At 46.9% G+C, this 135,540-nt stretch overlaps 6 protein-coding genes across 17 annotated transcripts; 2 read left to right on the forward strand and 4 right to left on the reverse strand.

Annotated features, from left to right (window-relative positions):
* Nucleotides 1–31,255: 31,255 nt before the first annotated feature.
* AOC1 (amine oxidase copper containing 1) lies at nucleotides 31,256–35,236 on the reverse strand. Its single transcript, XM_022589173.2, has 4 exons — nucleotides 33,341–35,236; nucleotides 32,247–32,532; nucleotides 31,747–31,879; nucleotides 31,256–31,527 (listed from the first exon to the last, which is right to left on the reverse strand). The coding sequence occupies exons 1-4, from the start codon at nucleotides 34,917–34,919 to the stop codon at nucleotides 31,258–31,260; spliced, it is 2,268 nt and encodes a 755-aa protein (XP_022444881.1). The 5' UTR covers nucleotides 34,920–35,236; the 3' UTR covers nucleotides 31,256–31,257.
* A 20,471-nt stretch (nucleotides 35,237–55,707) lies between these two features.
* TMEM176A (transmembrane protein 176A) lies at nucleotides 55,708–59,847 on the reverse strand. Its single transcript, XM_022589187.2, is given in 6 exon segments — nucleotides 55,708–55,749; nucleotides 56,334–56,444; nucleotides 56,991–57,203; nucleotides 57,367–57,423; nucleotides 58,539–58,649; nucleotides 59,140–59,847. Coding segments are annotated over 6 exon segments (864 nt in total). The 5' UTR covers nucleotides 59,470–59,847.
* Nucleotides 59,848–64,019: 4,172 nt separating this feature from the next.
* TMEM176B (transmembrane protein 176B) lies at nucleotides 64,020–69,170 on the forward strand. Its single transcript, XM_022589220.3, has 6 exons — nucleotides 64,020–64,247; nucleotides 66,015–66,125; nucleotides 66,498–66,554; nucleotides 66,794–67,021; nucleotides 67,956–68,075; nucleotides 68,475–69,170. Exons 1-6 carry the CDS (start codon nucleotides 64,056–64,058, stop codon nucleotides 68,562–68,564), a joined length of 798 nt encoding a protein of 265 aa, XP_022444928.1. The 5' UTR covers nucleotides 64,020–64,055; the 3' UTR covers nucleotides 68,565–69,170.
* Nucleotides 69,171–87,028: 17,858 nt separating this feature from the next.
* Nucleotides 87,029–93,248, forward strand: LOC149748340 (GTPase IMAP family member 5-like). Of its 2 annotated transcripts, none has more exons than XM_089917211.1 (3): nucleotides 87,029–87,230; nucleotides 90,770–90,840; nucleotides 91,800–93,248. In XM_089917211.1, exons 2-3 carry the CDS (start codon nucleotides 90,798–90,800, stop codon nucleotides 92,678–92,680), a joined length of 924 nt encoding a protein of 307 aa, XP_089773337.1. In that variant the 5' UTR covers nucleotides 87,029–87,230; nucleotides 90,770–90,797; the 3' UTR covers nucleotides 92,681–93,248. The 2 variants fall into 2 exon arrangements, with proteins under 2 accessions (XP_089773337.1, XP_089773336.1); XM_089917210.1 differs by having other exon boundaries at nucleotides 90,792–90,840.
* A 2,582-nt stretch (nucleotides 93,249–95,830) lies between these two features.
* Nucleotides 95,831–109,696, reverse strand: LOC115801697 (GTPase IMAP family member 5-like). Of its 4 annotated transcripts, none has more exons than XM_089917209.1 (3): nucleotides 109,516–109,696; nucleotides 99,006–99,054; nucleotides 95,831–97,083 (listed from the first exon to the last, which is right to left on the reverse strand). In XM_089917209.1, the coding sequence occupies exons 1-3, from the start codon at nucleotides 109,519–109,521 to the stop codon at nucleotides 96,197–96,199; spliced, it is 942 nt and encodes a 313-aa protein (XP_089773335.1). In that variant the 5' UTR covers nucleotides 109,522–109,696; the 3' UTR covers nucleotides 95,831–96,196. The 4 variants fall into 4 exon arrangements, with proteins under 4 accessions (XP_089773335.1, XP_089773333.1, XP_089773332.1 ...); XM_089917207.1 differs by lacking the exon at nucleotides 109,516–109,696 and adding an exon at nucleotides 103,574–103,592; XM_089917206.1 differs by lacking the exon at nucleotides 109,516–109,696 and adding an exon at nucleotides 103,005–103,093.
* Nucleotides 109,697–119,454: 9,758 nt separating this feature from the next.
* Nucleotides 119,455–122,788, reverse strand: GIMAP2 (GTPase, IMAP family member 2). 8 transcript variants are annotated; one of them, XR_016394253.1, is made up of 4 exons: nucleotides 122,069–122,645; nucleotides 121,764–121,799; nucleotides 121,412–121,622; nucleotides 120,648–120,760 (listed from the first exon to the last, which is right to left on the reverse strand). XR_016394253.1 is itself a non-coding variant. In XM_022578000.3 (3 exons), the coding sequence occupies exons 2-3, from the start codon at nucleotides 121,789–121,791 to the stop codon at nucleotides 119,799–119,801; spliced, it is 990 nt and encodes a 329-aa protein (XP_022433708.2). In that variant the 5' UTR covers nucleotides 121,792–121,799; nucleotides 122,684–122,788; the 3' UTR covers nucleotides 119,455–119,798. The 8 variants fall into 8 exon arrangements, 5 of the variants coding, with proteins under 5 accessions (XP_022433708.2, XP_022433697.2, XP_022433690.2 ...); XM_022578000.3 differs by lacking the exons at nucleotides 121,412–121,622; nucleotides 122,069–122,645 and adding an exon at nucleotides 122,684–122,788 and having other exon boundaries at nucleotides 119,455–120,760; XM_022577989.3 differs by lacking the exons at nucleotides 121,412–121,622; nucleotides 122,069–122,645 and adding an exon at nucleotides 122,684–122,788 and having other exon boundaries at nucleotides 119,455–120,763.
* Nucleotides 122,789–135,540: the final 12,752 nt, after the last annotated feature.

Here is a 135,540-nt window from a genome sequence, read left to right on the forward strand (position 1 = left end):
CCCTCTGCCCCTGTGGGCCCTGACCTGATCAATTCAGATTCTTTTCTTAGCAGTTTCCCCCTCAGCGCTGGGTTTGGGTTTGAAGGGAGCTCTGGTGTTAGTTTTGCGAGTTCACGGGCCCAGGTCTCTCTGGCATGGTGTGGTGGTCCCTTCTTCTCACCTACGACTTGCAGCCTTCAAAACCCCCTCCTAATTTTGATTGCTTTTCTCAGATTGACCAGAAGTAAGTACCTAGAAAAGTATCAGATGAGTTGTGTTTTGTTTTTTTTTTTTGCAGTACGCGGGCCTCTCACTGTTGTGGCCTCTCCCGTTGCACAACACAGGCTCCGGACGCACAGACTCAGCGGCCATGGCTCACGGGCCCAGCCGCTGCACGGCATGTGGGATCTTCCCGGACCGGGGTATGAACCCGCGTCCCCTGCATCGGCAGGCGGGCTCTCAACCACTGCGCCACCAGGGAAGCCCCCGAGTTGTGTTTTTATGATTCTCAGGACCAGCAGAGAGAGGGCCAGCTGGTTTTCCTTGTCATCCTCTTGAACACTTGTTTGTATCACGCTGCTCCAGCAGCTATTAGCCGTTTGCCTTTAAACATTCATTTTTTGGGCTCGTGGGGATACACTGTCACCGTTTTTGCTGTAGATGTTGTCCATGAAGTTTTGGTTTTGTTATTCCAGTTCTGTTCTCTTTTGCTGTGGAGATTTGGGGATGTTAAAAAAAATACGGGCCGTTAATACTCATCTCCCATCCTTTTGATTAATTGAAATTATTAGGAAATTTTAAATGTAGCTATGTACCTGGTGGTATTAGTGAAATGCTAACCAACCACTGTATCCTGTGTGTCAGAAATGTCCTCTCCAGGCCACACGTCCTCTGAAGGTTCTAAGGAAGGATTCTTGCCTCTCCTGCAGCTGTGGTGGTTACCAGCAGTCTTTGGCTTGTGGCTGCACAGTTCCTATCCCTGCCTCTGTCTTCACACGATGTTCTCTCTGTCTGTGTCTGTGTCTCTCCTCCTGAGGTCACCAGTCATTGGATTAGGGCCCACCTCATCCAATATGACCTCATTTTACCTTGATTACCTCTGCAAAGACCCTATTTCTAATAAAGCCACATTCCCAGGTACAGAGTGGACATGGACTTTTGGGGGACACTATTCAACTCAGTACAAGGGTCTTAGGCTAAATAAACGTATAATAGGAGGATTTCCTGGACAAAGAGAAAGAAATATGTCTCCCGAAGAAGGGAGCCAGAAGATTTAAGCTCTTCCCGTCTCCGCATCAAGCAAGAGGCATGTGCCTTATGACTCAGCCAGGGCCTCAGAGACAAGTGCCCTCCAGTCAGCTCCGGACTCCTCCTGAGTTTCCACTGTGCCCTTGGAGGTCTCCTCTGGGCTAATCGTCACGTAGCCCTTGCACAAGGCTGGGGCCTAATTCCCTGCCATCCTTTAGGAAGCCCGTAATCTGAAAAGCTGTCATAGAGAAGCCTTCTATCTCTGGACCCAGCGGGTGGGAAGCCAGAAAGAACTGTTCCGTGCTCCCTTTTCTGACCATTGAATTCCTATAATTGAGCTTCTTTTTAAAAGCCTGAAACCCTCACACATGCAGAGAAGGAAGCAAGGAGTCAGAATAGGTGCCAAGAGCTATACATTTTCTCTGTCTGTCTGGGGCCATTATTCCACTGCCTACAGGCACTCACTTGGCAGCTCAGAGTAAATCAGTCACATCCACCAATCCAGGTGGATGCATTGGTTATTTAATTAATTGGATGTACATAGCTCGGTGTCCTGGCTCTTGCATGGGGGTGTCTGCCAAATTCTCAGCAGTCTAGAAATATCCCAAAGAACTTTTCTGGCTTATAAATAGAATTGTTATAACCATCTCTCCTTTGTTCACCCCAAGGCCTAGCTCTCATCAGTTTGTTTTAACAGTGGTAACAATAACAACAGCTCCATTCCAATCCATCATTTCTGGACAGCGTTCTATGTCTTTGGAACATCGGCAGCTGCTTCACAGTGAATGTGGGAGGAGTCTCCTAGCTTGCTGACATGGTCTTATGCCAGATTAATGTGCCCTTTGCCTTTATACATCATTTTGAAAGGATTTGAGGAGCTTTTCCAGGAGCTTTAACTCTACTGGACATCACACATTGAACGTTTGCGACCTGAGGCCGCCTGGCCGGGTAGAGTTAGCTGCTTATTCTCCAGATCTCATAATTACCCAGCCTGTCCCTCACTGTCCCCTACCATTCTCATCACCCTCCTATTCGTCTTCTACTGACTCCTACCAACTTTGAATCAACCTCACAGCAAGTCGGCCTCTCAATTCCATATCACCAGCCAGTTATCTCTCAACCTCACGTCACTGTTCCTAGCAATCCAAGGCCAGATGCCGTATGGACTTCCTTTTACTCTCTTTTTTTTTTTTTTTTTGCGGTACGCGGGCCTCTCACTGTTGTGGCCTCTCCCGTTGCGGAGCACAGGCTCCGGACACACAGGCTCAGCGGCCACGGCTCACGGGCGCATCCGCTCCGCGGCATGTGGGATCTTCCCGGACCGGGGCACGAACCCGTGTCCCCTGCATCGGCAGGCGGACTCTCAACCACTGCGCCACCAGGGAAGCCCTCCTTTTACTCTTATATGGAACATCTTCTTGGGACTCTAATGGATGGTGCTTTTGGATCATTTGGGCACTTGAATCTGTCACTGCACGTATATTTCCATTTCTGTGTATCTTAACACATTCTTCTTTCCCTTCTGGTCTTCCTCCCTTGGATTTCTCCTCTTCCTCTGGGAACTAGATCTGTCTAGTCTGCTTTCCCTCTATTCCTTTCTCTAACAGGGGTATTGGGCAGACTTAAGTTGCAGACAAAAGGAGCAGCTCCAGCTATTTCAGTCCAAGAGGGATTCAATACAGAGAATAGCTGTTTATAAAATTGTTGCCAAGACAGGAAGCTCAGGCTCTAGGCTGAGTGTCCATGCCCAGCTCCCAGAGAAACACTGAAGAACCGGCACAGGCATATTTGGTGAGCACCAATATCTGAGCAAACATCTCAGTTCTTTACTCCGTAAACATGATAGCTTTCTGCCTTTTCATTTTCCTTTGAATTATTATCTCATAACAATTCCTGTAGCGCATCCCAACATTGCCTCAGCTGTAATATCAGGAAAAAGGGTTCTTACACTTTCAGACTCAGGCCAGGATTGGGGGGAGGACCTGGGATCACCTAGAGGACATAGTGTTGAGGCTGCAGCAGGAAAGACATTTCTAAAAGAGATAACTAAATACATCAGAGAAATGAAGGAAATAAGAAAAAGGTTATAGGAATGAAAAACTGTGGGAAAGAATCGGGGCTAGTGCTAAATATAAATTCCTTACTCTTGGAATATTCCATTATATCCATACAAAATGAAAATCCCCTCCACTGTATCCCAGATGGATGGACCTCTGACCAAGAACAGAGCATGTTCTCATTTACTGGACAATGTCTGTTATTAGGCTAAACGTGTCTTCTTGCAAATTCCATCCATCGGTTCTATTTCTTTTCTTTTCTTTGTATGATATATAATTTTATTTTGATTAAGTGTTGTTTTAACTCCTAACAAATATTTTTATTTTTTTTTATTGGCGTATAGTCGATTTACAGTGTTGTACCAGTCTCTGCTGTACAGCAAAGCGACTCAGTTACACACACACACACATTCTTTTTATATATCCTTTTCCATCAGGTTTATCACAGGATACTGAATATATTGAATATAGTCCCCTGCATATATACAATGGGATACTACTCGGCCATAACGAAGAACTAAATAATGCCACTTGCAGCCACGTGGATACAACTAGAGATTATCATGCTAAGTGAAATAAGTCAGAAAGGGAAAGACAAATACCATATGATATCACTTATATGTGGAATCTAAAATATGGCACAAATGAACCTACCTGCAAAACAGAAACGGACTCTCAGACATAGAGATGTGGCTAACAAATATTTTTCACCACATCAGCTAACAAATAGCAAGATGGCTAGATTTTATTAAAAATTAAAAAAATTGGGCTTCCCTGGTGGCGCAGTGGTTGAGAGTCCGCCTGCCGACGCAGGGGACGCGGGTTAGTGCCCCGGTCCGGGAAGATCCCACATGCTGCGGAGCGGCTGGGCCCGTGAGCCATGGCCTCTGAGCCTGGGCGTCCGGAGCCTGTGCTCTGCAACGGGAGAGGCCACAACAGTGAGAGGCCCGCGTCCGGCAAAAAAAAAAAAAGTTTTGTTTTTGTTTTTTTGTTTCACTGGTTCTAGTTCTTCTTTCACCAACCCCCTGACAATGACTCAGATATATTAGGCAGATGCCTTAGTCTCCTCAACCTCTTCTTCTCCAGGCAAAACAATGCCCAATACTTCAGTAACTCCTTATAGGGTGTAATTTTGTGATGCTGACAACAAATGGCACCACAGCCCTCACCAGTGGCCTGAAGCCACTGATCTCATTAGCCTGCAGAGCTTCAACCTTGGGTTACCCCCGTGGGGAGGAAGTGGGGGAGCCCCTCAAGGCTCCGAGGGCTTGATCGATAAAATCAACACAAATGGTAAGAGGCCATTTGTCAGACCAATGGTAAGAGTGCTTCTGGGTCAAACACAAACCAAAGAGATGGCATTAACAGAGCTATAGAAATAATATGACAGGAGAAAAGGGGATTTGGGCATAGATGCAAAATGGGGGATCAGAGAGATGAAAGCTGACAGCATCTGTCCGGTACAGTCGGGGGACTGGACGTTGAATCTGAGTAGTATGAAAAATCAGGTCATGGGACAGCCTTGGGTGAAACATCCTTCGGTAATAGCCACCTGCCTTTAATCTGATTCCACGTTCATCAGGCAGTGTTTACATGAATAATTTCACTTCCTGTTTCCCTGATACTGGGAAGGAGAATGTGCTGGTGGGAAACATGAGAATTCTGGTCACTGGAATGGGATCGCCTGCTCTGCGAATAAAGACATTGGTGTCTGGTTAATATCTTAGTCTATGTAAGTTGGGAAATATCAAATGTTCCCTGCTCACATCACCCATGGGTACTGTGCATCACGGACAGTTGCCTTCCTATCTATTTTCCATTCTTCCTTATTAATAGAATCCCATGTGTCCACCTAAAAATTCTTACTTCCCCTGATTCCCTCACAGCTAAAGGTAACCACGTGCCACAGTTCTGGCCAATGCAACGTAGATGGAAGTCCCTCGGAGTGTGTTTGTTTTCTGGATAATGAAAGGAAAGCCTTACTAGGAGAAAGTGTTTTTGCCCTTTCTGCTTTTATCTACTAGAATGTGGCTGTGATGTCTGGAAGTACAGCAGCCATTTTATGACAACAAGGACAAAAGTCACACCCAAGGATGTCAGAGAAAGAAGATAGAGGGGCCTCTGGCTCCTTATGACATCCATGAGCAGCTGCATGGGCCCTGAATTGCTTTCCTCCAGAGACTGTTAGAAAAATAAGCCACTATCTGTTTAAGCCAAAGTTGGTTGGGCGTTTTACCATTTAGAGCAGAATATAGTCTTCATTGGTGCAGGGTCTAAGTGGAGTTTCTAAGCTGGCAAAGCAGACAAGACTCTAGAATGTGGTTAATTCACAAGGTGATGCATCTATGAGGCTCCTTGGTGGTCATGCCCTGGGGATGCCTCTTGGTTTTCTTCTGATCATAAACATAACTCATATATTTTGTGAAAATTCAGGTGAAACGTAAATCATAAAGAATAAAGAAAAAAATCACTCTAAAGTCTACCACCCAGAGATAACCGTTGCTTGCACAGTAGTGAATGTCCTCATAGATGTTCGTTTATGTAATACAAATGTTGATACTACAGTTTTGACATAAAAGGGATTTGCATTTTGTAACTTGCTATTCACTTGACAGTTGTGGACATCATTCCTGTGATTTTGTTTAGAAAATCCATTCTATTGTCAGATTAAATATAGATCTCTATTATTAATTGTAGCCATTTTAATATTCAAATATTGTTATTTAATTAGGTCTACTATAATTTAGCCAACAAATCCTCAGTTGGTATCTAATTTTTGATATTCTGTATAGGGCTGTAGTAAAATGTCTTGGGTAAATATTTTTGGGAACTTTTCTGATTATCTCCTAAGAAATCCCTGGAAGCGGATTGCTGGCTCTGAGGGTTCTGCAAGTGTGCCTAGGTCTCACTCATGCGCTCCAGACCACACTGCTTCCTACTGTGTGATCCCTGCATTCCAAGGTCATTCTGCTGACTTGTCCTTCTACATGTTTAAGCTCTCTAGTTTCAGTGGGACCTGACATGGCTTAGAGCGGTTTAACCACTGCCTTTTCTCTAATAAATGTTCCACGAGAGCTGTTCAAGATCCTGTGGCATTTCTTAAGCTCTTATTATGGGCTGAATTATGCCACCTCTCCCCAACCAACGAATACGCTGAAGGCCTAACCCCTAGTACCTCAGAATGTGACTGTATTTGGAGATAGAGCCTTTAAAGAGGTTATTAAGATAAAGTGAGGTCATATGGGTGTGCCCTAATCCCATATAACTGGTGTCCTTACAAGAAGAGGAGATTAGGACCCAGACACACACAGAGGGAAGGTCATGTGAGGACATGGGGAGAAGACGGCCGGCCATATGCCAAGTAGAGAAGCCTCAGAAGAAGTCAACTCTGCCAACACCTTGATCTCGGACTTCTAGCCTCCAGAATGTAAGAAAAGAAAATTCTGTTGTATAACTAGCCAGTGTGTGGTCCTTTGTTATGGCAGTCCTAGGAAACTACCAGAGCCCAAATCTCACCTTTCTGGAACCACTCTCAGGGGAGGTTTCCTTCTTCGTAGACCCAAATTAGGCTCAACTGGGGTTCTGTTTATGAAACCGTACAAGGTTCCACTTTCTAAGAGAGACAATAGTCAGAATGGATTTTCTTAACCAAATCCCTTTATTTTCCAATAAAGCACACATTGAGTAATAATCCCACCCTCAGTGGCATTCAGCCTCTCTGTGGAAGTGGTCTCTCTGCACAGCACCCAGCACCCCACCTGTCTCCACTCTCCCCACTTAGGAGAGGCAGGCAAAAAGAGGTGAGGCTGCAGGACACTTAATGGGTATAAACACATCACTGCTTTTCTCCAGGGAGGCTAGCTGCACCCCTTCTTTCTGCCCAAGTCGATCGACAGTGATGACGATGGATTTCAGTATTCCTGTCCTTGCAGGGGAATTGAGAAGCAGGCTTCCTCTGATCTCTCATAGAGATATTGTAAAGTAGCTAGCATGCAAAGTTTTCTAGTGAAACAGTGTAAGACATAAAGACTAAAAGAAGATTCCGTATCTCACTCTGGCAATGCCTCATTCCTGTTAGGTTTATACTATCACTTAAAAAAAATTCCATCTGTGGGATTTTTAGACATTTTTGGATGTCAAGGTGTCTGTTCCACCTTGGCCTGGCCTCCCTGGAGACTCCTGTCCCCTGTGTGGGGCGGAACCATGCCGGGCTGGATGGGTCCCTCACCTCGTGCGTTGTTGCCGTGGCCAAGCGTGGCTCCTGCATCTTTTGGTTAAACGGAGACTTCAGGCCTCTGTCACAAGGGCCCCCAAAACTGGAGGGTGCGGCTGGGCCCAGGACAGGCCTGGCAGCCCCTCCTTCCCCGAGCCAGGGTCCTCATTGCTCTGTGATGTCCAGGGTGGCCTGAGGTCTGCACCAGGCAGAACCAGGACCCTCCGTTTCCAGGCTGGAAGACTGCCAAGGATGCTTGAGCCGAATCACATGTTGACAGGTCTTCAGGCTTTTCTACCACAATATCGGAGTTGGACATGTTGGCCAAATAAAGTTGAAATTTTCTGCCGAAAAAGAGAAGATTCGTGCCCTCTTCTATTCACTTGTTATAACTCCATGAAGTGTCTTGTGGGACCAGGATATCCTAGGCCTTGGTACCAGTCTCTCCTAGTGATGGTTTTCAAAATCCATACATTCACAGGTGACGGAAACGTTGTAATTGGCAAATGGACAAAGGTCATCCCCCAACCCACCACTTCTACAGAATCGCCCAGATGTCCCTGGCAGAACAACTCTTTCTTGATTGCCTCCTGGATACGAGGAGAGGGAGATTTTTTTTTTTTTGCCTATTTTTCTTTTCAAAAATTGTGGTAAACTACACAACATGAAATTTACCATCTTAACCATTTTTTTTTTTTTTTGCAATATGCGGGCCTCTCACTGTTGTGACCTCTCCCGTTGAGGAGCACAGGCTCCGGACGCGCAGGCTCAGTGGCCATGGCTCACGGGCCCAGCCGCTCTGCAGCATGTGGGATCCTCCCGGACCGGGGCACGAACCCGTGTCCCCTGCATCGGCAGGCGGACTCTCAACCACTGCGCCACCAGGGAAGTCCCTGTCCCATTTATTCAGATCTTTTATTTCATTTAATAGAAGGTAAAATTTTCCTCTGTTGAGAGTGATGTATTTTTTGTCATATTTAAAGATATTTTATAGATTTTGTTGCTATTATGAATGGTACCCTATCTTGTACTATATTCTAGGTGGTTATTGTGGTATAGAGAAAGTGTTATTGACCTTTGTAGGTTGATCTTACATTCATCCAATAACCCTCTTTTCAGTGCTAATACTTTGTTCAGATTTCTATGTAGATTATCATATTGATCACAAATAACAACACTTGTAGCTCTTTCCTTCCAGCTCCTACACCTTTATTTCTTTTTCTTGTTTTATAACATTGGCTGGGACCTCTGGTTCTTTGTTACATAATAGCAGTGCTAACAGGCATCCTTATCTTGTTGCCAATGTTAACAGGAATGTTTCTAAAGTTTCTCCATTAGGTATGATGTTTGTTGTGGAGTTTTCATACACAGCCTTTAAAAGTTGAGGTGGTTTCATTCGAGTTCTGGTTTTCCGAATTACTCTGTGACTCTGTGCTGGGAAGGGCTGTCCATCCCTGTGCCCCCAGCCCACGTGGTGTAGCCACACTTCAGCCATTGGATCCACATTGCAACTTCGTGATTTAAAGATTTCCAAGTCACATGTCAAACACATATAGGATGCCCCTACTCATGGGACGCATCCTCCATTGCTGTCCTGTCCTCCATCGCAGCTTGGCCCAGGTGGAGATGATGACAACTTCCTACTACATACAGACATCATCTGGGCACACCTGTGGGGCCCAGTGTCTAGATGGGAGGTGACGTGGAGGGAACACTGTGAATCAGGCTGTCTTGTGTTTGAAACTGCAACCGGCCACTTGCTAGCTATGTGACCGTGGCAAATTATTTAACCTTTCTAAGCCTCAGTTTCCTCATTTGTAAAATAGGGAAAATAAGGGTACCTGCTTCCCGGGGAAGCTACTTGGTAGGTTGTTAAATAAAATAATCCGCGAAAGCATTCGACAGAGTAGTAACTGTCAGCTATTGGCTTTGTGACCATGAAAGGAAAATCAGTAACACGTTCAAGTATTTTCACAGGACTTTGAATGATATGCAAAAGGCTCTTGATAAAACGTTAAGGGAAAGCTGCAGCTTTCACAAACTAAGTCAACATTTGTTTAACAATGTTTTAAAATCTGCATAAGTAAAAGACTGAAGAGAAATGTATCAAAATGAAGCGTTATAGGTGATTTTTTTCCTATGTTTTCACATTTTTCTCCAATGAGCACACGATTACTCTTATAACCTTTAAAACATGTTTTATGGAAACAAATAACTCAGTGTGACTCAGCTGTGACAAGTTGGCCAAGAAAGCTAGTGCTGTCTTTGGCTGTCTCAGGAGAAATCCAGCGCCTAGAGCTGGAGGTAACGGCCCTGCCACGCTTGGCACTGGCCAGACCCCGTCTAGATTAGGGTTTTGTTTAGCTCTGGGCATAGGTAACCATGGGAATCTTAAATGTCATGGTGGAAAAGAAATGTAAGTGTGCGAGGGCCTCAAAGTCTAGAGGAAAACAGGGCTGGAGAAGCAGACAGGGAGTGAAGACAGATTGGGAAAAGCAGAGGGGCTCCCAGCCCAGGGCAGGGACGGGGGGAGGGGAGGAGGAGGGGGAGAAGAGAGGAAGACAGTGAGAGAGAGAGAGAGGGAGGGGGAGAGGGAGAGGGATGGGGGAGGAAGGGGGAGCCTCGGTTGGGGACGGGGCTTCTGCTCGGGGCCATCTGACTTAGGGCCGTCATTGCCTTTCTTGTCCCTGGTGTCTGGCACATTCTCCCGGGCACTGCCCTTTTCTACCCCAACTGTAAGGTTGAGTGTGGGCGCAGATTCCTTACAGATCCTGCCCACTGCCTCATGGTCCATGGATCCCGGCCAATAGATGTCCTTCCAGGGAGTTTGTAAACTGGCCCTGGGGACAGCATCACCTCCCGTCAGTCTGGGGGCCGTGAGCCCTGCACGTGGAGAGCTCCCTCTGGGGGGATGGACTCCCCGCAGAGGCTCAGGCACAAGGCGTGGACGTTGACCTCTGGCAGCGGGCTGGTCCCGGGTCTGAGGGGATCTGTCCTTCTCCAAGGTCTGGTCCTTTAACCCGCCTTTGCTGGAAGCGCCACCCAGATGGCTTTTCAAAGCCTGTCTCTTTTTCCTCAACCTGATTCAGGCTGGGTTTTTATCACTTGCAACCAAAAAAGTCCTGAGTAGTTCAGAATGACAGATATGAGTGGTTGTGAGGAGCTGAAGTGAGAGGCTCTGTCTGTGTGTCTGTCTGTCTGTCTCCTTGTGGTTTCTCTCTCTCTGTCTCTCTCTGCCTCTCTGTCCCTGTCTCTCTGTCTCTCATTTTCTCAGCCTCAGTGTCTCACTTTGGTTCGTCTTTCCAAGCCCTCTCTCCCACCTGGCCCCCACTGTCTGGAATGAGTTTTCCCCCAGGCTCCCGTCCCACTTCTCAGCTACCCTGCACCCCTGCCTGTCCACCTCCCCACCGCCCTCCCCAGCTGGGCTTCCTCCACCCAGGGGTCCAGCTCTGTGTGTGCTCCTGGCCCTACGTCCTCTTCCCCATTCGTCCACAGCAGGCCCCCCTCCTCCCTGCCCTCCCCCAACCCTGGGGTCCCACTCGGTGGGGTTGGGGTGTGCTGGCACATCTCCACAGTCAGGCTGGAAGCCCCGCGAGCTGCTCCCCTTCCATCCTTCTCTACCTCCCATCGCCATGCCCGGTGCTTAACTTCCTGGAGTGTTCTGGAATCTGCCTCTCCTTCTATCCCTCCCGCCCCCGCCTGATTTGGCGTCTTCTGTCTCTGGCATGAATACTTTGAGTGGTAAATCATCTCTCTGCCTCTACGTTTGCTCCTCTCGAACCCACCCTCCTGGCTGTCATCTTGTACAATCAACAGATCCATCGTCTTGCCCTGCGGAGAGCACTGCCGAGGGCCCATCAGCCCCAAGGAAATCTCAAGGGCCCTCGGAACGGTAGGTGGCAACTCCCGCCTTCTTCTCCCGCTCCAGCCACAGAGGAATTTGCAGTTCCCAGCGCAGAGCACCACGATTCCCTTCTCTGGGCCTCGGCTCAAGCCGCCACCCTGCCTGAGCCCTTCCCTCCCTGCCTGAGCCACTCTGTGCCTCTGTTAGACCCCTGGTCTCTGCCAGACCCTCTCCACCCCTGCTGCACCCCGGCCCCCCGGGAGGGGGTTCTCTGCAGCCCCACCAAGACTTCCAGTTATTTCCTCAGGGATTGGTGTTTCCTACTAAGCTCGGGCGCATCCGGGCTGGCGGCCTCTGCACCCCGTCTCTGAGGTGTGGTCCAGGAACGTTAAGAAGATGAGGTCTAAGGGTAAAGAGATGGAGATGGTGTTTGTGTAGGGGAAGCCGGGTGTCCAGGATGGTTTCCCGGTTCTTGGCTTAGGTGGGGGACTTGAGGATGGAGTCCTGGAGCTGGGAGCACGGGAGGAAGAGCAGGTGGACGGGGACTGGGGTGGGAAGGTGGTGAGCTGGCTTGGATTCTTGTAGGACGTTTAGGTAAACATGCAGATCCTGGAGTTTAGGAGAAGAATCTGGACATGGGACACACATTTGTGAATCATATCAATAAAGAGGTTGGAAAGTATGCTGTGTTGGCATAAAGGAATTTTCAGCGTCCTATGTTAATATGTGACCGAGGTTGCTAGTTGCTTTCAGCTCTCCATTCTCACATTCTTTTTTCCAAACTGAACCCTGAAATTATTTGGGGGTAGTGATGTTCAGGTAAAAGATTCCAGTCTCCAGCCTCCCTATCTGGCCAATGAATTGTAAGTAGAACTACACGATGTCTCTGAATTCTGGGAAAGCTTCTTAGAGCATGGAGCCATGCATTACCCTCCCCTCCTCTATCCTACAGCATAGTACTCAGATGTGATGGCTGGAGCTCTAGCAGTCACTTTGGAGTAGGAGGCTGAGGGCCATATCCTAGGGGTCTGTGTTGGAGAGGAAGGAGGCTGCCTCCTGGACACACACCTTCGTGGAGCTCCTATACCAGCCCAGGGTGCTTTTCACATAGAAACAAATATAGCTTCTTTCTCGCCAAAGCCACTGTTTTATTCTTCTGTTAAATGTGGCTGAACTTAGGTAGTCCAAATGAGCACATTATTGGTCAAGCTCTAGCCTTGTACCTGTGGGCATTTCCAGTCTCGGTGAGGTTAGCAGGGAACCCCGGGCTGCCTGTGGGAGCTGACAGCTAAGGTGTGCTGTGCCACCTGGTGGACACACGGCAGACAGCACGCCTTTCAAAGAAGCACGGCGTTAAGCTGCTTAAGCCGGGATGCTTTTCTGGGCTGTCTGGCTTTTCCCAATGGTCTGCACCCCAGCTTGCTAAATTGACCTCAACCCCAAGTCGTCTTTTAGCCAGCAACAAAATGAGTGTTTCAGGGTCCTGAACGTCAGTGGACCTCTGAGAACTCCAGGAATTCCCAGCCGCACTGAGTGTTTTGGCCCGGGTGTGTTCTCAGAACTAACGAGGCTGTTTCTAGCTACCCCGGCTGGGTCCTCCCGCCCCTAAGCTGAGAACTTCTGTACTAAATAAAGGATTCCATGTGACCTCTCCTCCCGCAGACTCTGGTCTCAGAGCAATAGTTAAAGGAGGAGAAGCGGGAGGGAGATGACTCACTGCCTCTCCGAGCGGGAAATGAACACCAAGGGAGACTAACCTGCCAGCCGCAGCGAACAAATGGATTTGTAGCCGTTGTAGCCACAGGCAAAGTGGGCTGGAGTGGGCAAGCTGCTGGCTGCTTCCTTCTGCTGACCGCTGGTACAAGCCTCAACGGCCAACCATGTCCCAAGTAGAGTTCAAATTGCAAAAACGAGTCTTGGAGGTTTAGAAATTCCAGAGATTTGGTGGAAAGACCCCTGGCACCCGGACACACGGGTTTACACCCAGTCTGGTCACGGACGGTGTGTAACCCGGGGCCCAGTTTCTCTCTCTGGCCTCACTTGGAAAAGGAAGTGCCTGGGACACCACTGTGTTGCCGCCTAGGCCTCTGTAATAAGTGTGGCCCTGTGTCACTAAAGCAAGACAGCGTAGGCTTTGGGGAGAAGCACAGATACCAAGAGCAGGAAGATGGCTTCTCCAGCTTTAATTGGAAGCAGGAATGAGACGCCTGCTATGTGGGGAGGTCAATGTCACCTAGGAAGTGGTGGACTTCAGCAGACTGATGTAGGTCCTTGGTTTTTCCCGGGGGCGGGGGCAGGGGACCTGTAAGGCCGGGGTTGGGGAATGCAGTGGCAGGAGGACAGCCAGAGGGCAGACAGAGCAGCCCCAGGGTCAAGGGCAGTGGGGCAGTGAGTATGGAGGAGACAGAGCTGGAAGAGGTAATGAGGTCTATGGGGCAGGAAGAGGGGGACGAAGGGCACCCCCAGTCCAGAAGCTGTGGCTCTCAGGCTGGAAGGAAGGAATGAGTGTCAAGCCGAGGAAACTGAGCCTCAGAGGTGTGTGAGTTGCACTGCATGGCGCTTATTGGCAGAGCTGGGCTGGCCCAGGCTCTCTACCTCCGGGGAGGATGCTCCAGCCTGAGGGGCCCTGGGGTTAGAGTCCTGCTTCCCTGGAATCAGAACCCAGACGACCAGGAAGGCTCTGCTTTGTAATTCTTTCTCCTTTTTATACTTGAAATGAGAAAAAATGAGAACAATCTAAAAGAAACCCTACACCTGTTGACTCTGCTCTGAGACAGGCGTTCCTGTCCCCCACCACCCCCTCCCCCACCCCTCCTTCCCAGAGAAGCTCTCCCTCCCTGCCCTGGGGTTGCCTTAATCTGTGCCCCATTCTTGGAAGGCCTCTCAAAGCAACAGGTTCCTGTTTCCCTAAATCTTCTGGCTTCATCCTCTGTCGTTCTGTAAAGCAATCTAGTCCTCTCTCCCTTTTTCCTATTTGCATCTCCACCTGGTAGAGGAGGGGCCACAGACAAAATGACAATCTGCTTTACGTGGGAGGGGGAGCGGAGGGAGGGGGAACCTGTTGTTCTCTCCTCTTCTCTCTATGGTCCAGGAAGTTTCCTGGTGGGGTGGTGTCTCTTTCCACTCAGAGCTTCTCCTTCTTCCCGTGCTTCTCCTTCTGTCGCTGCCCCGCCAGCAGCTTTGCCGAGCCTGGCATGGGGGAGCCCCGCAGCAATGCTTCCAGCAGAGCTGGGGGAAATGCATAGGACCAATCCCCCCATCCCGGGGTCCAAGCCTTCGGCAGGTACAGATCCGATGGTGGAAGGTGTGTATAACACGGTCTCCCTCTTTGGTTCATCTTCCCCCTCAACCAAACACACGTAGAGACGTGACAGGCAGCCCCTATATTCTGGGGTCTGAGTCGCCAGAGGACCGTGGGCCAATCTGGCCACATGGGGGGCAAATCACAGGACACACCCACGGCCCAGGCTGCAGTCTGCCTACCCCAAAAGATGCGGCCAGGGTCCTCCTCCTGGACATTAGCTTCATAGATGTGACTTGGGTCAGACCACCCTGGCAGCCCTGTTTGAGCACCGCTGGTCCTGTTTCCTGGGGGCCAACATGACATGAGCCAACTTACTGAACAGTCTGAGCCAGAAGGGGCGAGAAGTGGAAATGGAGGCTTCCGGGGCTTCCCTGGTGGCGCAGTGGTTGGGAGTCCGCCTGCCGATGCAGGGGACACGGGTTCGTGCCCCTGTCTGGGAAGATCCCACATGCCGCGGAGCGGCTGGGCCCGTGAGCCATGGCCGCTGAGCCTGCGCGTCTGGAGCCTGTGCTCCGCAACGGGAGAGGCCACAGCGGTGAGAGGCCCGCGTACCGCAAAAAAAAATTAAAAAGTGCACATGCCACCGCAACTAAGAGGCCCATATGCCTCAAGGAGGATCCCACGTGCAGCAACTAAGACCTGGTGCAGCCAAAATAAATAAATAAATTAAAAAAAAAAAAAGAAATGGAGGCTTCCACCTGCTGCCTTTCCACCTGCCGTGCAGGTCCTGGGACACTTCCTCTCCCTCCCTCCTCTGTCTGTCTCTCTGGGGACAGGCCCTGCGGCTGTGTCTTCCACGCTGCAGGTTCCACCAGCGGGAGGCCCTGCTGGGAGATTGGGGTGGGTCATCCCCATCCCTCTCCATCTGTGGATAGACGCCCACAGGGTCCAGCTTCCAGGGGTGAACCTGGCCCCTGGGTCTGGGAACCCCTCTTCCTCCCTCTGTCCCCCACTCCTGGGCTGGACGTGTCTCCTGTAATTGCTGTCTCTGGAATGCCTGCCCTTGCTTGTTTCTTAGCACCTCTGTCACCCAAGCCACCAGGTCCCTAACTTCATGGATCTCTGTGCTAAGTGCCCCAGGGCTTCTGTTTCCCCACAGCCATGTCTGCTGGGCCTTTCATCCTGGCCTTAACCTGGGAGCAGATCCCACCATTGATTTTTTTTTTTTTTTTTTTGTGGTATGCGGGCCTCTCACTGCTGTGGCCTCTCCCGTTGTGGAGCACAGGCTCCAGATGCGCAGGCTCAGTGGTCTTGGCTCACAGGCCCAGCCGTTCCGAGGCATGTGGGATCTTCCCGGACCGGGGCACGAACCCGTGTCCCCTGCATTGGCAGGCGGACTCTCAACCGCTGCTTCACCAGGGAAGCCCCCACCATTGGTTTTTGATTATGTTCGGGTATTAAACACCCTGTCAAGTTGATTTAAAACTCTTATCTGACATCCAATTCAAAGTTTTTCCTCCCACTTCTGCTGGATCCCAGGTCCATGGGTCCTGGCCTGGGACTGGGCAGGGTCTGCTTTCCCCGCACTGGGGCAGGGCCAGGCAAGGGTGGGATGAGGATTGAGGAAAACTGGCCCTGCTGGTGTGGGCCATTCCTGCCATCCCCGGGCTCAGGACAGCAAGCGGCAGGTACGTGACACCCAAAAGGACCAGGTGGAGTGCAGCGAGCTGTATGGGAACCTTCTCCCACCTGCTGGGGGGCGCGAACAGGAGACAGCTGGGAACTCATGGTTGGGCCTCTGGGGCCCTGTGACGCCCAAAGGTGTCAAGGCAGTACATGAAATTTCAGGCCCTCCAATCCATGGGGGTACTCCGTGTTTTCAGCTTTGGGCTTTACAAAAGATTTGTGGATGCGGAAAAAGCCCCATTCTGTAACCAGTTGCCTTTTTCTCATCCTTTCTAATTAGCTTCCCTAAGGGTGAGAATTCAGGCATCTGCTCAGGCTTATGGTCAAGTCTAAATCTCTCCAAATTCTGTTTGGCTATAAATTGTTCCTGCAGTGACCTGATCGGCCAGTCCGGAGCCTCCTGCTGGGCCATGGACACTCAGCTCGGAGGGCCAGCAGCCAGGTCATTTGGGTTTCACTCTCATGCTGACACTTCTTCCCTCTTGTTGACATGGATCACAGCCAGGAATTCCAGTGTGGAATCGGAGATCTTTGTGGCTTGGGGCAGAAAATACTCCTAATTCTAGATCCTGTAGGAAAATGTAAGAAGTGAGACCCTAATCTTTCCTTCCTTTTTCTCTCTATGCCCCGTCTCTTCCTCTCTTCTTTTTTTTTTTTTTTTTTTGCGGTACGGGGGCCTCTCACTGTTGCGGCCTCTCCCGTTGCGGAGCACAGGCTCCGGACGCGCAGGCTCAGAGGCCATGGCTCACGGGCCCAGCTGCTCCGCGGCACGTGGGATCTTCCCGGACCGGGGCACGAACCCGTGTCCCCTGCATCGGCAGGCGGACTCTCAACCACTGCGCCACCAGGGAAGCCCCCCTCTTCTTTTTTTAAAAATATAACAGCTTTATTAAAATATAACGCACATACATACAATCCGCCCATTTAAAGTGTGCAGTTCAGTGGTTTTTAATATTCTCACAGAGTTGTGTACCCATTACCACATTGAATTTTAGAACTTTTTTTAGCATCTCCAGAAAGAAACCGTACACCCATTAGCAATCACTCCAAATTTCTCCCCAACACTCTCCAGCCCTAGGCAATCATTAATCTACAGAAATAGCAAGATGGCTGCAGCATTTTACATTTCCACCAGCAATGTATGACGGTTCCCATTTCTCTACATGCTCGCTGACATGTGTTATTGTCTGTCTTGTTGATTTTAGCACCCTAGTGAACGTGAAATCGTATCTCTTTGTGGTTTTGATTTGCATTTCTCTAATGACTAATATAATGTTGAGCACCTTTTAATATGCTCATTGGCCATCTGACATCTTCTTAGGCGAAATGTCTATTCAATGCTTTGCCCAGTTTTAATTATTTGTCTTTTTGTATTGATAAACTGTGTGTGTGTGTGGGCGTGCACACGCGTACACATATAAAGTCTGGACACCAGACCCTTGTCAGGTATATGGTTTGTAAATATTTGCTCCCATTCTGTAGGTTGTCCTCTTATTTTCTTTCTTTCTTTTTTTTTAAAAAATAAATTTATTTATTTATTTTTGGCCGCATTGGGTCTTCGTTGCTGCGCGCGGGCTTTCTCTAGTTGCGGCGAGCGGGGCCACTCTTCATCGCGGTGCGCGGGCTTCTCATTGCGGTGGCTTCTCTTGTTGCGGAGCATGGGCTCTAGGGGCGCGGGCTTCAGTAGTTGTGGCACGCAGGCTCAGTAGTTGTGGCACACGGGCTTAGTTGCTCCGTGGCATGTGAGATCTTCCCGGACCGCAGCTTGAACCTGTGTCCTCTGCATTGGCAGGCGGATTCTTAACCACTGCACCACCAGGGAAGTCCCGTGTCCTCTTAATTTCTTGATAAAGTCCTTTGAAGAACAAAAGTTTTTAACAGTGATGAAGTCAAATTTATATATTTTTTCTTTAGACCATTAAGACAGTTAAGACAAACTTGCACTGATACTGGACACTGACCCTGCCCCCGCCCCCAGGCTTCTTGCTGTTGCTGGTTTGTTGCTTTGGTGACTTTGCTGGGTTATTTTTGTGGAGTGTGTTTACCCATAGTGTGAAGCCTCTAATGTTGCTCCTCAGAGGGTGCAGACTCAGCCTGTGCACAAGCACCCTGGGACGAGAGTAGCTTGATTTTCTCTTCCCCGACCTCTCTCTTAAACCTTCTGTCTCTGTTGGCATCACACTCAGATGTTAGGCTCCACTGACTACTGGCTGACGGCTCTATTGTTTTCAACCATGCCTGGGGTATACAGTGTCTCACCGTCTGATCCAGTTTAAATTTGGGCCTCTTTATGGGAGTGTTTTTTCTTTTTTTTTTTTTACATCTTTATTGGAGTATAATTGCTTTACAATGGTGTGTTAGTTTCTGCTTTGTAACAAAGTGAATCAGTTATACATATACATATGTTCCCATATCTCTTCCCTTTTCGTCTCCCTCCCTCCCACCCTCCCTATCCCACCCCTCTAGGTGGTCACAAAGCACCGAGCTGATATCCCTGTGCTATGTGCCTGCTTCCCACTAGCTATCTATTTTACGTTTGGTAGTGTATATATGTCCATGCCACTCTCTCACTTTGTCACAGCTTACCCTTCCCCCTCCCCATATCCTCAAGTCCATTCTCTAGTAGGTCTGTGTCTTTATTCCCGTCTTACCCCTAGGTTCTTCATGACCTTTTTTTTTTTCTTAGATTCCATATATATGTGTTAGCATACGGTATTTGTTTTTCTCTTTCTGACTTACTTCACTCTGTATGACAGACACCTCACTACAAATAACTCAATTTCGTTTCTTTTTATGGCTGAGTAATATTCCATTGTATATATGTGCCACATCTTCTTTATCCATTCATCCGATGATGGACACTTAGGTTGCTTCCATGTCCAGGCTATCGTAAATAGAGCTGCAATGAACATTGTGGTACATGACTCTTATTGAATTATGATTTTCTCAGGGTATATGCCCAGTAGTGGGATTGCTGGGTCGTATGGTAGTTCTATTTGTAGTTTTTTAAGGAACCTCCATACTGTTCTCCGTAGTGGCTATACCAGTTCACATTCCCACCAGCAGTGCAAGAGGGTTCCCTTTTCTCCATACCCTCTCCAGCATTTATTGTTTGTAGATTTTTTGATGATGGCCATTCTGACCGGTGTGAGATGATATCTCATTGTAGTTTTGATTTGCATTTCTCTAATGATTAGTGATGTTGAGCATCCTTTCATGTGTTTGTTGGCAATCTGTATATCTTCTTTGGAGAAATGTCTATTTAGGTGTTCTGCCCATTTTTGGATTGGGTCGTTTGTTTTTTTGTTATTGAGCTGCATGAACTGCTTGTAAATTTTGGAGATTAATCCTTTGTCCGTTGCTTCATTTGCAAATATTTTCTCTCATTCTGAGGGTTGTCTTTTGGTCTTGTTTATGGTTTCCTTTGCTGTGCAAAAGCTTTGAAGTTTCATTAGGTCCCATTTGTTTATTTTTGTTTTTATTTCCATTTCTCTAGGAGGTGGGTCAGAAAGGATCTTGCTGTGATTTATGTCATAGAGTGTTCTGCCTATGTTTTCCTCTAAGGGTTTTATAGTGTCTGGCCTTACATTTAGGTCTTTAATCCATTTTGAGTTATTTTTGTGTACGGTGTTAGGGAGTGTTCTAATCTCATACTTGGGAGTGGTTTTTTGAGGCCAGCCTTTGAGGTTTGTTCTAACTTCTGGAGGAGTCTTCACTGTCTCTCTCTCTCTCTTTTTTTTTTCTCTGACAAACTAGCTGACCTGCAGTTTAGCTCATTGCTCTTATGGAGCTACCAGCGTTCTCGTCACTGTTTACCACCAAAATCTCCATTGTTCTCAAGAGCACTTTATGCTAGAACTTCCCCAACATTTTGTTCTAAATAAAGTCAGCTTGCCTTTCTCTCTTTCTTTCTTTCTTCTCTCCTTTCTTTTTCTTTCTTTCTCTCTTTCTCTTTCTTTCTTCCTCTCTGTCCTTCTTTCTTTCTTTCCCTCCTTCCCTCCCTCCCTCCCCCTCCCTTTCTTCCTTCCTTCCTTTCTCTCTCTCTCTTTCTTTCTTTCCCTCCCTTCCTTCCTCCCTCCCTCCCTCCTCCCTTTCTTACTTCCTCTCTTTCTCTCTCTTTCTTTCTTTCTTTCTTCTCTCCTTCTCTCTTTCTCTTTCTTTCTTCCTCTCTCTCCTTCTTTCTTTCTTTCCCTCCCTTCCATCCTCCCTCCCCCCTCCCTTTCTCTCTTTCTTTCTTTCTTTCACATCATAGCTCTCTATTCTTATGGCCTTCCTTTCCATGGCACAATTTGAACCACTGCTTCAGAGCTGGGGGCAGAGACAGTGGCTTCCTTCTCTGAGTGATGCCCCTGCTTTACAAGGTGGGGCTTTGGGTGGAAGCAATAGCTCTGGTCTTCTCAGCTTGCTGCTCCCAGCATGAAATCTCTGACCTACAAGCAAACTGAGGCAAGAGGAACTGAGGTCCCAGAGACTTTAAATGCTTAAAAAATACAATTAAATATATTTTTTACCAGTTATGAGTGTTTTGCTCTGGAGGAGGTTTGCAGAGCTTCTCACACCATCATTTTGAAAGTGGATCTCTTCTTTTTCTTCCTTCCTTCCCTCCCTCCCTCCTTTCTTTCTTTCTTTCTGTGAGTTTTGTTTTGTTAACTTATGAGTTAATCATAGAGTATTCCAGGTGTTAGAGATGATGTTCAGATGTGGGATGCTATTAATAAGTAGATCAGCTAATGTTGAAGACACTCCTCTTAACTCAAGGAAACTATGATCAGAAGTTAAAAAAAGTTTTTGTTTGTTTTCTGTTTTTGTTTTTTTTTAAGCACAGTGAACAGCTTCCTCAGGAAGATTGAAGGTTAAAAGTAAAAAGTTTCAAAGCAAATACATTTCCTGGCTCCTCTTTACAAGAAGTTATTTTCTACTGAACTGTAACCCTTTGTGTTTAAGAAGATTAGATTTTCCCCCTAATGCTAAAAGATTTGTTACCTTCCTTTTCCTTTTACAGACATTCATCATCTTTTGTCTTTTAGTAGTTTCAAAGCTTTGAAACAATGTTTAGATAATCTCAAAAATTAAAAAACGATGGCTAGGATAAAAACTGTTGATGTTTAAATATTGGATCAGTTGTTATAAAAGTGCTTTGTCCAAATCCTATAACAAACTTGTCTTAATGGTGTTAAGACGAAAGGTTTAAGATTTACCTCCTTAAACCTTGAAACATATTTGGCTAATTGGAATAATGGTTTTAAACTACAATTATGAACTTTATTTTTTTCTTCCAGTTTTATTGAGATATAACTGACATAAAGTACTGTGTAAGTTTAAGGTTTGAAGCATGATTCATGATAAGTTTAGTGAACATCTATTGTCTCATGTAGATACAAAATTAAAGAAATTAAAATTTTTTTTCTTGTGATGAGAACTTAGAATTTTCCCTCCTAGCAAATTTCATGTATATGTAGAGCAGTGTTAATTATATTTTTATCATGTTGTACATTACATCACTAGTACTTATTGATCTTATAAGTTTGTACCTTGTGACGGCCTTCACACAATCTCCCTTTTTCTCATCCCCTGCCCCTGGTAACCACAAATCTGATCTGTTTTTCTGTTTGTCGTTTGTCTTTTTTTTTGTGTGTGTGTGTGGTACGCGGGCCTCTCACTGCTGTGGCCTCTCCCATTGTGGAGCACAGGCTCCGGACGTGCAGGCTCAGCAGCCATGGCTCACGGGCCCAGCCACTCCGCGGCATGTGGGATCTTCCCGGACCGGGGCACGAACCCGTGTCCCCTGCATCGGCAGGCGGACTCCCAACCACTGCGCCACCAGGGAAGCCCCGTTTGTCTGTTTTTGAAGTATAACTGACCTACAACATTATGTTAGTGTCTGTTACATAACAGCAATTTGATACTTCTATACATTTCAAACCAATCACCACCATAAGTCTAGTTACGGATATGTCACCCTACAAAGATATCACATAGTTATTAACTATTCCCCATAGGGTGCATTTCTTACCCATGACTCATTTATTTTGCAAATGGAAGTTTGTATCTCTTAATCTCCCTCACTTCTTTCTTCTGCCTGCTGCCCTCCCCTCTGGCAAACACCCGTTTGTCCTCTGTACCTATAACTCTGTTTTGTTATGTTTGTGCATTTGTTTTTTAGATTCCACATATCAATAAAACCATACAGTAAAAAAAAAAAGATGTACCTCCTTACTGCTGGAAAAATAAAAGGTATTCAGACAGTTTTCTGGAATATTAAGCGCAATGTGAAACTTTGTTTGCTTAATTCACATTCCTTGGGCACCAGGAAACCCGGAATGGACCTGCCCCACTGGAGTCCTGGGGTTAGGGGTAGGCAAGCAGGAGCAAGGGCAGGCGAGCTCACGCGAATTGTTAACTGGGGGTGGCCCCAACCTCTTTAGGGGGGACTGCAGCAGATGTGGAGGGCTGTTCCGTGAGTCTCCGCTCACCCCAAACTGTCTCAGATTTTCCCACCAGCTGGATGCAGGTGTGGGAGGGAGGAGAGAAAGATGACAGGTGTGCTGGTCTGCTGTCCACCCCCTCCCGCCCCAGTTTCCATAGATGATCAGGTAGAACGGGAATGGGCGGCGTTGGCCCATCTCCCAGGTGGAAATGGCACTAGCCCTTCATTCCGAGGCATGGGGGGAGGGAAGGGAGAACCAACCACACCCATGGGCTTATTTTTTCCCATGTCTCCTTGAAAACAGAAAAGAAGGTTGGGGAAGGTGGAGGTCCAGGAGGAAGCAGGCTTCTCCTCTAGCTTGCATTCTCTACGTTTCCTTGTCCCTTGTTAACCTACTCAGTTTGATGGCCAAGTCTGGTCGGCCAGGAGCCTGGCTGCACACCTTGGATGGCTGCCAAAGACTGGAGCCTGTCACTTCTTAAAGCCACTGCTGTGATCCCTGCCTGCCCCTGGTTATCCTCCCTGGACTGGGAGGTGGATAATGCGCATGTGGTACCAAGATTCCAGAATTAGTTCATGGCCAGCCCAAATGCCCTCTCTATTATGGCCAGTTATGTAGAAACAGCCCTGCGTGCCGACAGTCGTTCTCCATTCCTGCTTTCGCGAGTTGGAGATGGTTCTGTTACTTCAACTACAGACAAGGTGAGACTAATCTACAGAATTAAAGTAACCCACTAATGCAACAACCCGGTGCTTCTTTCCTTGATAATAAGAGGTCTGTTGTAGTTTTCGGCGGTGCTCTTTCTGGCAAACGTGTTGCTTGCTCTCCCGACTCAGAATGGAGCCAGTAGGCGGCCTGAGACAACCCAGGAGGTTTGGGAACAGAAGCTGAAGGAGAAACGGGCCCCGAGGAGGGGGCAGGAAGGGGTAAGGGAAGTGAATAATACGCAATAAGACGTGAATGCTGGGCTTTGGAGAAGACACTCCCTGCAGGAAGGCAAGCGTCTGGCCACTCTGTAGCCTGCCATCACTCCCAGTCCTGCCCAGGTGCACCTGTCTGGACGCTGAATTGGACCCAGTGGTGCATACAGCAGGGCTGCGGAGGAGCCTCGGGTCTGGTGGGGATCTCGGGCTCGGGGCGGCGTCGTGGCGGGGGTGGGAGGGTGTGGGTGGGCGCAGAAGCGCAGCGGCGCCACCTAGCGCCCAGCCGGCGGCGGCGCCGCGAAATCTCAGCTCTTTCTCCCCAAACGAGCAAGGATACGGAGTCCCGAAGGAACGGGTCTTCAGCGCCTGGGAAACCTTGGCGAAAGGAGGGCATGAAGATGTTGAGGAAAAGAAGCGTAGGGACAGCCTGAGCCCCCTTTATTTTTAAATTTGACATATACCCTTGATTTCGTATGTATTCTTATAAAATATAGTGATGCGGCGCCGCAGATTTCAATATAATGCTTTTCTCTCTTTCCTTGGTCGGGTCTTCCTTATTTTTAGTAAAATAGTAATTGCTGAATTACATAGATGCAGTGTTTTGTTCTTATGATCCAGTTCTTGCGTGTAGGAAGTTGAGACTTGGTGAAATACCCCATCACATATTTGCTCATGCCATATCCTTTTATTTTTTTTTATTTTAAATTTTCACCAGTTTTATTGAGATATAATTGACATATAACATTGTATGAGTTTTAGCTGTACCACATAATTATTTGATACATGTACGTATTGCAAAATGTCACCACAACAAGCCCAGTTAACTTCCATCACCTCACATAGTTACATTTGTTTTTCTTGTGATGAGAGCTTTTAAGAATTACCCTCGGGGCCTCCCTGGTGGCGCAGTGGTTGAGAATCTGCCTGCCAATGCCGGGGACATGGGTTCGAGCCCTGGTCTGGGAAGATCCCACATGCCACGGAACAACTAGGCCCGTGAGCCACAACTACTGAGCCTGCACGTCTGGAGCCTGTGCTCCGCAACAGGAGAGGCCGCGACAGTGCGAGGCAAGCGCACCGCGGCCCCCGCTCGCCGCAACTAGAGAAAGCCCTCGCACAGAAACGAAGACCCAACACAGCCAAAAATAAATAAATAAAAAATTACCCTCCTAGCAACTTTCAAGTAGAGTGTAGAGGTTTATATCAATATATAAGTTTGAACTTATTAAATATTATTCAGATAATCCATATCTCTGCTTAGTTTTCATCTACTTCACCTGTCAGTTTCTGAGTTATGTACTAAGTATGTTTTCTTCCTGCACTTGAGATAATCTTGTTAGGTGCACACATGTTGTATCTCCTTCATCTCTTGTTTCTTTTATCAAGGTGTATCATCCTCTTTCAAGCATACACGGAAGTAGAGAAAAGAATAAAACAAACCCTCCTGAATCCAGGTTCAACAACACGTGGTTAATCTCATTTCATTTATACCCCACGGACTCTTCCACAGCCCTTCTACTTAATTATTTTGAAGTAAGTGACAGACATCATATCATTTTATTAGTAAATACGTTAGCACCTATCTATAAAAGATAAGGAATTCTTATTAAAACATAACCACAATACCATCATCACTCCTAAAAAATTTATAATAATTTCTTAGTAGCGTTAAATATCCAATGAGTGTTCAAATTTCCCAATTGTCTCATGAATATTTTGATTCTCTTTGCTCAGATTAGGATCCTAATAAGATTCATACATTATGATTAGTTGATATGCATCCAGTGTCCTTTTTAAAAAAAATGTTTTTTTGGCCGCTCTGCAAGGCTTGTGGAATCTTAGTTCCCCACCAGGGATTGAACCCAGGTCACGGCAGTGAAAGCGCTGAGTCCTAACCACTGGACCACCAGGGGATTCCCTCCAGTATCCTTTTTTATATACAGGTATGACATATCTCTTTGTCCCTTTTGATATTTCCCGGTCTTGAGTTTTATTTTGTCATATATTAGAATTTCTAGTTTTGGATAATTAAACATTTTTCAAGATTACAAAAATTATATACGAATAAATGCTCCTCTCATTGAGATGTGGGGTCTATGTTTTCTTCCCTTCAATTTGGGTGAGTTGGTGACTTCACCGACCAGTAGAGTATGGCAGAAGTGAAGTCATGTGACGTCTGAAGCTCGGTCATAAGAAGCATGCAGTTTCCTTCTTGGTTGCTAGAACACCCACTCTTGAAGCCCTGTCTCCACCTAAGAAGTTTGGTTACTCTGAGACCACCATGCTGTGAGGAAGCCCAAGCCACATGGAGAGGCCATGCATAAGTGCTCTGTCTATAGTCCCTCCTGAGCATAGCCTTCGAGTCATCCCAGCCCAGGTGCCAGACACATAAGGGAAGAAGACTCCAGATGTTCCTCCTAGTCTTCTGAGATACTCTCAGCTTTTGAGCCCTCCCTGCTGAGGCCCCAGACATCATGGAGCAGAGACAAGACTTCCCTGGTGTGTCCTGTCTGAATCCCTGTTCCACAGAGTTTGGGAGCATAATAAAATATTTGTTATTTTATGCCACTAAATTGGGGCAGTTTGTTATGTGGCAGTGGGTAACTGTAACACAGAAACAATTCTCAGGCATTGATGGGGATACTGTGACTTTTGCAAACCAGTCCTTGAATGCTCTAGCCTGTGGGTTTGGTAGGTGTCTTTTTTTTTTTTTTTTTTTTTTGGCTGCACCGCACAGCTTGTGGGATCTTAGTTCCCTGAATGGGGGTCAAACCTGTGACCTCAGCGATGAAAGTGCAGAGTCTTAACCACTGGACCACCGGGGAGTTCCCTGGTAGGCATCCTTTTAACTTTCTAGCCAAATCCTTGGATCCAACATCTACACTTGGTATGTTTTCATTTTTATCAGATTTATCCTGGTTTCATCCATTAGAAATTCCAGATTATGGGATGCGGAGCTCAAAGTGGCCCCAGGACAGGGAATCGTGCAATTAAAAAGAGCAGGTCAGTTATCACACGGGTGGTATTATCACACAAAATCCAAACATCTCCCCCTAACTGAGAGAGCAGAACGAATTTAAGAGGAGAGATTTACGAGACCATTAATATACATGCTCTGAGAACTAGTTTAGAAGCTGGCCAAGAGTTTAAGATTAGACCTTGGAGAATCTACAGTTGAGAAAAGTGTTTAGTGAATCATATCTTTTTAGTTAAAAAAGTTTACTGCCAAGGTAACAGGGTTAGAATTGCATAATTGCTCTGTTTCCATAGGCTTACGTTTAGTTAAAATTATATATTTACTGTAACTGGTATATTGAATTAATAAATATTTATTTCCTTTTGGGAGCAGAAGAGCTTTGTGAATTACTTGCTATATTACTACGTTGCTATCTTACAGCCCAGGATGCAGTCTGCCACTTTGGGGATGCAGCCGAGGAAAGCAGTGGGTGTGTGACAGGGAAGAGCCTGTTCTGACTCCACGTTGAATCTGTTTCTTTTACTGTAACCTTTGCTTTTCATTGCTTTTGTTATTATAATCACTGTCTATAGCTGTAAGCATACATAATGGCCCGCCACAGGGAACCCTGCCCCTCTGCCTGACTGTTAAACTAAAGTGCCTTTGTTCAGCTCACAGAGAGACATTCTGACCCTGCCCACCTGTGAATGGCTGCAGAAAGAAGATGACGGTTTTTTGGGGACCCTAGCCCACCATCTGCTCGGTCTGCCGGCTTTCCAAATAAAGTCATATTCCTTTGCCTCAACACCTCGTCTCTCGATTTATATATTGGCCTGTCTGTGGCGAGCAGAGAGAGCTTGGACTCAGTAACAGGTGCGGGCAGCCTCATGGGCGTATGACTTTAGTCCAAAAGGCCCCACACTTAGTTTAACTTTCTGTTGTCGCCATCTTGAAATTCTTAATTTTTGAGCCAGGGCCTGCATTTTTCACTGGGGGCTCACAAATGATGTTTCAGGTCCTGGTGGCTAATGGTCCACAGCCGGACAAGCTGCCAGCTCGGATGGAAGCTGAGGATGTAGGCCTCTGGGGTGCACGTGTGTCCAGAGGGAAGACTTAAGGACGCCTAAAAGTGGAGGGGCGTGACGGCGGAGGGCTTGGTCCACAGGGCAGCCCACGGGTTTAGGCCACCAGCACAGACTTGAACAGCTCAGAGCCCCAGGATTTCATGGTTGGCTCTGCTCTTACTGGCATCCTCCAGCTTTAGAGACCTTGTCCTGTTGGTGCCTCCTTCAGGCCCTGTGAGTGCTGGGAAGCTGTCCTCAAGAAGTTCTGGTCCCTGGGCTGGCTGGCTGGGCCATACCATCTAGCTGGACCTGGGCTTCTTGGAGCCACCTGTATTTTCAGAGGATCAGTCAGACTGGTCATGAGGATTCTGGAGCCACGCCTCTTCTGGGGCCCACCCTCTTGGGTCTGGGGCGAGGGCTTGGGTGGGGACACCTGCTGCTCCCCCTTCTCCCGCCTGGGGAGGGCCTGACAACGAGGCCAGTGGCCCCAGTGTGTACGTGGTGCTCAAGAAGAATTCATCTGCCCAGGGATGCCGTGTACTTGAGAATGTCAGGGTCACACAATGAACTGCTGGTGAAGGTGTTCACAAAGGTCACGCTAGGATGACACTTTTGGGGGCCATTTGCAGCTCTAGGGTGGGACCAGACTTCCAGTCTTTATAAAACAAGAAGATGCCTGTTGGAGAGAAGCCCACGTCTCATTACATCACATGACAGTGCCCCACAGGCTGCACTTACTGACTCTCTGGGCTGTCTCCCCAGCATGACCATGGGTGGATGTCTTGAGGGTGGGGTCTGAGCCTTCCTCTTCTTTGCATCCCTGGCCAGTGACATTCTGGGGGTTGCATCATGCTTACAGCAAGGAGGAGCAATGAGAGAAATGCTGACAAGGGAGGAGAAGGAAAGGAGGTTGAAAAGTGGTTGCCTGCAAGGACCACCAGGGGTCTGGAGCCTGCACGAGGGGGAGGTGAAGACTCTGGGGTGCTTGGGGCTGCCTTTTTAAGTGTGACACTCAGGTTTTCATTAGGTGGGGAGGCGGTGCTGTAGCCAGGGAAATGGCCCAAATTATTAGGGCCAGGGAACAAGAACAGGGTGGGGGGAAGGGGACACGAGGAGCAGGTGTAATCTGGAGTTTGCATTTCTTAGGCTGTTGGTGACTCAGCCACACAACAAGCACCACTGGGGGCCACTGAATGCAGAATACCATCAGACCTGCTATGAAGAGACACAGAGGTAAGTGAGGGATGGGTTTTGGTCTTCAAGCTGCCCCCAGTGTGGGTGGGGATGCAACAGTCCCATACACACAACAAAACGCATGTGAAGGAGCCCCTTGTCCTCTGCTTTCTAACCTGCTCTCATCTGGGTCCCCTTAAACAAATTACGATCTTCTGTCTTGGGGGAAAGGTTGGAATCTGTATAATTAACATCCAGTCAAAAAGCCAGGACTCGGCCCCCTCCCGCTGTGTGCCCTGGTTCCCAGTCGGCAGATCCTGGTCCTGGGCTTGCTTGGGTGACGGAGCTCCGAGCAGAGACGGGGACACATAGGTGGTGGTGAGGGGGCAGTGGAAGATTCGCTTGTTCTGCTTCCTTCCAGCCACAGTCGTCCGGGTGGAAATCCACACCTGTTGTATTGGTTCCTATCACTGCCATAAATAAGCTGCCATAAGCTTAGTGGCTTCAAGCAACACGTTTATTCTCTTGCCGTCTAGAGTCTGCAGGGCTGTGTTGCTAATAAAGGCTCTCGGGGAAAATCCACGTCCTTGCCTTTTCCACCGACACCCCTGGCTTGTTGCGCCTTCCCCGACTTCAGAGTCAGCAGTGTGGCAGCTTCCCTCCTCTCTGACCCCCTGTCTCTCTCTTACCGGGAAGGACCCTCAGAAGGAAAAAACCCACCCCAGACCCAAGAACAATATAGGAGATTTACACTGAGAAATCCTTGTGATGATATCGAGCCACCTGGAGAATTTCCCATCTCAGGATCCTTACCTTAATCACACCTGCAGAACGCCTGCCTTTTGCCGTGTAAGGTGACATATTCACAGGTCCCAGGGGCGTTAGAATGTGGAAATCTTTGTGGGGGGTTGAGTCCGTCTATCCATCCATCCTGGCCGGCTGCTTTATCCCATTAGTCAGCAATAAGAGTTCCTTCCTCCCTCCCTCCTTCTCTTTTTCTTTTAAAACTTAGATTTTATTATTTTGAGTAGGTAATATGTTCCCATGATTAAAAAATAAAAACAACGTAGCACTGGGGTGGGAGGTGATGGCACCTGGGGACCCATCAACCTGGGACTGCGCTGTGGCCGGGACACTTGGAGGCTCCCTCGACCTCCAGAGGGAGGGAGGAGACCCCGCCCCTCCCCACCACCCTGCCCGCCCCACCGTGGGTCCCCTCAGGCTCTCTTCACTCAAAAAGAAAAAAGCCCACAAAGAAACCCAGCCAAACGGAGCATCTCTTCTCCCTTCCCTGCCTCATCCATCCCGTTTCTCCCTGTGTCTTCAGGTGCTGTGGTTTCAACGCCTGTGTCCCCGCTAATGTCCAATGTGATGGTGTTAGGAGGTGGGGCCTTTGGGAGGTGCTTAAGTCATGAAGGTGGAGCCCTCACGTATCGATTAATGTTCTTATAAAAGAGACCCCGGAAGACCCCTCACCCCTCTGCCATGGGAGGATGTACCGAAAAGTCACAGGTCTTTGACCTAGAAGAAGCCCCTCACGTGACCTTGCTGGTACCCTGATCCTGGACTTCCAGCCTCCAGAACTGTGAGCAATAAACTTTTGCTGTTTAAAAGCCACCCGGACTATGGTATTTTGTTACAGCAGCTTCAATGGACGAAGACAATAGGTAGCCGTTTATTTTAGAATCACGTGTATTTTCCTAGGGTTTTTATGAATACACAATTGCTCTCTTACACGAAGATTAGCATTCTATCTATCTATTGCTCTATACCCATTTTCTTACTTAGTATATATCCTGAAGATCTTTCCACATCAATATAGGGAATGTCCCTGTTCATTCGTTTCTTCTACAATCACCTAAAATGGCACTGTGTGGACACTCCATAGCTTATTCGGATCTATAGGCTCTCTCCTGTAGGAGGACGTTTGGGCCGTTTCCAGACTCTGCCAGTACAAACCGTACTGCAGTGGATTACTGTGTACATCTATTTTTCCTCTGTTTGTAGGTAGATCTCCAGGATAACTCCGAGAAGTCGGATCAGTGTGTCAAAGGGTAAAGGTGTTGGCAATTTTGCTCGATTTTTCCGTAGTGTACTCCTGTGGTTGCACAATTGCCTGCCTATCAGCCCCCCAGAAGGGTCTCCCACAGCCCCCCGAGGGGGAGCCGTCAGCCTCAGATTCTCCAGACTGACCCGATAGGTCAACCTGGTATTTCAGTGAGTGTCCTTGCTTAGCGATGGAGGTCTTCTCTGGGGTGGAGGCCGAGGCCTGTGTTTCTCATCTGTGTGTGTGCCGCACGCCCGGCCTGGTGTATGGCCTCGTCTGCTACGCCTTCCGCAGGAGGCAGCATAGGAGCTGAGGCCTGAGGGGGTTTCCTGTCTGTGCTTGGGGTAGGGGGGGCACTCGGGCTTCAGGTGGGAGTTAGTGGGGGGAGGGGGCCTTCACACAGGCCTGTAGGTTCCATTGTAGCTAAAAGGGGGAGGCATCAAGCAGTCCCCGTCCTCCTCAGGGATCCAGCGCTGGACATAGGTGGAGCCATTTTCCAGAGGCCACACGACCACGAGGTCTCTGGACGCCAGGGATGGGTCCTCTGGGAAGAAGTTGAAGGGCCGGAGCAGGAAGCCCACGGAGTTCCCGGGCGTGGCCGTGTTGGGGATGTCCTCGGAGTGGGGGATGTGCAGGAAGCCCACTGTGACCCAGGCCACCAGGTCCTACAGGAGAGAGGGGTGGGCGGTGCTAAGGGTGCTCAGAGGGGAAGGGGTGGGCACCCCCCCTAAGCCCCATGGTTAAGGAAGGGGCAAATCCAGTGACCACCGAGCTTGCTCTCCAAGCAGCAAGCCGGCCCTCACCATCCTGGGACCGGGCACAGATCTTGGGACTGAGCGGGGATCTGGTCTCAGGGTGGGGCTGGAAGAGGGCAGAGCTGGTACCTCATCTTCAATGTTCTCATTGTTGTGAAGAAACTCCTCAAAGACCACAGGTGGGTCCCAGGGGTCGTTCTGGTTGTAGATGCTGCTGCTGTATAGCTCAGACTCCCGGTATTTGGTCACTGCCAGGGGATACCTGTCCAGGCAGAGAGAAGAAGGTAGCCTCCAGTCCCTCCCAGGGAACATCTTCAGGGTCAATGATGGGGGAAAGTTACTGCCTTCCCTCAGATGCGGGATCATCCCCGGGAGTCAGCCAGACACACTGCCAACAGAGGCTCCAGGGCTCCGCAGGGGCTCTGTACTTCCCCTCCCAAAACACAGAGCCACGTGACCAAGAACGTACACATGTGCACACATACACACACACGCACACACACGCCCAGATACACCACAGCATAGACTCAGAATCTCATGGACAGAAACACAGACGCACACGGACACAGGGAAACACAGGGACACTGAGAAGAGCCTCCCGCCCTCCCGGCCTCCTGAGCCTCCCTCACCTGGCCCAGGTGACAGCCCGTTCCTCCTGCCAGCCCGGGGGCAGCACTTGGTCGGCCATGGAGTGGATCTGCAGTCGGTAGCTGCGCTTGTGGCCCCAGGGGTTCTTCTTGGGGCTGGTAAAGAGCAGGTACTTGGGCAGAGTCTGTCTGAAGAGGAAGGCCGCCTGACGCTCCCGGGAGAACCTCGTCTCCTGGAGAGTCGGCTGCACCAGGCGGTGTCTCGGGCTCCAGGGGTTGGTACTGTTTTCTAGCTTCACGTGCAGGGTCTGGAAGCTATTCTTGGTGCCTGAGTGTGTGCAGGGAAGGAGGAGAATCAAGCGCCCTGCACTGAAGTGTCCTCATCCGCCCTGGGCCTTCCTTCCCGACCACACCCAGCAACAAACCACGGGAGTGGAGAGGGTATCAGGGGCGTGCACTGAGCCAGACGGCGGTGGAGGGAAGGGACCGAGGAACTAGCAGACAGTTCAGAGTCGGGCACGGCAGCTGCGGTGATTCCACCGCGACTCTGCACCCCTCCTCTTGAGAGCAGAGCTCTGTGTCTGTTTGCTGAGGCCTTGGCCCCAGCAAGGGGCAGCTGGCCTTTCCCCAGGGGAAGAGACTATGTCAGTGCCCTCTGGGCCCAGGGGCAAGAGGGGCGGAGTGAGAAGAAGCTGCCCACCTGGTCACGGGGGGCTCTTCTAACATGTGGTTTGATGTCAGGCCAAATCCTGTCATTACGCCCATGACATCTTTTAAGGTGACACCACTAACTCAAGAGACACGAGGAGTATTCCCGATGTCACCGCATCCGCTCAAAGCACCAGGCAGCGACATTTCTTACACTCCTGGGCATTATCACCTCCCCCGCCCTGTGCACACCTTTCTCTCCCCCAGGGGGTCAGTGCAGCACCAGGGGAACAGCTGGCACTATTCACGTTCACCATTTTGCAGGGGCACACGGATTTCTAGCACTGCAGGTTCCACGCATGCAGGCTGGGTAAACTCTCCCGGTATCGCGCTTCCAGGGGGAGTCTAAGCACCATCTCCCATGAGTGTAAGTTATTGCTCTGATGCAGACATTTGGCCCGGAGGGTGGTTCCGAGCCCGAGTCCTACCTGCCACGTCTAGGTCAACGCGGTAATGCACTAGGTGGGTGTGCATGTTGCCAATCAGGTGTGTGTGCAGGCGGGTCCCATGGCGCAGCCCCTCGGGGGTGTAGAAGGTGGCGTGGACATAGCCGGTAGCGTGCATCTTGGCCTCCATCACCCCATTGGGGTAGAAGATGAAGTCCCAGATATAGTCATAATTGTAGACCGTCGAAGTGGTCCTCAGCACCAGCACCTGGCCCTTGAGGCCCGCGTAGAAGTTGAAGCCATCGCTGAAGTTGGAGTTGAAGTGTCGCCGGATGGGCACCCCCGTAGGCATCTCGAAGAGACAGAGGGCTCGAGGGTAGAGGACAGGACCGTCGGCGTCGTAGTAGTGGAGGGCATCCAGGAAGGTGGCCGTCTCCGGGCAGTCGATGCCAGGGGCCAGCTCATGAGTGACGCTGCCCAAGCCCCAGCCGACGTCTATGTACTTGGTCTGCATGCCCGCGGGTGTGTGTCCTCCGTACAGCGCCACGGCCTCCTGCACGCTCACCTCGTAGGCTATACGCTCACCTCCGAAGTGCACGTCCAGGACCTGCAGCCCCGAGGACGAGCGCAGCCGGAAGGCGAAGCTCCAGCCCCCGTAGAGCACGGTGTTGCCCTCCAGGCTGTAGCGGGGGCCCTCGGGCTGCACCAGGCGGGGGCCGTTCTTGGTGATGGCGAAGTCCCCACGTGGCTGGTAGAAGGAGAAGAGGGCTGCCTCTGGTAGGTTCTCTCCATCCTTGTCCTTGGCGAGCGGATCTTCCAGGACTACCGCATCCACCTCTCCGTCATCATACTTCTGAGCCAGCTCTGCGGGGCTGCGGTAGAACTTCCCGTTGTACCAGACCTGCTCCACCGTCCAGTCTTGGGGGTTCGTGCTTGCATGATCCACCAGGAGCTCCAGCCCAGTGGGGTGCAAGAAGTAGCCTTCCATATGGCGCTGCAGGATGAACCAAGAGCGGCGCTGGCCGGAGGCCAAGCCACGGGGCGCCACGTCTGTGAACGTCAGGCACCGCTCGTGGCAGTTTCCGAACGTGAAGCCCGTGGTGCGACGGAAAAACTGGTGCAGGGGTTTGCTGGCCTCCTCCAGGGTGTGGCTCAGGAGGGTATACTCTGCCTTGCACATGGGCCTGGAGGCCCAGGAGGCCTGGTGCCTGGGCTTGTGGGGCAGGTGTCGCATGTAATGGGGCCTGGGCAGTGGTCCCACAGCAAACTCGGTGATGTTGGGATGCTCCTGGGCTCCGAAGAAGATGACAGCGCGCGCTTCCCGAACGGGAGCCCGGTGGCCTTTATCCAGAAATTTCAGCACGTGTTGCTTCTTGGGCAGCAGCATCTCAATGAGGAACACGGAGTTCTTGGCCATGGTCAACGTGCTGGATGGCTGCAGCCTCAGCTCCTTCTGGGACCAAAGGAAGCTGTGCACGGCCTTCAGCTCTTGGGCGCTCAGGTCCGCAAACACCCTGCCCTTGTTGCCGGGGGTCCGTGGGGAGCCCTCTGCCGCGGCCAATGTCTGTAGCACCAGGATGGCAGCACCCGCCCAGCCGAGGGCCAGGGTCTTCCGCCCCATGGTCTGGAAGGCAGTGGAATAGATGAACTTAGCTTTATGGGAGGAAATGGGTCTCCACCAGGTCGGGTCTTGGACTACGATATCCCTTGGCCCCGTGTTTTTCCCACAGACTCACTTCCTGGCTCGTCCCCGCCCAGCTCGAGGCAGCCCTCAGTGGCAGCAGGGGACCCATGCAGCCCCCAGCACTGCTCTGGTCTCTGCTGTCCACCGACTTTAATTCTGCTGTCTCCTCCCTGGTCCGTAAACCTCTTTTAGTCCCGTAGATTTTCTTACTTGTGCAAACTCCTTTTCCCCTTCTCTGTGCGTTATCTGCGGGGCAGCTCTTATCTCTCCAGCTTTAGGTCACTCGGAGATTCACAGTGCCCCTCAAGTCCCACAAAATGCCTATTGTGCTATGGGTATTGACGGCAAAACTGCATTTTTGATACAACACGATATTTTTTATGTAGATAAAATCTGAAATTTAGTGTAGAAGTTCAAAGATGTGGCTCTGGAGCCAGGCTGCCGGATTTCGAGTGCTAGTACATCTCACCATTGGGGACAGCTGTGTGACCTTGGGCTCCTTGCTTAAACTCTCTGGGCCTCCATTCACCCAACGGTGAAATGGAAATAAATGGAAAAATCGGTTGGACAATAAGGATAAAGTGTTTAGAACAAAGCCTGCCTCCTGGGAAGCACTCAAGAAATGCGAGCTATTCTTCTTTTTATTTTATTTCTTTATTTATTTTTAATTTGCGGTACGCGGGCCACTCACTGTAGCGGCCTCTCCCACTGCAGAGCACAGGCTCTGGACGCGCAGGCTCAGCGGCCATGGCTCACGGGCCCAGCCGCTCCGCGGCATGTGGGATCCTCCCGGACCGTGGCACGAACCCGTGTCCCCTGCATCGGCAGGCGGACCCTCAACCACTGCGCCACCAGGGAAGCCCTAACCATGCCTTTTAAGTCTTTTGTCATTTATAGACAGTTATTGTCTTAACCTGATGCTTTTACAAAAATGCCTGTAGATGACTTGCTTTATGCTCCAAAACTAAGTTAAACTCGGTAGCAAAAGGACTTCCACCTGGTATGAGGGTTATTTCGGAAACAGCTGTCTCGTAAGGCTACTGAAGAAATAGTAATAAGGTCTCCTTTAACTATTTATGTCATACACTCAGCTGAGTCTCTTTTAAATTCTCACCACACTCAGCACAATTCTGTAAGCCAGCTAACTTATGAAGTTGTTGCTTTCTGCTCCTAATACTACCTTGGTTTGATGTAATAGCATTAACCTTGCAACTTTGCTTCCAGAAGCACAGGAAGAAAACAACCATGACCGTATCTTGTTAACAGATTATCTTCTTGTTCCCAGGAATGACTTATAAGAAGCTGCTATCGATAAAGCTGACCTAATTTAATTTATAGATGGGTCCTACTTATGGGATGAACGAGACATTGCCGAGCCAGGTGTGCAATAACGTCCGCAATGGACATAATTGAAAACTTTTTTTTTACCAGAAACAAAGTCAGCACAACAAGCCAAGTTAACTGCCTTATCTCTAGCTTGTCAACTAGCTAAGCCCAGGTAACAAATTTTTTTTTTTTTTTTTTTTTTGTTCGGTACGCGGGCCTCTCACTGTTGTGGCCTCTCCCGTTGCGGAGCACAGGCTCCGGACGCGCAGGCCCAGGGGCCATGGCCCATGGGCCCAGCCGCTCCGCGGCATGTGGGATCTTCCCAGACCGGGGCACGAACCCGCATACCCTGCATCGGCAGGCAGACTCTCAACCACTGCGCCACCAGGGAAGCCCAGGTAACAAATATTTATACCGACAGTTGCTATGCTTTTGGAGTGGCATACAACTTTGGAATGCTGTGAAAACAGTGCGGTTTTAAACCTCTTCAGGGCAACTTATAAAAAAATAGAAAACAGGTTGAAGAGTTATTAATCATTATACAACTGCCCAAACAGTTAGCAATTAGGAAAACAACACGGCATTCCAAATCTGACGCTGCAGAAGCTAAAGGAAACCAGCTTGCGGATGCCGCAGCCAATTGGGCAGCTTTAAATACCCGTCCTGTCCGGCCTCCGGAATGTCCACTGCTGTCCGTTCACCCCGCTAACTCAATAAAAGATTTCTTTCTACAGGCTCAAGAAATCACCTCTAAAGGAGAGAAACAGATATGGCAACAAAAAGGGGGAATTTTGACCCCTCCACACAAATATGGTTTAGACCTGATAAAACAAAATGAAACCTATAGTGTCTATTGAAGCCCAATGGCTTTTACTCCAACATGTACATTCTTTAACCCGTTGGGTGTCTGAAAAAAGGTTTTTATGGGGAAAACAATATTTTGGAAAATTTCACCCATAGTGGTTGAGGAAATACATTATATTATTGACAGGGACTTATTGAGACAATTAAAAAAATCGGTAACTACTTTTACAGCAAGCTCCCAGTAGGTGGAAAGGATCATGGATTACAACCTAGAGATTTTGTTCGTTGGAAAGGACATCAGATAAAAGATTCTTTGCAGCCATGATGGAAAGAAACTTATCAATATTATTAACTAATCCATGCACAGCCAAACTGAAAGACACTAATTCATGGACTCACACCTCTCATCTTAAAAAGGCCCCTCCACTTGAATGGACTTGGATCCCTGTTTCCGGCACCTGGCTTCAACTAAGGCGAGCATCACCAAGCTAGGATGAGAAGAAGATAGACAACAGTAGCAAACAAGTGACCCAAGAGTCGATACCAGGCCTGTAAGACCCATCCCACCAGTTCAATTGCACTGTTTACCAAAAGTCTGTCTCTCTATCAAAAAGTTATTGTTTTATTTCTAGCTATGTTTTTGCCCCAAAGTTTAGGACAGGAAGAGAACTCTTTAGTAACACTGTCACAGAATATAGTTACTAGGGGGCAATTTAGCTGCTGTTGGATTTGTCATCCAATTCCTAAGTCAACACAAGGCCGAGATAACCCCACATAACTTTCTGTCACTGACTTTTCAGATGTTTCTATCATCTATAAAAAGTCTCCCCATTGGCGTATACCTCCATATTGGTTTACTACATTCAATTAGTTTACTCAGTTCTGAAGTTTCTATGATGAGAAAGTACTGCTGAAAAATCAAACGACACTTGATTTTTAAAACTGCTTTGCAGGGGAAAACTTACGCTATAATCCAGACAATGTTGTGCTCTCATACCAGATGAGTCCTCTAATATAACCATCTAATGACTCACATAAGAAATCAGATTTGTGCCCGGGGGAATCCCCTTTCTAGTCTAAATAAAATCTTGAATAAATGGCTCAGTTCTGGGGAGTCATAGCTTAAACCTCTGCTTCTGTTATTGTTGTTGGCCATATTGATTGTGTTCTATATCATTTATAGAGTAATAATCTCTTGTGCCTCTCGATGTATATTCAAAGCTCCACCTAAAATACCGATGTCTAAATGACTTGAAACTACTGATCATATCTATAGCTCTGTATAAAATAGTGGGCATGCACAATTCACATACAGAGTAAAATTGGCATAAGTCTTATTGGACAACCTAGAGCTGCCTATCAGTCCATGCCAAGCATTCTATTAGCCTAATCCCCTTAAAGGAAAGAAAGAACTGGGCTTTTAAGACAGGGCATTGGGGGACATGGTAGATCCAGAGCAGATAAGCAACCATCCTGGCATTGGGGGACCAAATATTTGATCACCAAATGCTTTCTATTGAAAGATTAATGATCTTAAAGGGGGGAAATAATGAAATAAAATTTACATTTTAAGGTAGGACAAGAAAAACTTAAACATAGAATTTTCTCTCTGTGTTTGTTTGGGCCTCCCTCCTTCCCTCCTTAAAATGCAAGGTGCATCTGCGTTACACATTAACCAGAGCTCCTCAAAGATGGGAGTGCCTGCTGGACAGTAAAGATCAATTTTTTCCCTTTCTTCTGATGCTAGCCATGTGACCACTTATAAGAAGAGTGTTCTTTCCCAGCTCTGCAGGGGGTCATGGTGACTTGCTGCTTTGCTCTATGTGTGTTTACCTGGACTGTGCATCCTTGGTGAACTTTATGTAAAATGTTAATATGGCATTTTGATGTATGATCCTTTTGTCTTGAAAATGTATATGACTGTGCCTTCCACTTCTAAATGGCAGAGCAGCTCTCAGAGCTTTCTGAGGATCTGCTCCCTGAGTTCTAATCCTCAGTTTGACTTGAATCAAATTCTCCTTTTTTCTTCTTAACTTGGTAGTTAACTGAATTTTCATCAACACTTCTTATCCCCAAATTGCTTTCTGCTCCGCTAAGGAGGGAGATGAGGAAGAGACCTGCGGTCCTTTAAGCCGAACTTGGCTATTCCTTTAACCTTTCCCTTTCCCAGGACCATCCTCTTGTCCAATGTCCAAATGGGCAGTGGGTGAGGTGGACAATGAAGCCATGGGAGAAGGGAGAACTTAGTGGCCAGTGAGACCTCCATGCTGGGAGATGTGAAACGCACCCTCTCCTCTCCACTGCTCGTCTCCAGCACCCGAAGAACAGAAGCCACCTCCTCGCTGCACATTTCCCATCTTGCCCCCGGGCAGCTTGTGCCCTGGAGTGACACCTTCTGGGCTGTGTCTTGTGTACTTGTTTCTCTCGACCCTTCACTCCATGTCCATATTCCCTTGCTTCCCTCCTTCCCAGTCAACCCCTGCTTGACTCTCCCTGGATATCCCATCAGTACATACCTGTGTGCTCTGCTCTGGGCTCACCTTTGCTGCCAGACTTTGTCTGACTCCTTGAGCTTTATGGCTCTACTGGTCCCGCCCTGGAGGGAGGGACAGCGTGAGGCATGTGCTGACCAAGGTGGTGACCTACAGCTCAGGAGGCTCCACAGTGGGCAAGGGCAGTGGTACAAGGAAGTGCACGGGGCTCTGGTGGCTGCAGTCCAAAAGGTGTCTGTTACCCCAAGTACCCAAGTTTGGAAACTGCCCAGTCCTTCACCACTTTAGCAGCTGGGTTCACTTCTGTTCTCCCCAACAACACCTGTGCCCTAGATCTGCTTCCCTATCATCCTCCTTCTGCAGGGACACCTTTCACAGGAGTTGTCTGTGTTTCTTCTGTTATGACCTGTGCTGTGCCAAGGTCCGTTAAAGTAGGTGGTGAGTTTCAGAGGCCGGAGATAAGGAAAAGGAGAAATTTACTAGCAAGTAGTCTTGCCTGAAGCAGATATACAGACAGAGGCAGAAGCTGGTAGAGACTGACACCAAAACAAAAAACAGAGAATTTAACCCATGTGTAAATGGAGAATCAGAGACAGAATAGTTTGGGAGAGAGAAGCCACTGAGCTGAGACTCCAGAAGAAGTCATATTAGCCATCTCTGAGACCCTGTCAGGATTCAGGAAGGAGGGAGGAGTTGGCTGGGAAGAAAGTCTATCAGGATGGCTGAGGCTGCAGCCCAGAGAAGGGAAAAGGGAAAGGGAAGTGCGGGTGGGATGGGGCAGGTACCTGTGCCAGGAGGGGTGATAGTACTAGAGTGGCTTAGTTAGATGGCAAGGGCAAAAATGGGCAGGGATGATGCTCTTGGTCAAAGGAGAACCAAGCTACACAATTCCCTTGCTCACCGATTCTTGATGGCTTATTCTTTTATTATTACATGCCTTTTGTCTTTCTCATTATCTTCCTGCTTCTTGCAAGTCATTTCAGTATTTACTGACAGCTAGATGAAGGAAGGAGAAAACTGTTAATCAACCCGATACTTGTTTGCAATTTCAGAAATCAGAAAGTCAGATAACAAGTGCTGGTTATGATGTGGAGAAATCAGAACCCTCTACAGAGTTCACAGGAATGTAAACGGTGCAGCCACTTCAGAAACCAGGCTGGCAGCTCCTCAAATGATTAAACATAGAGTTACCATATGTCCGGAAATTCCACTCTTAAGTGAATGAGAAATGAAAACATATGCTCACACAGAAACTTGTATATGGATGTTCATAGCAGCGTTATTCATAATAGCCAAAAGGTGGAAACAGCCCAATGTCCATCAACTAATGAATGGATAAACAAAATGTGATGTATCCGCACAATGGAATGCTATTTTGCATTCAAAAGAAATGAAGTACTGATACATGCTACAGTATGAATGAATCTTAAAACATGTGAAATGGGGCTTCCCTGGTGGCACAGTGGTTGAGAGTCCGCCTGCCGGTGCAGGGGACACGGGTTCGTGTCCCGGTCCGGGAAGATCTCACATGCCGCGGAGCACCTGGGCCCGTGAGCCATGGCCGCTGAGCCTGCATGTCCGGAGCCTGTGCTCTGCAACGGGAGAGGCCACAACAGTGAGAGGGCCGCGTGCCGCAAAAAACAAAAACAACAAACATGTGAAATGAAAGAAGCCAGTTAAGAAAGACCACCTATTATATGATTCCATTTAAATGAAGAATTCAGAACAGGCAAATCTATAGAGACAGAAAGTAGATTAGTGGTTGCTTCAGGCTGAGGAGGGGAGGTTGTGCAGGTGGTGATACCAAATGGATGTGGGGTTTCTTTTTGAACTGATGAAAATGTTCTCAAATTGACTGTGGTGAGGGTTGTATATATCTGTGAATATGCTAAAATCCATCTGATTATTTACTTTATGGGTGAATTGTGTAGTAAGAGGATGCTATCTTAAGAAAGCTGTTTTTAAAAAAATATCGAGAGGGACTAATATCTAGAAACACACACAAAACTCCTAAAAAATTGGCCAGAAAGAGGAAGTCATCCCAACGGAAACATGAGTGAAGAATCTCAGGGTAACTTACAGAAGGGGAAACCTAAAGGGCTCAAGGGCACGTGAAAAGGTGCCCAAATGTAGTGGTTTTAGAACAGTGCAAATTCTTCAACAATGGGATATAGTTTTATACCCATTTCTGGCAGAAATGAGAAAGCTGGATGACGCCAAGTGTTGGCAGAGATGTAGGGAAATATGCTTGAGGGAGGGGATGCGATGATACAGTCGTTCTGGAGCGCCATCCCCGGGACGTGGGTACAAGGTAGTTGCATCGCAGGGTAGAAACAGCCTCGGGAGCAGGTACCACTGCAGGGCTCACTCCTGGAGGATGAAGGATGGTGAGGTCACCACTTACTTTTGTGCAGGAAGGGAGGGAGTGTGTACAAGTGCACATTTCACTTTTTTTTTTGAAGGAGTACAAAAAAATGTTCATAGAAAGATAAAAATGTTACAGGGTAGCACAGAATAAGTGCCGCAGGAGCTGTGCCCGACTGGGATCCTGCAGGATTCAGAAGGAGCTGGCCCTCAGGACTGCTGGCTTCTCAAGGCCTGCGGCTCTGTTTAGATTCCCCTGCGTTAGACGCCCAGGGCTGCTGTAACAAGTGCCACACACTGTGTGGTTTAAACAACAGGAGTTTATTCTTTCACGGTTCTGGAGGCTGGAAGGCTGACCTCAAGGTGCTGGCAGGGCCAGTCTCCCTCTGAAACCTCTAGGGGAGGGCCCTCGCTTGCCTCTTCCAGCTTCAGGTGTTGCCGGCAATCCCCGGTGTCCCAGGGTTCCTTGGCTTGTAGACGCATCTCTCCAGTCCCTGCCCCCGTGGTCACATGACATTCCCCACTCCACCCCCGTGCCCCCCGCCCCCCGTGTCTATGTCTCTCCTCTTCTTACAGGGATACCTAGTCATTGGATTAAGGGCCCACCCTACTCCAGTATAATTTCATTTTATCTAATTAAATCTGCAATGACCTTATTTCTTTGTACTTTTTTTTTTTTTTTTGCGGTATGCGGGCCTCTCACTGCTGGCCTCTCCTGTTGCAGAGCACAGGCTCCGGACGCGCAGGCTCAGTGGCCATGGCTCACGGGCCCAGCCACTCCGCGGCATGTGGGATCTTCCCGGACCGGGGCACGAACCCGTGTCCCCTGCATCGGCAGGCGGACTCTCAACCACTGCGCCACCAGGGAAGCCCGCAATGACCTTATTTCTAAATAAGGGCGCATTCTGAGGTTCCAGGAAGGACAGGAATCTGGGGGGACACTATCCAACCCAGCACGCCCTCTTCACATCCCCCCACCCCCTGCCCTAGCACGTGTGTGGCTCAGGGCAGGTGAGCTGCTCCACCCTGAGGGCTCCACAAAGCCGAGGCGAGTGTTGTCCTGGAGGGCCAGGTAGGAGCAGAGCTGCAGAGCTGAGATGGGTGGTGTATTCCCAGGAGCCCGGCTGGGGTGTGAGTCCTGGGCAGAATCTGCTACTGTGCCGAGGAGGGCGGAGGTGGGGTGTCTGGGAGGAGGTGGTTAGAGCCATGAGCCCCTTGTGCACGTCTGTGGAAAAGTGGGACGAAGAGGGGGACTTGAGGGAATGCCATGGAGGCCGTGGAGAGAAACGTCTTTAAGAACCACCCCAAGGAAAGAGAAAAGAATGGAGCCGGCAGAAGTGCTGGGTGAAGCTATGGTTGTTCACGTAGGCCAAGGGTAGTGAGGTGTGGAAGTCTGGAATTTGGGCTCTGCTCCCTGGCTTCCTGCTCTGTTTTCCCAGCTCACCACAGTCTCTGTCTGGCTGCTGGGCCTTCCTGTACATGACCTTGATTTCTGAGGTGTGGCTCCTCCCCTCTTGGTGTTAATGATTGGTGAGAGTTACAGATAACACTTGGGCAAAGATTGTGTCCTTGAAGTTCTGGGCTGCCTGCCTCCCTTAAAGGGGCAGAAATTATGGCCTTGCGGATGACTGTGTTGTAGGGGACAGATTGTCCAGTCTTGGGGAGGGGCAGCGTGACAGGTGAGGATGGATCCAGTGTCCGTGGTTAGTGGGCCAGAGGTCACAGCTCACAGCTTCCCCATTGCTAACTCTTGATATTTTGTTTCTGGAAAAGTCACAACACATCAGAGATAATTTGCGATAATCTAGAGAGCGTGAGTGTTTCTGTAGAACCAGGAGAAAGAAATAGTCCCGCAGGTGCCGCGCCACCGAAGTCTCCTGATTAGCTCTCGAGGCTAATGAAGCCACCGCCATGGGTTGCATCCTTGATTAGGGAACACTGGTTCACAAGGAGAAAATTCTACCGTTTTCATCAGGGGCCCTGGCACCACTGATATTTCGAGCCTGGTCACTCTTTGTTATGTGGCTGTCCTGTGCCTCGTAGGGTGTTTAGCAGCATCCCTGGCTTTTACTCACTAGATGTCAGTAGCACCCACCCCCCTCCCGTTGTGACAAATAAAAATGTCTTCTGACATTGACAAGTCTTTCCTGAGGGGCAAAATTGTCCTTCTGTTGAGAACCATTGGTCTATATTTAAACCCTCATGATTTGTACCTGGAAATTATTATTATTGCTATTGGATGCTATTATACAATAGCATCCAAACTCCCTGACCCTCCGCTGGAGGCTCTCCCATCTGGCCTTCACGCTTTTGCAAGAATAAATCTGACCACGGGCCTTCCCCGCATTGGTGGGGTACTGTTGCCTATTGGATAACACTCATACTATTGAGTTGGCATTAAACACCCTTTCCAGCCCAGCCCTGACCTTCCTTTTGTTCTTGGAATATCCCTTTCCCTCTAATTTGCCATCACCTGGCCCCGTGCTCCAGCCATTCCCAACCAGGCCAGGCCCACGGGGCCTCCTGGGCTTGGTCCACATCGTTCCCTTGTCTGAAAGCTCTCTCTCATTCTCCTTGTTCACTCACCGAGCTCCTTCCTTCAAGGCTCAATGCCAAGGCCCCTCTTTCAACCCCTTTTCCATTCCCCCATGGCCTTCCTTCACTGCTCGTAACTCTCTGTTCACAGGTCTGTCTCTTCTTATCTGCTTCCTTGAGCTCAGGGACTGTGTCTTAATTTCTTCAAATATACAGAGACCAACACAGGGCCTGGCATACGGCAGGGGCTCGAGGTTTGTTTTCAGAGCGCATGAATGAACAGATCATGCGGACACAAGGGGCACAGAAGAGATGTTAGAACCCAGAGGTCAGAAAAGTCTTGATGGATTGCTGTGTGGCATTCTAAGGAAAAGACATGCTCCATGGTGAAGTTGCGACTAGATTACGCTTCTAGCTTTATTGAGATATAATTGACCTACAACAGCGGGTAAGTTTAAGGCATAGAATGTGTTGATCTGATACACTTACGTATTGCAGTATGACAACTGACCAGCTGTAGTGTCAGTCAGCTAATGCCTCCATCATGTCACATAATGACCATTTCTCTTTCCTGGTGAGAACATTTAAGATCTACTCTCTTACCAACCTTCACGTATACAGCACGGTATCAATAACCACCATGCTGTGCATTAGATGCCCAGAACTTATTCATTTTCTAACTGGAGGTTTGTATTCCTTGACCAACATCTCCTCATTTGCCTCATGCCCCAGCCCCTGATAGCCACCATTCTACTCTATATTTCTACACGTTTGGCTTTTTTAAAAAGATTCTACATAAAAGTGGGATCGCATAGTATTTGTCTTTCTCTGTCAGACTTATTTCACACAGCATAATGCCCTCAAGGTCCACCCATGTTGTCACGAGTGGCAGGATTTCCTCCTTTCTCATGGCTGAATAATATTCCAGTGTATAAACATACACCACATCTTCTGTATCCATTCATCTGTCAGTGGACCCCTAGGTTGTTTCCATTCCTTGGCTACTGTGAATAATGCTGCAGCGAACCTGGCAGTGCACATCCTGTTTTCATTTCCTTTGAAAATATACTCAGAAGTGGGATTGCTGGGTCATATGGGAGTCCGATTTTTAATTTTTGAGGAAACTCCGTACTGTTCTCCATAGTGGCTGCACCAACTCCCGTCCCCGCCCACAGTGTAGGAGGGCTCCCTTCTCTCCACACCCTCCCTAACACTTCTTACCACGGCACGCGGGCCTCTCACTGTTGTGGCCCCTCCCGCTGCGGAGCAACAGGCTCCGGACGCGCAGGCTCAGCGGCCATGGCTCACGGGCCCAGCCGCTCGGCGGCATGTGGGATCTTCCCGGACCGGGCCACGAACCCGCGTCCCTTGCATCGGCAGGCGGACTCTCGACCACTGCGCCACCGGGGAAGCCCCCACTTGTCTTTTGACGACAGCCATTCTGACAGGTGTGAGGTGATAGCTTTTTGTGGTTTTGATTTGCATTTCCCTGATGATTAGTGATGCTGAGCACGTTTTCATGCACCTGTTGGCCACCTGTATGTCTTCTTTGGAAAAAATGCCTATTCAGTTTCTCTGCCCATTTTTCAGTCCGAGTGTTAGTTTTGTTGTTGTTGTTGTTATTGAGTTGTACGAGTTCTTCTTTTTAAAGTTTATTTATTTATTTTTGGCTGCGTTGGGTCTTTGTTGCTGCACCCGGGCTTTCTCTAGTTGCGGCGAGCGGGGGCTACTCTTCGTTTCGGTGCACGGGCTTCTCATTGCAGTGGCTTCTCCTGTTGAGGAGCATGGGCTGTAAGCACGCAGGCTTCAGTAGTTGTGGCACGCGGGCTCAGTAGTTGTGGCCCACGGGCTTAGTTGCTCCGCAGCATGTGGGATCTTCCCGGACCAGGGCTCGAACCCATGTCCCCTGCATTGACAGGTTGATTCTTAACCACTGCACCACCAGGGAAGCCTGTATGAGTTCTTTATATATTTTGGATATTGACCCCTTCTCAGATATATGATTTGTAGGTATTTTCTCCCATTCTGTAAGTTGCCTTTTCATTTGGTTGATTACTTCTTTTGCTGAGCAGAAACATTTTTCTTTGATGTAGTCCCTCAACCAGGTTACTATTAATATGGCCACATGGACGGGGTCTGGGGTGGGCCCCTTGGGGCAAGGACAGCTGAGGATGGTGTGAGTCAGCTCGGGCTTCAAGGACGTGCAACCTGTGGGGTCTCCCAGGCTCCACACTAAGAAGGGCCCTGCCCGCAGTTTAATGCTCTACTACTGCTGTCTTGAAGTTCTTAACTTTTGCAAAAGGGGTCCCACATTTTCATTTTATGCTGGGCTCTGCAATTCATGTACCTGCTGCTGGCTTCATAAGGACAAGATTTAGACCTGCCTTTAGAAGGCCAATGGAGGGCAGGTCACGGGGACAGGGCGGAGGGCAATCAGGCTAGCCCACTGAAGGTAGATGAACAGGGTTGATAAGATAAAGGGACGAGGCTGAATGGCAGAGGGATCCAGGTCAGGGATCAGGAAAAGAAGCTCCGGGAAGATGGGTGACAGCAGCAAATACGTAACATCAATTGGGGCCAAAGTCTCAGGTGCCTGGTTCTGGGCGTAACCCTTGCCAACTCCTATTTCTTACTCTTAAGGATGCTCTCTAACTCCATTGTTCTCATACAACTCCCCGTTTGCTGGAGTGCTGGACAAAGCCTTATTTCCCTCAAAGCAGATGCCCACTTTCAATGTTACAGCCCCTGGGTCTGGAGGCAGGTTGGGGACTGATCGAAGGGAGCAGGATTGAAGAAGCTGCTCTGAGCCAGTTGATGTTTGCTGTAGAAGAAAGGCAGTGGCCACAGGAAGCCCCGGGGGCCAAATCAAAGGCATGACAAGGATGAACCTGGCCCAGGGAGCTGGGTTGTGTCTCCCTCAGAGCCAGGGCTGGCAAAGCCTGTCTCACTCTATACCCTCAGGGTCCAGCTCCAACCCCACCCTGAGAGCTTGATACTCTTTCTGTTAATTTGAGCTGGAATATTACTCAGCCATGAAAAGGAACAGACCCACATTCCAGTCTGCAGCCTGCAGGAGCCCTTGACAGGCTCCTCGGCCACTGAAGTTGCGGCCAGGCATTTCTTCTCCTCTCCTTCTCCGCCTTCCTGCTGAAAGCTGTAGGATTTAATAAACAGCAAGAAAAGGAAAACATCTATTATCATACATTATCCACATCAGTGGAGGGATGAATGAGGCCCAGGCATGTAGCTCAGGTTTTTTATTTTTTTATTATTAATTTTTTATTGGAGTATAGTCGCTCTACAATGTTGTGTTAGTTTCTTGCTGTACAACAAATTGAATCAGTAATACGTATACATATATCCACTCTTTTTTAGATTTCCTTCCCATTTAGGTCACCCCAGAGCACTGAGTAGAGTTCCCTCTAGTCAATGTAGAGAACCTTCTGTGCTATACAGTAGGTTCTCGTTAGTTATCTATTTCATACATAGTAGTGTATATGTGTCAATCCCAATCTCCCAATTCAACCCTCCCCCGCTTCTCCCCTTGGTAACCATAAGTTTGGTCTCTACACCTGTGACTCTTTCTCTACTTTGCAAGTAAGTTCATCTCTACCATTTTTCTAGATTCCTCATACAAGCAATATTATACAGTATTTGTTTTTCTCTTTCTGACTTACTTCACTCTGTACGACAATGTCTAGGTCCATCCACGTCTCTGCAAATGGCACTAGTTTGTTCCTTTTCATGGCTGAGTAATATTCCAGCTCAGATTAACAGAGAGAGTATCAAGCTCTCAGGGTGGGGTTGGAGTTGGGCCCTGAGGGTACAGAGTGAGACAGGCTTCACCAGCCCTGGCTATGAGGGAGCCACAACCCAGCTCCCCGGGCCAGGTTCATCCTTGTCATCCCTTTGATTTGTTCCCCACTAGGACTCGGTAGAGTCTTGTTTTACAGATTTCGAGGGTTAGGCTGGGCGTGCTTGTTAAAGGGAGGTGCAGGCAGGGGACCCAGAGGAGGTGACATTCAGGGGGTAAACTGAGGCCACCGGCCAGCTTGTCTCTTCAGTGAGGAGGGTCCCTTCCACATTAGCGTGGGAGGTTCTGGGTTTCACTGAGGAGTGAATACCCCCCACCACGCCCACCACTCACGCAGGCCCAGGTGCCACTGTGCCAGGGGCGCTGTGCATGGCCTCGAGGAACACTAGAGGTGGCCCTGCAAACAGGCATCATCCCTGAGGTTGCACTGCTGGTCAGTGGCAGAACTGGGATTTGCACCTGGGTCTCTCTGGCCCCCAAACTTGCAGCCATCCCTGTTCCCTGCGACAAGGTGGTATTCAGCCCTGTAAGGGGCAGGTGAGCACCTTCCTTACAAGGGGCATCTGCTGAGACCCCCTCATCTGCGTAGGTAGCCCTTCCATGTCTCTTTCAGGAAAGGAACTTTTGTGTCTATGCCAGGATGGGTGTGTGGGAAAAAAAGACCTACTGCTAGTAAGCAGATACCTTTGCTCACACCTACTTAAAAAAAATCTTCAAACAAATATTATACCTAGAGGATATCTTTTGCCACCTCAATGGCATTATAACTTAACCTAGAAGGTAGGGCATAAGCTGGAAAATTTTGCTTTTTCTGGTAAAGATTTTTGCACCTAAACAGGTGCTTAATCTCTGATTGTAAGCTATCGGAATCTGTCCAGGATAAACCCAGATTCCACGCACTGGAGGCTTTCTCTGACAGTTCTGGGTCCCGTCTGGAAGAGGAAGGGACCCTCTCCAGCGGGGGCTGCGTGGGGCACCAGAAGGACGGCCTGGTGGTGCCACACATGACAAGGCTCCTCACCGGAGCAGGAGTGAGCTGGTCCCGGCCCCCCCCCCCCAGGGATGGTGCCGACTTTATGCATGAGCAGAGTGGCCTCTGCCCTGCGTGGGCGGTCCGGCCCATTAGCAGGCTGCCTTCGTTTTGCACACAATCCAAGGCTTCTCTAGAACTGTAGGAGCCGACGAGCCAGTGTTTTTCGTAGGCTCCAAGACATGGGAGATTTGTGAGCACCCAGGGTAGAAAAAGCTTCTCAATTGTGGGGCTCTAGCACTTGCTCGAAGAAGCAAGGTCTGGGCTCTTCTACCTCAAAGCGGGGAAAAAAGAACTGAAAACAAATATGGAACTCTAGTTAATGATATGTGTGCTGAAGTATTTAAGGGGACGGGTACAGATGTCTGCAACTTACCTTAAAATGAATAAAAGACAAAATGCAAAAAGAGATGGAGAGGTGGACAGGTATGTGACAAAGCAAACATAGCAAAATATTAATCGTAGAGTCTGAGTAATGGGTACATGTAAATTTTCCCCCCAACTTTTCTGTGTGTTTGAAAATTTTCATAGTAAGATGCTAGGGGGAAAGGCAGAGGCTCCCTTAGTGGTGTTTAGGAGTGGGCAGCTGCTCTGCACAGTGATGTTGTCTGTATTGCTGAGGGAGCAGTTGGTACAGCCAGTAAAAATGCCAGAGAGGTAGGCAAGGGCCGGACGTGCAGGGAATGTGGACTTTATCTCGGAGACCATGAGAAGCCAATAAAATGTTTGAAACGGGGAAAACAGACATGTTTTTGCATTTTCACCTCTCACTGCGCAAGTCACACCCCCAGACTGAATTTTCGGAATGGCTGGTTACTTGATTTGAAATGCAAATCATCTGGAATGGAGTTAGGAGACGATTCTGCATTAGTCAAAGCATTACTTCCCTCGGTTTTCTTTCTCATTCGTGGGTATGGGGGCAAAGTCCCAGGCTCTTTCAGGAACACATACAAATTGGAAAACTCAGAGTCTGCAGTTAATTCTAGTGTTATCTTTCAGACCAACCAGTCCTTGGGGGTAAACAACATGAAGAAAAAAATATAAAACTCTAGTATAGATTGAGCAACCGAGGAGCTCCTTCAGTGCAATGATTAACAAAAAGCCCAGGATCAGGAGTCAGACTCTCTGGATTCAACTCTCCGTGATGACATTTCCTAGCGGTGTGACCTTCGGCAAGTTACTTAACTTCTCTGAGCCTTAGTTTCCTGTTTGTAAAATGAAGATCACACTAGTCAGTGCCTCACAAGGGTTGCTGTGAGGATTATAATAAATGAGGCAAAGGCATCCAATCACCGTAAAATACTTGGTTTAGTGCCTGGTGTGCAGCCAGCACTGAAGAAATGTTCAGCAAATAATTATTGCTCACTGGTCTACTTCCCCACTCATGGCTTATGCCATTCCACCAATGTCTTTAAAATGGTTATTAAGCGCCTATCTTTAGCTCCTACTATTTGGAGTTTCAGACCTATAGCTCCCTTATCATGGGAATGCCCCTTCCTTCCACCCTCCAGCTGGGCATCTGACAGTCCTGCCAGACCTGGACTTCTTGGCCTCCCAGCCCCTCCAGCACACCAGCCAGTTCTATGCCCAAGCAGCTCCTTCATCTATTGCCTGCTCTCCACTCCTCCTGGTATTGATGCCGAGAACTTGGCCTCTGTGCACCAGGGCTGAATCGAATCTTGGAGACAGAGTTCTGGGTGAAGTAGAAAACGATAGCTTTATTGTTCTGCCAGGCAAAGGGGAACACAGAGGGTTCCTGCCCCTCAAAACTGTGTGTCCCAACCCAGGAGGATTTGGTGAGGAGTTTTATAACAATGGTTCAAGGATGGGGTTGTTGATAGGGTTAGGGTGTGTGCAGTGCCTGCACTCCTTTAACCTGGTCTCAGGTAATCTCTTTTTTATTTATTTTATTTCATTTTTTTGCGGTACACGGGCCTCTCACTGTTGTGGCCTCTCCCGCCGCGGAGCACAGGCTCCGGACGCGCAGGCTCAGTGGCCATGGCTCACGGGCCCAGCCGCTCCGCGGAATGTGGGATCTTCCCGGACTGGGGCACGAACCCGTGTCCCCTGCATCTGCAGGTGGACTCTCAACCACTGCGCCACCAGGGAAGCCCCCTCAGGTGATCTCTTGATGAGCTTCTCTGGGTCCTTTAATCTGGCATGTTCCTAGAACAAGCTGAGACTTGTAGGACAGAGCCACCTGACAAGAGCTGTGGCCCTTGGTAGGATGCTGCCATGCCAAACTGGGGTCTGGCACAGAGGAAGCCAGGGGACCAAATACTTTGATCACCTTCGCCTGCCAGGGCCACCTATAGGCTGAAGCCAACCCGCGCTATGGCACAAGGGAGCCTCCAAATGCGGTCCATGGAGGCCAGACTGCCAGGCGAGCAGGGTGGAGAGGACACCTGGAGGGGCAAGAAGAACGTCAGCGCTCTTAGGAATCCTGGTTTCTTGTCCACTGACCAGGTCTAAGTCTGTGACTCTGAGCACGGAGGAAGGAAAGTGTTCACATCCGTAAGAACATCACCTCCTTTCTTCCAGTTTCATCTTTTTCAACCAGAAAAGTCATACTGGCAACCAAGGAAGTCCAGACCCACTCCTGGGCCGGGCACGGCAAAGTCACTGGGGCCACGAGAGACACCCGATATCCACTCTCTCCTGGCTGCTCTCAGCTTACGCCACGGAGGCCTTTCCACGGAGAGCCGCGGTTCTCTTCTGAAACCACCGGAGAGCTGGGATACTTTCTGTCACTCATGGTGGTCAGGAGTGAGGATATCTTGTGCAAACTCAAGAGTAAACTTTAAATGTCTCTCACTTATTTTTTATTTTTTATTTTTTTGCGGTACGTGGGCCTCTCACCGCTGTGGCCTCTCCCGTTGCGGAGCGCAGGCTCCGGACGCGCAGGCTCAGCGGCCATGGCTCACGGGCCCAGCCGCCCCGCGGCATGTGGGATCCTCCCAGACCGGGGCACGAACCCGCGTCCCCTGCATCGGCAGGCGGACTCTCAACCACTGCGCCACCAGGGAAGCCCAGAAGTCTCTAATTTTAATGCATTTAAATGTATCAGTCTTTTCTTATGGCTGGTGCTTTTGGTGCCTTGTTTAAGAAATCCTTCTTGTCTTTTGTGCTGAAGGTGACCAGATTGTGCTGGAGGCTTGCAGCTGTGCTTCAGGGCATCTTCTTTGGGCCCTGGGTCACACTGCTTCCGCTGTGGGGCAGGCAGGTTCTTCTGGGACCCCAGGCTTGGCCGGGTAGGGGAGGGAGAGGCCACTTCCGGGGTCCTTCTACCATGGAGCCCAAGTTTCCAAGAAGAGATTTTCCGTGGACCGTGTCCCCACCATTCTTGTGAGTGTGGAAGGTCTTCCCAGTGGATGGGCAGGCCTGTGTCCCAGTGGGCCAGGGTTGGGGCAGGACTGAGCTGCCACCTGTGTGGATGCTCAGGCAGGGTGGGCTGTGACAGGGGCTGACTCCAGCTCAGAACTGGGATATCTGGTTCCTGAACTGTGGGTCCCTGGAGCAGATGAGGTGGGACAGGGAGAAAACTGGAGGTGGTGGAGCAGTAGGAAACCTCCCATCTGCCCTCTAATTCTGGATTCGAGGGGATGTAATGGCACGATTCTAACCAACTGCCTCAAGCAGAACAGGTGGCAGGTTTACGCCTGTTGGGGGACGGGGAAGACGTCCTGACTCCTTGGCCCTCACTCCTCAAGGTCACCTGGGTTAGGCAAGGATGGTTGCACTGTTCACAGTTCCCTTCCCAGGACCCACAGTCCCTGCCACGTGGGAGGCATTAGTAGATATTTGTTCAGTAATACATTGACAATTTTCAAAGAATTGTGTAAAAAAATTAATTTTCTAGTTTCTCCTGAAGAACACTTTTTGTAGCCACTAGGTGGAGGAGTTAATTACATCAAGCTGGCTTGTGAAAGGGGTGGGGTGGGGTGGGGGGGTGGGGGGAAGGGGTGGAATTCAGATAGGGAAGCAGGCATTTGAATTTAAATTCAATCTTGTTTTAATTCTGTTTTGGAGCCTGTTAATTACTTAGTTTAAAAAACATATTGTCCTAAGAAATATTTGCAGGATAAATCTGAGATAAAGACCGTGGTGGATGACTTTCTTTCTCAAGCTAAAGATGGTATGAATTTCTCTTCTACATTGTTTCCAAATTCAGTCATTTTAGGGCTTCGACTAGATGTGAATTCTTTCCATTCTTTATTCAGATAAATGAATGTCAACTCAGTTTGCCCTTTTGCTCAGAAGTGGTCTTTTACTGTCAGAATGTGGCAACCTCCTTTGTTTATTGCATCTGGCAGATCTGAGTCTCTGGGACTGACCCCTTCCCAAGTTCCCCCCCCAGAGCTCTTCCTCAGCTTCCATCCCCGTTGATCACCCTCCCTCGTTCGAACAGCTTCAGAGAGTCCTGGATCTTCCGTTTTCTCTTCTGTAGGAAATCAGGTATCTTGCCAGCCCTACCTTTTGTTTAAAAATTTTTTTCAAAAGCAATTTGTTTATTTGAAAATACAGGGCTTCCCTGGTGGTGCAGTGGTTAAGAATCTGCCTGCCAATGCAGGGGACATGGGTTCGAGCCCTGGTCTGGGAAGATCCCACATGCCATGGAGCAACTAAGCCCGTGCGCCACAACTACTGAGCCTGTGACACAACTACCGAAGCCCACACTCCTAGAGCCCATGCTCTGCAACAAGAGAAGCCACTGCAATGAGAAGCCCGCGCACCGCGACAAAGAGTAGCCCCTGCTCGCCGCAACTAGAGAAAATCCATGCACAGCAACAAAGACCCAACGCAGCCAAAACAAAACAAAACAGAACAAAACAACAACAACAACAGCAGCAACAACAACAAATATATATATAAAGTACAGCTACAATCACAGGCTTGCATCAAAGAGGCTCTTATTTTGAGGGGGAAAATGAATGTACACATCTGGAAATGACTTGGAGGTGTTGAGATAGGGATGGACAAATAATCCTAAATTTATCTCTGTATCATTATGAGTTATTATGATAGCAAAACTGTCCTTCGTTTTTCTGTGTACAGGTCTGTGAGTTTTAATACATGTATAGATTCCTGTAACCAGTACCATGATCAGGATAAAGAACAGACCATCACCCCCCAAACTCCCTTGTGCCAGCTCTGTTTTTAGTCACATTAAAATGTTGCTGTACAATATTGTGCTTATATTTAATGATTTAAAAAACGTGGTGCCACTTTCTCTGGCCATCACAGTGTCTGAGGAGAAACCACAGTCATTGGATTACCCTTCTGTATAGGTAGTGGGTCATTTTTGTTTGGCTGTTTTCAAGACTTTGTCTTTAGTTTTGTAGCAGTTTGATTATGATCTATCTAGGCTTGTACTTCTTGGAGTTGGTTCTGTTAAGGGTTCATTGAGCTTCTTGAGTCTGTCTGTTTGCATCTTTCAGCAAATTTGGGAAGTCTTCAACCATATTTTTTCACACACAAACAAAAGTAATTGTTTCGGATACCATTTGTTTGCCTCTCCAGATATTCTTTCCATATTTCTCTAGCCTGCTCTGTGCCCCAGAGGGGTGTCTTATATGGATCATATCATTGCCCAATGTCCCATGACTTCCTGTTAGGTTTGGCGAATAGGGAAAACTAGCAAGAGGTAGAAATGGGTAGTTTGGGTATTTATTCCTCAGGATGCCTCACTGCAGAATCATCCCAGGCTGGCTGTGTTTCTCTGGGAAGGTGAGAGTTCAAATCAAGCACCATCTCCATCAGGTTTCTCTGTCTCTGGCTGAAACACAGTAATTGCTCCCCTTCCTCATTTTTTGGGTTTAGCTGATGATACGCACCCCTCCACCTTGGTCAGCAATCCTGGTATGACAAAATTCATACCAGGGAGTGGGGATCAGAGTCTCTCTTCCTTTCATCCTTCATTCCCAGGCATTTGGGCCTACAGTCCCAGGACCAGCCTCAAAGAGAGTCTGTTTTCAAGACCGGCAACTCTAGACCCAGGCTGGCTGTTGGGAGTGGAACGAGCTTTGTAGGTTTGCTGTTGCCTCATTCTCCTCTGCCTCCCTCCAGCCAAGAGAAATACCCTAAGCAAGAAGCTGGGAGCAACAGCACGAGAGTTTATTATCATCATTGCTCAAGAGGGGACATGAAGCAGGCAGGATGGTGAAGGTGAGCAGGAAATGGACCAGAGAAGCTCTGATGGTTGGTGGTGCAGGGCAGTAGCTGTGGCCATGGGGGAAGGATAACTGGGGCCAGAGGAGAGCCTCTCTTCTCGGCCTGGTTCTTCTTCCACGAGGCAGATGCTGGGACACCCAGTCCAGTTGGAGCTCCAGACACGAGTCCTCTGGAGAAGCAGGGCTAATTTCACTCACTCCCAGCAGTTTCTTCCAAGGGAGGGTCTCTTTTCTGAGGGAAAAGGAGGGGGTGGGACAGCCCATGGGGGAGAGAAAGTATAAATGCTCTGTACCAGGGCAGCTTAGTTCTGGAGCCAATCAGATCCACCATCAGCCTCATGGTACCTGACGCAAAGAGCCCCAAGGTCCCACCATGTACATGGACTTCCCTAGCTTCCTAGGGTCTCTTTTTCAGATTTTTTTTTTTGATGTGGACCAATTTTTAAAAAGTCTTTATTGAATTTGTTACAATATTGCTTCTGTTTTATGTTTTGGTGTTTTGGCCGCGAGGCATGTGGGATCTTAGCTCCCTGACCAGGGATTGAACCAGCAGCACCCCCTGCATTGGAAGGTGAAGTCTTAACCAGTGGATTGCCAGGGAAGTCCCTCACTAGGGTCTTTGGACTGGGTGTTACTTGGTCAGGGACAGGGGGTCTCTGGGCTGGGCCACTACTGGGGTGGAAAGACAGGAATGATGTCCCTTGACACTCACTGTGATGACACTTTTCTCCTCCCCAAACCATCTGCTCTCCATTCCTGTCTCCCCTGGACAGCACTGCTGCCCCAAACACACAGACACAAGCTTTAGGGACTCACCTCCTTAGATTGTTATTTTCTCCAGCAGCACAGACACAGGGGGACCAGAGATGCTAGAAGCAGCAGAGCCCAGACCCCCAACAGTATGGCATTGATGCTTATGAACAGGGCCTGGGGACAGAGGACCGAAGCTATAGGCACCCAGAGTGACTGCTGCCATTTGTGGTCTGTCTTCACGCTGATCATGGCACAGGGTCACTCTCCACCCCATTCATCCCATCCCCAAGTCGGTAGCTTCCGGGGTGGGGGGAGGCTGAAGAAGGAGCCCGGGGTGGGAGTCAGTGGGTGTAGCATGCAGAGAGCAGCCAGTAACCCCTGTCACCGGGTCTCAGCGTCCTCATCTGAGCAGCGATGGGCTTGGGCTGTGGTCTGGTTCCCTGACAAGCCCAAGACTTGAACATGCATTTAACACCTTCGCAGCTCTTCACGTACTTGCAGTATTAGCTCATTTATTATGAGTTCAGTGTTTGTATTTCCCACAGATCTGTAACTCCCACAACCATAGGAACCGCTTCTGTTTCGTTCGCCGCCATGCTGTAGTGACGGCAGACATGCTCAGGGCAGAACAGGTCACGCCCTTTTTGGTGGACAGCCTCACTCTCCTCCACTGTCTGACCCTCCCTGCCCACTGCCTGCTGCCTTCCCCGGCCCGGCTACCTTCAGCATGTTCACATAGGAGGTGCACAGCTGCAGCCTTCCCTCGTCTGCACTCGGAGAGCTGGGGGCCCCGGTGGGCCTCCAGGAAGGGGAGACATCACAGATACCATTAAAGAGAAAATGGTGGTACTCATGGAAACTTCTAGCCCCAATGATGATGGCGGCTGTGGCCGTGGAGAAAGCTGCCAGGGTGAGCAGGGTCCTCAGCAGGGCCTGGTGAGGGCAGTGTGCAGAGACAGACCTTGGAGACTCAGTCTCTCTGGAGCCCATCCCAGGACGAAGAGCGGGAAGACTAGTGGAGGGGGCGGGGGATGGGCGGCAGGCTGGGGGTGGCCTCCAGCTTCCGGGGCTGGTGTCAACCCCTCCCCGAACTCACCCAGTAGGTACCGCCTCGTTTCTCATAAATGAAGGCGACAGCTGCAGCCAGCACAGCCTGGGGAGAGATTGAAGCAGCGGGGGTAGCTCAGGGCAGCCAAGCCCCACCCCCCAGCAGCCTGCTTCTTTTTCCTTCCTCAACTCCCACAGGCAAAGCCAGCCATCCTGCTGGCCTTTCCCCACAGCACCCCACGTGGACCCGAGGTTTTGAGCTGAGTTCTGTTGTCTTCAACGGTGAGGGTATTGAAGGCCCGAGGCTGCAGGACCCTCTATTTTAGGGACATCAAAACTGCTCATGGTCAAGCCGGGTGTAAGCCCCCCTTCCCTTCTCCAAAACCCTCTCTTTTTAAGCAACACCAGGTGCTTTATGAAAGCTCCAGGGCGATGGGGTGGAAGGTCCGGGGTGTTGGAGGAGCTCTCAGTACAGGATCAGCGTCCGCCGCCTCGGGGTGAGGGCAGGCGCTCGTTCCAACAGCGTTCAGCCTCCCACCCAGCGGGTCTTCCAGGACAGGAAGTCTGGTTGATGCCAAGGGAAAGATGGACCTGAATCCTGTTTGGCAGTTCTGTAGCTAATCTCAGTGCTTTCGGCTGTGGGGTGGATGAGGATCATTACTTTGGGCTCCTCTCTTAATCGATATGTGTGTTTTGCTCTTGTTCTGTGAGGGTGGGCAGGACAGAGGGCGCCTCTTTCCTGCTATGATCCGCCCACCCATCTCCTGCTGCAGGTGGCACACGTCCATCTGCTGACATAGCTGCTGTTGTCCGGTGAGCCCCCCCTGGACTTCCCCTGTGTGCGGGGCCTGCAGAGGGCAATGGGAAACCACCGGGGGGTGCATCTCCCTTGTACACACCCCCCAGCACGTTCCGCCTCCCTCCATCTCAGTGCAAGTGCCTGGAGATGAGCCCTGTCCTAGATCCTTAGCTGATCTGCCGCTGACGGTGGGAGAAGTGGTGGGAGAAGCCCGGTGCAGGGACCCGGGAGAGCTGACCGGTGACCGTGGCCCTCCCAGCCCTTAGCTCAGCTAGTTTCCCGTCTGTAGAAGCCTGGTGTCAGCCTAGAGCTCTGGGAGTCTTTTCAGCTGCAAACAGTCTACATTCTGATGGGGTCGATGGTGGTGGTCTCTCACCTCTGATAGGGGGTCCCTCTGCCCACGGTCCTCCCGCCCCACTCACCACAGCCCCTGTCCAGATGGGAGTTCCCGATCCAAGCAGCATGGTGTAGTAGAAGATGAAGAGGAATCCCCCCAGGACCCCACTCAACACTCCCAGCACGGTCTGCACCACCTGAAAGATGAAAAACTTAAGAACCCGGATCTCGGGTTCCCAGGCCCAGTCTGCGCCTAAGCCTCAGGGGAGTTTTGAGGACTTTCCACTCCATGTAGTAAAGGTTAGAACCCTATGAAAGGGAAAGAGAGAGAGAAGAGAGAAAGAGAGGGGGCACGAGAAGGGAGAGGACAGGAGGGGAGAGAAGGCGAGGGGAGGGGAGAGCTAGCCCACGCTGGGTCATGAGAGGATGAACTCTGGGTTCCACCAGCTGGGACTTTAAATGGTCAGGGGCTCCTCTGCACCCTTCAGCTCACAGCCCACCCTACCTACAGCTTTCACTGAGAGGCCAGTAAGTGAAGGAAAGGCCAGAACTTGATCTCTAGGAAGAGCATAAGACTGGCTCAGCATCCCATTCAGAGAGAGGCTGGCTGGGAGAGTGTGCGGCCAGAGGAGGGGGCTTACCCTTCCCAGTCCGGGGAGCCTGGGCGCCTGTCCTCGCCCTACTCACCCAGGAGGCCACCAGCAGCTGGCGGTGGCCCAGGGCCCGGGAGGCGGCGTGCGGCGAGGGCACGTGGGGCTGCAGCAGGGGACACCTACTCAGCGGCAACTTGGCCAGAGCCGACTCCTGGTGGATGTGCACCTTGATGCAGGTGGGCTGGGTAGCCCCAGAGGCCACGTCCCCGCCATCTGCCATCTTCAAGCCGGTGGACACCCGCCTGGGAGGGAGGAAGGGGGCACCAGGGGGAAGAGTTGGCAGGAGGTTTGCACAGATTTCATGGGAGCTGGCGAGGCCCCCGGTCACAGTGCAGCATCTGGGACCTGCCTTGAGGGGTGTCATGTGAGGGATCCCTGCGTCTGCTGAGGCTGTGGCCACCGCTCAGCCCACTGGAGCTGCCCTCTTCACCCTAGACCTGCTGTGTCTCCCCATCCTCCACCCACGGCCTCAGGGTCTGGACCAAGCAGTGCCCTGGAGCCCTCACCTCTCTCCTTTCTGCTCCCAGCCCGCTTGTGTGATCACGGCCCTCACCCTGGCTCTCCCCTCTGCCTCTTCCCCTCCAGAGCCCTCAGGCTGCCGGACAGGACAGAAGAGAGTCCTGGCTGCCTGTTGAACTACTGTTGCGGCAGTGGCTTCCCAGCTGAGCCCGGGGACCCACCCCCCGCCCCTACATATTTCCCTCTCCATCAATGGCTACTCAGCCCCATGCTGCCTGTTCAAACTGCGCCCCCCCAACCCTCTGCATGAAGTTGTGGGTGCAGATGGAGGCCAAAGGCCAGAATGACTTGGCATCAAACGGGGACAAGGCTGTACCTGGCCTCCACTCCTGCCACCTTCCTGGATGCATATCCTCTACATGGTGGTTGGTCCTTCCCTCCCCAGCAAGTTCTGGGGGGCCTTTGAGGGGGCAGGGTGTGGACTCCTCTGGGGAGGCGACCTGTGAGAAGGGTCTCTGGGAAAGGGTCGCCTGGGCTGAGGGTCTGCCTCACCTGCTCTCCTCAGGGACCGGCAGTCACGGTCAAGGGTGATAGGAGGGCTGGGGATGGCTGAGTGGGGGCTTAGAACCAGGCAGAAAGGGGAGGGGTTTGGTGGAGCTCCAGAAAGGGAAGGATGAGGCAACTTCTCAGCACACAGCTGGAGCAAAGGGCCCCTCCAGGGTTTTCTAGCTGCCAGGGGAGATCACTTGGCTCCGACGCTCTGGAGAGCACAGAGGAGACTGCAGAGCTGACCAGCCCTGGAAAATCCCCCATCCCCACCAGGGCAGGGGCTTTCTGAACAAGGACTTGCCTGTGCTGTGTGCACCCCAGTGTGTGTGCTGCATAGGGATGAACACGCCAGTGTGTGCGTGTTTGTGCGCTCTGCCTTCTCCGGCCAGCCTGATTATCTACTCAAGACCAACCCCCCGCCCCCAGAGGGGCCCCTTTGGGCTAGCTCTTTTCTGGGAGGTCAAACCCTCATCACTCCACCCCTTCCTTCTGCTCTCTCCCACCCACTGCCGGGTGCCTCAGCTCTGGGCAGCTCTGCTCTACTCGGCCGCTGGTTCCCAGAGGACAGCAGGTGAGCAGGGCCCTCAGGTGAGCAGTCCAGGTGACCTGTCCCAGGAGACTCTCAGGGCAGGACGCCTCTCTCTTTCTCTCGAGGAGTCTCCAAGACCAGTCCCCAAAGCCCCCATCCTGTCTCACAGGATGCCATTCTCTCCCCATTCCTGGTCCCTGTAGGACCTCCTTGGGAGGGAGGGATACACTAGAGAGAGGACGTGACACTAGAAAAATGGCTAGGGAGGTCGGGGGGCCTGTGCCTGGCCGCGTCAGCTGGACTCTCCCTCCCCAGTGCCTCATATCTTTATTCTGAGCGTGGGGTGGCTGAGGCTCGGGTGGTTTCCTGGTGAGAGGTCCTTCAATAGCAAAGGCAGAAGGTGGAGGGCCCAGGGTGTAGCTGGGATCCTGGCCCTCTCTCGCCAGCTTCAGGGGCACAGGGAGGAGCTGGGCAGAGAAGAGTGTCCAAGGCAGCAGGGGAGAGCCCCACACCCTGGAGTTAGGGTGGCGTGAAAGGGGATCTTCATGGGGCTGGCCTGGCTCAGAGGAAGAGCAGGAATCTAGGTTGATCTGGGGATTGGAGCTGGGGGTGAGGCGAGAGGGGGAAGCAGTGGTATCCGGAGGGCTCAGAGGGAGCCGGAGCCCAAGGCACATTCTGGACTCTGTAATGTGGTGCTGATTGCTGGGTCCCAAGCAAGATCTGGCCAGAATCCCGGCTGGGCTTCCTTGTGTGTCTGTGAACAGGTCTGAACCTCCTTGCACGTCTGCAGAATCGTCAAACGCCTGTCCTTTATACTGCACGGAGGCCAGGTAGGTGAAGAGTGAGACTGCTCTGTAAAGTTCATACGATACAAATGGGAAGGCCTTAAACTTATTGCTCTTGCTAGTGTTTTTAGAATTGTTATTAACAATGTTATGATTTAAACAGTGATAAGTAGGATGCCCATGAGAACTACCTGGAGAGGATTTCCTTTGGAGCTAGGCAAGTTGATTCTAAAGTGCCTAAGGAGAAGTAATCTAGCAAAAGTGGCCATGAGGGGCTTCCCTGGTGGCGCAGTGGTTGAGAATCCGCCTGCCGATGCAGGGGACACGGGTTCGTGCCCCAGCCCGGGAAGATCCCACATGCCGTGCAGTGGCTGGTCCCGTGAGCCATGGCCGCTGAGCCTGCGCGTCCGGAGCCTGTGCTCCGCAACGGGAGAGGCCACGACGGTGAGAGGCCCGCGTACTGCAAAAAACAAAACAAACAAACAAAACAAAAACAACAACAACAAAAAAAGTGGCCATGAAAGAAAAAAGTAACATGGGGGGGGCGGGTCATGAAAGAGCTCAACTAAATATTAAACTCTATACTCATTATTAAAATCAGAGTAATGCTGCGTGACTCATCAGATCCACCAATGGGCAGAATATAAAGACTAAAACAGGCTTGGATTCCTACGGGAATTTTATTTTTGCTCAGGGGAGCGTTTTAAATCAGTGGGAGAAAGATGATATATTCCGTAAACAGAATATACTCTTTAGAAGTTAACCATCTGAAGAGAACAAACCAGAACCAACTTGGTTCCATTTTTTCCAACTTGCAAGGTAAATTCCAGATGGCTCAACATTTAAGTGTGAAAACTGAAAACATAAAAGCACTTAGAAGAAAACATGGATGAATTATTATTTTATAATCTTGAAATGGGAAAGTCCCTTTTAAGTACAATATAAAACCCAGAAATCATAAAAAATGACTGAAACCTTTGATTATATAAAAATACAAATGAAGTTCAAAACTAAATCACAAATTGAAAGCCTTATCTGTAACTCGTGTCACCGATGGTAATTTTTCAAATACACGAAGAACTCCCATAAAGACCAAAACAAAACAGAGTAACACGAGGAGTTCATAGGATATGAAAGGAAAGCTCACAAAAGAAGAGGAAAAAGACTCTTAAACGTATGAAAGATGACCAACCTCACTCATAATAAGAGAACTGATACTGGAGTAGTCACAGAAAGCAGACTGGTGGTTGCTTGGGGCCAAGGGTTGGAGGGGTTCCTGGGGAAGGGACTTTAGGGGACTTTTTGCAGCATAGAAAAATGTTCTGTATCTTGATTGTAGTTATGGTTGCACATAGGTACACATTTGTTAAAAGTCACCGAGATCCACAATTAAAAGGGGGCATTTTATTGACTAAAAAGGATTAAAATCTACAACAGAATGTCATTTTTCCAAGAGACATTCGAAAAGATTAGAAAGTTTGCTGACACCTTCTGCTGGTCTTGGGGAGGAGCAGTGGACACTCTTGGAATTGCCCTTGCATGAGAATTGCACGGAAGTAGCTCCATGGAGGGAAATACCTTTTAAAATTACAAATACACATTCCCATTGACCTGCTGATTCCACATTGCTTGTAAGAAAAAAAATAAAGGTCTATAAATAGGGGACTGCTTAAAGCAATTACGATGCTTTCGTATAATGGAATACTATGCAGCCATAAAAACGAGTGAGGACGCATTTTATGGACTGATGTAGGATTATTTTTTTATTTTATTTTATTTTTTTTGCGGTACGCGGGCCTCTCACCGCTGTGGCCTCTCCCGTTGCGGAGCACAGGCTCCGGACACACAGGCTCAGCGGCCATGGCTCACGGGCCCAGCCGCTCCGTGGCATGTGGGATCTTCCCGGACCGGGTCACGAACCTGTGTCCCCTGCATCGGCAGGCGGACTCTCAACCACTGCGCCACCAGGGAAGCCCGATGTAGGATTATTTTTAAAAGATGGTTCTGTGAACAAATCATTGTGCAGAAACTGTGTGTGCTATCCTGCCATTTGTGGGAAAAGAGGGAGAGAAAGAATATTTTTACATGTTTTTATATGCAAAAAAGTCATTGTAGGATATATTAGAAAATGATACTATTTTTCCACCTGGAAGACAACTAGCTGGCTAGGAGAGGAAGAGGGGAGAGTGGGTTTTAGCAGTATACCCTTTTTTATCTTTTGATTTTTTTTTAACCATATGAAAGTGTTACGTATAAATATGTACACTATGTTCCTGAAATAATTCAGATTCCTTTCTTTGTCAGTCCCAAGACCCAGACAAACTGTATCTGACCATTTTGGGAAGAGGTCCAAGAGTCTATATGGTGAAAACTCTAGAGGTGATTCAGATTTGCATCCCAGATTAAGGTCACTGTGACAGAGACTTCCCTGGTGGTCCAGTGGTTAAGACTCTGTGCTTCCAAGGCAGGGGGCATGGGTTTGATTCCTGGTTGGGGAACTAAGATCCCACATGCCGTGACTTGGCTTGACTCAAAGACTGTTTTCTCTCCCTGCACTCATGCAGTGTATTCCTTTTTCCCTTACTTAGGTCTCAAACCTCACTTCTGTGCATCTCCCCAGCAGGCAGGATGACCCAAAACATGCTGGCTGTGAATGGAGTCGATGTGATCTCTACGCTGTCCCAGCCCACTCACATCGACATCCACATCCATCAGGAATCTGCTTTGGCACAACTGCTAAAAGCTGGGAGCTCCCTGATGGGGCGCCTGTCCCACCATCCTGCCAAGGCCAGCATAAGCTACAGACAGCTGGCACTACGGGTAAGGGCGGGATAGAGAGGTGGGTTAGCAAGGTGACACAGAGGAGGGTAACGCTCCTTCTTCAGTACGATGCGGAAAAGGAAAGTGGGTTGAATCCCCATGAAAAGTCACTATTAGTATCCCATCTTGTTTGGGACAAGAACGTTTGGGAAGTTTCGCCACAGAGATTTAGATGGAAAGGAATAGTGGATCCCTCCTTTGGTGCAACGTGAGCAGTCCCAGCCAGAGCTGGGGGGTGGGCGGAAGGGTCCCTGGAGGCTGTTCATTCAGGTTGATTGAACCCACGTGGACAGAGGGCCTGCGATGCAAGGCAATATGATAGGCACTTTGGGGGAAAAACTTCAGAGAGAATATCTAGGCAATAACCTGAAGGTGCCCGGCGTCCATCAGAAGGGATCAGGCAACTACACTAATGCCTAAAATTAAAGGTAGCTCAGGTGACATCCTTGGGAGGCAGGATGGCGTCCTGCAGGGGTAGGCATCTGAGCCAGACCTTGAATGGAGAAGCAGCGTGTTTAGACAGATAGAGGTGGAAGATGGAAGAAAAGGAATCTCGGGTTAAAAGAATGGCAAGAAAGAAGCCAGAAAGCATAGGACAAGTTCTGTCAGGGTACAGAGGATGGGACTCGTGGCTGATTAGACTGGAAATACAGACCAGGGCCATATTGCTGAGAGCCTGGAGTGACAAGGTGAGGAGTCTGCTGTCCTGAATCAGCTTCGATAGTGGGAAGACTGTGGAGGGATTCTGAGCAGGCACCTGAACTTCAGGCACCCTCACAGCCAGGAGGTGTCCAGGTAAGAAGCATGGAGGGTCTGCACCTGCAACGTCGCAGCAGAAATGAGGAGGAAAGAGAGGAGTCCAAATCCTTTGTGGATGGGGTTGCCATGACTTGGGAGTGAGTGGATGTAGAGTACAAGGGAGGAGAGGAGTCCGGGAAGATGCTGAGGTTTGGAGTGAAGGAGACCGGGAAATTGGAGCCCTGGAAGTCAGCGAGGCAGACACTGAGGGTGTGCGTAGGGTCCGGAATTTGGACGCAATGAGTCTGAGAAGCTGGCAGGACATGTAGATGGTGACGTCCAAGAGGCTGTGATAGTTGGATCCTCCAGGAAGCAGACGCCGAGGGGGAGTTGGGAGTGCGAAAGGTTTATTGGGGTGTAACATCCATGCAATGAAAAGAGCAGGAGCAGGGCTGGGCAGGGGGAGACATCAGATCATGAGGCAGGGCTGACGAGGTCTGGGCCAGCCCAGTGGGGAGCTCGGGAGCAAAGACTGCCCATCACAGGAGTTCCGTGTTAGCTGAAAATGGCCCTTGAACCTTGCTTGATCATTGGCTGGGTAGCCACCCCGAAAGACTGTACCCTCAGTTTGAAAGATGAAGGGACCTTGAAGGCGCTGACCACCGTAGGCTGTCAGCTAACCACTCTCCTTTCTTGAAGGAGGTCATCATGGCCCATCATGGATGATGGGCTTCCCAAGGGAAAATGAGGAGGAAAAAAAGGAGGAATCATCAGGTGGGATGACAAATTGTGGTATTTAGGAAAAATGGGATTTAGAAAAGAATGAAGGATAAAAGGCTGGCAAGTCAGAGGGATGAGGGAGAACCAGGACGGGCTGCTTCACGGACGTTAAGGGAACAGAATTTCCAGAATCGGAGCTGCGGAGAAGTCAGGGCAGAGGAAGAGGAGAGGAAAGCCACCTAGGTGGGAGCTGGGTGGCTGGAGCAGGTGACTCATGGGAAGGGGTGTGGCTTTCCCCATCTCTTGCAGGTGACCCAGATATTGCTGGGGGCTATGAGCTGTGCTCTTGGAGGGCTTCTCTGCTTGGGGCCCTGGATTCAGCTGCGTGCCTCAGGCTGTGCCTTTTGGGCAGGGTTTGTGGTGAGTAAGAAAGGGGTTGTGAGCTCTGAGGGAGGCAAGTGTTTATGGACAAGGAGAAAGAAAGTTCCTTTTGGACCTGGGTCAGGGATTTGGGGAAGAGACCACAGACCCAGAGTCCAAATGCTCTCTGTTATGAGGAGGCTGCCTTAGGGGGTGGGCAAAACCCTTCCACCCTCTGTTTTTCTCTTTAAGGCAAGGCTGGGAATAGCGGGGCAGTTGTAGGTGGAGTCCTGTCCATCTGCTAGGTTTCTTTGCCTGTTCCTTGGATCCTGCTTCAATTTGGCTGTTCTGGGGCCCTGTTGGGAGAAGTGTGACGGGAGATCATTTCAGGACAGCCAACTGGAGGACTTTTCTGGTGTCTTCTCTTCCTAGGCCATTGCAGCAGGAGTTGGGGCCATTGTCCATGAGAAACACTGCGGCAAACTTTCAGTGAGTCTGGGCATCCTCTGTGCCCCACATTGTCCTCTTCCCCCTCCTATGTCTCTGTTTTCTTGCCCTGTTTTTCTGTCTTCTCCCCTTTGGTTTCAAATATCCTAAGATCTTTCCTGGAGGGGTAGGGAGGGTTTCCTCAGCCAGGAAGCTGGGGAAGAGGAGACCGGTTTCAGGCCGGGACCCCACAGCTCTGCTATCCATAGAGGGAGTCTGCAGCCTGAACCTCTCTCTTCTAGGGCTGCATATCAAGTCTGCTCGCCCTGGCTGGCATTGCCACGGCCGTGGCCGCCGTTGTCTTCTGTGTGAATAGTTTAACCTGGCAACTTGTCTTCTATGACATCAGCTCCGTGTGTGATTCCTTAGTCCCTGACACCCCCACCTTTGGGTACGAAGAGACTAGACGAAGCAATTCCTATTCATCGTGGAGGGAGGAGCGCTGCAGAAACTACATGCAAATGCTGACGGTGAGAAAGGAGAGTCAGTCTTCCAGGACGCGTCACAGCTGTGCATTGGGGAATTGGGGCACCTGAGGGCAGAGACGTAAGCTCTCTGAGCTTCGACCTCATCCGAGGTCTTTGGTTCAGGAGGTTTTAACTTAATCTGAAGCCATTGTTCAGATCCTCATGGCATGAAAATTCCCTGAATCAAAGGGGATGAGGACAAAGAGGAGACATTGAAGCGAGGATTTCTTGAACCACCCTTCCGTCTTTTCTGGTGTGTGGCTGTTATCAGTTATCTATTCCTGCATAACATACCACCCCAAAATGTACTGGCTTAACACTGCAATTTACTATTACTTCTCACATTCTGTGGGTTGACTAGGCTCACATGGGCAGTCCCATTTTCTCATGCAGCTGCAGTCAGGTGTCACTTGAGGTGAAGTCATCTAAGAGCTTGACTGGGCTGGACCGCTAAGATGACACACTCACACAGCAGGGAGCTCAGCTGGGGCTATGAGCCAGGGAGCCTACAACGGCTTCTCCGTGTGGCTTGGGCTTCTCGTAGCCCAGCAACCAGGTTCCAACAGGGAGCATCCCACTGTGAGCATTTCAAGAGGTAGGAGATGGAAGCTGCCAGGCCAAATAAGGGCTACCCCATAATTGACCTAGTGTCACTTCTACTGTATTTTGTTGATCAAAGCATTACCAGGCCCTTCCAGATTCTAGGGGGTGGAGCAGTGGATCCCACCTCTTCACTGGGGGGAGGTAAGGTCACATTGCAGGCAAGCAGATGGGATGGAGTCAGTGGCTGCCCCCATAGTTGGAAGATGCAATCTGCTTTGGTGGGAAGTAGTTAGTTGGACAGGGTCTGATCCCTCCTGGGGTAGCAAGATAATAGTAACAGCAGAAGCAGAGGAGCAGACCCCTGACTGTAACTGTTTTCTTCCTTTATCTTCAGGATTTGTTCCTAGGAATCCGTGGTCTGCTCCTGGCCATCTGTGTCCTGCAGGTCATTGTATCCTTGGCTTCCCTGGGTGTGGGTCTCCGACGCTTCTGTGGCCAGAGCTCCCGGGCCCTGGTGAGATGTTAGGGAGGCACTAGGGAAGGAGCGGATCTGGTTGGTGGAGCTCTAGCGGTGGGAAGGACAACGGGGCAGGAACACTGCTGGGCAGGGCTCACGCTCCCCCTCACTCAGCCCGCTTCCTGTGCTTCACTCTGCCCTTCACTTCCTGGGGAGCATGACCCCATCACTGTGTCCTGGGTTGAATTCTGCCTTCTGCCTCTGCGCCCTTCTTTGCTCTCATTTTCCCACGTTCCCCTCTTTCCCACGTCCTAGGTCTTGTCTAGCTCCCCTTCCTCCGTCACCTTTTCCTTTCCTCCTTTCATTTGTCTGATTTCCAGTTCTATGGAGCTAACTCTACTCCAACCTTTTCCTCCCAAGAATTGATTTTCCGCCTGTTTTTTTTTTTTTTTGCAGGATGAAGAAGGGTCAGAGAAGAAGCTGTGGGGGGAGAATTCAGTGCCTCCCTCTCCCCACAAGAAGAAGAGCACAGCTGTTGTCCTGTGAGCAGCCAAAGACCCTGCCTGGACCCTGCATGTCCCCCCAGAGTAGCCCAGGGCCCCTCACTGCCCCGTCCCTCACACTCGCTTCCTTAGGCTGCCCCTCCTCTCGCCAACACCCTCACCCACTGTCCCCACTCCAAGGTCCTCAATTCAGTGAACACGTATTGTCACATTTTCCCCAATGCTGATTAAACAGAAACAACCGCAAAAAATGATTTTGTGCAGAAAGGATGTAGTCTCCCTTTGTTGATACGCAGGGTGCGTTGGTACACATGGAATTAAATGAGAGTTATGGATCATATGGAAACAAGGTCCCAATAAGACTTAATTTACGTTCTGCTCTATATCCCAAGTGCAAAAACTCCTTTTCATGATTTCCTTCTGTTCAGTGTAAAGTGAAAATAACTCTTACGTACTTAGAATCTTTTTACCAGCTAAGGTTTTCTTTAAGCATCTATAACTGATCAGTGGGCTTTACAGAACCATGTGAGACATGAAGCAAGATCATTTCCTCCCTCCCTCCCTTTCTTCCTTCCCTTCATCTTCCTCCCCCTCTGTCTCTTTCCTTCCTTCTTCCTTCCTTCCTCCCTCGTTCCCTTTCTTTTTTCTCTTTCTCCCCCATCTCTTTCTTTCTCTCTTGTTTTTTGCAGTAATTACTGTTGGTTCTCTCGCTATACACGCACACACACACACACACACACACACACACCTGTTATTCTTCAATTTCATTGTAAATGATACGATTGATTCGTTTTTCACTTTTAAAATTTTCTATGTACAATATAAGTATATAGATGTAAGCCCTTCTGCTATGGAACCAGGTTCATTTGTCCAATGTGCAGCAAGCCAAATGCTGAGATGCTGCGGTGTGCAGCAGAGAAAGTGTTTATTCACGAGGCAGCCAAGCGAGGAGACAGGAGAACAAATCTCATATCTGCCTCCCTGAAGGTGAGGGGCTTGAGATATTTATGGGATAGAGAAGCAGGGTGGTCTTAGGCATGGAGAAAGGTGATTGGAAGTAGGGAAAATGTGAGGTAGCTGGTATTCCATGCCAGCATATCTGAGTTACATGCTTCTTCAGGGGATACATGTCCAAAAATGGAGGTACTTAGCATGATCTGAGGGTGGAGTTTTCACCCCTCTGATGTCAAAAGGTCACTCACTGGACCCCTGTGCAGGCCCAGTTTTAGGGTCGTTGGTCCCAACCAGTCTTAGCCAGCTTGAACTGGACAGGAGCCGACTCCAAGCCTTGGAAAACAACTTAAGCCCCCGTTACTATAGTGACCCATTCATCAGAGGTGTTATCTATAGGGGGCCACTAAGGAGTCAAAAAATGATTAAGACAAGCTTAGTCAGTGAGCGCAGGTTACAAGGGAGGGGTTTTTAACAAGCTGTTCCCTTCCCTGCAGTTCTGTAAGATGAGCTCAAGAATTTCTGTTAGTCACCAGTTTCTGTTAGCCTTACGCCGCATGATTTCATCTCTGAAGGGTACAAAAGCGGCCATGGTCTGTAAAATTAAGACGTCATAGGGATTCTGGCATTTTCAGTTCCAACATAGTGAGCAGACTTGCATTTCCATTGTGGTTTTATGAAATCTCTGAGAGGTAGGTGTTATTACTAGTTAGAAGACCCACAGCAGAACTGGCTGGGAGCCCCACCTTTACCCCCTGCACAATCCTGCCCTACAATGTGGTGTTGGCAGGGGCAGAGCTGCTGGCATGGGTGAGGCATAGCCCCACCATTGGAGGTAAGGGTGGTGGGCTTGTAGATAGAGATTTGTAAGCAAGCTTGTGTAATAAAGGTCAAAGGGATGAGGTGGTATTATGTTCAGACTATTGGACAGTGCTTGGTAAATTACACCCTGAGGGGCAAGTCTGGTCTGCCACCTACTTGTGTAAATAAAGTTTTATTGAAACACAACCACACTTCTTGGTTTACACATTGTCTATGCAACAAGGGCAGAGTTGAGTGGTCTCAGTAGAGACTAAATGGCCCACAAAACTTAAAATAGAGTTTGCCGTCCTCTGGTGCGGGAGACCCCAGTGGAGGGAGTAGCTAGTCCTACTGGGTGATTGACAGGAGCCGGGGAGCTTGTGCTCTTGCTTCCCCAAATGTGAATCTAGCATGGGCAACAGGGAGAAGGCTTTGCCCCACCCTAGACTGACTGAGTCAGGATTTGCATTTTCTCAAGATTGGCAGGTGCTTCGTGCCTCCATCACCTTTAGAGAAGCACAGAGATAATCACATCTAGGTGTCTTGTTCAGATATAGAACAAGCCCCTTTGAATTTGATGTCTTTCATTCTTTTGATTTATTTGTTAACCTTAGCATTTTAAAAAGGAATTTTCGTGAGAAGAAACAGCAGCAGGGCAGACGCAGAGGAAGCATCTTTCCTCTCTTCCTTAGCTTAAGATGCTGTCGGTTTTTGTGGTTCGGTATTTCTAAACCGTCCCTTTAGAGCTGGATTCGATAGAAATTCTTTTCATTTTTCATTCTGGTGAATAAACGACAACTTGGTAGTTTGCTTATTTGTTGATTTTGTTGCTGTTTTTCTAGCATGAAGCGATCTCTTACTGTCAGAGTCTGGCAGCTTCTTTCTTTTCCCCCTGACGTCTCTGTATGTCTCTGAGGAAAGGCACCGTCCCTCCATCTGACCTCTCCCTCTCCCCCATTTCTTCTTTTCTGGGCTCCACTGCCCTCCCTCTCCTTACCCTGTGAATAACCTTGGAAGTTTCATAATCTTTGTTTTTCTTTTCTGTAGGAAATCAGACGTCATCCCCTTCTCCCCTTGCTTTTGTTTACTTGGAAAAACCAACGGTTATTTGTCTAGTTGCACAACTCAGTTTCGGTGACCAGATTGTATTTATGCAACTGACTTCATGACCCTGGGATCCAGCAATTAATCACAAGCCTATTTATATTTACTGAAGTGTTTAAAACCATTCAGAGTGTAAACAGGAAATGGTTCTATTTTTCTTTTCCAATCACTGCTTTTTTTTTTTTTTGTGATACGCGGGCCTCTCACTGCTGTGGCCTCTCCCGTTGCAGAGCACAGGCTCCAGACGCGCAGGCTCAGCGGCCATGGCTCACGGGCCCAGCCGCTCCGCGGCATGTGGCATCTTCCCGGACCGGGGCACGAACCCGCGTCCCCTGCATCGGCAGGCGGACTCTCAACCACTGCGCCACCAGGGAAGGCCTCCAATCACTGCTTTTAACTGTGTTTTGTCAGCTCCCCATTTCCCCATTGGATATTGGTCCTTTTAACATCAGGACCAGATTCCAGATTCCACAACTTGGTCATTACAATGGTCTCATGTTTGGTATACGAGACCCAGTTCTGGACATGTTTAAAACTGCAGAGTCATCAGAGCTTGGGTCCCCCTGTCAGCGGAGGCCGCTGCTTGGACTGGGAGGGTTAGGGATGTGCTGTGCTAGTGTGGGGCCCCTCCCTCTCCTTCCGGTTTCCTAAAGAGTCCTGAGGGAGGCAGGGGAGGGGGTGGGGGTCCGGGCTTTCTTGGCTCAGCCGAGGGGCAGTGACCATTTGCTGATGTGATGTGGGTAGTGTCTGTTCTTGCGCCGTCTCGGAGGCATCTAGGAATTTCCCTGCCGGCTGCTCCGTTAGCTGCGTGGCTCAATCAGGAAAACTTCCTGGAAAAGTACGTCCTAAGGAGACAGCTATGAAATGCCGGGGGTGGGGAGGGCTTTCCTGCAGTACGAGTATTCATTTACTATTTCTTGCCCCTGCAAGGCCCAGAGTCTCTTCAGAGATATTTCAGTGGATGGGATAAGGCCCCATCGCCTCAGACTCCACAAAGAAGGCCCTGGAGCCTCAGATGCAAAGAATTGCTCACAAAAAAGTTTGCAATTAATTTTTAAGGGAAACTAACAGATGTGTGGACACGGGGTGGGGGGACGGGGAGGGTGGGATGAACTGGGAGATTAGGTTTGACATAAATACACTACCAGGTGTAAAATAGATAGCTAGTGGGAACTTGCATATAGCACAGGGAGATCAGCTTGGTGCTCTGTGATGACTTAGATGGGCGGGATGGGGGGCGATGGGAGGGAGGTCCAAGAGGGAGGGGGTACATGTATACATAGAGCTGATTCACTTCCTTGTACAGCAGAAACTAGCACAACATTGTAAAGCAATTATACTCCAATTAAAAAAAAATCCTTTCTGAAGTAGGAAGCAGACATTATGAAAGTGTTCATTTCCACGGTATGTACTGCTTTGAACTTCTTCAGCGTTTATTGGTTTAGTTTATTTCTCCCTCTCCCATCTTCAGTGCCCCACTCACTCCTCATTCAGGAGGACTTCTGCTTTCTTAGTGGTTTCCTTTGAAATCTTTTTTTTTTTTTTTAAAGCATGTGCACTTAACTAAACAAATTCTAAAGGTAACCAGTAACCTTATCCTCGACCTGAAAAGTACTGTGCCTTTAGAATGCTCCTTGTTAAATGATATTCTTATCTTGAGTTTTAGTTCTATATTGACTTATTTCAACCCCATAAATTAGATATTTTATTTTTTTCGTATACTCAGTGTTTGTTTAAATTTACCTATATTTTTATTAACGGGTAAAAAGCTCTCCTTTTCCTCCTGTAGTTCAGGCCTTCTTTCTGAAATCCTTTTTCTTCTTTTTTGAGGTACATCCTTTAAACGTTTCTTTAATAGTAAAGATCTCTTGGTGGTAAACCTTCTTAGTTTTTATTTATCGGAATATTCCTTATTATACCTGGCTCAAGAGAACTAGTTTCACTGGATATACCATTCCAGCTTTAGTTAATTATATCTAATTCTGGTTGCTTTTGAGATCTTTACTTTCTTTGATGTTTTGAAAATTTACTTCAAAATGTGTAGGTGTGCATGAATTTATTTTCCCTTGAAAATTCCTCCTGAGAAAGTATTTTTAAAAATTCCAAGTCTCAGAGTTCACACAATTTCTTTTTTAACCTGGGAAACTCTGAATTATGCCTTTGAATAATTCCTTTCCCACATTCTCCCTACTATTTCCTTCTGAAATTTTGATTTGCCGCATGTTAGACCCTCTCACTCTAGCTTCCTTATCTCCTAACCTGGTTTGTGCTTTTTATTTTTCATCTCTTTATTTCTACCTGCTGTGCTCTGGTTAAATTCTTCATAATTATTAACCAAGTTACCCAATTTCTGCCTCAGTTATGTATAATCTGCTTTTTCCGTTCCATTAAATTTTAAGTTCCATTAAAATTTTCTAGATATGATATTTGCTTCTTTTTCAGATCTTCCTGCTCCTTCTTGATAGTCTCTTGTTCCTAAGTCATGCCACCAATGACCTATTTTATTTCTCTAAGCTTACTACATTATTTTTTTATTTTCTGTAAGAGAAGTACCAAATTTGAAGTCTTTGCTGTTTTTTCTCCCAACTCTCACCGATACTGTCTTATTTATTTTATTAACATCTATTTGTTTTTATTAATTTTTTTTTACCATTTTGGCCATTTTTAAGTGTATAGTTCAGTGACATTAAGGACATCCGCATTGTTGTGTAACCATCACTACCATCCATCTCCAGAAATTTTTGTTATCCTAAATGGAAACTCTGTACCCATTAAATACTAACTCCCCATTTCCCCCACTCTCCCGCCCCTGCTAACCCCCATTCTGCTTTCTGTCTCTATGGATTTGACTATTCTATGTATCTCATATAAGTGGAATTATATAATATTTATTATTTCGTGTCTAGCATATTTCACTTAGCATAATGTCTTCAAGGTTCACCTATGTTGTAACTTATATCAGAATTTCCTTCCTTTTTAAGGATGAACAGTATGTCATTGTACATGGCACATTTTGTTCATCCATTCTTCTGTTGATAGGCAATTAGGTCTTGAATTGTAATGCTAAATAAACCCTCCTGTCTTGTCTATACAAGAGTGATATTAGAGAAAGTTGGGAGGACAGCTTCTAAATATTTGCTGGATGAATCAATAAATGGCATGAATTATTTTTTGCAGTGTGAGTAGAGTTTTGTTTGAACTAATTATACTGTCTGCAGTAGGATCAATGGGATGTATTTGCGGGGTAATTGAGTAGGGCAACGATTCTCAATGTGGGATTAGAATAACATTCCCACTGGGAATGAGAACCACCTGGAGGCTTTCACAAGCTATCCTACCGTTCTTGGTTGAAATACCTTGGTTCCACCTTTGGAACCAATGGACTAGTGTTAGTATGCAGTTTCATAAGTAGATGGCCCCAGCATTCATCATTCCCCAATTTTCTAGGCACAGCCCTAGATTTCCATTTGGGGATCCAGTTTTTCCTCATTGTCTGGCTGTGTGTTCATGGTGGGGCTTTATCCTCAGTTCCAGGCATAAGGCATGTGACCCAAACTTAGATTAAGCGCAGATCATTTCCCGCAGACCACGGTGATTGTTTCAGGAGTGGGCCCATGGCCAAGTCCGTCACATTACAGCAAATCTTAGGGCTACCTGGAAAAGCTCTTGCACTTGAAGAGTGCAAGGTTCACTTGAAGAGTGAACTTGAACCTGCAAGGATGTAAAGTTGGAGCGGTAGCAGCCACCTCGCCCCCACGAGAGGTTCTCCTGGAGCTGCCAAAGACCACACCCCCTCCACGGGCTCTAGAATGAGGACAACCTGTGGAACGCAGAGCTGAGAGGTGGGAAAGAACCACTCCTGAAGGTGTTGCTCGAGCTCTGAATTCAGCAGTGCCTGAAGCTGGATTGAGCCTTGACATTTTAGTACGTGCCCAATAAGTAGTCTTTTGCTTAAGCCTCTTGCAGTTTGAAAGAGTTCTAATTAATAGGCTGAGAGACTGGGCCAAGGTAACTGGCATTTAAATGGGTGCCCAGGAGTCCCCAGGTCCCATATCCTAGGGTGCTGCACTCAGAACCGCCTGGGTGGGCTGCTGTTTTGTGGGGGTGAACCCAGGTGTACTTACTCCATTGCTGTTACTTGGGGGGATAACACATTGTGATTTGGGGGTTGGAGGGAAATCACATGTGCCCCAATATGGTTTTTACATTCTACTGCCTCCCTTCCCCCCATTTTCCCTACCCTTAGGAGAGAATTTGGTTACAAAAATATATGTGCAGCATAACAAGTTTTATATATTCTTTGCAACGAATGCAAATATACACATGCATATATATATGTATATGTATTTATATACTCATAGGATCGGTTTTTGGAAGGAAACACCAAAACTGGCTACCCTGATTGCCTGGAGGGATGGAAATTGGACATCAGGAGATAAAGCAGGGGGACTTTTCATTGTAGACTCATTCCTACATTTTGAGTATTCCCTAATCAGAAGAGTAGTTTAAATTAAATTAGTAAAAAACTAAAATATTTGAAGACTTCCACTAGATCCCTTCTATCCTCGCTAACCCAGTGCCTGCTCGGCGTTATCACCAAGCCCATCTGCTTTGTCACTTTACTACTTTAAATGGAGACGACAACATGACACGATCCAGGGACGGTCTGCATGCGCAGAGAACCCAAAACACAGTCAGGCCCTAGGCAAAAGAGCACAAAAAACACATCAACTGCCAAGAGCCTTTCTCTAAAATGATTGTGCAATCTCTCTGGGGAGAACTGAGGTTTCAAGTAGGGCTATGATACTGCATAGGAAAGCCCCTGTTTCTGGCATTTGGGGGGTTGGGAGTCCCTGCCTGATGGACCAGAGTCGCTAATCAGGCTGCCTGGGCAGGGAGGGCCCCCCGGGAAAGTTCCCGCGTGGAGGCCACAAGTTCAGGCTGCTGCCACCTTCATTTGTAGGAATGAAGACCAGGTACCTGAGGAAGGCAGAAGCCCAGCGAACTGACAGAGAAGCCCTGAGAGATGCAGAAGGGAAATTAAGACCATTCAAATAACATCTTTAGCAAGATGAGGAATTGTATTAAATATTGCATCTATCAGCATAAGAATGTGCTATCGATAAGGACAATTAGCAGACAAGAGTTACTTAGAGACTAAAAATGTGGTTGCTAGGGCTTCCCTGGTGGCGCAGCGGATGGGGGTCCACCTGCCGATGCAGGGGATGTGAGTTCGTGCCCCAGTCCGAGAGGATCCCACGTGCCGCGGAGCAGCTGGGCCCATGAGCCATGGCCGCTGAGCCTGCGCGTCCGGAGCCTGTGCTCCGCAGCGGGAGAGGCCACAGCGGTGAGAGGCCCGTGGACCGCAAAAAAAAAAATATATATGGTTGCTAAAGTTAAAAAAAATCCAAAGAAAATCTAGAAAAGAATGAAAAAGAGGCATGAAATACGAGAGAAGAAAATAAGAGCAAAAGAAGGCCATCCCTGTGGCCATGGCTCTGTTAGAGAAACATCCACCAATAGTGGTGTCTGCAAGAGAGAACAGAGGAAAATCAACATAAAGAAAACTGCAGAGTTAAGAAAGACTTTAATTTGCAGAGTGAGAAGGCCCATTTAGTGGCCAGCACGAGAAATAGGAAAAAAAATAGACTCTTTCCCACGCAGACCCATCTTCATGAAAGGATAAGAAGATTCCAAAAGTTAAATAACAACAATAATGTTTTGGTTGCTTGCAAAGGTATAGGAGTTAGATTGGCATCAGACCCAATCAGTCTAAGCTGGAGGACGAATGGAGAAATGTCTTCAGCATTTTGAGGGAAAATGATTTTGAATCGGCATTTTGAAAGTGCAGTCAATCCAGTCCCTGAATGAAGGGGCAGAAAAATACTTTTATTTTCACAACATCTGGAATTCAGAAAGTTTGCCTCCTACTCACTTTTTAGTGATAGCTATTTGAAGGTTTGCGCTGGCAAAACTAGGGAGAGACCAACCCAAAGGAGAGATGGGATCTCCCAGGGCATGTGATCCAGAAGAAGAAGGACAAGAGGTGCGGCTGGCGGCAGGAGGGAGGTGGAAGTTGGGGGGGTGGATGAGGGAGGAAGGGCAGGGTGAGGATGTTTCATCTTCCCTGTGAGAACCTAGAAAGTCACTCCTGTTGACGGAACAAGACCGGTACTCATAGATAATGAAGGCATCATTGGCCAAGAAAAAAGTAAAAATGCCAAAGAAAGCTCAAAAATAACTTAGAAAGGGCATATATGAACTTAAGTTATGCATAAACAAGTCCTCAAACCACATCATCTTGGTGTGCACCAACATTATCAATACATGAATGAAACATTCAATTTTGATTAATCTTTATTGTCTACATACTTCATTTTATTTTGAATATTTATAATTTCAAATAGCATTACTTAGGGATTGAGCCCTAAAAATTCAAATGTTAAAGGACATTTTCAAGCACACAAAACTATAGCCAATTGTAACACACCGCACCCACGCGCCCTCAGAACACATTTTCTACTTTCAGCGATCAGATCTAGTTTCATCTATATCCCCCTCATATTTCCTCTCTTTGGAGAATTTGTTTTATTGTGAAGGGTGTTTGCTGGTTTCTGTAGTGAAGAGCTGTGTTTAATACCAGATGAGACTCACATTATCTCCGCTTCCCAAATTGATCTTCAGAGGACCTGGTTTCAGAAAATAATACAGGAAGGATCTGCAAATGTTTAGTGATTATTTCTGGTATTGCATTTTTCATCATTCGTGGACTGATGACCATTTATGGAAGATGCTGGGAGTCAGAGGAAATCACGGCTACCCAACTGGTATAATTAGTGGCATGAGTAATTAACCAGGATCAAATTGAGGCTTTAGCAACAGAGAAACGGAGAGACGCCAGCTCAGTATGATCTTATATCAAACCTGAACATCTTTGGGTATTTGGGCCTTTTAAAAGTTTCTTGAACACTTAAAAAATAGAAATAAATACTGGCCTTAAAAACTTAAAAAAAAATCTGATTAATCTTTTATGGGTGACATCACTAAGCGTTGGTTTTTCGGCAGCTCAGCATGCATTCCTGCTCTTTCTGGGAACAGGCCCCTGGTCTCCTTTGGAAACAGTCCTCCTCGGCTGTAAGCCCCTGAACCTTAACTAAGTGACTCTGACTTCACCAGCTCTCAACCCAGGACTGGCAGGATGCAGGGCATCGTGCGATGCAGGGTAATCGGTGTATCCCAGCCCCATGGCTTAGGTATGGGCTTGGGCTCCAAGGCTGTCCCACAAGACTCAGTCCGGGGATTTTTTTGTTGGAGAGTTGAGGAGAGAGGGAATATAGCAATGACTGAAGCTAGATAAATTTCCTTTTCTGTTTAAGCTGTGTGAGTTGTACTTCTGTTTCCTGCAGCAGGAGGGGCCTGAGGGATTGGTTAGCTTACTTAGAACTAGAAACAAAATTGTAAAAGTGATGAGAATGTTGCCAAGCACACAGAACAGGTCAGGCTGACCGTCATTGCTGAGAGTGGACCAAAAAGTAGGAAAGCACACCAAAATTGGCAAAGGCATCTCAGGTTTCAGAAAGTTATCCACAGATATCCGTCCCTGATTCTGGGACCGGACATAATTGCTTACAAGTAGGTGAGTTTGGGGCTTCCCTGGTGGCGCAGTGGTTGAGAGTCTGCCTGCCGATGCAGGGGACACGGGTTCGTGCCCCGGTCCGGGAAGATCCCACATGCCGCGGAGCGGCTGGGCCCGTGAGCCATGGCCGCTGAGCCTGCGTGTCCAGAGCCTGTGCTCCGCAACGGGAGAGGCCACAACAGTGAGAGGCCTGCGTACCGCAAAAAAAAAAAAAAAAAGTAGGTGAGTTTGAAAGACAGCAGCCATCGTGCACAAATTGTAAAAACGTGTAAAACCAATCACTGGAATCAGTAATTTAAAGTATTTTTTCATATTTTCAACTGTGACCCTTTCATACTTGTTTTGATTTTCAGTGCAGTATTTTTCTTCTTTTCCTTTCTAAACTCCTTGGTCACTCCTTTGGCCAGCCCCGCCCATTCCCAAGTGATTTGTCTTAACAACTGATGCTTGTTTGTACTTTTCTTGGTACTTGTTTATCTTTATTGAGGTATAATTGATACACAGTGAACTGCACATATTTACAGGATGCAATTTGGTAAGTTTTGACATATATACGCCACGATTAAGGTAATGAAAATATCCATCACCTCCCGGAAGTGTCCTTGTGTTCCTAGGCAATCTCTCCCCCCGGCCCTCCTCTCCCCCCATCCCCAGGCACCCCCTGATTTGCTTTTCGTCAATGTAGATTACTGTACATTTTCTAGAGTTTTCTATAAGTGGAATCATACGATGTGTGTTCGTTTTGTCTGTTTGTTTGACTTCTTTCCCTCAGCCTAATGATTTTTTTTCAGTAAACCTGATTTTGTTTTTTTAATTTAATTTTTATTTTATATTGGAGCATAGTTGATTTACTAAGCCTAATGATTCTGAGAGCCATCCATGTTGTTGTGTGTCAGTAGTTCATTTCTTTTTATTTAGAATACTATTCCATTGTGTGGATATACCAAAGTTTCTTTATCCGCTCACCTGTTGATGGATTTTTGGGTCGTTCCCAGTTTGGGGCTGTTACAGGTAAACAATCTTCTGTAAACAATCAGGTACAAGTCTTTGCAGACATATGCTTTCTTTTCTCTTGGGAAACACCTAGGATTAGAATGGCTGAAACATCACGGGTGTATGTTTAGTTTTTTTTTTTTTTAACATCTTTATTGGAGTATAATTGCTTTACAATGGTGTGTTAGTTTCTGCTTTATAACAAAGTGAATCAGTTATACGTATACATATGTTCCCATATCTCTTCCCTCTTGCGTCTCCCTCCCTCCCACCCTCCCTATCCCACCCCTCTAGGTGGTCACAAAGCACCAAGCCGATATCCCTGTGCCTTGCAGCTGCTTCCCACTAGCTATCTACCTTACGTTTGTTAGTGTGTATATGTCCATGACTCTCTCTCGCCCTGTCACAGCTCACCCGGTTAGTATGTTTACTTTTTAAGAAAGCTACCAAGTGTTTTCCAGAGCCATGACACCATTTTATACCTCAACCATTTCCCCCACATGCTCACCAACACTTGGTGTGGTCAGTGTATTTAGTTTCAAGCATTCTAGTAGTCTTTTTTAACGGTTGCACAATTATTCCATGATATCCTTACCGATGAACTTTTACCTCACTACCTGTATTTTTGCCTCTAGAAAAAAAGCTGTGCTCCTGGGCTGCGGTAACTGGAGCTTTTACTGCTGTGAGATGGAGTCTTTGGAATAGGATCACACATTAAAGGGTATAGCTATTTAAAATTGCAATAAATATTATCAGAGAGCTTTCCAAAAAGGCTAGAATCATTTTCATTTTACCAGCAGTGCATTAAAGTGACCTTTGTCCCTCTCCCTAACCTCACTACTGACTTTTGCCAGTAGGAGATATTGGAGCTCATTTTAATTTTTGCAAATTATTTTAATTTTCACCTCCTTGACTATTTATGAAGTTGAGTATCTTTTCATATATGTATTGGCTATTTATTGTTCATCTTTGAACAATCTACACATATATTGCCCAGTTTCCTTGATTTTTGTGAGCTTTTTTTATGACATGCATTTTAAGATTTCATTGTATTTTTCAAATCTGTTTGTTTTTTTTTTTTTGTCTTCAACTTTGAGGCCATAATAAAACCCTAAAGAATCTTTTCTTTGATAACTTCTGGCTTCATGTCTTGGTTAAGAAAGTATATCCAACTCTTATACATACAGTTTCCTATATTTTATTTTATTATTATTATTATTTTTGTGGTATGTGGGCCTCTCACTGTTGTGGCCTCTCCCGTTGCGGAGCACAGGCTCTGGACACGCAGGCCCAGTGGCCATGGCTCACGGGCCCAGCCGCTCCGCGGCATGTGGGATCCTCCTGGACCAGGGCATGAACCCGTGTCCCCTGCATCGGCAGGCGGACTCTCAACCACTGCGCCACCAGGGAAGCCCTTTTGGTTTGTTTTTGAAGTATAATTGACCTACTACACTATGTTAATTCTTGTTGTACAATATAGTGATTCAATTATTTTGATACATTTCAAAATGATCACCATTATAAGTCTAGTTATTACTCACATCTTCTTTATCCATTCATCTATTGATAGGCACTTAGATTGCTTCCATATCTTGGCTATTGTAAATAACGCTGCAATGAACATAGGGGTGCATGTATCTTTTCTAATTAGTGCTTTTGTTTTCTTCGGATAAATACTTAGGAGTAGAATTGCTGGATCATATGGTAGTTCTATTTTTAATTTTTTGAGGCATCTCCATACTGTCTTCCATAGCAGTTGCACCAATTTACGTTCTCACCAACGGTCATGAGGGTTTCCTCTTCTCCACATCCTGGCCAACACTTGTTATTTATTGTCTTTTTGATAATAGCCATTCTGATAGGTGAGAGGTGATGTCTCATTGTGGTTTTGATTTGCATTTCCCTGGTGATTAGTGACACTGAGCATCTTTTCATGTGCCTGTTGGCCATTCGTATGTCTTCTCTGGAAAAATGTCTATTCAGATCATCTGCCCGTTTTTTAGTCAAATTATTTTTTTGATGTTAGTTGTTTGAGTTCCTTGTATATCTTGGATATTAACCCCCTTTTGGATATATTATTTGCAAATATCTTCTCCCATTCAGTAGGCAGCCTTTTCATTTTACTTTTTATTTTCCTTTGCTGTGCAAAGCTTTTTAGTTAGATGTAGTCCCATTTGTTTGTTGTTGCTTTTGTTTCCCTTGCCTGAGGAGACAGATCCAAAAACATATTACTAAGACGGATGTCAAAGAGTTTACTGCTTATGTTTGTTCTAGAAGTTTTATGATTTCAGGGCTTAGATTTAAGTCTTTAATCCATTTTGAATTTATTTTTGTATATGGTGTGAGAAACTAGTCCAGTTTGATTCTTCTGCATGGAGCTGTCCAGTTTTCCCAAAACCATTTATTGAAGAAGCTGTCTTTTCCCTATTGGATATTCTTGTCTCCTTTGTGTAGATTAATTGCCCATGTAAGTGTGGGTTCATTTTGGGGCTCTCTATTCTGTTTAGGCTAACTTTTTCTTCTTGGGTGAGTTTTGGTGGTTTTTGTGTCTTTCCAGGAATTGAAAGACTATTTCACCTAAAGTGTCAAATGGATGGGCATATAGAGTTGTTCACAGGATCTACAGCCACCTACATATTAAATAGACATCTAATAATGGCTATTTAATATCTGTAGGATCAGTAGTAATGTCTTCTCGTTTACTGGTGATATTAGTAGTTTGTGTCTTCTCCCTTTTTCCCTTGGAAAATATATTTAAAAAATTTTTTACATAATATTTTTTGTTTTTGGCTGCACTGCATGGCATGTGGGATCTTAGTTCCCTGAACCAGGGATGGACCTGTACCCCCTGCATTGGAAGCATGGAGTCTTAACCACTGGACCACCAGGGAAGTCCAGGAAAATATTTTTTAGATGTTTATTAATTGGTCTTTTCAAAGAATCAGGTTTGGGGTTCATGTTGTTTTTTCTGTTTTTAATTCCATGATTTCTACTCTCATTTTTATCATTTTTCAATCTTCTTGCTAGCTTTTGGGTTTATTTTTGCTCTTCTTTTTCTAGTTTCTTAAGGTTGATGAAAAAATAGATTTTTTGAGAACTTTCTTCTTTTCTGATATAAGCGTTTAATTCTTGCTATGGTCTGAATGCGGTGCTCCCCCCAGTTCGTATGTTGCTTTATTGTGGTACATTTGTTGCAGTTGATGAGCCAATACTGATACATTATTATTTAATTAAAGACCACAGTTTACCTGAGGGTTCCCTCTTGGTGTTGTCTAGCCTATGGATATTGACAAGTGTATAGTGAAATGTATCCACCATTATAACATCAGCCAGAATAGTTTCACTGCCCTAAAAATACTCTGTGCTCCACTTACTCATCCATCTCCCCAAAGCCTGGAACCATTGATCTTTTACTGTCCCCATGGTTTTGCCTTTATTAGAATGTCGGAGTTGGAATCATACAGTACGTAGCCTTTTCAGATGGCGTCTTTTACTTAGCAGTATGCATTTAAGGTTCCTCCATGTCTTTTCATGGCTTCATAGCTCATTTCTTTTCTGTTTATTTATTTATTTTTAATTTTTATTATTGTCTGCGTTGGGTCTTCGGTGCTGTGCACAGGCTTTCTCTGGTTGCAGCGAGCGGGGGCTACTCTTTGTTGCGGTGTGCGGGCTTCTCGTTGTGGTGGCTTCTCTTGTTACAGAGCACGGGCTCTAGACGTGCGGGCTTCAGTAGTTGTGGCACACAGGTTCAGTAGCTGTGGCACGCAGGCTCAGTAGTTGTGGCACGCAGGCTCAGTAGTTGTGGATCACGGGTTTAGTTGCTCCACGGCATGTGGGATCTTCCCGGGCCAGGGCTTGAACTCGTGTCCCCTGTATTGGCAGGTGGATTCTTAACCACTGTGCTACCAGGGAAACCCCTCATTTCTTTTCAATGTTGAATAATATTCCATTGACTGGATGTACCACAGTTTATCCATTTGCCTACTGAAGGACATCTTGGTTGCTTGCAAATTTTGGAGATCATGAATAAAGCTATTATAAATATTCATGTGCAGATTTTTGTATGGAGCTAAATAATATATTTTTAAATAAAGGGATGAGAAAGGAGGGCCTTCTAAGAATGATAGAAGCCATAAAGAAAATGTTTGTTAAAATTTCCAGACTGAGCAAAAAACTTATTGTAGCTAACTTAGATGAACAGCAGGGGGTAGTATCTGCAAGACATTTGACACCAATTGACAGTTCTCTTTTACTGAGCATATTGTCAATTTAAATTAGAGACACAAGTCTCAAACTTTCTTGACTCTTCTATTTTGTTTTATTTTATTACCTCCATGCCTATGGCAGAAGAAAGAAGTATCAGTGATCTCCTTTGGATCTGTCCAAGAAACCTTATGAGTATTTAGACTTGTTAGGAATTACTAGATTTCAATTTACATCTCACAATGAGGAAAAACATTATTATTATTATTATTTAGTTATTTTGCGGTACGCGGGCCTCTCACTGCCGCGGCATCTCCCATTGCTGAGCACAGGCTCCGGACGCGCAGGCTCAGCGGCCATGGCTCACAGGCCCAGCCACTCCGCGGCACGTGGGATCCTCTTGGACCGGGGCATGAACCCGTATCCCCTGCATTGGCAGGTGGACTCTCAACCACTGTGCCACCAGGGAAGCCCTATTTTTTAAAATAAATTTATTATTTATTTATTTTTTGGCTGTGTTGGGTCTTCGTTGCTGTGTGCAGACTTTCTCTAGTTGTGGTGAGAGGGGGCTACTCTTCATTGCAGTGCATGGGCTTCTCATTGTGGTGGCTTCTCTTGTTGCGGAGCACAGGCTCTAGGGTGTATGACCTTCAGTAGTTGTGGCGCATGGGCTCAGCCGTTGTGGCTCACGGACTGTAGAGCGCAGGCTCAGTAGTTGTGGCGCACGGGCTTTGTTGCTCCACGGTATGTGGGATCTTCCTGGACCGGGGCTTGAACTGTCCCCTGCACTGGCACGCAGATTCTTAACCCCTGGGAAGTCACCAGGGAAGTCCCAGGAAACATTATTAAATAAGACAACCATAATTCTACAAGCTTTGAGAGACCAATGGTTATTTTCACAGGGCAGAGCTACAGTTTTCGAGGACTGGATATCTCACAGACTCTGTTGCAGGAATAATATTTGCTGTTTTCCTCTGTAGCTGTAGGGGCAAAGGAACAATTTCCCTCCTTTTATTTGCTGGTATTTCTTTCACCAACCATTAGAAGCACTTATGGTTTGAAGAGCCATCACTAGAATTCCAAGAGCTAACACTGAAGGAAAAAGAGGAGTCCTGAATAGTCACAAAACTCTAAATAAAGAAAGGAAAGGGGCGAAAAGGAGTGTTAACCAGTGTTATATAGAGTAGGTAGTATTTTGCTTTCTTGAGTAATAAATAAAGGCCTTTCTTGAATCAACAAGAAAAATACATATAATTTAACAGAAGAAATCAGCTAAGTATATGAAGAGGCTGTTTAGAGGAAAAAGCATACAACTGTCCCCAGTAGAAAGCAGCTCATCTCACCCTATGTAGTAGCTGAGGAAATTCCTGAAGACAGAACTAAGATGATTTTTTTCAGTGATTAATTTGCATTTTTTCTAATGCACAGAAAGTAGCCGGTCAGGATCCATAGTCTCTATGGTGTGGGGTCATGAGTATTAGCCTCAGTAGCTTAAGACAAGTAAAAGGACAGGTTTACCTCAACCGTGAAAAACTCACGTGGCAGGTGTGGATTTGATATGGTTGAGCAATGTCTTGTGTACCAGGTATTTACAAAATATGTGCTGAGATGACTGAATAGGTTGACTTCGTGCATAGAAGTATTCACGATAAACCAGTTGAGAGTTGATAAATGTCTAGCACAAAGAGGTATTTTTGTTTTAGAGGAGTTGATCTTTTAACCTTCTTTCCCCTACCCACCCCCACCCCCAACTAAAATGAGATATCAGAGGGATTTCTAGCTAGCAAAGACAAAAAATGTCTTCTGTATGTTAAAAGCATGCCTTTCTGTCCTCTACAGCAGGAGGGCATGTGTCTACCTCATTCAGTGTAATAGCTATTATTGTTTGAAAAGTTAAAATGACAGTATCAATATGGGAGAATATTTTGTAAGTCAGGCATGGCTTTCATTGCAAATGTGAAATGTGGGTGTTATCTGCATTATAAATGCCCTCCCCTCTAAGCAAAGAACCAAGAGTTACTTGCAGCTCAATGTCCTGATTATAGCTGTTTCTCAACTTATAGTTCTGAACCCAAATGTGCAAGTAATGGTTCAAACCCTGCCCCCTTCACTCTAAGGATGTCTCCAGAGAGGTGCTTCAGCCCCTGCAACCCAGGGGCCCCAGCAGGGCCTTTGCACAGAAGCAGAGGAAGAACATTAACCAGGGCAGTGGGAGGCGCCATGGCACCCCTATCCACTTAAGTGCCTGTCACTTTGCCCAAATCGCACTATGGGTGGGGTCGGATGTGTCCCTGGCTTCTGTGGAAATGCAAGTCCACCTAGGTGAAGAAACCTACCAAACTTTGTTTCCTCCTCAGGTCAAAGCATGGGTGACTTGAGAGCAGGGCATTTGACAGAGAAACAAGAAGGGGGGCCAGAGCCATAGAAGGTCTGAAGCAAGATGCCTGCCTTGAGTTCAGCCTTCACTGCCATCTGGAATTACATATAAGAAGCTATCTTTATGCAGGAGACATAAATGGTGGGCGTGGGGAGATACGAGTTGGTCCAGTGTGGGCCAGTGAAGGGCGGTGGATGCTTGGTTTGGGATGCAACTGTGCCCCAGATGTTCATTGGCTTCCCCGAGCCTCCAGACTAACTCAGGTAGAGACCTTGTTCTGCACAAAAGCCCTACAGAGATGCGGTGGGGAGAAGGAAATGGAACTGTTATTAAAAAGAAAACAAAACCAAGCCAAACCAAAAAGAAAACCCTCTTCCTCTGGCGTCTCCGAGGGCTTTTGAGTCACTCTCTGAGGACAGCTTGGTGAGGAAACTCACACATTGTCCTTTTCCTGCCCCGGGGTACACGGCCTTTCTCTCTCTCTCTCTCTGGCAGGTAGAATTGGTTGCCAGGTTTTTTCACTTGTCACTCCTCTTATGTTTTTGTGAAGAGACTAGAAGCCAATGAGAGAGGCCGCCTGGGAGAGGAGGGAAGATTGCAGCAAGATTGTCTGAGAACTTGCAGAACTTTCCAGAACATACCAGGTAACAGGGCTTGTTCGTCTCTCTACCTCTCTCTTTCCCCTTCCCTCCCTCTCCTTCTCCCTCTCTGTGCAGTTCTCCCAGTAACAATCTGTGTCAATCTGCACACTTGATCTTTCTAAGCCTGAGTTTCATTATTCCTAAATTATCAGGGTCAGGAATTACATACCCTAAAGCCCCAAATAACTGCAAACAGAAAATATTACTAGCACTATATTTTTCAGAACCTAAAATTTTGAACAGAATGAGCTCAGAGAGTAGCCCTTTGGTGATACTAGCTTGCTTATTTGTCGCGTTTGTGCAAAAGTGTATTCACATAGGCACCCACATCTGGGTGCACCTATAGAGTTCTCTGCATGTTGCTGGGTGAGGGAGGACGGTCTGACCCTCCTCTCTGCAACCTGCTCCCAGAAGTCACAGGATGCCCTTTGAAGAACAGGCTGAAAACTGGCCTTGCGATTTTAACCTGACTTGATGTCTGTTGCTTGTCTCTGTGGTACACACCACTCAACTCGAAGGCAAGTCTCTGTTTTCAAGAGGGAAAAAGATTTCAGGAACAGGACAAGGTGATCCGCTTGGGTAAAACACGTGCTTTATTTCTGAGAAAGACATACAATTTATTGTTTTGAAAAATGATCTAACCTGCTCACTGAGCAGGATGGAGTTACGAGGGCGTTATCCCTGGAGGATTACCCTGCCTGGCACCCTTTGACAGCGACGGTGTCTCACCATGGCATCTTGTTTATGATTCCTAATTGGCGTGTCACCTTCTCCAACCCTCTCCCGTGGGGCCGGTAGGGAGGAGATCCTGAATACTTTTGGCAAATGAGAGTGAGATAATCTGCCTGGGTTTTGGCCCATTTCAGGCCAGTTTCAGCCCATTTCACAAGTTTGCCAAGGGTGCCTCTACCTTTCCTGTCCCCACGTGCTCCTTTCAGCCCTGCCCAGTGGAGACGTCGCAGGAAGTGGGGCTTCCCAAGGGTGGTACAAGGAATCACGTTCTTTCCCTGTCTTTGGAAGGAGCTGTTCTCTAAACTGGTCCAACCGTCCTCCAAGTGTAGGGAGAAAAGTGTCTAGCAAAGCCAGGTATTTACTAACATTTTCAATGAGTGGATGGAAGGATGATGGCTCTGCAGTGAGGTTGATGGCCAGGAGGAAGCACGATGATGGTGATGTCGGGAGGGGACTAATGTGGCGACAAGGGCACGGGGATCTGCAGGGGACAGAGCAGGGGAGGGTGTGCAGCTGGGACCCGGTGGCAGCCTTCTGGCCAGAGGTGTGGCCGTTTGGACTAGAGAGGGAAAAAAAATCCTCACAAAATAATTGAGAAAGATGGTTCTTGAGAAGGGGCCCCTTTTTTCACTTCTCTTTCTGCTCAGGCTAGACTCAGAGAGAGCAGGAATTTAAGCCTCTCATTCTTGTTCCAAGATGGCTGGCTACCAGTCGCTTGGCCATACACATCACGTGAGTAGCGCTGCTTGACCCGTTCCCGAGGGTCTGAGGGGCAGCCAGAGGGGAACATCCCTCCCAGCACACAGGGCAGGCAGCACACTCTGGTCCTGCCTGCACTCCCAATTGGCCGGGAGACACCGTGAAGGGGTTGCCATCTCTCTCGGATATCCCTTCAACCCACAGTCCTGGGTGCAGGTGGCTTCACATTGCTGCTGTATTCCTCATATATAAAAGACGTGGACAGTGTTACCTGATTTCTCTGAGTCCAGGCATATCAGCTCCAGCCCCCCTCCAGCTCCCCTTTCTGCAGCTCTTTCAGCATCACCTTCTCTGCCCCTTAACATTCATCCAATCACTTACCTGGTACCAGCCTGGTGTCCTCAGATGCTTGGGAGCCCCTCCTTGCTGGTCCTCTCTGGAGACCACCATTCAAGATGATCCAAGGGCAGTACATGAGAAAACAGCGCACCTTGGTTTCAAGATCATCAGCACAGAAAATAAGCTGATATCTAAGAAACACCGGTGTCCCCATTTGCCTCCCCTATGCAATCACATCTTTTAAAAAGTCCTCCCTGTAGACTTCGTGCTTGAAAAGATCCAGCCAAAGGTGAGAATTATTTTCAGGTTTGCTCCTTCTCCAAATTTCAACAGAGAGAATTAGCTGGATCGATGTATCAGTTTTCTCCAGAAAAAACAGAACCAATAGGATATATGTATGAAGAAATCTATTTGAAGGATTGGCTCACGCAATTATGGGGGCTACTAGGTCCAAAACTGGCAGGCTAGAAACTCAGGCAGGAGCTGATGTTGAAGCCTTGAGGCCGAATTCTCTTTTGGCTTGAAAATACCATTAGAACGAATTACAAGATATTACCGGGAAACTGTCTGATAGAAGCTGAATTTTGACATTCAAATTAAAATAATTCCCAAGTTATTTATTTATTAAATTATTTTTCCTTCAAGGGTAATCACAGTGGCCAGTTTCAGAGGTGGAGGGGCTAGATAACATCCTATATGGTGTGATTCCAAGGAGCGTGGAGGAAATCTACTTATTCCAAAAAGTAGTTTTTTTCGGTTCACCTGTCCTAGATGCCGAAATTCCACAATTAGAGATTCATTCTTTAGCATTAACTCCTTGAGCCTTAGAAAATACTCTAAAACTTGGCACACAGTGAGGTCCTGATGCAGTTTTGGGAAGGGTCGTGAAGTTCTTTCCCAATAGTGAAGCTTGAGTAGTCATCCTTGGGTGGGGCCTGAGTGGCCCCACTCGCTGAGCACAGGAAGTAGGAAGTAGGAAGAAAGACAAAGATCAAGAAAAAGGCATATGGGGTACAATGAAAGAAGGGGAGTGGACTGGAGAGAGATGCCCCTGAGGTAGCTACTGGTCAGAGACTATTTGAGCTGAGAATATGGAAGCATAGATCTTTGGTAACATAAGAGCTGGTCTGAGCCTAACAGATCAGGTCTTCCCTCTGTTTACCGGACGTATGCTCCACCCCACTGCCCACCTGGGGTCTTGACAATCTCCTACTCCTGACATGACCAACTCGTCCTGGTTTGCCTGGGGCTCTCCCAGTTTCAACACTGAAGTTCCTTTGATCAGGGGATCCTCTCAGTCCTGGGCAAACTGGGATGATTCGTGACCCTCTCTACCACCATCACCATGGAAACTTAGGGAAGAACGTCTTTTGTGAGTTTACCCAAGGCGAAACTTTGCGAGGCAATCTTGAGTTTGGGTGCCAGGACTGAGATCCTGAAGACAGAGAGCCAGGAAGCCAGGATATGACCAACTTCCTTAGTTGGTCTTCTGGGTGGACAGCACGTTTTCAGTGCATCCTGTTAGTAGCTAAATCCAGGTGGTGGGAAACCACGTGCGGTGCTCTTGTGTTGGGACTGTCTATATACTCTTTGTGAGGAAGTTCAGTCTAGTGCCAAGAATGGCTGAGGGTCAGCAGCCCTGGGTTTTAGTCTCGGCTCATCCATTAAAGTATGTGTGACCTTCAGTAGTTGTTTTTTTCTCCCTTCAATCTCCTCATCTATAAAATGTGGTGTTTTGTGTCGGATGTCACATCCGACTCGAATATGAACAGTCTCTGCCTGTTTTCCGTCTAGAACAAAATGGAGGGGCTTCAGAAGGGTGGAGAAGACACGTGCATCAAAGGTAAGATCTGGTGGAGCCCTGCACAACACCTGGGGACCATGAACTCAGCATTGGGTCAGCAAACTTCCCACCTGTAGGGAAAGGTACAAGACTAGAGTCACCTCAGCACAAAGAACATGCATATCCCCCAAGAAATAGAGCTTATTAGGCTATCTGCTGTCATGCTCTCCTTAGTGAGGGTAAGTTCTTTCAGATAAAACCCTGCCATCTTGTAAAACAGAGACCAGGCAGGGATGGGAGGAGATGAAAGTATGCGACTAACAATTAATTTAATGGTTGTAGGAAGCTCTGAGCATCAGAAGGCCTTCAGGGTGGGAACTGAATAGGGAGAATGTTCTGGAAAGGGTGGAAAAATTCAGCATCCCAAAAGGAGCAATCCTAATGACTTTGGCCAGCTGGGATGATTTATTCCACCAACCCTGCAAGACTTCCCTTTATTCTCTATGTAACAATATTTACTCTGAGCCCAGCCCTGTTCTGGGAAAAGAGAGTGTGATAGCCTAATTGATCCAGGGACGCTATTTCTTCTAGGTCTTTTCCTTTTTATCTTTCCTTCTCTTCCTCCTAAAAAGGCATTTATTACTCTTTTTGTCAGTTCAGGCTGCTAAAACAAACACCACAGACTGGGTGGTAATCAACAAATGTTAATTTCTCACTGATCTGGAGGCTGGGAGGTCCAAGGTCGAGGTGTGGTAGATCTGGTGTCTGGGGAGAACACTCTTCCCGGTTGCTGTGTCCTCATCTGGTGGAAAGAGAGTTCTAGTCTCTTTCTTTTCTTAGAAGGACGCTAATTCCATCATGGAGTTCCACCCTCACGCCCTCATCTAGACCTCAGCACTTCCCAAAGACCCAACTTCCAGATACCATCACATTGACGATTAGGGTTTCAGCATATGATTTTGGGGGGGACACATTCAGTCCATGGCAATGGCACATTACCTTTCTGTGTGCTCTGACAGGCGGAGGAGAAGAGAGCTTAAATCCAGGAGCATTTTGGTTGAGGATCATCCTGGTGGGCAAAACAGGCAGCGGGAAGAGTGCCACCGGGAACAGCATCCTCTGCCAGCCAGTGTTTGAGTCCAGGCTGGAGGCCCAGTCGGTGACCAGGAAGTGTCAGGGCGCAACGGGCACGTGGGATGGGAGGAGCGTCCTGGTGGTGGACACGCCCCCCATCTTTGAGGCGAGGGCCCAGGACCAAGAGGCGTACGAGAACATCGGGGACTGCTACCTGCTCTCGGCCCCGGGGCCTCACGTGCTGCTGCTGGTGACCCAGCTGGGGCGCTTCACAGAGCAGGACGTGGTGGCCGTGACCAGGGTGAAGGAGGTCTTTGGGGCGAGAGCCCTGAGACACACGGTCATCCTCTTCACCCGCAAGGAGGAGTTAGCGGACAGATCCTTGCATGACTACGTAGCAAACACAGACAACGTCAGGCTGAGGGGCCTGGTCCGGGAGTGCGGGCACAGGTACTGTGCCTTCAGCAACCGGGCCTCCGGGGACGAGCAGAGGAAGCAGCTGGCCGAGCTGATGGCCGTGGTCGAGGGGCTGGAGAGGGAGCTCCAGGGCACCTACCTCAGCAACGACCTCTTCTTTGATGCACAGCGGCTCCAGCAGGGCGGGGGCGACCCCCATGGAGAAGGTCACGTGCGCTACCTGGCCAAGGTGCGGTCGCATATTGCAAAGCAAAAGCAAGACCTGAAAGAGGCCCAGAGAAACGGTGCCTTCAAGGCGCTCCTGCGAGTCAAACACTGGATCGTCGTGCATGATGCTCTTTGTGTTTGTCTTGTTTGGTGCAGCTTACTTTTTCTTCTTATTCTGCTGATCATTTGGTATCATCTTTAATTCTCCTCTGTCTCATCTGTTTGTCAGAGGCTTTTCTAAAGTATCACCTCAAGGATTCTTTGTTCATTTCAGAAATAAATTCTGTTGGTCTGCAGAGGACATGGTTTGTCATCTCCGCAGCTCCCATCTTCCTTGTAGGTTTCTGGCTCGGTTCATGCCTCCACCAGTCCCTCGGTGAAGCCACGTGCCTCAGAGGAAGATGACGATGGCTCAGTTCGAGGGATGCCTGGCTGGTCTATATACTTCTCATTTTCTTTGTAGTGAGCAGCTCAGGCATAGGCCTGAGACCCAATTCAGGCCAATGGGAAGTGAGAAAAAGTCTGCAGAGCTGGGGCCAGGTTTCTGCTTGCCCAGGAAAGACCCCCATAGAGAGACAGTCTCTTCCTCCTCTGAGCATTGTTGGACCTGAGCGTAATGCTTGGAATGACAGCAGCCGTGTGGCTACCGACCTGAGGTTGAAGCCAAGCAGAATGATGGAGTCAACCCGAGCCACCGACTCAACCGCCTTGAAGCTTGCACTGTCTCTGGGTTTCCAGTATGTCAGCCAATAAATTCCCTTATTGCTTAAGCTATTGGAGTTTGGGGTCTCTTTTACCTGCATTTGAAAACATTTGATCTAATGAAGCGTTCTCCATATCCTTTAAAAAAAATCCTTAAATCTATCAGAACTTCCCTGTTTTCATGCTTCCTGTGAGTAAGTGAATCGAGACTAAATAAACGAATTTCTCTTTTCTTGTTCCCAGTATCAGGAAGGACCTCCCTCTACAGCCAAATTTCCTGCTTAGAGTAGACACTCACTGAATCCTGAAGAAAGTGAAAAATCCCTAGAGTTGTATTATTTTGGAAATGACAAAAGGAGGGGGCAGAGTAAATGGGACGATCCCTAGGGGGGTCTTTTCCATGCTTCGTTTATCCTTTGAGGGAGAAACAGAGACATATTTGAACACTTTCCAAGGAGTTACTTTGGCGAACATTCATGTGTGAGTACAGGCTGAGCAAAACCCTTTCTCCTTCTCTGCTGTAAAATATCCTTGGGTTAACCCTCCGGCTTTATTCCTCTTGGAAATCAACAAAGGTGGAATGTCGTCTGGATCACTGGGCAACGCTGCTCCTGGGGAAAGAGATGACTTCTTGGTGCGGGGAGGCCTGGGAATGGACCATCTACACACCTGGAGGGAGACCATCCTCCTGCAGCCCTGCTCTCTTAATACTTTCTTGGGCCGAGTTCCTGCCTGGTAGGGATGCCTTCCCTGGAGGGAGGATGAGACCGCCCCGCCCAGAGGGCTTCAAGGACAGCACACCCAGATCCAAAGTCTGCCTTCCTCTGCGCAGCCCACTCTCCCTCTGAGGGTCCGGGACAGTGCAGGGAGCCACTGTCACAGGGAGGCAAGACGGAAACCTGGCTCCCTCCCGACCTTGCTGCTAGTGCCCACACTGTGTCAGTTCCACCCCGTCGGTGTCGCCCCTCCGCGTTCTCTCCTCTCCTTCCCCACGCCTCGTGTTATGGCGCAGACTCTGATGGCCAAGATGGAATTCTTTTCTTCTGAATGGTATCCTTCGTTCTCAGGCTTACACTTATTTAGTCCAATGGCCACATTGCTGCAGCATGGTCTTCCTAAAATTCCTAACTTACTTAAAAGCCTCGGGGAGGAAGCCCTTGAACCCTGGGGGTGATGCCCAGGGCCCCGCCCAGCCAGGTGCCTCCCTGCATCCCTCCTACCAGGATTCTCATTCCCCTCGTTGACCGTGGGCTCCCTCCTCCTGAGTGAGTCCCGGGAGGGAGGGGCCGGCACATTCCTAGAAGCCCAGCCCTGGCTAGGTTGCCTCTGCCCACCCCCAACCCCACCCCCCGCCCCCCCTCCGAGCCCGCCCCCTCCTTCTGGCTGACACATTTCTCTCATACCCATTTTTATATGCCTTTATCCCCCTACCGCGCTGAGCATAGAGCCCGACACTCAGTGCTCACACAGGTGTTGGTGGAGCGGGACTGAATGAAGACAAGGAAGGGAGAGACCGAGTTAGGTCGGACCGTTTGGAAACACTGCATTGAGGAGGGGGTCCTTGGTCTGAGAACGCAAGAGTTCCTTGGGGTTTCAAGAGTTTGTGGAGCTCAGACATAGCACTGCTTGCACAAGATTGGAATCAGTTATGGGGTAGCGCTGTAGAGACCAACACGCACCTTAGTACCAGTGGGGGTTTGCAGAATGACGCTTGGGAATCACAGTTAAGTTCCTGAGACTCACTCTAGCGTATTCACCACTTGCCCATCCAGTCACAGGCTGCCTGGGACGACTGCGGGTCTCCCCTACAGGGTACGAAGCAGGGGCTGGGGGCGGCAGCTATCCCAAAGGAGAAGCTCAGAGGGGCCGCACAGGGCCCTCCTCTTCGGATTTCCTGTTTCCACTGACTTCGTGACTTCCACTCAGATTTCACGCCAATGTCTGCCCTCTTCTCTTTGCTACCATTGAAATGGGCAACGCCACCCTTTCCCCAAATTTCTGCAGGTATCACACACGATTGTGCTGACTTTGGGGTTCAAGATGTTCCAGTACATCAGAGCTCAACCCATGATGGAAAACTTCCTAAGACGGGGGTCGGCTAACCGCAGGCTGCAGACCTAATCCAGCCTGCCGCCCGTTTTGCATAACCTGTGAGCTAAAAGAGGGCTTTTACATTTATTGAAGGGTGAAGAAATCAAAAGAAGCAAAATGTTTCACATATGAAAAGTACATGAAATTCAAATTTCATAAAGTCGTATGGGGATGCAGCCTCGCCTGGCGCCTGCATCTTGTCCACCGCGGCTTTTGCTCTGCAAGGGAACGGTTGAGTGGCTGCAATGGAGACCAGATAGTCGGCTAAGCCTGAAATACTACCCTTACAGTCTGGCCCTTGCCAAGCCCCGCTCTAAGAAATTCCAGTTCCTTAATTTCCCAGGCACTGACTCTGCACAGACCCCATTCCTCTTCTCCCTCACCCCCAGTCCCCTCCCCCTTTCTCCCTCAGCCTTTTCAGGCCCCAGAGACCACCCCCGCCCCCCACCGAAATGTCCTCATCTTTCTCTCTTGGGGGGGGTGTGCCTTTTTATTTTTTTTTCCACAGCCTACAAGGAAGTCAGAGTACGTTTCTGAATACAATAAGGAATTCCACCACCAGCTTTTAATATAACATGTTTCTCTCCTCAACAGCAAGGCTGTAAAAAGTAGGTCACAGAGGTGAGACGCTCACACAGCATGACAGTCCACTCACTTTCCTTCCTGCAAGCTCCCTAATATTTCACGACTGTATCCAGTTAGTTTATTATTTGCTTTCACCATTTTTAACAAAACAAAAAGGGGATTTTCCTTTGGATTTTATTTACCTAAAATGCAGCTGAAGAAAAAGGATGGTGTGTCTGATGCAAGGAAGGGAAATTGAAAGTGAAACTACACGAAAAGCAAATAAAGTTCCTTATCAACATAGACAAAGATACTGACTCTGAAAAAATGGAAGCTGATGGCAGGTATCATCTGAAAATGCTCAGCATTCGTGAGTGCTACACAAGCTAATTAAAATGACAAGAAAACTCAAAAAGCATATAACAAAAACAGCAAATATTCCGATGTGAGAAACGATCCAGTGTCTGACTCGCAGGAGCGCCTTGAAGGCACCGTTTCTCTGGGCCTCTTTCAGGTCTTGCTTTTGCTTTGCAATATGCGACCGCACCTTGGCCAGGTAGCCCACGTGACCTTCTCCATGGGGGTCGCCCCCGCCCTGCTGGAGCCGCTGTGCATCAAAGAAGAGGTCGTTGCTGAGGTAGGCGCCCTGGAGCTCCCTCTCCAGCCCCTCGACCACGGCCATCAGCTCGGCCAGCTGCTTCCTCTGCTCGTCCCCGGAGGCCCGGTTGCTGAAGGCGCAGTACCTGTGCCCGCACTCCCGGACCAGGCCCCTCAGCCTGACGTTGTCTGTGTTTGCTACGTAGTCATGCAAGGATCTGTCCGCTAACTCCTCCTTGCGGGTGAAGAGGATGACCGTGTGTCTCAGGGCTCTCGCCCCAAAGACCTCCTTCACCCTGGTCACGGCCACCACGTCCTGCTCTGTGAAGCGCCCCAGCTGGGTCACCAGCAGCAGCACGTGAGGCCCCGGGGCCGAGAGCAGGTAGCAGTCCCCGATGTTCTCGTACGCCTCTTGGTCCTGGGCCCTCGCCTCAAAGATGGGGGGCGTGTCCACCACCAGGACGCTCCTCCCATCCCACGTGCCCGTTGCGCCCTGACACTTCCTGGTCACCGACTGGGCCGCCAGCCTGGACTCAAACACTGGCTGGCAGAGGATGCTGTTCCCGGTGGCACTCTTCCCGCTGCCTGTTTTGCCCACCAGGATGATCCTCAATGAGGACGAGGTTGCAAACAGCTTATGTTCTATCCCGCCTATAAAAAAAAAAAAAAAAAATAGAGTTTTTCGTGTTTTACCAAGTCAGTGATTCAAAAAAGTTTTATTTTATCTTGGAGTTTAGTTTATGAACAATGTTGTCTTAGCTTCAGGTGTGCAGCAAAATAATTACTCTATACATACACATGTATCGATTATTTTTCAAACTCTTTTCTCATTTAGGTTATTTCGGAATATTGAGCAGAGTTCCCTGTGCTATACAGTAGGTCCTTGTTGGTAAAGTTAGTGATTCTTAAGATTTTTAGGTCATGGACCTTTCATGGTATCTCATGAAAGCTATGGACCTCTCTCCCTGCCAAATAGTGATATTTAAATACATACAAATGTTTGCATACAACTTTAGGCGACTCTTGAATGGCAGGAAGCCCACACTGGGAGCCCGAACTTGGACCCATAGCCAAGAGTAAGAACTGCTACACTATGAAGGATGCTCCAAGGACTTCATCAGGACCAGGGAAAATACAGCTTTCAGAAAGCTGGTCCCTGAGCTTTTCCAGGGATGGTGCTTAGCCCAGTTTCATGCTAAATAAATGTGAGATTAGAAAGAGGTGGAGGATGAGAAGTCATCAGTGAGAAATTATTATCACCTCTCTTTCACCCACCAATTAATTCCCAGGTACACAGGCTGCCAATCACATTCATCTGAACCTTGGGGGTAAAGGAAGTCTCAGATGTCAGAGCTCCAGTGACCTACCACCGAGGACCAGCTGAATGTCCCCGGGTTTCTTCTTTTTGGGTGGGGAGTTGGATGTTTGGACGTGAGCCTACAGAAGGCTTGTCGTTAAAGTCAAGGACGGAGTCTTGTGACGGGACACGCTGTCCCAGAACATACAGTTTCGATGGTAATACTTGGAATTAATGATGGAATGTTTTGGTTTAAAACTGTTTGCACCGTAACTGCTTTTATCGCTAACCGCCTGACTTGGCTGCTGTGAAATTGAGCTTTTCTTGCCAGCATAATGTGAACAGGAAGACGCTGGGTTCCGGATGGCCGACCCAATAGTTCAAAATTAGAACGAACATCCTGTTACCCTGGGATACAAAAACCACACCCGTACAAGACTCGGGGTCTCACCCTGCTTTTGGTGAGGCCCCGATCGGTTTGCGCTTTTGTGCGTAATAAACGCCTATCACTAATCTACTTTGGATTTGCACTGGATACTGGTGTTCTGTCTTGGTTCTGATTCCTCTCCGAGGGAAGTTCGCAGGTGTGTGCGAGACCGCAACAGTCTGACAGATGACCCTGGATCAGTGGCTGAAGAAGAGATGATAAGACCATCATGTATAAGAAATACATGCGTTGGAAAGATCGTCAATTTGGCTGATACAATGACAGGAAATTAGAACAAAAGTGGTGTTGTCGAGGGTGACCCTGCATCAAGAGCTAAAATCTTCAAGGGATGAAGAGAGTGAGAATCCGAGGATTTCTGGAGTTCTCATGAGCTCAAATGAATTAAGTTCATTTTAGTCTCCTAAAATCTGTTATTGTTATTCCTTTTACCCTGTGTTGGTTCTTCCCTGTCTTAAGTATCCTGGATTTTTTTTTTTTTAGCAAACACGATCACTAAATCTTTATGGGGAAGTTTTCCTCTTTTCAGTTGAGTGCAGGCAGGGAAGGATATCATTTTCACAATTTGTTTCCAAGTCCCCCGACTGCTGACTTGAAGTTTCATTTCCTCATTTCCCATGCATCGCGGCACAGGGGAGAGCTTCACACTCAGGTGTGTGTGGCTGTGATGATGGTGAGGAAGATAAGAACATGGTAGCTGCCTTTTCTTCTGCAGTGGAAAATAACTGGGTTTCTTTTCTGTCACTGTGTTTGAGGTGAGGGAAAGGAGGAGAGAAAACAGTGACTCTTCCCTGATGCCTAGAGCTCTTGAGAATTTGGAGGCTTTCTTACCTTCAGCCATAGTCCCGTATCTGCTCCTCTGAAGCCCTTCCATTCTCTTCTGGAATAAAAAAAGGAAAGGAGTAAAAAGCAGGTGTCCATATGGGACTTGGTAAGGCCTGAGAACACCTCCAATTCAGACAGCCAAGAATAATTATCCTTAGATGAGCCGTTTCCACCGCTAATTTTTTAACTTATATTTTACTTTCAAATCTCCATATATAACTTTAAGCAAGCCAGGTGATGCTAGGTTATATTAACACAATGAACTCCTGCTTTTTCCTCATCCTATAGGAAAGCATGAAATGTTTGAAAACAAGTCAGTTGATTATCTCCCCTCTACCTGAAAAGGCATGAAATAAAGAAAGTCTTCTTCTGTGGAATGAGAAGCAGGATTTTGTTTATTGTTTTATTATTACTATTATTATTGGAATCAAAGTAAGCAAACTTGCTAGACTACAGAATAAAAATTGCCTTGCTGTAAATGACATTGGCTTGTTTGAAGTACTGGCCATTTCCAGCCCCAGAAACTCTTTGTACCAGATGGATATCCCAGTGGCAAAGAGGAAAGTACAATGTAGCTTCTAATGGGAGTGTGGAATTGGAGATCCAGGGCTCCTGTGAGGACGGACATGAGAAGACGAGGTAGAAGACGGAGGAGCACGGCCACCACCCTCCCTCCCCTCTGAGCAGCTGGTGGAGAGAAGCTGGTGCCATGACTGAGGGACAGAGTCAACATTCAGGACAAATTCAAGATAAATTCATTTCCTGCTCAGTTTTAAACCACATGCCTTTCCTTGTGGGTCTCCCAATAACCACTTAAAAATTTTTCCGGTAGATATACCCAGAAATTGGCAAAACTATGGGGATAAATGTTTCATTCAGATGAGACATAATATTGTATCGTTCTTCTTGGTGCTAGAAAAGGCGAGCATGCATTAGAAAAGGCAAGCATGCAATGTGCCACTATAATTAAGAAGATCTCCGAGACAGTATTTTATTTATTCAGTTTTAAAGATTATGCAGTTCTGAAACAAACATCTTAAGGGGAGAAATACACAGAGTAATGAAACAAATGCCCACTATTTGCAGTGAACAGATCTAAGTATTTTGGCATTTTCACTGCTGCTGTTTGGTTTGACTGAAAAAGTTAAAACATTACAAATATAGTTCCATTTATTTATTTTTTGACTCTCCCCAACCTGTCTCATTCTCCCTCTTCCCTTCAGAGGCAACCAATATTCTGAGATACACATGTATGTATAGGTAATATATAGTACTTTTGGCATCTTAATCTTTTATGTCAGAGACATTATTTATGTAGCATTTTATCCAACTCAATTTTATTAACAAACACTTGGTGTGCCAAAATACGTGCTTGCTACTACAAACAACGCTGCAGAAGAATCCCCCTACACGTCTCCTTGTGCACATGGACGATTTCTCTGGGATATATAGTTTCCACCTGACAAGATACTGCCAAATATGACTCCAAGAAGCTTGTGCTAAGTCATACTGGCAGCAGCCATGGGTGAGGATCCCCCAAATCTTCACCTACGCTTGGTGATATTAGACTTTTAATTTTTTGGTCACCCTGATGGGCATATATTAGGATGTCTTAATTGGTTTAAAGGTGCATTTTATTGATTAACATTGAATTCAAAACGGTTTTCATAGTTCATTTGCTCTTCAGGTCGATTCTGTTATTTCTGCCTCTTTCACATGTTTCTGTTCACTCAGGAGGGAAGAACAGAAATGGCCCTCATTAGGGAAACCAGCCCTTGTCACATTCTCAGAATTTATTAAGGCAACTTCCTTCCTTCCTTCCTTTCCTTTTCCTTCTGCACCACTTTCCTTTCCTTAAGCCCAGAGAAGAGCATTTTCCTCACCACATTCTCCCACACGCTGTCCTGGCCTCTGGTAAATAACACTCCAGCTTTTGCTAAAACTGCTCAAATCCTCTGACATCTTTTCTACTTCAGACGGCAGTTGCTATATATTGGAATCAATATATCGATGTGGTAAAGCCGATGACGACAGTGGTGACAATGTTGATGATGAACTTTACCATGGTAATAATCCTCTGTGCGGCCATTTGTAATTTTCAAGTTTCTTTCATGTCCATTCTTTGAATCGTTCTCCTAAATTCCCTATGATGTGATCAAGATAGGTATTAAAATTTCTATTAAAATATTAGGAAACTGAGTCTCAACTGACCTGCCCACGATCACACAACTTCCATGGAGCTAAGACCAAAACATGGCTCATTTTGCCTGTGTATTCTCCTAGATTTATCAGGGTGGAGAAGAGATTATACAGTCAATGAACCTCTTGGAACACCACATACCATGCTGCCATCCATGGTCAGGACATAAACTGAGGCAGGCAGGCTGGACGCTTACCCTAAAACTAACAAAGAGAACTGTATTGCAAAATCTTGAGTGCACGTTTTCAAAAAAAAAAAGAATTATTCAAAGATAAAATCGCAGGGGCAGAAGTTGCTCGGAATGGAAGTATTTCAGTTTAAAGCAATCTGGTGTTTTCCCATGACTTGATGATCAGTGTGACCCAAATGGAGCTCTGTGGCCTCACAAAAGCCAGTCAAAGTTCAGGTTACATTAGCAGAGGCGCGCACGGTCCTCCTGAACCGTCTTCTGAGTGGGTCAGGCTGCCGGGGGAGACACATCCCACCGAGGAGTGGATTATTTTGGACAGATATTAACAAATAATAAAGTGTGCAGAGGCTAGTCAGAAAGGATATTGATGGAGATGCTAAAATGAGTCATAGAATATTAAAAGGACAGAATCAAGCCTAAGAAAAGATCGGGAAACATCCTAAACTCGAAGGAATGTGACACGTGTCAATCACATAGTAGACAGAAGAGGGAGAATCGGGAGTGGAGGCAGATTTCTTCTCCACAAGGAAAACCCTTTTAATCTTCCCCCAGGTGGGATCAGGAATCATGAGAGAGTCGCGGGCAGTATGCGGGCAGAGATTATAAGAGTATCTGACAGGAACAGCAGGACGATGCAGCTTAGGTAGGAGGTTGAAGCCAATGAGCATATAATGTACCTCCTGATTTGTACATTACATGAACCTGATTTTATCTTGACGGCACCTTACTTTATCAAACCATTGGAAAGCAGGCTCTCTCATGCTGTTTTAGGAAAGATAAAAATATTTTCTGTCTGCCTGACTCATATTCTCCTTCGCCCATCTGCCCCCTCCCTCTGTTTCCTGGTATCACTTGTGTCAGAGTTTAGCATTGTGATTTCATAACGTGGCTCTCACAGGAGCTTTAGCAAAGGGTTGGTTCCTGTACACACTGGAATCTGTCTGCCATACGGTCGAGTTCGACATCGTGTCGTAGGAAAAGTGTGGGTATTTGGGGGAGAATGGGCTGGTTTTCAGAAGATCAATGAACAATGTTCACTGAGAGGTTCCGTTTGGAGCACGTGGCTCAATGAGGGCGGGAACATAATGACCCCGAACTTGTCCTGTGGAGCCCTAGGAATAGACTCTCTGTACCCAGGCCTCTGGGGGTGTGGTGCTTGTCAGGGATGGGGCGGGGCTGGTACGGGGAAGTTAAGAGCTAAAACTGAGACGTCCGCCCCACCTAGTTAGGGCACCTGGTGAGTCAGTTTACTCATCTCTCAAATGGGATGAGAATCTTAGTGAAGCTTTGTGAACCCCGTGAAGCTTATGAAAGTCAGAAGAGCTAAGAAGTAGGCAACTAGACGGAAAAGACCTCCACGCTGTGGAAAGCTGTGGGCCGTGAACGCGGGGTGAGCGGTTCCCGAAGCCGCTTCCCTCCCGCTAGGAATCCGCGGTTGCCCATAACGCTCACCATCAGCGCCCCGTTTCACTGATGGGAGAGCCCAGAAGTATGGTAACCGGTGTCAGATCCCACGAGAAATCAGTAGCCCTGACTCAACCGCGGCCTCCAGGACGCGCCCCCCCTCCCCGGGCCTCCACCCAGGACGCTGGGACCCCCGCCGGGTCCCCCTTACCAGGCGCGGCGCTGCGGGCTGGGGGCCGGCGGGTCGGCGCGAGCGCGCGGCCGAAGGTTCCATGGAAGGGGTGCAGGGCAAGAAGGAAAATGGGACTAACGGAGTGCGCCCCCTGTCCCCGCAGCTGGGGACACCCCCTCCGGATGGGGCGGAACTGCTGCTGCGGAAACTGGAGAGCAGCGAGTTCGGAGCGTGCTGCCCCCCTAATGGGATGCTTCCTGTCGGATCCCGCGAGCCCCTCGCCCACTCCCATTTCCTCTTTAAGACGTGTGCAAAGAAGTGATGTTTGGAGCGTGAAAGAGAAGAACACGGGCCCCAATCCCCCCAGTTCCCCCGTTGCTAAAGACCCCTGTTGCCTCCGCGGGCGTGTCGTGCTCTCCGGCCACCATTCCCGGAAGATCAACGTTTCATCTCTCCTGTTGAGTCCAAGTACCTCTCACTCTAACACAGACCACGCTGACGTGAGTCTCCCTGTGAAAGCACCTACAAAGAGATCTACTGAGAAAATTAGTTATTTTCTTTAGCACAGGAAAGAATCACTGGCTTTTCAGGAAGGAGGACTTCTCTACCTTCGTGAACAGCTGGAGCCCAGGTGTGGAACAGGTTAGAATGGAGCCTTCCTCCTTTCCAGAAACTCCCCAGGGCTGGGAGGCAGAGAGTGACTACCCTTGTCTTTTGTTTCTTGGGGTTGGGTGTCTCTTCTTGGGGGCGTGTGTGTGATGTTTGAGGAGTGGTAAGCAGTTCTCTTCAGCGTATCCACGAGCTATTTCGCCAGCATGTGGAAGAATAGATCTTAGGTGTTTTCAGATGTAGTAAATCAAGGTATATACACGATTTAACACTATTTCCAAAGTAAAAAGGAGTGCCTAAAATTAATGGTGTAAAGAGTGAAAGGAAATATAAAATAAATAAGAATTGGGCCAAGAATGAGCTTGAGTGTTAGGTATAAAAGTAATGAAGACCCCAAATAATGATTAAAACAAAATACTGCATCATTTTGGAAGATAACTACTTAAAAAAAAATAGAGGTAAAAGACAAATTTAGAAAAAATCTCAAAATATTTTATTGCTGGAATAAACAAGCGCAAATCCAGTTGTATAACAAAAGGCAAACATTGCCACTATCAATGAAGGCTCCCAGGGCACCAAAAAAAAAAAAAAAAAGACCTAACACCATACACAAAAATAAACTCAAAATGGATCACAGGCCTAAATGTAAGGCTGGACACTATAAAACTCTCAGAGGAAAACACAGGCAGAACACTCTTTCACATAAATTGCAGCCAGATATTTTTTGACCCACCTCTTAGAGTAATGAAAACAAAAATAAACAAATGGGGCCTAATGAAACTTCAAAGCTTTTGCCCAGCAAAGGAACCCATAAACAAAACAAAAAGACAACTCTCAGAATGGGAGAAAATATTTGCAAACGAGGCCACCGACAAGGGATTAATCTCCAAAATATACAAACAGCTCCTGCAGCTCAGTACCAAAAAAACAAACAGCCCAATCAAAAAATGGGTGGAAGACCTAAATGGATATTTCTCTGAAGAAGACATACAGATGGCCAACAAACATATGAAAAGATGCTCAACATCACTAATTATTAGTGAAATGCAAATCAAAACTACAATGACGTATCACCTCACACTGGTCAGCGTGGCCATCATCAAAAAATCTACAAACAGGGCTTCCTTGGTGGCGCAGTGGTTGAGAGTCTGCCTGCCGACGCAGGGGACACGGGTTTGTGCCCCAGTCCGGGAAGATCCCACATGCCACGGAGCGGCTGGGCCCGTGAGCCATGGCCGCTGAACCTGCGCGTCCGGAGGCTGTGCTCCACAACGGGAGAGGCCACAACAGTGAGAGGCCCACGTACCAAAAAAAAAAAAAAAAAAAAAAATCTACAAACAATAAATGCTGGAGAGGGTGTGGAGAAAAGGGAACCGTCTTGCACTGTTGGTGGGACTATAAATTGATACAGCCACTATGGAGAACAATATGGAGGTTCCACAAAAAACTAAAAATAGAACTACCATATGACCCAGCAATCCCACTACTGGGCATGTACCTGGAGAAAACCATAATTCAAAAAGATAAAATACATGCACCTCAATATTCATTGCAGCACTATTTACGATAGCCAGGACACGGAAGCAACCTAAATGTCCATAGACAGAGGAATATGGGTAAAGAAGAAGTGGCACATATGTACAATGTAACATTACTCAGCCATAAAAAGGAACAAAATAATGCCATTTGCAGAGATGTGGATAGACCTAGAGACTGTCATACAGAGTGAAGTAAGTCAGAAAGAGAAAAAAGCAAATATCGTATAATATTGCTTATATGTGGAATCTAGACAAATGGTACAGATGAACTTATTTGCAAAGCAGAAATAGAGACACAGGTGTAGAGACCAAACATATGGATACCAAGGGGGGATGGGGGTGGGTGGGATGAAATGGGAGATTGGAATTGACATATATACACTAGTATGTATAAAATAGATAACTAGTAAGAACCTACTGCATAACACAGGGAACTCTACTCAATGTTCTGTGGTGACCTAAATGGGAAGGAAATCTACAAAAAGAGGGGATATATGTATACATATAACTGATTCACTTTGCTGTAGACCAGAAATTAACACAACATTGCAAAGCAGCTACACTCCAATAAAAATTTTTAAAAATAAATTTTAAAAAAGCTTAAAAAAAAATGAGTCTTGAATCATAGCCTAGCTCTAGCTTCCCCAAGGACTTACAGGAATTCCTCTTCTAGGGAATTCAATCCATTGGGCATTCTCTGGAAAGAGTGGTGGCATCTGCCCAGCCAGGCAGTTGAATATTGAATATTGTACCAGAATATTGAATATTGTACAAGACTATGTAAGAGGGTATGCATTGTTTGAAATCTTCTGCTTGGCAAACTCATCATGGCCAAAAACAGCTCTCGTAAGTAAGCCAAATATGAACCTCTTTAGATAAAATGAGAGCAGATCCAGGCAGCAGGGCATGGAAATGTGAAAGAAACTTCATCAGCACACGATCAAGGAATTTTTAAGCTTGAAGAGATAAAAGAAAAGGTGAGAGGAGATGTATGTGGTTGATATGAATATATATACATATATATTCACTTAGACAGTTTTTGAGAAAATTTGGTATTTTGACTCTGTATCTGGTTAAGGAAACTCTTCCTATAGGACAGTGAGGAAAAATAAGTTCCAGTTCTGATTTGCCATGTTTTACCCTTAGAAAATCACTTGACTCTCAGTAGATTACTTTCCTCTTCAAATAAAAGGCTGTAAATTATGTCATCCACACTGGGCAGAGCTGGACCGTTTTTGACAACTTCAGTGGCCTCTGCCTTACTTCCCCAGATACCCTCTTACCGAAGATAGGCAGGAGGGGCAGTGGGCCTCGCTGTGAGGGCTGTCTGGTGTCCCACACCCTCGGTCTGAATCATAGCCCCACCCCCGGCTAGCAGTGTGACCCTGGGAAGACGCTTAATCTAAGTGCTAAACCTCTTCTACACAAATGGGATCATTAATGTAGCGCCGTCCTCATAGGGCTGTTGGGAGGATAAGATGAGACCATCTCTTCTTCCCTCCCTCTTTCCCCCCTCATCCTCTCCTCTCAAACCTGCTGCCTAATAAGATACCTGGTTAACCCTCCATCCTTGTTCCCTAACACCTTCTACCTGGTGAATCATGTTCCCTCTAGTATATAGTTGGATTCCCTCTACAGCCCCTTCTGTGGAGATCAGAGGAGGTTTATTCATTTTACTTTGGGAACGGAGGTGCAGGTTAGTCAAATAACTCAATATCTCACAGCAGGTCAGGGGCAGAGATCAAGGTCAAATGCCAGCCCCAGGGCTCTTGCTGTTTCATCCCAGCATCGAGAAACCTCTGGGGCTTCCCTCCATTCAGTGTTGAGATAGCCCATCCCCCTTACTACCTGGAGCTCACACCTGGGGGCAAACACGCGTTGTGAGGCGTGTTCTTACCATAGTCATTTTCTTCATCTCTTGCTGTTTTCTGTCCTCTCATGATTAACTGAAAGAGTCCCAAACCCCATTTGTTCAATCATTCATTCATCAAATAAGTATAACTACCTCCAATGTGTCAGGCAAAATCCAAAGAGCTGGTGACACCACAGTGAAAATGTCATAGTTCCTGCCCTCTCTGAGCATCAGAATTTAGGGAAGACATTGGAAGAGCCTGGTCTGGGGCTGGGATGATACTGTGAGAACACTTGGCGAGCTTGTTTTGTCTTTCAGGACCTCGAAATGCACAGAGCAGAGTGCATTTGACAATACTCTATGTCAATGAGTAAGCTTTAGATATTAATTTTCCCAGGTAATTTTATGTTAGTGACATAAGTGGTAGAAAATAAGTTTTCCCAGGAGATTCAGCGGCCAGGGGTGGGGTGGGGGGCTTTGGAAAACCCTGAGAACAAGAAAGTTTGCTCACTGACTTAGGACCTACCTTAGGTTTGTTGGCCTGGGAAACAAGCAAGAAGAAAATTGGAATTTTGTTTTTGGAAATCGGAAAACAGACGTATTTCCCAAACTGGTCTGGAGAGCTCCTGCTCTCAGAAAACCACATGATTTGGCTCGTCCTAATATGTCTAAATAGGGTGAGATTGGGATGCTCCCTTCCAGGTTTTTATGTTCTTGCCTCAAACCTGAGGCTTCTCAAAGTAAAGTGAGCTTACCCACTCAAACATTATTTAATACAATTAAACATTCTGTGGTCAAGTTTGCCTGATCACACGAGTGCCTGAACACGAGAGCACAGTCTCCCCTCGGTCTACTCCAGCCTCATTCCCACCTAATCCCCTCCCCAGTCAGCCCCTCCACAAACAGCAGATTTCAGGGCCTTTTCCAACCCACCTTGTGGACCATTCATCCCACCACACACTTCTGCCTGAGTCCTGTTTGTGCTTCAACGTCCATTTCAAATTCTACCTCTTCATGTCGCCCACCTGGTTCCTACAGGTAACTGTGTTCTCCCCCTATTGGCACCAACAACGACGCAAAAACAAAGGGAGAGGTTGGCTGAGTAACCTGTCTCTGGCCAAAGGACTCAGATGGCAGGTTTGCCTAGAACTCAAGCCAGAGCTCTCGGTGTTTCTGCAGTAACTCTCCTGCCGCCGCCCCCACCCCCCGTTACCCACCCCACCCCTGTCACCCCGCCCCCCGTTACACCCCATCCAAAGCTTTCTGTAAAGTTTACCCCAGGGGTAAATCACATAATATGATTAGTTTATTTTGTGTCTAGAAATCAACAAACTCCCATATTTGACACCAGAGCAGAAATGAAGAAAGAGCCCACAAGGTTCAGAGCCAAGAAGAAAACTTTAGCTAAAGCAAGATGTCCTTGTCAAAGCTGGAAATGAGGAAGTGGGTTATGGGGAATCCACAGAACTCTCGAATAGGTGACTGGACTTTCCATATCGTTTGAAATGGTGGTTAAAATCATTTAAAATAATTTTCAAGAAGGAGGTGAGCTCCCACTGCAATCTGGGACGACAAATGGTTCTTAGTTATTGAGCTACGTAAAACATGTAGAATCCTGGGCTTCCCTAGTGGCGCAGTGGTTGAGAGTCCACCTGCCGATGCAGGGGACACGGGTTCGTGCCCCGGTCCGGGAAGATCCCACATGTCGCGGAGCGGCTGGGCCCGTGAGCCATGGCCGCTGAGCCTGCGTGTCTGGAGCCTGTTGCTCCGCAACGGGAGAGGCCACAACAGTGAGAGGCCTGCGTACCGCAAAAACAAACAAACAAAAAAACTTGTAGAATCCTGTATTCGGAATCCTCTGAAAACTCAAAGTTCATGTAGTTTAGTGCCTCTCAGATTTGCTGTTTTTCAGAATTACTTGAGTGTTCTTTAAAAATGTCCATTCCGGGGGGACCATGCTCAGAAATTCCGATTTATGAACCTGATGTATCTGATGTACTCAGTCCACAAATCAGAGTTTGGAAACGAGCTATTTATTCAGACCCCTTCACTGTATAGATGATGAAATTGGGGTGTCCCTGCAGCTGGCGTGGGAGAGACCTGAATTAGGGAGCAGACGTGTAAGGGATCATGCAGGGAGAGGGGTTGAAGACCTAGTTCTGGACCTCTTAAATTTCTGGAGGGTCCCCTCCTGTGGGACAGAGGGGAGAGGGAGAATCTGGGGGGTGAATTCTGATGGTATCCTGACTCACCACATTGTAACTTGCTCTGAAGTTAGACTGCTTTCGGGGCCACAGAAATATCTTCTGTCTGTGCTGAAAATGCCGTTTGGGCAATGTTGAATGCCTTTTAAAATGTATTTTATTCCTAGATGTGGTTCCAGCACACACTTCTCTCACTGTATGGAGGGAGTGTGGAAGGAGACAGGAATGTGTGTCCTCCAGACTGGAGAATATGCTCATAAACCTTCTTTTGAACTTCCTCTACTGGAAACTTGTGACATCTTTACAAATCCAGACGCCCCATCTTAACAGCTCTGGCTTTCACTTACCCGCATGGCGCCTGGTGGAACCCAGGTGCTCACACAGTAAATGCTCTCACAGCCATGTTCCTTCTGGTTGGTTGCAGCTCCTGTCCCTTGCTGGGGCTTGCTTTTCCTGGTGACAGACTCTGACAGGTGATCTGAGAAAGCCCTGATCTCTGCTTTCCCCTTGGTTGTGAGTGTTGCAGGCTGTTTTCTCCCAGTGTGCACAGAGGAAGTCTCAGACCTTTGAGACCCAGAGCTCTGGAAATTGCAGAGGGAGGGTTAGGTGGTGGTGACGACTTAAAGAGACAGGAACATTCACTGTGGGCTTAAAGCATTTCCCTTACAAAACCTCCCTCCTGGTGTGACTAATGTGGTGTGTGTCTCCAGCAGGGCCCCTCGATACCAAATATCTTGTCATACCTGAGGAAGGGAAGGGTGTTGTAGGACCCCGAGGCCTGACTCTCCTTCTAGAACTGTTCAGTGATCTAATCTTCAATGACTTTTTACCCTGTAGGCATTTCCCCCCATATCAAATAAGTCCAGAGAGCCTCCTGCCCCAGAACAAAGAACATGATAGCTTTTCTCAACAGCTGTCCATTGACTGGACATCCATGTGGCCAGGGCTCCTCTGGGGTCAAGTCTGTCAGAAAAATCCAGAAGCAGAGTTTTACCTGAGCAAGGAAGTCTCAGCTACTGAAGGACTTGAAGCTAGCCGCTATGTTGAGGATGGGCACCTTTACACAATTCCTAAATTAGCCTTATGAGGAGGCTTAGTCTGCTCCTCTGTGCTGGTGTCACCAATTCTAGCTGTTCTGTCTTCTCTCAAGAGGGTCATGAGAGTGAGGGTCAGCAAAAGAGCCAATGGTGTGGTGAACAGGCTACAAAAGGACTGGCCCTAGGACTGGTCAGGTCACCAACCTAACTCAAACTTTCTGGAGTTGACTGTCCCTATGTGTGGGAAGGAGGGCTGTCCCGAGCCCTAGTCTACTGACTGGGACCTGCTTTTTCATCTCTTTCTTTCCAGCCCATGTTTTCAGGTAGGAAAGAGACCCCACTTCCACTATTTTCCATTCTTTATTTCGGGGACAGAATCTCTCGAATTACTGACACTCCCATTGTTTCAATTCAGCATCACTGAAGCCAGGAGTCGCTCATTCTCCCACTAGATCAGCAGTGCCAGGACTAGTGTGAGGCCAGTTTGGTGTCCAGGGCACAAAGTTGAAGGAGGCAGTCACTACCAAGGTCTCTCAAGTGCCAACCCTACAGGTGAATGGCCCTGGAAGTGAGTACTTCCTTAAGACTGAGGTGCATATGGCTCCTCACTGGCTTCACCCTGGTCCAAGCCACATAGACCAGTCTTGACTAAGTCTTTCACACCCAACATGTACATTTCATGAAGATGCTTTCAGTGCCTCTTTGACATCTCCTTGCCGTTCAGTGTTCTCATGCATGCATGTGGTGTCTTCCTTCAACCAGTTGTGACTCTCTGCCTGGGGATTCACCTGGTTACAAGAAGATGCTTGGCTAGTGCACGGAGCAGCCTGAACTCATCAGAGAGCTAAGGTCCCCAGGAGCAGACCTCAATCTGTGACAGTGAGAAGTTAGTGGATAAATACCCCAGTTTCCTTGCTTATTAAATTGTGCACTGCCCACCAAGTGAGATAATTCTGAGGTATATTCTGGACCAACTGCTGTGGTCCCCGGCAGGATGGAGACCCAGTGGTCTGTGGTGGAAACCCCCTTATCATTGTCTACAGTGGTAAGATGCTCATCAACACAACCTGGGTCGGCTCCTTTCCCTTCCCTGTCTCACATTCCCACGGCCCTACTAGTGCTTTCTGGGATCGCTTTCCTACCCCAAAGTAACTGTCTGTCTCCATTTTTCTCTGCATTCTGATTAGATTAGCTTTTGGTTACTTGCCATTGTCTCTGGGCTTGGTCCCCTGGTATTCTCCGACTTGCCATCGGTTGTGGAAACCTATCCAAGGCCGAGGCCCTGAGACTCCTGGGTCTCAAAACCATCCAGGGCTCCTGCTTCCTCTCCTCCTATTTCCACACTTCTTTCTTCTCCTTTCAGATTTGCATATTCATTGTTTTCTTCTCTATCCTTATAAATCCAGTAAAAATTATGCAGAAGGGAAACATCCTTCTTGAACAGACCTTCAGAAGAGAATAATAAGTTCAGACCTTCTGGGATCACTCTTCATGCCTGATGTCTCCCTGCATTCTCTTGACATAGCCAGAGCTCAATTATCAGCATCCCCAGGGCTACAAAGGAATAAAAACTACCCAAATGTCATCTCAGGAGAGGAGACTATAGGGAAATGCGTCTTCAATGAAACACTGACTGTCTGACAGACATTGGTGCCACTATGCACCAGCATTTAGAAGGACTATTGTAGTGTCATGTAGATCCTACTTTCTTTTTTGGGGGAGAGAGTTTGTGGCAACCAAGGTTTACTTGTTAGAAGTACCAGTGAAGTAGGTGTCATCCAGGATTCAGTTTCATAGGACAAGCACCAGGGCAAGCTTCCTAGTTTGATAGCATAACGTAAAAGGAGAGGAAAGTTCATAAGCCAAATCAGAAGTTAAAATGTTGTGTGTTTCATATTCCAATGTTATGTACAATGGGACGCTGGAGCCCAAGATAGAAAATAAAAGTTCCGAGTGGGAGAGATGCAAATGTTAACACAAACGGAGACTTGTGCAAGAACTTAGGATGGGTTTCAGTTAATAAAAGACCAGGAGAAAGGACTGGGAGGGTGTATATTTGAATAAATACCAGCGCGCCAGAAAACAAAAGAATGGGCAAAAAACACTCAGAGAAAATGTGTAGGATATGAAGAAAAAAGGACTGAGAATAGAATACCAGAGACCTTATAGTTCTGGAACCATTAAGAGGAAAACAGTACAAATATTTGAAAAGTGGAATGCTAGCTGAAAAGTGTGTTGTTATTAAAGACAAGCTATAGAAAATATGAAAAAGAAAAAGAATCCATTAAAACGGGGGATTTTTGCTTCTGGTGAAGTTGGAGAAAGAGTCAAAAGCCCTCAGCTTCCACACTGACAACAAAAATTGGACAGAATGAAAATATACTTCTCTATGTCAAAGGATGGTGGAAGCAAGGAAGCACTGAGGAACTGAATTCTAGATATGAAAGAGCCGTTTATAGATAAGGAGAGAGCTGGGGAGCCTTCTATACCTGGGGTAAGTACTTGGTGTGGATATAAACATTTGGAGGTATTGGCTTGTCACAGACAGATTTTGCAGAGTGGAGGAGAAGTCAGATGACCATTTGACAACAATGTGGGTTATCTAAATAGATTGGAATCTGTATGATCCTAAAGGCAATGCTAAATTGTCTATCTGGAAAACTCTTTTCCTGTTCTCATCGCAATATCTTTTCCTAAGAAAGCAGCAATGGAGAAGGGTCAAGAAAATAATGAGAAATTTTTCTATCCCATTAGGCCCTGCTAGTGAGGTAAAGCCATTTCAAATTAGAGCCTTACACCTTTCTCAGTTCAAATGTTGATTAGATAAAATGTTGCTTAGGTAGGAGATTGTTATGTGTAGTATGAATCTGAAGTGAACTTAATCGATTTAATGTTGGCTCATTCTCATTTCAACTCAAGCATTGGAGCCAATGATGTGATCAGAGTAATCACTAGACAGATAAATGAACTTGCACTATCCATAAAATAATCCAAAGCTGGGGAAACATAAACTTTAGACTTCAGTTTTATTGTCTGCAATATAAATTTATGTGACATATGAAGAGTCAGGAAAATATGGCTCATAATCAAAAGATTAAACGTTAGAAGCAGAACCACAGATGACTCATTCATTGGAACTTAGGACTTTAAAATAGCTATCATAAAAGTGTTAAAGAATTTATAGATAAATAAATATAATGGGTTAAGAATTGAAGAATTTCATGAGAGAAATATAAACACAAAAGTATTAATTCTGGAAATAGAACATAAAATATGTGGAAAAGAAAACATTTATTGGATGGACCTCATAACATATTGAACATTGAAGAAAGGACCTATGAACTTGAAGACAGGTCATGAGAATTTATTGAGACTAAAGCATAAAAGGAAAATATAAAAAATAAACAAACACAGCACTAGTGATCACTGGGATAGTATCAAGCAGTCTAATGTAATTGAATCCAAGAAGGAGAAGAAAAGACTGAACTGGTAGGAAAAAATATTTGAAGGTATAATGACCAAAATGTTTTAATTTTGATGAAAAATTTCAACCCATAAATCCAAAAATTTTAACTGTATGTGGGAAATACAAAGAAACCCCAAATCCAGGCACTTTACAGTCAAACTACTAAAAACAAAAACCAAAAAAAAGAGAGAGAGAGAGAGAGGGAATAATTTAAAATTAACTAGGGGAGGAAAAACAGACACATTAGACAGAGGGGAACAATATAAGAATAATGGCTGCTTTCCTATCAGAAATAATGCAAGCCAGAAAACACTGGAATATCAATAATATTTAAAATGCTGAAGGAAAATGAAAGATCGACCCAGCAAAACTACCCTCCAAAAATGAAGATTGAAAAAAGACATTTTAAGATTGAAAACCAAAGAGAATTTGTCCCACAATTCTTCAGGCTGAAGGAGAAAGATACTAGATAGAAACTTGGATCGACAGGAAAGAATAAAGTTTTCTGGAAAAATTAAATATGTGGGAAATATGAAAAGACTGCTATTTTGATTATTGCTTAGTTTCTTAAAAATGAAATAGACTAAAGCAAAATATTAATAACCTATTGTGGGTTTCTAACATATGGAGAAGCAAAAAATGACAATATCACAAAGGAAGGGTAGAGATTAGATGCAAGTACACTTTCATAAGGTTCTTATATTAATATCTTCTTTGAAACGGTCCACTCTTAAGTCAAGGTAGAGAATAATATGTTAAGGATAAATACTTTAGTTTTGAGAGCAATCACTTAAAAAAAAAAGTCCAAAAGAGGAGAGGAAATGGAATAATTTTGAAAAAATCAACACACAAAAATGAAAAAAAGAGGAACAATGAAAATATGGGGCAACAAAGCAATCTACAGATTCAATGCAATCCCTATCAAATTACCACTGGCATTTTTCACAGAACTAGAACAAAAAATTTCACAATTTGTATGGAAACACAAAAGACCCCAAATAGCAAAAGCAATTTTGAGAAAGAAAAACGGAGCTGGAGGAATCAGCCTCCCTGACTTCAGACTATACTACAAAAGTACAGTAATAAAGACAGTATAGTACTGGCACAAAAACAGAAATATAGATCAATGGAACAGGACAGAAAGCCCAGAGGTAAACCCATGCACCTTCCTACGGTCACCTCATCTTTGACAAAGGAGGCAAGCATATACAATGGAGAAAAGACAGCCTCTTCAATAACGGATGCTGGGAAAACTGGACAGCTACATGTAAAAGAATGAAATTAGAACACTTCTTAACACCATACACAAAAGTAAACTCAAAATGGCTTAAAGACCTAAATGTAAGGCCAGACACTATAAAACTCTTAGAAGAAAACATAGGCAGAACACTCTTTGACATAAATCACAGCAACATCCTTTTGACCCACCTCCTAGGGTAATGAAAATAAAAACAAAATAAATAAATGGGACCTAATTAAACGTAAAAGCTTTTGCACAGGAAAGGAAACCATAAACAAAACGAAAAGACAACCCTCAGATTGGGAGAAAATATTTGCAAACGAATCAACAGACAAAGGATTAATCTCCAAAATATATAAACAGCTCATGCAGCTCAATATTAAAAAAAGAACAACGCAATCAAAAAATGGGCAGAAGACCTAAGTAGACTTCTTTCTCCAAAGAAGACATACAGATGGCCAACAAACACATGAAAAGATGCTCAACATCAGTAATTATTCGAGAAATGCAAATCAAAACCACAATGAGGCATCACCTCACAGCAGTCAGAATGGCCATCATCAAAAAATCTACAAACAATAAATGTTGGAGAGGGTGTGGAGAAAAGGGAACCCTTTTGCACTGTTGGTGGGAATGTAAATTGATACAGCCACTTTGGACAACAGTATGGAGGTTCCTTAAAAAACTAAAAATAGAACTACCATATGACCCAGCAATCCCACTACTGGGCATATACCCAGAGAAAACCATAATTCAAAAAGATACATGCACCCCAATATTCATTGCAGCACTATTTACAATAGCCAGGACATGGAAGCAACCTAAACGCCCATCAACAGATGAATGGATAAAGAAGATGTGGTACAGATCTACAATGGAATATTACTCAGCCATAAAAAGGAACAAAATTGGGTCATTTGTAGAGATGTGGATGGACCTAGAGTCTGTCACACAGAGTGAAGTAAGCCAGAAAGAGAAAAACAAATATCGTATATTAACGCATATATGTGGAATCTAGAAAAATGGTACAGATGAACCTATTTGTAGGGCAGGAATAGAGATGCGGATGTAGAGAATGGACTTGTGGACATAGTGCGGGAAGGGGAGGGCAGAACGAACTGAGAGAGTGGCACTGACATATATACACTACCATGTGTAAAGTAGATAGCTAGTGGGAAGTTGCTGTATAGCTCAGCGCTCTGTGCTGACCTAGAGGGGTGGGATGGGGGGTGTGTGGGAGGGAGGCTCTAGAGGGAGGGGGTATGTGTATACATAGAGCTGATTCACTTTGTTCTACAGCAGAAACTAACACAGCATTGTAAAGCAATTACACTCCAATAAAAAAAAAATCCTACTGTGTGGCTGAGAAGACAAATAGATGGGCATGCGGAGGGGAGGGGACTCAGATAATGCACAGCCTCTAGGGGCTCAGGAGCAGTACTTTATCAACAACCCAAGCCCTGCAGAAGGCCAGCCTAGTTACACGGGATAATAATAACTGGTCCCTTAGGGCTTGCCCTGTGGGATGAACGAGAAAGCATATTTAAAGTGCCTATCGGTGTCTGGCACACTGTCACAATCAATAAACAAGTGATACAGGAATGAGGAATGATGTGCCCAGCCTAGTGTCTGAGTCACAGCCGCCATTCAACAAAGGCAGCTCTTAGGGGAGGGAGAGACAGAAGACCCAGGTTTGAAGGAGGAGTAGCAAGAACAGCAAGGAGCTTCTGAGGGTTCTCTGCAACGTCCATGAAAATAAACTTGTTAAAAGAAAAAAAAAAAGAAAATATGGGGCAAATAAGAAGCAGGAGCAAGATGGTAAAGGTAGATGTAAATCCAACCATAGCTATAGCTATTTTAAATTCTTTTTTTTTTTTCGCAGTACGTGGGCCTCTCACTGTTGTGGCCACTCCCGTTGCGGAGCACAGGCTCTGGAAGCGCAGGCTCAGCGGCCATGGCTCACAGGCCCGGCCACTGCCCGGCATGTGGGATCTTCCCGGACTGGGGCACGAACGCGCGTCCCCTGCATCGGCAGGTGGACTCTCAACCACTGAGCCACCAGGGAAGCCCAGCTATAGCTATTTTAAACGTAACTGATCTTTGACAAAGAAGCAAAGACAATTTAATGGAGGAAGCATAGTCTTTTTAAATTTTTTATTTATTTTTACTTTTTAAATTGAAGTACAGCTGATTTACAATATTATATTAGTTTCAGGTGTACAGCATAGTGATTCAGTATTTTTATAGATTATCGTCCATTTAAGGTTGTCAAAAAATAATGGCTATAATTCCCATTGCTATACAATATATCCTTGTTGCTTATCTGTTTGCTTCATAATAGTTTGTATCTCTTAATCCCATACCCCTATTTTGTACCCCCCTTCCCTCTCCCCACTGTATCCAGTAGTTTATTTTCTATAACTGTGAGTCTGTCTAAAAGCATAGACTTTTTTTTTTTCATCTTTATTGGAGTATAATTGTTTTACAATGGTGTGTTAGGTTCTGCTTTATAACAAAGTGAATCAGCTATACATACACATATATCCCCATATCTCTTCTCTCTTGCGTCTCCCTCCCTCCCACCCTCCCTATCCCACCCCTCTAGGTGGTCACAAAGCACTGAGCTGATCTCCCTGTGCTATGCGGCTGCTTCCCACTAGCAATCTATTTTACGTTTGGTAGTGTATATATGTCCATGCCTCTCTCTCACTTTGTCCCAGCTTACCCTTCCCCCTCCCTGTATCCTCAAGTCCATTCTCTAGTAGGTCTATGTCTTTATTCCCGTCTTGCCCCTAGGCTCTTCATGACCATTTTTTTTCTTAGATTCCATATATATGTGTTAACATACGGTATTCGTGTTTCTCTTTCTGACTTAGTTCACTCTGTATGACAGACTCTAGGTCCATCCACCTCACTACAAATAACTCGATTTCGTTTCTTTTTATGGCTGAGTAATATTCCATTGTATATATGTGCCACATCTTATTTATCCATTCATCTGTTGATGGACACTTAGGTTGTAAAAGCATAGACTTTTCAATAAATGATGCTGGACATCCACATGCAAAAAAAAAATAAAAAGAATCTAGTCACAGACCTTATACCTTTCACAAGAATCAATTCAAAAGAGATCATGGATATAAATGTAAAATGTAAAACTATAAAATTCCTAGAAGATGACACTGGAGGAAATCTAGGAGATCTTGGGTGTGGTGATGACTTTTTAGATAAAACACTAAAAGCATGATTTATGAAAGAAAAAATTGATGAGTTGAACTTCTTTGAAATTAAAAAATTCTGGGCAAAAGACATTTTTAAAAGTGCTCAATGGCATGGAACAGAGAAAATATAAAGGAGAAAATCAAAGTTAGATTTTTGTAAAACTTATAAAATTAAACTTCTAGCCGTGCTGATCAAACAAAAAGAAATAATCATAAATTGCCAATATCAGAATTCGAAGAGGAGCAAGTGTTGGTTCCCAAACGAACTTTTTGGCCAACCCAATAATTTAGCTCTTGTACATATTAAAGGGATGATAAAATATTTTATGTTTCTGCAAATAAATTCAACTACTTAAGTATAATGGAAAAATTCCTTGAAATGCACATCATACAAAAATGAGCATAAGAAGAAATAAAAAAACAGAATATTTTGCATCTGGTTAAAAAATACTTTAAATTTAATTTATAATATTAGAATTTATAATACTATGGAAGGTTTAATATAGGTTCTGGTCTGGGGATCAGAGACCTCAGGATCAGCTCTCTAACTTTACCAGCAACCCAAGGTTGAGTTTCTTCGTCTTGGGGTTGATGTAGGCGTTTGTCTGTAGGTCAGCCTTGCCGTCTGGGTTTGCCTGTCCTCATGGCTCTCAACTCCCCTTTCAGCTCCACATCCTTTCATGTGTATTGTCTGCTTCATGCTTGGAGTTTTCCTGATTTTCTAGTGAGCTCATCACTCATAAAGATTCTGTTTATTTGATTTTATTTATTTTTTATTTTATTTTATTTTATTTTTTGCGGTACGCGGGCCTCTCACTGCTGTGCCCTCTCCCGTTGCGGAGCACAGGCTCCGGACGCGCATGCTCAGCGGCCATGGCTCACGGGCCCAGCCGCTCCGCGGCACGTGGGATCCTCCCGGACCGGGGCACGAACGCGCGTCCCCTGCATCGGCAGGCGGACTCTCAACCACTGCGCCACCAGGGAAGCCCTGTGTTTAATTTTAAAAATTCTAGTTGCGTTTAACAGGATGATGCTCCAAACTATCCAGTCCACCATCCTGTCTGAAGCGTAAGCCTCTATGTGAGTTTCAATGCTAACTGGGAATGGGCACCAGGGGTAAAATCTGGCTGAGCCTCTTTCAATGTTAAGCAAATTTGATGCACATAAAACAGACTATTGATGTGGGAGTGTGTCCGCGTGTGATTGTTGAGCACGAATTGGTTGTGTTACAGAAATGAGCCACGTGTTCACTTACCGTCTTCTGAGGATAAAACCATAGCACAGAATTAGAGACGTGTGATCTCAGGAATTCTACAGCTTACTTGTTATTGTACTGTACCCAGTAGAAATTTTATTGTTATTTTTGTTATATTCAGTAGAAATAGTAGTAGTATAAAGAAGAAAAGGAGTTTTTAGGGACATAAAACTGACTTTAGAGATTTGCAAATGAGAGGAATTTTATGTTTACAAGTTTCAAAAGCTATATTTCAAAACAAACAGTAACTTTTAAAATCATTTGGTTTACTAACAAATAGAATGATGTTAAGATTTTAGCACTTCACAGAATCTCAAACGCCTGGTGCTGTCAGGCGCTGTGTTTTACAGGGGAGGTACAGTGTGTGATTCACCCACTAAATGACAGTGGATAGAGAACCACTGATTGTAACTATAATATAGGAGTCTTGCGTTCCAGTCTAATGGTCTTTCTAAAAATTACCATTAATTTTTGGGGTATAATTAACAGTAAGCGACAGAATAAATGGCACATGGTAAACAGTAAGCGGTAAAAGAAATTGCACATTCCGTGCAAGACACGAAATAACAGAGTTTGCAATCTGACAAACACCTGAATACACATCACTATTAGGATTAGGGCTTTGGCCATGGCTGAACGTCTCTGAATTTCCGTGTACTTTACAAAGCTCTCTTTGAAGTCCTGTAATCTTTCCTCTGACTGCACAGTTGCACATTCTGACCCTGTTACTAGGCTGTACAGCCCATTGCTGTAGTGGCCACCCCTTTTCGCCATCACTAGGCTCTCAGTCAAGTCCATTAGCTCCTTCACCTGGTCATCCCGATTGCTCCCTTTAGCACGGTTACTAAAGGCACACACTCGCCCCCCACACGCAGCCACCAGCTCGCTTAGGGCTTTGTTATCTGAGCCATGGATGTAATCCATCAAGGAGCCTCCCTTGAGGTCTTCCTTGTGGGTGAAGAGGACAATTGTGTGTCTCATGGCATCCTCTCCAAAGATCTCCTTCACCTTCTGCACAGCCTGCTGGTCCTCCGTGGTGAATCGGCCCAGCTGTGTCACCAGGAGCAGCACGTGGGGTCCTGGTGTGGAAAGTAAGTAGCACTTCTGTACCTCTTTGTACAGGGAATCAGAGGGGTCCTTCCCAGAAAACATGTCTGGTGTGTCAATAACAACCATCTCTCTGTCTCCCCAGCTTCCCCGACTTTTACTGCAAGTCTTCGTCAAGGACTGGGCACTCAGCCTGGACTCAAATGCTTCCTTCCCGAGGATGCTGTTCCCCGTAGCACTTTTGCCAGTTCCTGTTTTGCCCACCAGAATGACTCTCAGCTCTGATCCTCTGGCACGTTGAGCTTGTTGACTCTTTGTATATGGTCCTGCTAAGAGCAAGTTTACTTAGAAGAGAAAGACAAATACTGTATGATATCGCTTATATGTGGAATCTAAAAAAAATGATATAAATGAACTCATTTACAAAACAGGTATAGACTCACAGACTTACAGTTACCAAAAGGGAAACAGGCAGGGGAGTAATAAATTAGGAGTTTGGGATTAAAATATACACACTACTATATATAAAATAGATAACCGACAAGGACCTACTGTATAGCACAGGGAACTATACTCGATATCTTGTAATAACCTACAATGGAAAAGAATCTAAAAATCTATTCATATGTATGTGTGTGTGTGTGTGTATAACTGAATCATTTTGTTGTAAAACTGAAAGTAACACAGCACTGTAAATCAACTATATTTCAATTAAAAAAAACAAAGGTGAAAAAAAAAAGAATAAGCTTGCTTTGTTATTACCACACTGATCATGCCAATGGAATATTTTTAATGATAAGGAAAAGTCTGGGAAAAGATACTCTCACAATGTATGGTATTTCTGAAATAGAAGCTAACTCTATTATCAAATAAAATAATGATTTTTAAAACTCTAGATTTCTCTAGGTCTGCAGGGCATTGCCATGTTGGCTCCTAGAAAAACATATTTGGAGGATGAGTTAGAATTAAAAACATACCTTGTCATTCAAAATTTGCCTATATCATCCAGTTCTGGCCCTGTAAAAGGCAAATTTTCTGGAGATGAGAGACGGGTAGCCAAGACAGTGGGTTCCGTCTTCAGGTGGGGGAAGTAACCTGACTGTTCCAGGACCAGAGACGGCTCCTCTGACCGTGGCTGGGCAGAGGTGTGGTCCCGACCACCAGTGAAATGGTTAGACCAGGAAAATACTGAAATGAACATTGTGAAATGATCCTCTCTAGTGAAGAAACTGCTGCTCACTTATGCTTTGCTTCAAAGTATAGCATGATTTTTATACAACATAAGCACAGAATGGGTAAACAGGCACAGAGAGGAAGTCACTTTCTTACCAGAGTGACTGCATTCCTTTTGGCCCATGGCAGTTCCTGAGGGACAGAGAGACCAGAGACCAATTAAAATACTATCATTTTTGAGTTACGACTCATGAGAGAACCTTATATTTCTAGAGCACGTTCACAGCCATGCCTCATTTGTCTACACAAAGCTGAGGAGGTGGGTGGAAAGAAGTACTATCTCTATTTTACATAGAAGTTTAGTCACTTGCTCAGAGTCAACCCAGTGAGTCAGAAGATGGGTTTCGCTTGTCGCCCCACCTACTTCTTCTTATCTCCATGCCCACCTCTCCTCCACTTACCCTCCTCCCTGAAGGACCTCCGCGCCCACTCTTGCTTTCCGTGGCCACACACCTTCCTTTCCCTCTACGTCCTTTCTAGGTCTGCCTTGGGTCCCAGGTTCAGACTGCTCTTTCTTTCGATCCTTCTCCAGCTCGCCCAACCCCTCCCTCCACGCTGCGTCCTTGCTGAGAGGCTCAATGAATTAAGAACACGACTCCAGAAAAGTACACTGTCCTTTAAACCAGAAATACACTTCATTTGATCCGTTAATTACTTGAATTTTCCTCTTTCCACGTAGAAGCCTTGCCATTTAGTTCCTTTTCCTACGCAGAGAAAAGTATCTTAAAACTGGCAGCCTGTACCAAGCGACAAGGCAGAGAAAATGCATGAGTTAATGACCAAATTCTTCCCAGTTAGCACTTTTTATTGGCTCTATGCAAACAAAGCTCTCTTTGCCAGTAATGGGCAATCTAAATTCCATGAAGTTTACAGGTCCTGTAAACTGGCTTCACTTAAGCCAAATGCCATCACTCTAAATTGTTTCCCTGAAAATAGGGCAAATTTGTTTTAAAATTTTTTCTTTAGCCTGGGAACTAGAAATCAACACTGCAGAACTTTCTTGAGTGTGGACTTACCTGAGTTATTTTTGAAAGAAACAGAAGCCTCCCCAGTGAAATCTGTGACTTGCCCGTTCAGCTTGAAGAGAAAAAAAAAACCAAACAAACCAGAAAACCGGAAACCTAGTCTGCTTCTTCCCCTCTCGAATCTCCACTGAGTTTCCTCACTGCAAGTGAGCCCCAGCACATGTCTGTGTCTGATTCTCTTTTTAAAAATAGTTAAAATGGCAAAATTTAATGAATAATTTGTTGTCGCATGGACTGTCTTTTCTCAATAGTGAAAAAAACAATGTTTGAATCATTTAAACTGGACAGGAAGAAAAGGGGCGCCAGGGATGCTGGTAGATTTGTTTCCTTCCCACCCGGGCTGTCTCCCCGCAGTTACAGGTTTGCCTGAATGAACACCCCTCAACTCCTCCCAGCAGGAATGGCGCCTCATCCACACCGTAGCAGTGACTGTCCTAAAGGCAAGTGCCGCTGGGTTGGGGGGCAGAAAGAGCGTGGGTGTGAGGGGCACAGGACAGGGCACTGTGCAGAGCGGGGAGGGTACAGAAAGGGGAACCCGGGAGAAGCCCATGTCTGTCTGACTGTAACAGTCACGTCCATCAGCGCATTTGGAAATAACTCACTCATGGTTTCCCTGCTTTTCCTTCCTGTCCAGCTCTGCAATGTCAGGGAGGCACCCCTGGGAAGCAATGATCTAGGCGGTGTCTACAATAATAATCTGAGTCTCTACCTTCAGGAAGAATGACCCAAGGGATTAAAGCTGAAATCACTCAAATGCTTTTTTCCCCTTATTTATATGATGTTCACCACAGCAGGGGCAGAGAAAATGTGGGACTTAGATAGCCTTTAAATATCCCAGATTAGTAGTGGTGCACTTTGCTTTCTCTCCCAACCACTGATGAGAAACAATCACAGGCCCCGACCTCATTATAAGAGAGGTTTGGAAACACAGTGGAGTCCCGGGACACGGGTGGACACCACTGCTTTGTCACACACTAACTGTTATCACCGTTTTGCACTCTTCCACATCCTTTATACGCAGTCTTCTACTTAACATCAGTAATCTCTTCCTAAAAACAAACCATTCTGTGTCAAAATACTAACAGGGACCTATTTCTTATTGTTTTTTATGAAAACACGTATAATGCAATATCAAATTCAAAGCCCATCGATTTTCTAAATCACATGTAAAATTCACTAAAGTACCTATATAAAAACATTTTTTTCAGAACAAAAGCTTAAAATATTGCTCTTTTGAATACCCCAAATATTTTTGGTTTATAAAAGAAAGTTATTGGATAAGTATCCTGACAAATAACTCAATTAAAAAATGGGCAAAGGACCTGAATAGATATTGTTTCTGAGAAGACATACAAATAGCCAGCAGGTACATGAAAAGGTGTCAACATCACTAAGCATCAGGGGAATGCAGATCGAAACCACGATGAGTTATCACCTCACGCCTGTTAGGATGCTATCATCACAAAGACAGGAGACACGTGTTTGTGAGGATGTGGAGAAATCACGCGGTGGTAGGAGTGTAAATCGGTATAGCTACTATGGAGAACAGTATGGAGGTTCCTAAAAAAATGCAAAATAGGGCTTCCTTGGTGGCGCAGTGGTTGAGAGTCCGCCTGCCGATGCAGGGGACGTGGGTTCGTGCCCCGGTCCGGGAGGATCCCACATGCCGCGGAGTGGCTGGGCCCGTGAGCCATGGCCACTGAGCCTGCGCGTCCGGAGCCTGTGCTCCGCAACGGGAGAGGCCACAGCAGTGAGAGGCCCACGTACCGCAAAAAAAAGAAGAGAAAAAGAAAAGAGGTTTTGTGGAGGGTGGAGGGAAATCAAAAACAAGTCACAATGGCTGTTCAGTGCAGGTGAAAGTGTGTGGGGTGAACTGGTGAAGCAGGGAAGGAACGACGGACGCCTGACTTTCAAAGTTTCACCGAAGTGATGGGTGCAAAACAAAAACTCAGTGAACAAATGAATAAACCCCAACAAACAAACAAACAACAAAGGACCCAACCTGGAGCTTTTCAAAGAGGCTGGACTGAGCGTCTTGTCTACTGAAAAGTGTGAGGAGCTGTTAGCTTTACATTGCAAAGAACTAGCTGCTGAAGACCTAGTTCCAAAGGATGCTCAGAGTTGTAAGAAGGGTCATCTCATGGAATACCTGTAAAGATTAATGGCTGAACAATTTTTTAAGTATTTATTTAGGCTGTGCTGGGTCTCAGTTGCGGTATGCGGGCTTTTTAGCTGCAGCATGCGAACCCTTAGTGGCAGCATGCATGCGGGATCTAGTTCCCCAACCAGGGATTGAAGCCAGGCCCCCTGTATTGAGACTGCGGAGTCCTACCCACTGGACAACCAGGGAAGTCCCTAATGGCTAAAATTTTAATTTAAAAAGTTTTAAAGACATTTTACATCAAACAAGACATCAACAGAAGCATTCCACTAAAAGATGCAATTATCAGCAGTATTACATTACAAAAAGAGGTATATTTGCAAGCAAGGGAACCCAAAGAGATGTCTATTTCGAGTTTCCTTCCATCACATTTCTTTGTCTATGGTTTCAAATGATGGCTCACAATCGTCTCCTTGTGGAACATCTCATACCATGAGGTAAAGATAGTTGTCAGCTCCTTGGAATTGGACATGGACATACCTCAAGTGTGGGCTGTTCTACCCACTCCTTCGCCAGTTCGTTCCCACACAAAGTCACCCCCACTCAGTAGCCACAGTGACCGCTCTTTGATCTGCTTCCTCTCTCAATGGACAGAGCTGACAATAATCCCTTTAAATTCCTCAGACTTTACATTACTATGGTGAACTCGGGAATCAAAACCACCAGGAGTAAAGTCCTGTCACCTTGGTGAAGGCGTGAAGAAGCCATCTGGAACATTCCAGCCCCAAAAGATGCAACAGGGAGGAATCAAGGAACACAGCTGACCAGCAGGGAGGCACAGAGGTGTGGAGCTAGGCCAGTGTCCCCACCAACTGAAGCCCCAGTCTGCGTGGAGAAGAGGCAGGGGAGAACTTCTGTGCTCTGCCCGACTTCCTGAGGCACAAAATCATGAGCATAATAAAACTGCTTTTGCCACTGAGTTTTGTTTTTTTTTTTGCGGTATGCGGGCCTCTCACTGCTGTGGCCTCTCCCGTTGCGGAGCATAGGCTCCGGACGCGCAGGCTCAGCGGCCATGGCTCACGGGCCCAGCCGCTCCGCGGCATGTGGGATCTTCCCGGACCGGGGCACGAACCCGTGTCCCCTGCATCGGCAGGCGGACTCCCAACCACTGCGCCACCAGGGAAGCCGCATGCCACTGAGTTTTGGAGTGATTTGTTATATAGCAATAGATGACTGGATCACCTGAATAGATTCCTAGAAATGGAATTGCTAGACAATTGGTAGATGCATTTGTAATTTTGATAGATATTACTGGACTGTCCACAATAAAAATTTTAACCAAACTAGCTACACCAGCATTTTGTTAATTTCCCCATATCCTTGTTCATGATTTTATCTGCCAATCTGATCAATGAAAACTTGCATTCATGTGATTTTTATATGCGTTACTCAACATGAATGTGGTCGAGTTATTTTTTGTATGTTAAAGAACTATGCCTTTTTTATTATCTTCTCATGTGTTTGTTACTCATGTTTAAATTCTGTTGTTAATCGTTCTGACATTGATTTGTAGAAGTTCTTTATGTGGCCAAAAATGATCGTTTTACCTCTTCCTCTTGGAGTTTTGAAAATAACCATCCAATTTTGTCCACTGTTTGTTTTCTGTGGCTAGTATTCAGAAGAATGTTCAATAATCCCAGTATAGTAGGCCTCCTTAACTTGTTTCTAACTTTTGTGGCAATACCTCAATGCTTCCAGTTAAATAAGGTGTGGGCTTTGAGGTTGAGATGGAAATTTAAAAAGTAACCAGTTATTAGATGCTGAATTTTACCAAATTACCTTCCAACACTAAGGTGATAACTGGATTATGTTGCTCCATAGCTTTATAATGCATTAAATTATATGAAAATATTTCCTGATGTTGAACCTTCTTTGCATATTTGGGACTAATCTTTCTCATCTAAGTTATTGCTGGCTTCTATTTGATAATAGTTAATTTTTGCATTTCTTCATGAGTGATCTTATTCATTTCTAAAACAAAGAAATTCTTTTCCTGTTGATTGGCCTGGTTCTAGCTGTATCTGGTTTTGGGGTCTCATTTTCCTTCCAAACGTATCAACCATGGTGTTTTTCTCAAATAGATACTTGCACTCCAGAAGAATTCTGGTTCTATCTTTTAAGAAAACAAGATTTTTACCATCACTACCTTTCACCATCACCTCTTCCTTTCTTAGGCAAGCCTGACGTTAAACAAAGACTATAGCATAGTGAATGTTACGAAGGAAAATGCCAGGGTGCCATTGGGAATGTATAAAGGATAAACTAAACTAATGGGAGGGGGGTAGCTGGGAAAGACTTCTGAGAAAAAGTAAAATTGTTTGAGCTGAACTTGAAAAGTGAGTGAGGAAAGGGATTGGAGGTGTTTCCGGGAATAAGTAGCAGCATATTCCAAGGCAAGTGACAGCACGGAACTCTCAGGTATTAAGGAAGGCAAGGATGGCTAGAACCTAGAGGCAGGAAGTCAGATTGTGTAGCAATGAGGCTGGAGATTGAAGCAGGCAGTTGTCAAGTTTGGATCCTGAATGTTTTCTTGCAAAACAATGGAAACTCACTCTGACATTGACTTGGGGTTGCAGTGCCACGGCCCCGATTGTGAGTTATGTGAAGAATGGATTCGAAAACCCTGTCCCTTATCCTGCTTTACATCATCTCCACCTGGGTATCATTTTTGGGGTCCTCCTCAATGTCCCCTCTCACATCTTCTGCCTCCCCACCCACCCCGCCCCCTCAGTGCACGGAAACAGAACTATCGTGGTTCAAGTGAGCTGGAGAAGGACCCTGGCTGTGAGCCTTGAGGTGAGCCCACTGAGGTCTCTGCCCCAATCTATTTCCTAACACCCTCCCCAGTGCTCAGCACCCTGTCAGCCCTTCATTTCCTTTCCAACCACTTCCTGCATAAGACTCTTTCATTTTTCACTTCTCGTTCTAAGTTCAACTATGTCTTGAGAAGAACTTGGTGTCTGGGTGTTTCTTTTTAACCAAGAGTGAAAAATAACTGTTTGCGATTCTGTCTGTGAAAGGAAACCACAAGACCCCGAGCTGCTCCCGAGGCAAGCTCCATCCTGCCAGAGGGCAGAGAGCCTATCTATCTGGTACGATCTGAAGGGACTGAAATCCCCTCTGCCAAGCCTCAGCTGCAGCCCACTATCTCTGAACTGTCGCTCCTCTCTTCTGAGTAAAGCTCTTTGCTTAGGCAAAGAAAACAGCACAAAGGGAGAGGCTTAGAAGGATGTCCAAGGGGCTTGAAGTAGTTCAAGTGAAGAGGTAAAGCTTCAAGTCCTCAAACACCAGGTATAGGCTGGAAGGTTCGGTTAGTGTAGCCTATGACCCATTGCTCTCAGAAGTGTAGGATATTTTAAAAGAGATGGGCACCTCAGATCTAACATGCTGCCAGGTCCTGGGTTTGAATATTGTTGCAGTTTATCTTATGACAGGGTTTCCGAAAGCAACCTCATCACACGAGATGAACTGTGCCGAAGCACAGCAGTAGAGGGCTGCCGCTCGCTCAGGCAAAACAGCGCCGTCTGTCCTGCTGTGGTAGCTTTTATTTACGCATTATCTATGTTTACATCTTAAGACTCGCTTTCTTAACATTCCAGAAATGCCAAAGCAGCAACATATGCTTTTATTGATTATATAAGCAACAGTGGGCTTTCTTGAAGACATGCCTTGCTTCGTCCTTGAGCTCAGAAGCAGCACAAGGACATCTCCTCGTGTTCCCATCATTCTGGTTGTACTAAAGTAGCACAAGGACGTTTCCTTGTGTTCTGATTATACTGAGGTCATTGCATGGATCAGTGCCCAAAGCATCCAGGACTGCCTGCAGTCCTGGCTTATTCGCCCGCCCTCGGTTTGCCGAGGGGTGCCAGCCCCTTGCCTTGCAGAGGGGTTCTGGCCTATGGGTCACGTCTCCTTTCCATGTCCTCAGTTATTCCACTACAAATATTATCCATTGAAATTGTAGAGATTGCTCTATTTGCTCTAGTTCTAACTTCCTGTCTTCCACATGTCCCCCCAAACCGCTCCGTCATTTTTAGTTACCCATCAGTGACCACCGATGACCAAAAGACATCCTCCGTATACTCAATGGGGTTTTGGAATCTGACCATTTCAATTCCTGTTTGGCCATTAACCAGCTATGTGTCCTTAGGCAAATCTGACTCTAATTTCCTTCATCTTCAAATGGGAAAAAACTTAAACTACTGATAGGATTGTCAGAATTAAATGGAAAAATATATGTAAAGCATGTAGCCCCAGCACCTAGCACCGTGGTTTTCAAGCCTTAGCCTGCATCGGAATCGTCTGAAGAACTTGGGAAAACACAGGTAGGATTTGGGTGGAGCCTGAAAAGTGGGAGTTCTAGCAAGTTCCCAGGTGATACTAATGCTACTAGCCCAAGGACCTCATTTTGAGGACTGCTGCCCTAGGGCATTGTCATCATTTGTATTGTTGAAGTTGGGTTACCATCATGTGCCCTCTACCCAACTATAAACAGAAGTAGGGGGGTTATCTCTGAGGCACCTTAACTTTCTGGCTTTCTCCCTATGTAGGACATCTAGGACATTTCCTGATTGCCCAAAGCACTTCTACATTTTCTTTCTTTTAGGTTCATCTCAGATGAGAGGGTCCAATGCTGACTCTCGCACCCTAAACCTTTACATTTCAGATGTGCTTTGTCTATCCCGCTTATGGTCTCCCATTAGCTGATTTAATCCGAGATGAAAGACCTTCTACAGAAAATGCCTTAGCCCAGTGGTTCTCGGATTTTACCTTGCATCAGACTCACTTGGAGGGTTTGAAAAAACGCAGATTGCTGGACTCCCAGAGTTTCTGGTTCAGTAATTTGGGGAGGGAGCCCAAGACTTTGCATTTCTAACGAGTTTCCAATTCATGCTGCTGCTGCTGCTTCATGGCCCGCACGTTGAGCAGCTCTGGCCTAGCACACAGTAATTCTGCAAAGTAGCTCCTGGGGGTAGTTTCCGTGACTCTGGGGATCAGAGTAGGTGGCCATGTACATAAACAGTAAGTAGAGTCAGATGTCTCTGATGTGCCTGTCATGCGTCAGAGGACGACGTAAGGGAAAAAAGAAGAAACCAATGTGGCTTCATCTCTGCAGATGTCCTCGTATATTGATGAGAAGACAAGGACTGATACCTGTGGAAAAGAGGAGTCCAGTGATCTCAAGTTGCTGTGTAGGAGATAAGAGAGGAGGTTTTCTCTAAAGGATGGGAGGACGGGATACGTGGAGAGACAGACAGGTGAGAGGAAATGGCATGAACGATGGTTTGAAGGTAGAAGTAAGCATTGCATTGGTGGGGGAAAGTGCACAGGTGAGCTACGCTACGTGGTGGCGCGAACTACGCTACCACGTAATTACTTCTGGCTGAACACTGTGTTTCATATCTTCTTCTCATTTAATACTTCACAGCCACACTGGGAAGTAAAGGTTATTATCTCCATATCTAAAGAAGTAAAAATAAGATTCAGAAAATTGAATAACTTGAACAACGTTACTTAGAGAATGAGTTTGGGGCCAGAGCGGGGAAGGGAACTTTCAGGACCCCAAGCCTATGGCTGTGTCCTTTATAAGGTAGCAGAATAGAAGGAGATGGGGCTGCGAAGAAAGTTGGAAGCCTGATGTAAATCTGTCAATTCCAGGCCAAGAAGTATGAACTGTGACCTATAGTGGGGGGTTTCTTGAGCAACAGACACATGAGAAAGCTGAGTTGCATAATCTTGATTTGGTACATGGAGATTAAATTAAGGAAGTGAAGCTGGGACAAGAAGGAAGTTACCATCTATCTACGTGAACTCCCATTTCCCTCTCCCTCCCTCTTTTTTTCCCCCATACTCTGCTCAATCCTGTGTTACCCAGTATCAGTCTCTTTCACTTCCTCTCCTTCTTTCTTGCACAATGTCTTTTTTTTTTTTTAACTGAAGTATAGTTGATTTACAATGTTGTCTTAGTTTTCAGGTGTACAGCAAAGTGATTCAGTTATACACACACATATATTCTTTTTCAGATTCTTTTCCATTATAGGTTATTACAAGCTACTGAATATAGTCTCCTGTGCTATACAGTAGGTCCTTGTTGGTTATCTATTTTATATATAGTAGTGTCTATCTGTTCATTCCAAACTCCCAAGTTATCCCTCCCCGCTTTCCCCTTTGGTAACCATGTTTGTTTTCCATGTCTGTGAGTCTGTACCTGTTTTTTAAATAAGCTTATTTGTATATTTTTTAGATTCTACATATACGTAATATCGTATATTTGTCTTTCTCTGTCTTGTTTACCTCACTTAGTATGATAATCTCTAGGTCCATCCATGTTGCTGCAAATGGCATTATTTCATTCTTTATTTTATGGCTACATGGAATTCCATTGTATATATGTACCACATCTTTTTTATCCATTCATCTGTTGATGGACATTTAGGTTCACAATGTCTTTTTTTAACACTCCTGACCGCAGTTCCTTACCCCACTACATCAGGGAGTCTGAAGTACCCAGTCTTAGGAGAACGTACTTCCCTTCAATCCTGGTTTCCAGTCTTGACAGATTCCAGAATTGATGAGTCTGAGGGTCACAAAGAGTAGAGCAGAGGCACTAGCTTTTCTGGAAAGGCCATTCTAGACTCTGCCCAGGCTGCTCCTTAGAGAGTGTGGCAACCGATGTACACACACACACACACACACACACACCACACACACACCACACACACACCACTACTGTGGTGCTCAGCCCCCAGTCTGTTCCCAGCCTCTTCTGCTGTCAGGTCTTACCCTTTCTAAGGATTAGCACCTCTGTGGAGGAATTTGCTTCAGAGGTTAGTTTATTCTGGACACTGGGCCATGATTTCCTTTTCCTAGAGATGGAGGACATTTCAGGCAGCAGGTAGACTGTAAAGCTAGGGTGGTTAGAGATGGTTGCAAGGCCCCCTTTCCTATAAATGTGACCCGCTGGCGGTGAGACACACTCACACAATGACAGGAACTTGAATTCCTACCTGGAGAACTATACTGGGGTTAACAAAGGGGAGTGTATTAACTCCAAAAGCCCTTGTTCTACTGCATTAAGATATATAAGGGTTTTTTTCTAGACTTTCCCTAAAATCGTCTCCGCCTCTTCCTACTAATACATTAGATATTCCCTCTCTGAGTGTCACCACAGTACTCATTATACCGGTGAGTGGCTTTAGGGCTTTCCCATCAGCTCAGCATTGCTGGTTTTCCCCGTGAACCCCCTCAGTGTTGGAATTTCCCATTTTCACCTCAGGACTTGTGCCTCCTGTTAATACACAAGTAGAGTGAAAAGAACATGGGTTGAGGTCAGAAGATGAAGACTGTGGGCATCAGGCTGCCACTGTGGTTTATGGGCAAGACTCATAAGGCCTCTGAGCATCATTTGTTTATGGTTAAAATTAGGGTTGTGGCCAATGATCTAAGGCCTGTGACATTAGAGCTCCCCAACCCTTCTGACCATATCCAGTGAGCCTGACACCCCCGCTCACCCAGGAGCACGCTCCCCAGCTCACAAACCCATCAAAGCTGACTCGATCCTCAGAGAGCCGGTCAGAATGCGGTTGTCACTCTGCAGGGCTGGTTCAGAGACAAGCGATCCTTGAACAGGTGGGCATAGTTTGGTACATGTTCACCATCAGTTGTCTATGCTAGGAGTTAGTGAAGGAATCTGTCAGCCACGTTTCTGGGTGATATCGCTTACTGGCACTTCGGGCAATAACTGTTCCTTTGGTATGTGTTTGTTTTTATTCTTGTCCTTGTTTAACCATTTAAAAATGTTAACAGTCCTTTCCATTTCTCACTTGAGCCTCATGAGATAACACAGTGCAAAAATGGGTAAATGTCACCAGAAGACCAGACAACAGAATCCTTCGTAGCCAGGTGGGGCTATGGGGTGCAATTTTCCCCATTCATCACCTCACCGCTCACCCTTCAAGCCTGCACGTCAAGCTTGACTGGAGGGGGCAATGCCTTCATAAGGTCTCCTGAGGGTCACGTGAGCGAGACGGCTCTCCTATCACTTGGAACAGAGATCCGAACCTGACCTTCTCGTGTGCACTCATTTCTCTCAGGCCCGTTGTTTTCTCCCCCTGACACCAGTGCTCCGTTCCCTACAACCATGTATCTTGTATTAGTAGATATTTCACATGTGCTAAACCAGGGGTTTGTGGAGTCATAATTAATGAAACCCTAAGCAAGGGATTCCTAAGAGTTAAAAATGTAAGCACTGGGGCATATTTGCAGAAGAGTTACTTTTGAGGGTGAAGGGGGCAGATCAAAGAGTTTGGCTCTCAAATCCTGCATTAATCCTATATTGTCTTAATGCTATAGATGACTTACTGCTAGACTGAAATCAGAATTATCAACTATAAAATGAGAAACATATTAGCATTCATTTACATTACTCTCTTACCCAAGACCTAACCTCGTTTTACACATGGTTAAAATCATCAAACTTTACAAGGTCTCTGTTCAGCTGTAACCTTCTCTTGCTGATGGTACCCTCTTCCATTTTTGAACACCTTATTTAGATTCTCCTTTTGGTGGAGAAATCCTGAAATATGAGCCCTTTTGTCTGTTTTCTGCTTTACGCATCAACAGCCCGCAAATTTCTTCAGATCCGCCTCCTCGCCAAGTATCCTCTTCTGGAAACTCTTATTCAGTTCCTTCATTATTTTCTGTATAGTTATTTTATACACTTTAAAAATATTCTTTGCTACACTCCCCTGAATACTCCAAATTGTCAATACCATCCAAGACCTAGTCCCTGAATTGGCCATGTCTTTCTATGTGTTGTCGGCTCAAGTCAAACCGTTGGCAGTATTATTTCCTGTCGGATCTCGACTTCTGATAATAAAGTCTGGGTTAAAGGGGCTTATTTTTGATGAAAGCTTTTTTGCGTCATTGGTTCGTCTTCCGTGTTAGCTCACAGAAAATGTCCAGGTTAATATACAGTGAAAATATCCTATTTTTAACACCTCCAGTCTGTTCTTCTAAATTTATTTTTGGAAGAGTTATCATTTAAGAATTTTTAAAATAATTATTCAGCTGGTTTTAGCGCAGGATGCTAGCTTGTCAATATCACTTTGGTTCCTGGCTATAATGTCTTGTTGCAAATATTATTTAGAATACTCGTTGTTTTCTGGAGAATGAAGGAGAACATATGTAAAAGAGAAGCCTGGACTAGACATCGACTCCATAACCAACTGTTGACCTTAATACATCATTCGAACCTCAGGTTCCTAATATATATATATATATTTTTGCGGTATGCGGGCCTCTCACTGCTGTGGCCTCTCCCGTTGCGGGGCACAGGCTCCGGACGTGCAGGCTCAGCGGCCATGGCTCACGGGCCCAGCCGCTCCGCGGCATGTGGGATCTTCCCGGACCGGGGCACGAACCCGTGTCCCCTGCATCGGCAGGCGGACTCTCAACCACTGCGCCACCAGGGAAGCCCCAGGTTCCTAATATTTTAACAGAAATTGTAAAATCTGATTGGACCGCATCACAGGGATCTTGGAAGAACGATTAAAACAGTGGAGATAAGAGAATTTTCAAAAATATAAATTGCTTTATGGAGAAGGATAACTAGAAAAGTGGTAAAGGTGATGATGGTGACACTGTTGATACTGATATAAAACTGCTGATATTCTTTGCCTTCATCACCGTCTTCTGCAACATGGTAACCTGGGGATTCCAAAGCCTGGAGAAACAATCCAAATTAGAAGAAATTTTTAGGAAATAGATAGAATACTACTGATCATGGAATGGGACATTGTAGAATGTGTTCCATGGCTTGTGATGAGAACTCCCATACCTTGGCTTGTGACCAGGAACAGCTGTGGGAGAACTCTCTAGAACATCTGGCTTATCTTTTCATCCTCCTTTCTGCACGTCTGTTCCTGATGCCAGCACCTCACCTCCCAGTCTTCACCCCTGAAAACCCAGAGCTCACATGCTCTCTTTTGGTGTCCTGGTTCCCAAAGAGAGAGGGCGTGGAAACCATTGTTAGGGCACCTGAGGTAGCCTTCCTAGAACGAGATGGCTCTGGAAGAGAGAGGGAGCCTGGTCTGGAGGTCCTGAGGCTTTGATCAGAGCAACTTGGATGTTGAGGCTAAGAACGGACCTTAATACATTATTCGAACCTCAGTTCAGGAAGTCCTGGGGACCTGGCGCCGTGAGAGGAGAGGAGGCCCGGGGGACTGTGTGGCGGGCAAGGGTTCCTGGTTAGACTGTAAGGTGGGAGGGATGGGGCGTGGGTGCAGTGGGGGCAGCCCAGAGAACAGGATCCACGCTCAAGACCAGCATTTCTCACCTTACAATATTTTGCCCGTGGCTACTCTTGGTGGGCAAGTTTATATCTCATAAGGGACACTGAGGCCATGGTGTCAACACAAAACAGTCCGCATGAGCAAGGTGCTTCCTGCAGTAGTCAGTGTAAAGTCATGCCTCTGCTCAGAGACAGGACTGGCTCTGTCCATGCCACCCTATCCCTCCCCTTTCCATTTCATCCCATTTTATCGCATTTCTTCATACAGCTCTTCACCAGGCACCTTCTGTGTGTTCAGCTCTGTGCAGTGGTGTTCGTAAGAGAAGACCTCAGTCTAGGGAGGCGGATGAGTCTCATCCACAGGACATAAATACAGGATAAAATAAAGCGGCAATA

Source organism: Delphinapterus leucas, chromosome 9, assembly GCF_059928025.1.
Source record: "Delphinapterus leucas isolate spDelLeu-1000000601 "Yukka" chromosome 9, BTC_Dleu_Yukka2, whole genome shotgun sequence".
Classification (NCBI taxonomy): Eukaryota; Metazoa; Chordata; class Mammalia; order Artiodactyla; family Monodontidae; genus Delphinapterus; species Delphinapterus leucas.

What these genes read in the sequence shown, in the direction of transcription:
- AOC1 (XM_022589173.2), bottom strand. Translation starts at nt 34,919, where the DNA reads ATGGGGCGGAAGACCCTGGCCCTCGGCTGGGCGGGTGCTGCCATCCTG. An exon ending in CGTTGACCTAGACGTGGCAG is followed by an intron (nt 32,533 to 33,340) that starts GTAGGACTCGGG and finishes GCACACACTCAG; the next exon opens with GCACCAAGAATAGCTTCCAG. An exon ending in CGGGCTGTCACCTGGGCCAG is followed by an intron (nt 31,880 to 32,246) that starts GTGAGGGAGGCT and finishes CTGCCTGGACAG; the next exon opens with GTATCCCCTGGCAGTGACCA.
- LOC149748340 (XM_089917211.1), top strand. Translation starts at nt 90,798, where the DNA reads ATGGAGGGGCTTCAGAAGGGTGGAGAAGACACGTGCATCAAAG. An exon ending in AGAAGACACGTGCATCAAAG is followed by an intron (nt 90,841 to 91,799) that starts GTAAGATCTGGT and finishes GTGCTCTGACAG; the next exon opens with GCGGAGGAGAAGAGAGCTTA.
- LOC115801697 (XM_089917206.1), bottom strand. Translation starts at nt 103,067, where the DNA reads ATGGAACCTTCGGCCGCGCGCTCGCGCCGACCCGCCGGCCCCCAGCCC. An exon ending in AGCCCGCAGCGCCGCGCCTG is followed by an intron (nt 99,055 to 103,004) that starts GTAAGGGGGACC and finishes TTTTTATTCCAG; the next exon opens with AAGAGAATGGAAGGGCTTCA. An exon ending in ATACGGGACTATGGCTGAAG is followed by an intron (nt 97,084 to 99,005) that starts GTAAGAAAGCCT and finishes TTTTTTTTATAG; the next exon opens with GCGGGATAGAACATAAGCTG.
- TMEM176B (XM_022589220.3), top strand. Translation starts at nt 64,056, where the DNA reads ATGACCCAAAACATGCTGGCTGTGAATGGAGTCGATGTGATCTCTACG. An exon ending in CCTTTTGGGCAGGGTTTGTG is followed by an intron (nt 66,126 to 66,497) that starts GTGAGTAAGAAA and finishes TTCTCTTCCTAG; the next exon opens with GCCATTGCAGCAGGAGTTGG. An exon ending in AACACTGCGGCAAACTTTCA is followed by an intron (nt 66,555 to 66,793) that starts GTGAGTCTGGGC and finishes TCTCTCTTCTAG; the next exon opens with GGCTGCATATCAAGTCTGCT.
- GIMAP2 (XM_022577982.3), bottom strand. Translation starts at nt 121,791, where the DNA reads ATGGGCCAAAAGGAATGCAGTCACTCTG. An exon ending in AAAGGAATGCAGTCACTCTG is followed by an intron (nt 120,779 to 121,763) that starts GTAAGAAAGTGA and finishes TTCTCTTCTAAG; the next exon opens with TAAACTTGCTCTTAGCAGGA.